The sequence below is a fragment of the Nymphaea colorata genome, chromosome 1 (assembly GCF_008831285.2).
Source record: "Nymphaea colorata isolate Beijing-Zhang1983 chromosome 1, ASM883128v2, whole genome shotgun sequence".
NCBI classification, from domain to species: domain Eukaryota; kingdom Viridiplantae; phylum Streptophyta; class Magnoliopsida; order Nymphaeales; family Nymphaeaceae; genus Nymphaea; species Nymphaea colorata.
In genome coordinates, this window is record NC_045138.2 from 2,387,582 (window position 1) to 2,512,664 (window position 125,083).

The 125,083-nt window shown below is 37.7% G+C and overlaps 11 protein-coding genes and 1 pseudogene across 42 annotated transcripts; 8 read left to right on the forward strand and 4 right to left on the reverse strand.

Moving 5' to 3' along the window:
• Nucleotides 1–1,954: 1,954 nt before the first annotated feature.
• On the reverse strand, nt 1,955–9,155 carry LOC116262072 (YTH domain-containing protein ECT4-like). 14 transcript variants are annotated; one of them, XM_031641214.2, is made up of 10 exons: nt 8,964–9,155; nt 6,873–6,916; nt 6,482–6,525; nt 6,217–6,370; nt 6,062–6,138; nt 5,331–5,759; nt 3,817–4,338; nt 2,862–3,074; nt 2,615–2,746; nt 1,955–2,414 (listed from the first exon to the last, which is right to left on the reverse strand). In XM_031641214.2, the coding sequence occupies exons 2-10, from the start codon at nt 6,898–6,900 to the stop codon at nt 2,280–2,282; spliced, it is 1,734 nt and encodes a 577-aa protein (XP_031497074.1). In that variant the 5' UTR covers nt 6,901–6,916; nt 8,964–9,155; the 3' UTR covers nt 1,955–2,279. The 14 variants fall into 14 exon arrangements, with proteins under 14 accessions (XP_031497074.1, XP_031497043.1, XP_031497066.1 ...); XM_031641183.2 differs by having other exon boundaries at nt 6,482–6,546; XM_031641206.2 differs by having other exon boundaries at nt 6,873–6,962.
• A 3,914-nt stretch (nt 9,156–13,069) lies between these two features.
• Nucleotides 13,070–18,495, reverse strand: LOC116268418 (KH domain-containing protein At1g09660/At1g09670-like; annotated as a pseudogene).
• A 4,319-nt stretch (nt 18,496–22,814) lies between these two features.
• On the forward strand, nt 22,815–34,724 carry LOC116247007 (regulator of nonsense transcripts UPF3-like). Its single transcript, XM_031618982.2, has 12 exons — nt 22,815–23,261; nt 24,164–24,270; nt 24,405–24,500; nt 24,635–24,733; nt 24,815–24,894; nt 27,408–27,515; nt 30,925–31,063; nt 32,059–32,123; nt 32,220–32,958; nt 33,068–33,186; nt 33,291–33,342; nt 33,999–34,724. The coding sequence occupies exons 1-11, from the start codon at nt 23,122–23,124 to the stop codon at nt 33,327–33,329; spliced, it is 1,731 nt and encodes a 576-aa protein (XP_031474842.1). The 5' UTR covers nt 22,815–23,121; the 3' UTR covers nt 33,330–33,342; nt 33,999–34,724.
• Nucleotides 34,725–34,970: 246 nt separating this feature from the next.
• LOC116247095 (putative methylesterase 12, chloroplastic) lies at nt 34,971–38,869 on the reverse strand. Its single transcript, XM_031619085.2, has 5 exons — nt 38,224–38,869; nt 36,939–37,178; nt 36,691–36,834; nt 36,325–36,459; nt 34,971–35,481 (listed from the first exon to the last, which is right to left on the reverse strand). Exons 1-5 carry the CDS (start codon nt 38,494–38,496, stop codon nt 35,209–35,211), a joined length of 1,065 nt encoding a protein of 354 aa, XP_031474945.1. The 5' UTR covers nt 38,497–38,869; the 3' UTR covers nt 34,971–35,208.
• Nucleotides 38,870–42,751: 3,882 nt separating this feature from the next.
• On the reverse strand, nt 42,752–46,222 carry LOC116252217 (uncharacterized). The gene is made up of 2 exons (XM_031626341.2): nt 46,055–46,222; nt 42,752–43,088 (listed from the first exon to the last, which is right to left on the reverse strand). The coding sequence occupies exons 1-2, from the start codon at nt 46,134–46,136 to the stop codon at nt 42,847–42,849; spliced, it is 324 nt and encodes a 107-aa protein (XP_031482201.1). The 5' UTR covers nt 46,137–46,222; the 3' UTR covers nt 42,752–42,846.
• A 3,574-nt stretch (nt 46,223–49,796) lies between these two features.
• Nucleotides 49,797–52,512, forward strand: LOC116246127 (putative 12-oxophytodienoate reductase 11). Its single transcript, XM_031617834.2, has 5 exons — nt 49,797–50,012; nt 50,744–50,884; nt 51,037–51,167; nt 51,278–51,385; nt 51,585–52,512. The coding sequence occupies exons 1-5, from the start codon at nt 49,939–49,941 to the stop codon at nt 52,169–52,171; spliced, it is 1,041 nt and encodes a 346-aa protein (XP_031473694.1). The 5' UTR covers nt 49,797–49,938; the 3' UTR covers nt 52,172–52,512.
• Nucleotides 52,513–57,429: 4,917 nt separating this feature from the next.
• LOC116250197 (putative 12-oxophytodienoate reductase 11) lies at nt 57,430–68,378 on the forward strand. Of its 19 annotated transcripts, none has more exons than XR_004171353.2 (10): nt 57,430–57,562; nt 57,682–57,822; nt 57,976–58,106; nt 58,745–58,909; nt 60,363–60,876; nt 64,244–64,384; nt 64,538–64,668; nt 64,906–65,070; nt 65,560–66,310; nt 67,207–67,345. XR_004171353.2 is itself a non-coding variant. In XM_031623724.2 (10 exons), the coding sequence occupies exons 1-9, from the start codon at nt 57,483–57,485 to the stop codon at nt 67,452–67,454; spliced, it is 1,716 nt and encodes a 571-aa protein (XP_031479584.1). In that variant the 5' UTR covers nt 57,430–57,482; the 3' UTR covers nt 67,455–67,495; nt 68,037–68,378. The 19 variants fall into 19 exon arrangements, 17 of the variants coding, with proteins under 17 accessions (XP_031479584.1, XP_049933620.1, XP_031479603.1 ...); XM_031623724.2 differs by lacking the exon at nt 65,560–66,310 and adding an exon at nt 68,037–68,378 and having other exon boundaries at nt 67,207–67,495; XM_050077663.1 differs by lacking the exons at nt 64,906–65,070; nt 65,560–66,310 and adding an exon at nt 68,037–68,377 and having other exon boundaries at nt 67,207–67,495.
• Nucleotides 68,379–71,373: 2,995 nt separating this feature from the next.
• On the forward strand, nt 71,374–74,524 carry LOC116250220 (putative 12-oxophytodienoate reductase 11). Its single transcript, XM_031624069.2, has 5 exons — nt 71,374–71,533; nt 72,357–72,497; nt 72,661–72,791; nt 73,118–73,279; nt 73,611–74,524. The coding sequence occupies exons 1-5, from the start codon at nt 71,454–71,456 to the stop codon at nt 74,198–74,200; spliced, it is 1,104 nt and encodes a 367-aa protein (XP_031479929.1). The 5' UTR covers nt 71,374–71,453; the 3' UTR covers nt 74,201–74,524.
• A 4,202-nt stretch (nt 74,525–78,726) lies between these two features.
• On the forward strand, nt 78,727–82,078 carry LOC116246099 (putative 12-oxophytodienoate reductase 11). Its single transcript, XM_031617801.2, has 5 exons — nt 78,727–79,059; nt 79,917–80,057; nt 80,222–80,352; nt 80,694–80,855; nt 81,187–82,078. The coding sequence occupies exons 1-5, from the start codon at nt 78,992–78,994 to the stop codon at nt 81,774–81,776; spliced, it is 1,092 nt and encodes a 363-aa protein (XP_031473661.1). The 5' UTR covers nt 78,727–78,991; the 3' UTR covers nt 81,777–82,078.
• A 3,818-nt stretch (nt 82,079–85,896) lies between these two features.
• Nucleotides 85,897–89,052, forward strand: LOC116256913 (putative 12-oxophytodienoate reductase 11). The gene is made up of 5 exons (XM_031633467.2): nt 85,897–86,062; nt 86,887–87,027; nt 87,190–87,320; nt 87,662–87,826; nt 88,174–89,052. The coding sequence occupies exons 1-5, from the start codon at nt 85,983–85,985 to the stop codon at nt 88,758–88,760; spliced, it is 1,104 nt and encodes a 367-aa protein (XP_031489327.1). The 5' UTR covers nt 85,897–85,982; the 3' UTR covers nt 88,761–89,052.
• A 4,125-nt stretch (nt 89,053–93,177) lies between these two features.
• On the forward strand, nt 93,178–96,345 carry LOC116256906 (putative 12-oxophytodienoate reductase 11). Its single transcript, XM_031633454.2, has 5 exons — nt 93,178–93,605; nt 94,029–94,169; nt 94,323–94,453; nt 94,884–95,060; nt 95,385–96,345. Exons 1-5 carry the CDS (start codon nt 93,538–93,540, stop codon nt 95,981–95,983), a joined length of 1,116 nt encoding a protein of 371 aa, XP_031489314.1. The 5' UTR covers nt 93,178–93,537; the 3' UTR covers nt 95,984–96,345.
• A 10,649-nt stretch (nt 96,346–106,994) lies between these two features.
• LOC116267701 (agamous-like MADS-box protein AGL12) lies at nt 106,995–113,048 on the forward strand. The gene is made up of 7 exons (XM_031649571.2): nt 106,995–107,337; nt 107,541–107,622; nt 107,791–107,852; nt 108,402–108,501; nt 108,680–108,721; nt 110,264–110,305; nt 112,764–113,048. Exons 1-7 carry the CDS (start codon nt 107,156–107,158, stop codon nt 112,854–112,856), a joined length of 603 nt encoding a protein of 200 aa, XP_031505431.1. The 5' UTR covers nt 106,995–107,155; the 3' UTR covers nt 112,857–113,048.
• The last annotated feature ends 12,035 nt before the right edge of the window (nt 113,049–125,083 follow it).

The following is a 125,083-nucleotide window of genomic DNA, read 5'->3' on the forward strand; positions in this document are numbered from 1 at the left end:
AACCCTGAACTGATCAAGGGAGGTCCCTGTGTATCTGCTATTTGCCGAAAAATGCCTGAGATATTTTCGTTTAGGAAAGCGACTGGGGCATGATACTCGACGCATATAGTCAGTTCCCAATTAAAAGGTATCAAAGACTACCCAGATAAAGTCATACTAGGTATTAGCTCATTGGATGAGAAATCAAGTTAGGATTTGGATGAGGGGAAGCCTTTTTTTTATGTTTATTTAGGAAAAACTGCTTTCGGGTCATATTTTTATGTTTCCCAGGTTCTAACCCGGGTGTTCTAACCTATAGGAATAACACACTAAAGCATAGCAACCATAAGATTTGAACGTCCCCCATGATTGTGAGCCGCCTTGCCACCTGGTTGTGGTATGCCCCTTGTGGTAGATGAAGGAAAGCTTTAACAAAATGCAAATTTGCCTTTACATTCAGATGAAGTTATTTGCTAGTTTCACATCGATACCTTAAAACCCTTCATTATGGACAGCTTGTACATTAAAAAAAAAAAAGAAATAAAAAAACGTAAGACTTCATCATCAAAACCGTACTGCTGGAGGAATACCCTTATTTGCAGAAGAAGAGGGAGAGGGACACCATGATATCTCTCAATTTTATGCCTACCGATGTACATGTATGTCCAATGCCATTGGGCCTCCAATTTTTCTTGGGCATTTTCTTTTAGATACCTTTTGTCAGGCCCAGCAAAGAACGTAGATATTAAACCATAAGCATCTTGGACATATTTCTCAATGTCCATTTAATGGAAAGCATGATCTATGTCAACTTGCTTTATTAAAGGAAACAGTGCCAACACGTTTTCCATATAATGAAATGCTTTGATCCACAAGTTTTAGTAACCCCGCGTGGAGCCACCTGATAAACTTGACTTTTTATCCAACCGAAGTATAAATGTGTTTCTCTTGTATTGTCATTTATAATGTGTTTCCAATTGCGTTTTTATTGAACGACAATCAAATTAGTTTAGCAAAAAGAAAAGATCAGCTTTTCACCATGCTTTTCTTCAGTGATAACCATTTGTTTTTACGACCTTTTTGCATGCTTCCAATGTCCGGACAGGAAAAGAAAAGCAATTAAATAGACAGGCATATTTTATGTTAAAGCAAACAAACTTGTTTTACTTAAGTTTCAAAAAAAATAGCTAAACGTGTGCTATTGTTTTGCGATCCCATAGAAAATTGGGAGCCACTGTTTTCAACCCATAGGTTAGAGGTTAAGAATTCAGAACTTGAATTGGCCAAACAAAAAACCTTCAAAGGTCGTTTGATGGATTGAAAATATTGAATTGGTAAAAAGTTTGAGTAAATATGTCAAAATATTGAAGAAATGGAAACAAAATTCAGATTTCCAAAACCTCTTTCTATTTGTTGTACTTGAGTTCGTACTTGAGTTTACATTGCAAGAAATAAATCTCTTAGTTTGATAAAAATGAAAGAAGAAAAAACAAAATAGTTGAATTAAGCCATGGCTTGAGAATCCAACAGTAACTTTTTTCATCCTGAATTTTTTTTTTTTTTTTACCCCTTGAGATGGAAAGAAATTTCCGAAAAAAAACTTTCTGAAAACCAACCCAACATTCACTTTTTTTATCCCAAGTTTGATGGGCAAAAAAAATTTTCAAAAATTTTAATTTTATTTAAAAGACTACAGGAAATATCCTGCCCATCAAACGTGCACTCAAGGTCGATTTACTTGCTAGCTATGTTGGAAAGTACTTGAACCATGATCTTTCAGGAGACAAGAAAGTGCCCAAACATTTCAGAGGCAGGGACGGGAGTTGCAAGTTCGCAACAGAAGCGCCGTAGCATCCACAAAAGCTTCAGAATGGATCTAAACATGACTTTGATAACGAAACATTGCATATTCGTGGAGAAGGAAAATGGATACCGTATTTCGAATGACAAAAACAAAACAAAAAGGCCAAACTCATAAAGGTAGAAAATTGCTTGCTGTGATTATTAATATGAAGGCACAGCAAGACTGCAAATAAGATTGAAAGCGGGAAATGGATGAGCACCAACAACCCAATAGGAAGGGGAGACAGAGGGAGAGGCAAAGAAAATAATTTGAGAAGGATATGGCGCAGAGATCAAGCTTAAAATTTGTGTATGACCATACCTAATAAGCACTCTTCTTGAAACGAAAGAAACAGAGAAGCCAACAAGATGATCAAGCCCATTTCACAGAAACTTCACATGCACCTATCGCCCACGAATGCAGCTTTGGTCTATTCTCTACCAGCTTCCTTGTTGGCTCAACTATTCCCAGAAGGATGGGCTCTTGCACCATCAGGGCCGCCCGATAGTGACAAATTCTTAGCATGTGCAACTAACGAATGATGGTTAGCATTTTCAAGAGGATTAGTTTTCTCTCCATCTTCTCCAACCAGCTGCGGATCAGTTGACACAATTACCTCCCTTTAGCAACAGTAATCTCCACAGAAATACATGCAGAAAAAGTGGCTAAGTTTGAGAAAAAATTATTCAAGCATCATCTCATGAGGCATAGGGCACCACACACTTTTTTATGCCAAAGGAATAGCATGAAAGTGGTGTAAATCATAGCATAAAAGTAGAGCAGAGAGCCCACCTGTGATGTGATCCTGTTCTTCATAAGTAATTTCTCTCTCCGTTCATAATAACCAAAGTCATCGAGGATGGAATCCTTGGCAGCATAATCTTTGAAAATCTTAAGCATTTCCAACCCCTGAAGAAGTTCAATCTGAAAGAGAGCCATAGAAGGGGAATAAAACGAAAAGGTCACATTCACGAAATAAAGACTGAACACAGTTCAGCTTCTGCATTCAATGAAAGTGTTTAGTAAAAACACTTAGTACCTCCTGTGTGTCCCTGCTATTTGTCACCTGCTTGTTTTCATTGTTTTTCAAAAGGATGTGTCGGAACTGGGAGTTGGGTATGTCTTTTATTATATGCCATTTCACGGGGAAAAACCCATTCCACTTCCCCTGTTGCCAGAAATCCATGTTTTTCTTGAAATCTACAATTCCAATCATCTCTGCCAGGCCACAAAATTGTCCACTAGCATTTACCTGGAGAACGTGACGAAAGAACAACCAGGCATTGTTAATGTGAATTTCTCCTTCAGTATACAAGACAATAACCTCAAAGGCAGTGTCAAAGGCTTCTCTCTAGCATGTTCTCATGAAACAATTGTTTCACACCCGAAAATACACAAGCCTGTCTAATGTCTCTATCATGCCAGACATTCCACATTGAATACCAATAGTCAATAGAAGCCAATCCTGAATTTCCTAGAAGGGAAGACAAAAAATAACTTAGAAATTTTATGAACTATAACAGTCACAGTTGTGTTTGGCACACAGGACACTAAAAAAATGCCCTTAGGTGATAATAGATCCCGACCTGGGTAATTTTACATGACTAAACATTTTAATTTCATCTTCCAAAGATGAATCATTCATTTTGTATTTCCACTAAACTAAAAGCACTGCCCATTGCACCAACTAAAACAGATACTAGCTCCACATACATCAATTGCAGATCAACTGAAAGCATGCTTGAACAAGATCACTTCACATTTAAGTGAGAGAGAACACATAATTTTCTCATTATTATTCCAGAATAATGAACATAATACCCATGCAATCCCATTTCGTAATGTTTGATTTAATAAATAACCTCCAAGAAGCATGAAAATGAAACAAAATTCCCATCACTGCAGTGAATACTAAAAGTTGAATTACCAGAATGTAATCTACCATAGCAAAATCCGGAGAATGATACAAGTAACAGAAAAGTTGAGAATCATACCGAGAAGAAGAGAAACACAGGACACCTAGAGCCCTTCTCACACGATTTCTTTTCAGCATCATGAAATGCAGCATCAAGTTTCTCATTTCCACTTGGGGTACTTGCCCATACATTATATTTTATGCTTTTGTGCACATCATCCTCATTAAAAGATTTTATGACAAAAAATAGTGCATGGTCATATTTGGTCTCGAATTCCAACAAATTATATTGGTCTCTGCGCATGGCAGGATTCAACTTATCTGAGATTTCATCTGCAAAGGGAGAACCCTTGATTTTATTAGCACGGGGTCCACGACTCTGTTCTGCCATTTTCTCAAAGGACCCATTTAGGTTAAACTTGCCACTCGTCCTAAGGGTATCATTGCTGTGCCAACCCCGACTGTTGGGAATAAAAGTTTTGGCACCACTCTCAGCCAGCAAGCCACCTTTTCCTTGACTTGGATAGGGCACGAAGTTTCCATGTGGCAACCGATTCCTTGGGATAAGGGCACCTTGAAAATCAGATCTTGGGATTGGCACCTATGAGAAAGATAACAACAAAGATTCAGACTCTAACAGGACAAAACTACCACTGTTTTGATGAGCTTGAGAACAACAATTTCAAAAACTAGAAAAATGCTTCTATCAAAAACAATAGGCATCTGAAAGCTAAAATAGAGTGCACTATTTACATAAAAAAATTATTATTACGTGAACCTAACAGTAAATAAGTTCAGGTTCATGAAAATTTAGAAGGGACTATATTCTTTGTGAACATTACTAAAAGGAAGATGTTGAAAAAAGGCATATACTATCATATGATGAGATGGCAAATTGGCAATCAAAGCAGTATCAAAATAGTGGATAATATACTAATACCTTTCACATCAGTCTTGACTGTATCAAACTGCACAGAAGAAGATTACACACTCAAACCTCTCGCACATATGCTATCCCACATATGTCATAATGTCAAGCCTCTTTTCCAGATAAACTATTGCACTTCAAGATCAAAACAACTGAAAAGTTTATGGCCTTTGGACAAACCTAATCAATACGCATGAGTAAAAGATCAAGTCATTCCTATCTGAACCACCATTTGTTTTCAGTCTAAACCTCAAACTAGAATAACAGGAGCATGAATCTGTTTCATTTAGCAGGTATCTACTTATTTTGAAACCACTTTGCTTTTCTTTTTGTTATTTAGTCACAACTTACAGAGGAAGCCCATAATTCACGTGTCATGCACAAAATTTTTTCGACTGACAATAACATGAAAATCAATTTTCTCCTTTTCCTATATTACTATCTTTATTAAGTAATCAAGCACATCAACTTCAAGGACACTTATAAAATAAGAAAAGGAGACGGAGAGGAAAAGACAGTCAAGCATAAGAAAATATAAGACACCAACAGAATCGGCATAGAAGATATGCACAATGGAAATAATAAACAGCAAATAACAACGCAGAAAATTCTGCAATAAACATTACTTGACATGGAAAAACTGAAGACACTGATTCATATAGTACCTTGCTAGAGGGTTTCAGGGGCCCACTTAGGATGGCAGGTGCAGGAACTTTAGCAGATGAAGATGATATACATGAAGAATCATGCGATGAGGGTATTGTGGAATCATTTGCATTAGGAATGATGCTTGGGTTTTTTCTATTTGAGACCTCTGAATGTTCAGATGCCTTGCCACTTAGATTTATTTTTGGATTGCCAAATCCAACAGATGTAGTCAAACCATCATCAACAAGAGGCACAGAATCCCGAGAGAAATTCTGCACACCATCTGTTCCATGACGGGTGGCAGGCGAGGAGAAAGGTTGTGAATACATTGCAGTCAAACAAAAGGGTGGCTGTGCAAAATATTGTCCACCTGGGGGCATCAACATCCCTGGGGCATATGTATCATATCCTGGAACATAGTAAACCACTGAACTTCTTGGATTGCCCTGAGAAGAAGTTCAAGGAAAGCAGTCAGAATATCAATACACACATCACATGCAACCAAAACATGGAAAACAACAAGCAGGTTACAAAACTCTGCACTGTGTAGGGAAACTCAAATAATGTAAACTAATTCCATGAGACTAGCACAAACTCAGACGCATACATGCATACAAGTGCATGTGGACACGCAAGAGCTCCAACACTCAAACATGTAGAATCTGTAGATTCAATCAATAATGACAAATTAAGCAGGCCTACCACATATAAACTAGCATCCTCCCCCAAATGGATAAAGAGAACTCACCAAATAAGATAGGTCATGACCAGCCCCATTCGTACGATAGCCCATATTTTTCCATTCCCCAAAAGTGCCATCATAACCTGCCAACCAAAATCTGGTAACCAAACATGTTAAAGCATTGGATAACCAAAATCATCATAGTCATGCCAATAACTTACCGGGGTAATAATATTCATAGCAATTCGTTGTAGGAGAATATTTTTCTTGCTCCGCAGGCAACTCTTGAACTAAACCACTTTCTTTGGAATTGAAATTTGAAACTTCCACTTGCGCTGGCGACGTATGAGAATGATTGTGCTTTTTCCCATGAGCCTGCAAAAGGGACAAAAGAGTCCAACCAAAGTCAGTTTTTTTTCTCAGGTACAAATACGCAACTTAAAGAAAAAAAAGGAGAGGGAGAGAGAGAGAGAAAGTTAGGCATACCATGTCTACTTCAGATGGTTTAGCTGGAGACTTTGCCTTGGAATCTTTTCTTGTTTGGTAAGCAGTTGGAAACATGAGCCAACCATCAAAACAAGATTAAAATTTTGAACTAAAGATTCATTTGCTACTACTAATTGCAAGTGAGTGCAGCTAATATGAAGTTATGAACTTATACAGATTCAGGCATCCAACTAACGAGAGATGGATCCACATCAAATCAGAATGCAGGAACTCCTGTTATCCTAATGGAAGAGTGCAAATAGCTCTTCAGAGTTCAGCAACACTAAAACAAGATATTTCTAAAACAAATAATATCTTGAGATGTTTACAAGAACAGAAGCACACAAGCTACTATTACCGGAAAGCGAACAATGAACAGGAAAAGGGATACCTTTCTCTGTTTCTATATCACCCGCCATAAAACAACACGGAGATCTGGAATGATGAGAGACAAGGGCGTAGTAAAATCACTGTTCTCCAGCTGTTAACTAACAAGCACATATCTAAATCAGACAAAAAAACAAAAACGGTTTTCTATTATTCACTAAATCAGTAGCCAGAAAACACTTGACCGAAAGGCGTATCAAGTGGTACAATCAACTAGCAGACATCAAGATTCAAACAACAATGGAAGATAATGGACAATTTCAGCAAGATTTTGCACCAGAGCACGGCAGGACGACTGGATGGAGGGCCCTTGTGTCATGAATAATTCTTGAATCTCAACGCCAGGTGAAAAAAATTATATAGGGCAAGAACAGAAATAACCATTTGCAAGACTTGGGAAAACACATCGAATTCTACCACAAGGACCACCGGAAAGCCAAGTACCCAAAAGGTCATATAGTTGCCGACGTTGCCTAACATTTACCACGTAGCTAACAAAACTATCACAACGCCGTGAAGGTCCCAAAATAAATACAAAGAAACATGCACGTGAAGAACGATTTTGCCACTCAAATTTCAAAGATATGAAAAATTAATCAAAGATGAAAACAGCAAAAGTGGAAAAGGGCAAAAGCGCACATGGCAAGTTAAATACGAGACGGATTCATGCTGACAAATAAGTCGGCAAACAAATATAAAGACGTACGATCTTAGAGATACAGTAAATTAAGGAATACAAAAGCAACCAACCTTTGACGCCGAACGGGAAAAGGATCTAAAAGTTCATCTTTTTCTTTTTCACCAAGAGCCATACAAGATATTGTAAACTTAACAATGAAGGCAGAAACGGAACCAACTCCTATCAGACCAAGTAAAAGAAAACCCTCAATTGAAAAAAGCAGGCGGCTAGACGAAGTAAAATACCACTGCAATCAGGCCCTTTTCCCAACCAGAGCCAAAAGAAATAAATACAAGGGCATCTTAAATATAAAAACAAAAATGACATATGTGTGTGTACCTCTATGTAACTCATAGTTTAAATCTTAGATATGCCTACGAAATTCACGAGTTACTCCAAACGCACATATACATGTAGAATGATCTCCGTTTCTCGAGGAAGGTCGCTCAGCGTTCCAGCACGAAGCTTTCTCAGTTCGAAGAGAAAAACTAGAACCCCAGAAACCACAATCACGGAAGAACCGAAAGGACAGGGTTTAACGAAAACGTTATTATTATGATTATCAGGATATGTGCGTAAACTAGAAGAGAAGCCACTTTCCCTCTAGGATTTAGAAGAAATGAGCATCTTTGTTAACAAAAATCTTCGCTTGTTTGGAGATGATCTGGGGGCGAAAAAAAAAAATTTGCAAAGACAGAGTCGTATCACATATCTGCGTGTTTCTCAAGCGACATCCAGGAACCAATGAGAAAAAGAAAAGCAAGAGTTTTTCTTTACAGAAAAGGCGCTTTTTCATGAAAGGTGAAAGAGAGTTTAAATAACAAAAGCCGCGCAGAATACCGCAAGGAAACAACAGCCCTCTGCGAGAGCGTCCACGAACCTCACGTTCAGACTTTCAGTAGATAGTAGATACTCTTATCAAATAAAGACTTCTTTATATATAAGAAAAAAAAGGAACAAAATCGCATTGCAAAAGCACTCCATCTGCCTCAGGCTGCCGGAAAACCGGCTTCTACCACCGAATACTTCATATATGTTTTCTTCGGATTAAAAAAAACTTCCGCTGATTACGCGTAAGTGGGCGCATGCAAGAGAAAAAGAGAGAGAGAGAGAGAGAAAGAGAAAGAGAAAAAAAAAAAAAAAAAAAAAAAAAAGCTGTGGCAACTCGAGCTGCCGCCCAAGCGCAAGAAAAAAACTCGCAGAAAACCACCGTTGCCTGAAAAAAAAGGAAGGAAAACGAAGAAAATAAGCAAAAACAACTCCATATTTCACGGAGCCTGATTGCTTCATTAACAGAAAGGGTAAAAAAGGGTAAAAGGAAAAACATCAAGCAGCTAAGAGGTCACCGACCAGGAATCGGCTTTCGAACACGGAAAAGTAAACAAAGCGCAAACGCAAAAGAAGAAACCTAAAAACCTCTGCTCGCCGGAAAACCTCCCGTCCTTCTTGCCGTTCCGGGACCGATTGGACGACTCGAAGCTCAAACCGTGGGAAGGAAGAAAGAAAGAGAGAGAGAGAGAGGGAGAGAGGAAGCGGGGAGGAGAAGCGGGGTTATTGACGGCCGATCAAAATCCAAGGGTCGATGATTCCGTCTTCTTCATCAGGACTCCTCTGGACCGTCGGATCAGAAGAAAAGGAAGCGGAATCGGGAGAAACGCGGGGTAATAACTGAATTTCAAAATTTCATGTTCGTCAATCAGCCACGCGGAAATTCAATACCCCCATATCTTTAAGAAATTACAACATGCCATTCCCACTTTCTACCTATTTCCACTTCCAACCCAATTAATTGGATTCCACTTTGGATCCTATCCGGGATCGGATTCGGATTTGTATATAAGAAATACAAAACCGTATTTCTTCCACCGGGTCCATTCCTTAGGCCTGGCTAGGATCTAGTTCTTACCATATCCAGCTAACCAGATGTTGCTTTGTTCTCATTTGGATCCAGATATGAAAATTAGATAAAAAATACAACCATTTGAAACATTTGGGGCTGGAGGGTATGTATGGCATCTTTGGATCTCGTATTTGAAAGCGGATCTGAAATCCATATTATGTCGCAAGCAGCAGATCTCAACAGGATCTCAAATCCACATTACATGTTAAAAACTACAATCATGGAGAGAAATAGAATGGAAAATGAATTGAATGGAAATGAAAGGAAAGGAAAGATATGATTATAAAACTTGTTTAGATAGAAATGAAAGAAAATGTTAAAATCATGTTTGTTTGGACTACATAAAAAAAATAAAATGATAGAATTTATAATATTTTATATACATAAAAAAATGAAATGATAGAATTTATAATATTTTATAATAATGTCCCTAACATTCAAAATGTTTAAAAAATTGAAAGGTTTCCTTTCTAGTGGAGCCTCGGTCGTGTGTTCAATGGAAAGTCCATGCTCCATACTTTTGAGAGAGTGTCAACTGGTTGGGTTTGACCCAAACTCAACTCATACTGAACTCAAATTTGTCGAACTTTGGTCAAAAGGGGTTCTGTTTGAACGGAACTCATGACCTCGATTTAGTACAGTTTTTGTAAAAAAAAAAGTCTGATTAATATAGATGTAGCAACAAAACTGGGTTCAACAATTTTGACAAAATTAAATCTTTTTTTTTTTTATGAACGATCTATGTCATATTATAGAAACTAGCCGCTTAAATTCATGTTGTAGCGGAGTATTGGACTATATATATTTGTATCGAAGACTTCTTTTTGTTGTTATATGTCATGTGGATGGTTAAAAATTTAAAAACTAAAAATCTTATAATGTTAAAGACACTATGAATCGTTGCCAAAAATATTATCACTTGTTGAATCATAAGTTGTCACTAATTCTCATGTAAATGTTGTTTTTTAATAATAAATTTTTAAAATTTAGTCATCGAACAACACCCAATAACAAATGGAACGAAGAGACATTCCCATGAACTCCCTAAAACATGAACCAAACCCAAGTCCATACAGCTAAAACCAAGAGGTAGGGTTGAACACGAGCCGAGTCGACCCAGAGTTCAGTCAGCTCCAGCTTGGCTCGACTAATGAAACCTCGAGCATGAGAATAACTTGACGGAAGCAGCTGGAGCTCGTCTAGGCAATTACATGTTGAACTCAAGCTTGACTCGATTAAGGCTCAATAAACTCATTCGAATATAATTGATATTCCTCGTTACTAGTTGAGCTCAAGCTCGATTCTATTAAAGCTCGACAAACTCATTTGAATAGAATTGATATTCATCGTTACATGTTGAGCTCGAACTCGATTAAAGCTCGATAAACTCGTAAACTAATTTGAATATACTGACTTGATTAAGGCTCAACAAACCCGATTAAGGCTCAAGCTCGACTCAGCAGTTACGTGTTGAACTCGAACTCAACTCAATTATTTAAACAAGTCAACTCATAAACTCAAACTCGACTCATTGAGCAAATGACTCAACTCGAACTCATTTACGAGCCGAGCTTTAACGAGACGTTCACCCTTACCAAGAGGTGCACCCACCTTGGGTTTATCAAATTTTGAGGGTCACAAAAGTAGGGTGTGATCCGCTGCACCCACCTTCCGGCGGTCCATGCTCGTGCCAGCCATAACCTCTGAAACCGGCCATTTTTCACACCTTAACTCACAATAAATACAATGAATGCTGGAAAACGGCCCGGCCATTTTAACGACCATTAGTTGCTGAATGCCAATCGGAAAACTATATAAAGTTGAGCCACCGTTGAGAGAAAGCCCACAACAAGTGCATCTCTTCCGCAAAGAGTAAAGACCATGGACAAGGCGTTGCTCATGGTGTTGCTGGCGTTGGTGTCGTTGGCCGTGCACCAGCACGGCCGGGCCCAGGCCGTGCCGGTAGAATGGACGCCTCGAATCCCCGTAGACACGCTGCCCATTCCCCAGCGGCTGGGGCATATCCTTAAGTGTGTTAACTCGCTGGCCTTCTATGCCAGGGAGTACACTCTCTTTGTGGAGAAGGCCTGGGACGGCGATGTCAGCGAGTCGGCCTGCCGGAGCCTGGTCAATCTCCACCCCCTTTGCCGGCGCAAGCTCCACTTTTTCCTGGGCCTGCCCGTGGAAGGAATCTTCAGGCTAAAAGCTTTCTGCTATGAGAAAGTAAAAAGGGTCGGCAGCCCATGAGCACCATCGACCTGCACGCAACAGAAAAAGAAGTTCCTCGTTGGACCTTCTCTCTCTCTCTCTCTCTCTCTCTAAGTGGTTGACTCGTGCTTGGTTGGGTACTTAGCGGCATCTACGGGGTGGATATTTTTGGGTGTGTTAATAATAAATGGAATTTTTTTCATTTTGTGCTCGTTAAGAGTAAAGTTCAGGTCACCCATTGCATGATTTTACCAATGTAAAATACCAGGTGTTATTGGGAAGCAGGGACAAAATTCATGAGACACTGACAACGTGCCCCTTCTGTCCGCCGACGGCATGCTTGTCTTTCTTGGGAAGATCTGAAATCTGTGCTTTGCAGGACCTATAATTTAAACAAATAACAGATATTGATGTTACGAGATATCTTATATGCATGTTTGTGTTATGATATATTTTATATACATGTTTGCATGCTATAACCTCTTATATTAGGTTCCGAATAACAGACAAACATATTTAATTCTACAAATAAAAAATGGGAATGGCCCAGTTCTCAGCTGCATGCTTCTAAAATCAAGCAGATGCCAAGTTTCTTTCTAACTGGCTCATGCAATGGATGGCAGCTTCTCCTAGTCAGATTGTAGATTCTACTGGTCAGAAAATGATAGGTACTTTCTCAATTATGCATTTGCATACCATACTGGCTCTTTAAAAAAATTGTACACAGAATGGGAGTAAACTAACTTAACTGAAAAGGGGAAAGCACCAGAAAGCTGTTTCAGTCATGAAAAGAGGAATGTGTAAAAACATGTTCAGATTGAAGAGGGAACGTTACGTGCTTGGCAGTAAGCCTGCTTCTGGAACCAGAGAACTCCATGCCTCTCTCACTGGAAGATTTCGACCAAACTCACTTCCAATCAAAATTTCATTTCCTGTGATGTGAAGCTAAGTTCTCCATTTTTTTTTTTTTTAATTTTAAAACTCTTGGTAGTCTTTCATTGTTTTCATTTCCCTCACTTTCTTAAAGTTTCATATTTCTCCCATTAAATATATGACTTTTCATTATCGTGATGTAACTCCCAATTTTGGTACTACAAGCCTTTCAGATCAATGTTCATGTCCTCTCATTTTTTCTCTTCATTTCAATTATCTACTGTTCTGAGTTTCCCGCTTATATTATTTTATAGTGTTGGTAGCTTCATAGCATTTACAGTCCCCTGCTTCCACTTTTGTCATCCTAATATCCATTGTGTAATCATAAACATGGAACAAAGAAAAGATCTTTTCAGAACCAGCAATTCTAGACAATTTGCGTAGCTACACCTTAAATAGACCACCTGGCCTGAAAATAACATGAATAAATCATATGGAACGTCAGTTTTCTGAAGATCAGGCCATGTATAGCATAATAAACTAATAACAAAATCAAATTTATCTTATGACATTAACCCTGTCCGTCTGATGGTCCAAAGTAGGAACAGATACTAATCTAGCAAGATCTATGTGTCTACAGTTTACATAATAACAGACAATCTCCATATTACATGGTAATTTAACTTACCAAAGGATACAGCAAAGAATTAGTAACAGATAAGCTCAGAAAACTTGTCAAACTCATGAGTGTGCGTGTGAGCAAAACCGAGTACCCAATACCTTTCATCAACATGTCCAGCAATTCCTTTCAGTGAGAACCCAAAGTCATGTATGCAAGCCAGCGGTGCTCAATGCGCTTTCAGTAAGAGGTCATACACGGCAGTTTTCAATTCATCCATGTCAGCAGCAAAATGACAATCTTAATCATAGGCCAAAATTCCAATCTCTGAATGGTCCCCATCGATACCATAGCTGCTCTGTGAAGCCATAGTGCATAGAGCTAACGTCCAGTTTTAGCACGCTTCATGCCTGTACTGTTAAAGGGTGAGACACTTGGACTCATATGTGGGCTCTCCTCTCTAAGAGTACCATTCAGCAAAGCCAGTTCTCTCAACTGCTGCTTCTTGTAGTAATCTAAGGATTCATCCTGTGAACAAGTGAATGATGAATAAATACACAAAAAATCCAGAAGTTAAGAGAGAGAGAGAGAGAGAGAAAGAGAGGAGAAATAGTGAATAACAAATAACCTGAGCCTGAAACATCCTATGCCTTAGTTCATATCTGGTCCAAGTTAACCATGATTCTGGGCTAGAGATATAGCAAGTCATTAAGTATAGCTGGTTGCAACTGCAAACCAGAGTATGTATGGACAGAACACAGTTCCAGAATAATCTAAGGGTTGGGGTTCCAAGTCAATTAGTGAGAAAAGCTATCTCGAGTTTGCCAATTAATTGCCTATTTTTCTAAATGGCGGAACATTCCATGGCTTCAGGCTGTTTCAGGAAGGTTCACAGTCCACATAACACCACGTTAAACAAGCCCTTTTCAGCAGTAAGATCTCATGACCTAGCCCCTTGCTTATGAGGAAAATGCTCTATTGTAGGCGACATTGCAGGGGCACACAAAGTGGGGGAATCAAGAGCAACGTATTTGCCATGGCATAGGCAATTATGCATCTCCAAAACCCACGTGAGATGGATCCATGGTCATCCAACTTAATTGAACTTAAGTAATAAGGAACTCGCGTTTTCAGTACCACTGGCTTTAAGAGATCCTCCAGTATCGCAACAGCATGATTTAGTTTTGAATCAATCACATTGGCAGGCAATTTCGCTTCCACAAGGACATGCAATGGTTCATTTAGATGTTCATACCCAGGTTTGTCCCTCAGTTTCTCTTCCTGCATATACAAATTCAATATATTAGGTCAAAGACAAAACATGAACAGTCATGTGGCTTGATATAGAAATGTGGTCAAAAGTACAAAACTTGGATATAGCTACCATTACATGCGCAAGCAAAAAAGAGGTCAAAAATTAAGTGTTGAGAAATTGAGGCAAAGTCCAGCAAGTTTTAATAGTGAAAATATTCACATTTCACAATGATAATCAGCAACTGAAATGAGCATACTGATAAAAACAGTGAACCACGTGGATGATTAATCAAAAATGACAAAATGGCAGGCCTGATCTGTATAATCTGACTGCCTACATGAACAGCATGATACTCAGGTCCACGTTGGACCGAGCATGCAGAACTTTTTTTGTCTCTTCATAGAGTATCAAAATTTATCTGGGAACCCCAGGAGGTCTAAGCCACTGCAAGAAAATATTAAAATGGAAAAACACAAAAGAGGCAGAGATAAGAAAGACAGTGCCTGAGCAGCTGAAGTACTTTGTCACATCTCGATCAGAAAAAAGGATAAGATGATAATACCTTTACAGTGTCTTTCACTGACCCTCGACCTCTTATATACACTCTACACTGCGTTGTAGCTTCAACCCTCTTCAAAGAGTTCCCCTTGGTCCTAGGAGTCGACCAACAAAATTATACTAGCAAGGCAGAAACAAAGAGAAGTAGAAAATATCAACAAAACAAAGAGGCTGACATTTACTCCTGCATTATTTGCTAATCAAATTTCACTCAAGTACATACATTGGGAAATTTATCCACAGGAACGTCCAATCTTACAACTTTTGTCACGGCAGGAGGAGTAGGAAGTCCAGGCGCTCCATGCCAACCCATTGGAGATGCTTGCAAGATGTTCATCCTCTGAATGAAACCATTTTCCTGAAAAAATGATCCAAACATTGATGCCAGTAATCTAAACATGCACAACCTTTCGATAGTTCAACCATAAAAGGAAATAGAAAACCAGGTCAGTAAATGGAGAAGCATAAACAGCTAGGAAATAGCTAAATCTCTAGACAGTGCTTTTGCAAGTATTAAACTGTTTTGATTATCCCAAATGTTTTAAGGCAATGATACTAACCCATTAACATCTTGCAACTGCACTAGTAATGCATATTAGAATATGTCGCAGTAAAGTCCATTCTCTTAATCCCTCAACAGTATATCCTAATCTCATCAATATGAATATGTGAAATATACAAATACAGGAATGTACAACAAGATCTAGCAAGCTAGATGTGATGGTTAGTCAGGTAGCATCAGATATATTCAACCAACGGAACATAACGAGAATCAGATCCACTTCTCCATGGAAACAAAAGAAAATGGAGGTAAACTAATATCACCAATACCTCAGTCTGCATGCCTGGCCATCCTTCCAAATCCATTGCTGTACCATTTGGGAGTAAGCCTCCTGATGGCAAAGGACTCCCATGATCCATTCTATCATGGTCAATGAAACCTTGACTAGATGCCAACCCAGAAGCACGAACAATTTCTGCAGTGGGAAAAATGAGTCATATGGCATAGCCTTCTCTGTAAAGGCAACTGAGAAAAAAAATTCATCGACACATTAGCATGGAACTGCGGCTGAAACAAGATCCCTTGTCTTTGTTTTTGCAGCCAACAAAGCATAGTCAAGATTTGAGATACATTTACCATGAAAGTCAACACGAAAAAGCAATGGAGAAACTGTAAAGGAGGACGAAGGACATTGATGGCAAAGCAACAATTGAAGCCATAGCTTGAGTAGCTTATAAAAAGACCAACTTGAACACCATTACAACTCAGTGGACGATAACTCATATGCTCATCGAAGAAACCACTTCCAATATTTATCCCTCTGCATCCTCATAACTATATCCATAGACATTAGAAGTCTGTCTAGATTAATCAGTGTCAAAGCATAGGGGTTTATTTTTGTATTTGAACAAAGCAAAAGAAAAATGCAGTCATCGAACTAGAGCAGCACAGACATGATAAGCATGCAAAATAGCTTATCATATCATCACAACCAAGAACTTTAACAGGCATTCAAACCAACAAAGATTGTAACAGTAAAATATCAAGTCAAGAGAATTAAAACAGGAAAATAACATCAAAATAATCACCAGATGGTCCAAGCCAATGATCCCAGAACCACCTCCACCAGGCTGTCCAGCCAAAAAAGACTAAAATTATCACCAGATGTAACAAAGACCACTCCCCACTTACACCTCCACTAAACTCGAGTACTGCTGTAGGTTGTGGTCTTAGCGGTCCCATCCTCAATAGTTAATAAAAAGCATTTATTAGAAGAGATGATTGAACGGGACAAGTCATTAAAGTCAGAAAAAAAGTTCCCAAAGGTAGGCACCAGCAGTCCAATCAGAGCCTGAAATAACTCCTGAATCAGAATCGTTATAATAAAATTTTTGGCAAGATTAGAGCCTATCTAAGTTGTAGAAACACCAGTTTAATGAAATTTCCCAATGACAAGGTACTGATATATTCCAAACAAACATACCATATGAACAACGTCTGATGATACAAACTAAGCATGGGAGTAACACGACTTGACGAGCATAACCTATCTTATCTTAATCGTTAAGTTTCCGAACGAAAGAAATAAAAGATAGTAGGGGAGAAGGGAAGAAGAAGCACACCCCAGCATCTTTAACTATACTTAAGTACATTAATAAGCAGAAAAAATGCTGTATAGCTCGACTTACAAATGTACACTGGGAGAATTAAGCAGGTAAATGCAACTCTAACCAATGGTTAAAGAACCTACCTTGGTTCAATAAACGACTACAAAGAGGCAGAACTTGCATAAACGGCCCCAGTTTCTGTCTCTCTGCCAACAATTCAGCTAAATACCTATTGCCGCTGCGCCATATCAGAAAGGAACCACAAACAGATTACAAAAAAGATAGAACCTGTTAGAAAAAATTTTTTAGAGAAAAAGAAAAAGGTCAGCGCCAACACATGCATACATGAATTGATACGAACTATGAGCTCTATCACGGAGAACATGAAGGACGGCGAAACAAATGGAGCAGTTGTGCATCAAGCAGAAAAATGAGAAGAAAAAACCAGGATCGGCAACATAAACCCCAGAACCAGTACAATCAATGGTTTCTGTCAAGATCACAAGATGTGATGAAGAATAAACTTGGAGATCGCATGCATGCAGATGCTGGGAACAATTGAACGAACTAAAAACTAAAAGAAACAAGCTCACTCATTCTAAAAACCATCGATAGATACAAATGAGTGAAGAAAACAGACAGTGCAGATCACGACCACCAAGAAAACATCAAAGGACTCAAACCCGGTTCCAAGAAAATCAAAATCGTTATAAGCTACAAGAAAATGAACCGATGCGCGCAATCAGATTACTAGAAACTAATCAAAGAACTATAAATGGTACCCCAGAAATTTACAAAACAGCAAAACGCCAATCAGAGAAACCCAGCAATCAAGAAACAAAAGCAACTAAAAGACACCGAGGACCCAAAACACAACCGGATCGACGTGAGCAGTGGAAGAAGATCCCAGTACCAAACTGACCTCTCATGATCCATCGACGCCGTCGACGCCCTCATTGTATTGAACGGCGAAGACTGAACTCCAGAAGGGGAGTACTGGAAATAGGTGCCGGGTGGGATTCTGTCATTCATAGCCATGGCAACCAGCTAACTGTCACTGCCTACCTCCGTTCTCTTCGTCTTTTCCCCTGATGGGTCTTCTCTGTTTTCCCTTCTTCGAAAGGATAAAGAGATAAGATCGGCAGGAAGAAAACAGTCGGAGAGATTCACGGAGACGATGACAGAGAACGAGATTCAGGAGTATCAGAAAAACCTAGACTCTTCGAGAGGCCAATCAAACTCTCTCTCTCTATACATATATCTCTCTCCCCCTTCTTCTCCTCTTCTCTCTGTATCTATTGCATTTTCCTTTCCTTCTTCTTCTTCTGCTTTTATCTTTTTCTAAGGATAGAGAGAGACACTCTGCTCCAATGTGGGCGCCTCTCGCTTCTCCCTCTCTGGAGAGGTCCACTGCCCTCAAAACGAGGGCCTTGGATTCGTTTAGGCTGCGGGTTACTGTATATATTAGATCCTCACACGTGCGAACCGAAGGGCTCTGCATGGCGTGATGTCATCATACTCCACACAATACATCGTCTGCGCGTGCGAGCCGTCTCGCCATGATAAAATGAACTTTTCGTTCAAGGACCAGTCTTCTGCCCTTAATTCCCTGAAAGGTCCGCCGATTTTAATTTTCTAGATTAAAGTTTATTTGGAGAAAGCACCCTCGACTTTCTTTGGGTCCAATTTCATAAAAAGAGAGTACCATTGAATTTGAACCAATGGCTAGCTACCTACCAATAAGCGACCCAACCAATTGTCGTTAAATCCAAATTTAGCTCTCGTGCTTTCATTCCATCCTAACAATCTTATATGAACTTATAGATTCGAAATATGTTTGAGTTTTGCTCGCAATAAGTTTATATGTTTTAATACACAAATTTACTGCTATTTTTATTTTCTATAAGACAATTCATATGAAGAATCTTTTATATACAAGACACTTAAGTGCTATAATGATAATGAAAAAAATCAGCGTTTATATAGTAAACTTTTTTTTTTCATTGTAGTTCCATTAAATGATTGATATGAAAAACAAATCAAGGGCTGAAATTATTTTTTTTATCTATTTAACATCCATCCAAGTGTCTGGTATCAATAGACTTGTCATTCAAATGCACCGTTCAATTTTAAAGATATAGAAAAAAGTTGAGTAAATTTACTTTTACATGCTTTTATAAAGCTCTTGTAAAAGCTGACAACCGGCCTGACGGACTTACTAGCTGGGTTGGGTCAAGCCTGATCGATAGGGCTGTTCATGAGCGAGTTTGAGCTGAGTTGAGTCAACTCAAACTTGGCTCGTGTGTCTTGAAAGGAACTTGAACTTGGCTTACGCTCGGCTCGAGTTTGATTTCATTAGCTCGAGCTCGACTCGGTTTGATTAAGTTCGCCGAAGATGGGCTTGAGCCGAGCTAAGGATTACATTAAAAAAATTATGTTTTTAAAGGAAGAGGCATCATATAGACTTGAACATGGAACCTCCTACATACTGTATACCAATTTGAGCTATCTACTTTTTATATTTTATATATTTTCCTTCTCGAGCTTAAATGAGTTTAACCGAGCCAAGCCCACTTAACTTGAGCTCAACTCGTTTAGGTTGTCGAGTTCATTTCTTAACTCAAACTCGACTCGTTTAATAAATGAGTCGAGTTCAAGTCAAGTTTATAGAACGAGTTCGAATCTAGCTCTAGCTCGACTAGTTCAACAGCCTGACTGACCAACTTACCAGTTGGGTTGGGTCAAGCCTGGTGTTTAGGACCTAAAAGTATGACTTTCTACTTTAAAGTGCTCCATAGCCAGATATCTACCGTTTAACTTGCACTGATGACTTAGTAAATTAACACCACTGGCTAATAAACAAATATTTGTACATAACAAATTAAGTGTTTTGTATAAAATAATTTATGTTAACTTGTTGTTTGAGTTTCTAATTTGTTTGGTTTATATTTTACAAGTCGGTCAGCGCCAATTATATTCAAGATCCCTTTATTTTGAATCATGCCAACGACTTGACTAAATTGGCATTCCTTATGTATGAAACCTAGCATTGTTAATATAATAACTTCATAACATATCGTACCAGCCATTACGTATCGTATGAATCTCTTAGTGAAAGAATACATGTTAACTAGTCAACTTTTTAATTAATACTATGTTAGCTAGTCATGTTCCATTATCTATGGAATAATAGTATAATACATATGTTTTCATATTTTTAAAGGTAGATTAGGTAAGTTTTTTCACTTATTTAACAAAGTCAGTTTCATTAATCATGAAAGAACCCAGCCATTTTTCTAATAATTTCAAAAACCAGGTCCTAATGCCTACTTTGGGAAAACTAAAAAAAAATAAAACAATTACCTTTCATATAAAAAAAATGGCGTGGTTAAGAAAAATGTTTTAAAATATGAAATCTGTACTTGGATCTAGAGCAGAGCGTCAGCTTCCATTAATTTACTCTGTGCATAGTTTAGGCATTCAATTTGAATATGGATACTATCGGTTGGATTTCTTAAAGAACAGTTTGACTTTATCAACAACATGTGAATGTTTCGTAAATTTGCCTGAAAATGAACGCAGCTTAAGTGTTTCATGAATTTACCTCAATTTGGAGGCAGACTCTTAAAACACTTGCATATTATTTTTAATGCCAAATTGATAACTAATTGGTACTTTTGACAAATAGAATGATATTTATCTATCTCATGATTATGGTCAAAAAATTAGAGCAGATACATGAAAAAAAAATTAGGCATTCAATTTGAATATGGATACTATCCGGTTCAAAATTCGAATTCAGATATAAATATAAAAAAATCATATTCAAATTGTAAATCAAACTTCAGATTCGAATATGACTTCTTTTTATTCAAATTCGAATTCGAATATGTGAATACCCGAAAAAACAGATATGATTAAGGATATATCTCATCTGAATCTGATTGTTGACATCCCTACCTATATTGAACCCGACCCAAACCAAATCACCCACCAAAATGATAAACCAGTAAAGTGTGACTCATGGTTCATTATAATTGGGTATTAAATTAGTTTAATTTGTCACTTGTTCAACTCCAATAAGCCAAACAAACTGGTTTTCACAACATTTGGATGATCTAAAGGTGGCCGGTTATTAAAAAGGCAATATAACAAAAATATGGTAGCTTTTCAATAACTTAGGCCAAAAAAGTTTGGCGCATCGGCTTGAGCCAGTGGCTGGTAGGTGGCTAGTCACTAGTTCAATAAGGGTTTGACCCTTGCGCAAGCTAGTCTATGACAGGACGACCGGGGTAAAAAATGACTTGTGGGTTCTAGCCCGGCGATAAAAGGCACATTTGATTGCCCTTATCTTCATTAGATATTATATTTAAGATAAGACCTTCATTCTTGTGACCTTAAATCATACATTTCTTAATGCAAAAAAAGGCAAAATAAAAATTTCAAGTATGGATTCCAAGTTAAACCTAAGAGTTATGAATTTTATCGTGGATCTTTCATCAGCAATAAGTTTGATAGGTTATGAATTTTATCATGGATTTTTATCACATCAGCAAAAGCATGTCACATCATATCTACATCAAATCTGCAAAACTGGATATGAATACGAAGTCATCAAAGGCCGCCAAAGTCTTCCCACAAGGATGACTTCCTTCAAAATCGTAAAAAAGAAAACCCATTAATTGCAAGAAGTATTTGTAGAAAGATGGAATACATTGCAAGATCCAAGAACAATGAAAAATAGAAAAAAGTAAAGGAAAACGATAAATTTTTTTATTTAGGATATAAATACATTATTCCATTATATTATGATAACCTTAGCTCATTTACTGTAGTTACTGCCAAGTTTTGATTGTCCCTCGGTTAAGAAAATCTTCGTGATTTGAGATCCATGAATTTAAGATAGAACACTATCCTAGCCAGATCCGAGGTCATAGGCTGCATCGACGTTAGCAACAATAACGGTGCACCTTTTGTATCTTTTGATTCCCTGAATCAAATCATCATCTTTAGGATGATCCGGTATTTGTCCGATACCATTTGTATCGGCCCATGCTTCATCCTACCACTCAACAAGAGTGCCGAAGTTCCATCATTCCCTCCATTCCGGGACCATGTTTTGAAATTTCGTGGGACCTATTTTTCCAACATTTTATTTTATTTCTAGTCATTTTTCTATGTTTATAATATCCACCTTAACTTTGGTGGAACGTATAAAGAGTACGATAACAAAAATATTGTGTTTATTATGTTTCAAATACACTGAATTGTTGTTTGAGATGTGATTACGACGGATATAAATTTTAAATCGAAATAATTAAATGGGGTAAGGCAAAAAGTTTTAGTGTCATTAAATAATGCATTTAAAATACAACGTTTTGTTCTCACCAAATGCCCTATCAAATAATTGAATGGACTTTAAAATGAGTCTGTTCATTTCATTAGCTTCCCTCCCTCACTCACAAGTACTAGATTTAGAGTATAGAAAAGTTCTTAATGAAATTAGATATTATTCTTCATTGAAATCAGATATTAATGAGCATGTATATGTAAATTTTCACACATGGTACCAACAAAATGCAGATTTAACTATATATATATATATATAAAATTTTATTATTTAAAAAAAATCAGAAAAAAGTTTCGTTCTATCGTTTCTACAAGTTCATGTTTATTTATCATTATATTTATTGTCAAGTAATTCATTTATATTATTTATTTGTTCTATGTAGAAATAGCCTTTGGTGTTCTAGCTGATGCTCTTCTTCGTGCCTTCCTCCTCCCGGCTGGTCGCCCACTGCACCGGGGCTCTCTCTCTCTCTCTCTCTATACTCTCCTCGATGTGCACGGATCGAACCCCTGATTGAGCCTTCCACGCTCCTCGTCCGCCAATTCACCGTCGTCTGCAGGATGTGAATTTGCACGGAGAAAGCCCCCCTCCCCTCTTTTCTCATTCTGGCCGTTGTTTTGTCTTGCTTTCTCGGTCTTCCCTCCTTCTCTTTTGGGGATTTTCCGGCAATTTGTTCCCCCTCGTGCCCTCTCGCGCCCGAGCATGAAGGACCCCTTGGATCGCACGAAGGTGGTGCTGAGGCATCTGCCGCCATCGATCTCGCAGGCCGTCCTTATGGAGCAAGTCGACGCCCGCTTCGCCGGACGGTACCGGTGGACCGCTTTCCGGCCTGGGAAAACGAGGTCGGCTTTCCTTGCTTCTCTCCCCATTTTCTCTATCTCCTCCTCCCTTGCGGCCATCGTTGTTGTCGTGGGCGTTCGTGTGATTGCTTTTGATGTTAATTTGCGCGGTCATGGGGTTTAGTAGTTTTAATTTCAACTGTTGGGTTTTCCTGCCCCCCCCCCCCTTTTTTTTTGTGGCTTGCTTCGTTGGGGGTTAGGGTTTGGTGCGCTTGGCGTGGGAGCCGTTCCTGTATGGAATGCTAATTCTCCGGTACTTCTGGATTGACGGGAAACGACGATTAGGGTTTAGCCATTGTCGTTCTGGAAGTTGTAATGCGCGATTGCTTTGGTTTTCCTTTTGGCACCATTTTCGATCCCTGCTTGTTGGTAGTAAAGTTTCAATTCGGATTTCTATCGCATCTTTTGTCTTCCTTACTTTTTGTGCTGCGTGCTCGGTAGAAGACCGACGCTTTACAACCAGCACCGTTATTTCATAATAATCATCATCGTCTTATTCTTCTTCTCATCTTTCTTGGTAATTTTTGGCCGGTTTTTACCATGCGGTGTTTCAGTTGGAATGCCAAATAGTACGGACAGTTTAGTGGCAATGCAAGTTTTACCCGTAGTTCTTCTAACATGCACAGCGTAATGCTTGGATTTCCTTCGTTACGGTTTATATAGAAACGGTAAGATCGGTCTCTTCACCTGAGTCCTTTCTCCTGATTTTAAACAGCAATTCCCGAGTGTCATGCTTCCGTTTTAGCTAATCATGTTCCATATATGCTACATGTAGCGTTAATTTTTTAGACTGATGAAAATAGTCTTGTTTTCACTTGTGAAGAGTGTAAAGAGTCATTTCATAATTGCTTCATTGGCTTGAGTAGTGTTTGTGTGAAATAAACTTCCTTTTATTTTCTATGTAGCCATAAGAACATGCGCTATGCTCGAGCTTATATAGATTTCAAAAGGCCTGAGGATGTTCTCGAGTTTGCTGAGTTCTTTGATGGTCATGTTTTTGTCAATGAGAAAGGTGATTCCTCAAAATTAAACTTTTTTGTTTTGGTTTTAGTTATTGTATCTGTTATGTTGTTGTCACTTGTTTTTGTTGCTAGTCGAAGATTACTTCATGTGGTACAAGTTCAATCATCAACTATTCCCTTTCAGGTTCTCAATTTAAGACCATTGTCGAATATGCACCTTCACAACGTGTCCCAAAGTCGTGGTCGAAGAAGGATGGTCGTGAAGGGACCATTCACAAAGGTATACCATGTGATATAAATTATCATGATGCTTTGATGATGGAGGCAGGGAGGTTGTGTGTTCCATTGAACTTTATTCATCTGGGTCATCACATTCTTCTTTTGTAACTGCGTGCTTGTTTTGATGGACATTAGACTCCGAATATTTGGAGTTTCTGGAAATGCTTGCTAAGCCAGTGGAGAATCTTCCAAGTGCAGAGATACAATTGGAAAGAAGAGAAGCAGAACGTGCAAGTTAGTTATGACATGCTAAGAGTGTTTCTGATTTAATGTCTTTCCTTCTTTTGATCATGACATATGCTGTGAATTGTGCAGGTGCACCAAAGGAAACAATCGTTATTACTCCCCTCATGGAGTTTGTTCGGCAGAAAAGAGCTACTAAAAATGGGTCTCAGGTAATGAAATTGTTAGCATGAGAGATTTTTTGTTATATGAATTTTCTTGCTGTCCTCAAGGGAGTGCTGAAATCGTAATTGGCAAACCCGTGACTTAGATTCAGATCGACCGATGATTGGGTCATCAGATCAAAGAGTTCAGTCGATGACTCGGCTGGTTTAGGTCATAAATTTTTAGAGTACATTTTTTCTATAAATAGATGAAGAAGGTAAGTCTGTTAGAACTTCATGTTTGATTTTTTTGAGCGTCTAAAACTAAATAACGTGTAATATGAATATTTGTCTATACTTAGTAAAGTTTGTGATATTTCACAATTAAAAAATAACAAAGCTTAGTATTTGGCACGGCAACACATGACAAAAAAGAACATTTAATTAGTTGACGATCTAGCTGACTCGGCACACCCTGACTTGTGACCCAATAAGTGGACGATCCTAGCTAACTCAGGTGACTCGCTACTCGGATCAATGAGTTTGCCAACTATAACTAGAATGAGGTCCAAAGTTCAATCCTGAAGGTGTGCATCCTCTACATCAAAGTTGTAGTGATGGAGATGAATGAATCCCTTATCTATGTTGTCAAGGTGCCCAGGCTAGCGCGTAGGCGAGCTTAGGCAAAAAAGGCGACTATTTTTAATTTTTTTTTTTAGTTATGTTCGTACGTCAAGTTATTTTAATTAACTATTATTAATATTTGATATATGGAGAGTAGTAATATAACAAGCATAATCAACTTAAACAATCAAAGATTAATTGTTGACTTCATTGAATATGCAAAATCAATGGAAGAAGTTTAACATTACTCATTAAATGCAATCTAATAGAAGGAAAAAAAAAAAAAAAAACTAAATCTAATCTCTAGAACAAGGAAAGTAAATCTGCAAGAAGTCTTTAATCCATCTGTACTTAAAGAAAGACATAATATAGCAAATAAACTAAAGTACATGATAGTATACATATAAGTACACAACAGTAACATTACATTTAAGTAGATAACCGTACTAATGTACACATATAACAGGTATCACAATACTACATATTATATAACGGGCTAAAAATATATACATATAATGATATAATAGGCTGATGCAACACTATATAACAGGTATAACAGACTGTACATAACAGTATATACATATAACACATATTACAGTACATATAAGAGGAATGAGAAATTGTATCACAATACAACTTAACATGATAGTATATACATATAAGTTTATAACAGGTATAACAACTTAACAATACATATAACTATATGATACAAGTACGTAGCATAACCATACTAATGTATACGTATAACAGGTATGAGGTATCACAATACTATATAACAAACAAGTGTAGACTAACAGTATATACTATATACATATGACGATATACATATAACAGCGTGATTAACATAAAAGGATGTAATATTGTAATCAATTCAAAATAAAGTGCATAACAATATATACTCAATTAAGAAACTTTAACTGAGAGGAAAGGTGACTTTTCACTTTTCCATGGACTAGGCGTGTTGTCGCCTAGGCGAGCCTAGGTGGTGGACTTAGACGGCAGGTGTGGACTCATGCTTAGGCCATGCCTAAGCGAGCCTTATCATGATAGATCCTTAGGCAGCCGGGGGAGGAACAACTGGACGTTTTGCACCAAGGGATGGTTGAATAAGGAGCTTGAAGAAGTATACCTATATAACAAGATGCTACTTGAACATTTATTTGGATAAAAAGGGCTTTAATTGATAAAGGGCCTGGGAAGGCAACCAGTTTTCCCTGCATTGGGTCCCATTGCCTGCACTTACTCAGATAAGAAGAGAAAATCAAACCACACCATCCCATGTGTGATTGAAGTTTGTCTCCAAAATAAGGTACAGGTGAGAAAAGTGTGGGTCCCACTCGTGTATCTTACACTTCTATCACCAGCGTGTTTTGATGTTTGTTGCATTCAGTGGTGGGAAAGTATTAAGAGTTTTCACTTTTCTCCCAGCTCAGCATTTTCCTGTCATTTTGAAACAAACAGACCCAAAAGGAGCATACTTTGCCGCAAGCTGCTATTTGAATGTCTATTTGGTAGGAGTATTTGGGAAACATGTTTCCTTCTCAAATGAAATAAAAGAAATTTTGATCCATAGCAGAGTAGCTGTTACTTGGAGTGCTGTTTGGACATTCATATGGTAGGAGTTATTTGAGAACATCATCTTGGATTTTCTTTTGATTTTTCTGTAACTTGATATAGGCAAGAAGCTTGTTACTCCTTAGAAGGACCTGTCATTAGTCATTGCTTTTTCATTTCATGATGTCAACCATGTTCTCCCTTCTGGCTTTACCTGCTTGGTTTCATCATATATACTTATGTAGCTTATTGGGACTCTAATGTTTCTATATTGCTCTTTTGTTTTATTTGTACAAGATAAAATCTTTTTGTTTCCAAATATTTAAGCAATAGTTTATATGCTGGATTCCTTTATCTTTTCCATATCTGAAAATTTAAAGCCAGCTGCAATGATAATATTGCAGAGGACACCTTCTGGGAAGCTTAGCCGGCGAACTAGTGCTTCTGCTGCTGCTTCTGGATCTGCTTCTCATAAGAGAGGGCCTGAGAAACGAAAAATCTCTGCTTCTATGGTATTTTATGCTATCTTAACTCTCTGTGTGCTGTGAAATTATTTACCATCCTTGATTAATAGTTTGCAAGTTTTTCTTTTATAAAGCTTCTTGCTGGGAAAGTCGAGGAAGTTCCATATGTAAGAGGGAAGGGAGATGGTTTTTTTTTTTAGGGTATCTCTTTCTCCCTCATTAAATGTCATATCGGCTGAGTGATTAATCAAGGTTTTCTTCAAGTTCCAATGACTACCTATCTATTGGACACTTACGTTACCTTGGACAGGGATTAAGGGTTATCGGAGCCTGCTAGGAGGGTTTTTGTTGGAAGTGTTGTAACTTGTAAGGGTGATCTGAGATTGTAGCTATTGTTAGTGCTTGGTGTTAGATACTTAGAACAGTGAACTTCCATCTAAAATTATTAATGTGAAGAAGCTTCTAGTGAATATCTCATTCATGGAGGAGCAGCATCTTGACAAGGCACAATATATGCTACCTTTGCACAGGAGCCAGCAGAAGCTATGAGCATGCCTGTCAAATCGGCTTTTCCATAATGCTAATGCCACTAAAGAATGTCTAAATGGAAGCTAAATTGTCAATTAGGATGATATAGAAATGCTCACAATATAGGCACAGTTCATGTCAAGGGTTCATCCACAGAATCACTATTGTTTTTTGAGAAAATCACTATTGTTTTTTGAGAAAATTCTTTGGGTTGGATCTTCAAACCTGAGTTTTTTTCTATATCAGAGGACACGAAGAGAGAAAAGGACAATGCCAGCCATACTGTACTTGAATGAGATGCTATCTGCTGCTTTAGAGCATTAATTTGAACATGGGGCAAACATTTTGGAGCACTTTCTAAATCTGTGGCTTTCTCGTTTGGACCTTTTGGAGAATTGAACTTGACTCGCCTCCTCTTGGACATTAAATGCATTAGCAAATTAAGTTTCAGGTAGAATTTGAGAACTTGTGGTGCTGAGCACCAAGAAACTGTAAGTAGACCCCCTTGTTGGGGGTTCTTAGAAGATATATTTGCAGACCTAAAATGACTGTCAATTATATGTTGTTTGAGTTTGGTATGTAATGAAAAGAAAAAGCCAAGTTATGATGTATCGGCTTACTATGTTCAAAGCACAGTCGTGTAGAGATTGATCTTGGTATGGTTTTGATTCCTTATTAAACATCGGTAAAACCTTGATACTGAAAATAAAAGAAGAATATATTTATGTGAGAAAAGATGGGTCAAACACCTTCAACCTATAACAAAATAAAAGTCTAAAATGGAAAATAATGTATACTGATTATAAAATATAACACTAATACAAATAAAAAACTGACTGATATTCTCATGTTACTGTCATGATAAAACCACCGTAAAATTCGTTTTGCAAACGTCCTAAGGTCTTATTTTATATTTACAAGTATTTTATGATGTTTAATCTTTCATATTGCAATATTTTTAAAATATGAACCTGTGACTTTGAGTTGAACAATTCAATGCCATGGGTCCTCGATAAGAATGGGCAATTGGGAGACTGCCACTACTTAGCAGGTAGAAGGATAATGCAACACTTTGGGGATGATGCTGAATATTGGAGAATCATGAGCAAATCTTGCTGAAGTAAAGAACTTCAAAGACCAAAATTTTGCAAGATTGTTTTATGCTGTCATCACATGATTAATATAGCCAAAGAGAAATGGTTCATTAGGTTCCTTGATAACAAATGCAACATTGACTATGGGGATTTAGTTGGCATCAGTTAGGTTTTTGTTTTGGTGGAATTTATAGCTTTCATTCGGGACTTAACTGCAACTATCATGTTGATGTTGTTGGCTGTAGGAAAAATTTGTAAGAAGTTTGGGAAGTAATGGTCGTTGTAGAAGAGAATTTATTATCTTGGTTCTCTCTCTCTCTCTCTTCTCCCCCCCCCCCCCCCCCCCAACATTGTTGGTTCACATGAGCCCCCAATTCTCTTTTTTGTGTAGCCTTCCTTTTATTAAACTATCTAGATTCTAGGCCCCTCACCGTAAGTTACCTTGTATGAATACAACATGAGTCTGTATCCACCACCTAGAATGAGGCTCACGCTCACAGGAAGACTTGAAATTGTCCCAGGGTCTAAGTATTCACTGCTGGAGATATTGAAGTTACCTGGATATTTGGCAAGGACTAATCACTAACTCTTAGCTACAAGTTGACAAGTTCTCTATCTTTGGTCAGATAAACATCTTGAAGGAGGAAAGTGTGGTGTGATTTAATCAGCCTGACATTCTGTGGTATGCAATAGCATTTTAGCTTCTAATTTCTGACCTTCCTCGTCTGTTTGGCTTCGAAAGATAAACTTTCTTTTGTGTTCACCTTCGCTTGGTTTTCTATTTCCCCATTTTTGATTATCTCTGTTACTTTTGGGCATGCCTGATTGTCTGGGATTTCACTGTAGAGAGGGGATCAACATTCAAGTTTTTGAATTCCATTCCGGTTCCATCAAACTAAGGACCAAATATCTGACCTTTGCATCCGATTCCTGGATGAAATTTTCAGAATTCTCATCCCACCCCAGGCAGCGTGATGAGAATTCCAAAAACAATGTTTTGGCTGTTGGCTCGCTTCTCACTCCACCTTTTCGAGCAAGCGACGGCCTATGGACAGAGATAAACACAAAAGGGAGAAAGAATGGCCTTCCATGGGAAGGGATGCGACTGTCTTTCTCTCAATACAAGTTTTAACAAAGATGCAGACGGTTTCCTCAGAGACCCTCTGCATCGTTGTAGAGAGTTTCACAGAAACCCTCTTCTGGCACACACACACACAGAGAGAGAGAGAGAGAGAGAGAGGGAGAGAGAGAGAGAGAGAACTACTTGTGAAGAACTAACTACCGGAGCTCTGGCAAATGTCTGGCGAAGTATGGCGAGCAACCCATGGTTGCCAGTTGACAAAGGGAAGAAGAGAGGTGTGGACTGAAAAGAGGGAAGAAGAGGGTGAGAATAAACCCTCTGTGTGAACTGAACCTACTTTTTTACACTGTTTATATGAAATTTCCTTCAACCTAACAATTTACATGTATGGTCAAAATGGCTCGGCATCTTTTAACAAAATCACCTCGATGCCCCATGATTTTTGAAAATTTTTTAAAATACTACTTAATTTCAAAGCATTCTGATTTTTATCCTTCCATGCCTATCAAACAGGGGATCTTGTTTCCAGGAATACAATTCCAAGTTTAGCAGACAGGAAGAGGTTTTAGAAATTAGGATTTTATCTCCATTCCACCAATTCCTGGAATGAATTCCTTGAAACTTCATTCCGATTCCCCAATTCCAGGGGATCAAACTACACCTTTGTGAATATGGTGCCCCAGGAACAAGATTTCTTTGGCAACTGGTTCATATTCAGATCCTAAGGGAACCATTAATGTTTGTTTCAATGCAGTATGTTTTGAGGGACAATACAAAGGTTTCAGCTGGCAAAACAAGTTATACAATAGTAGCAAGAAAAGATGAGAAGAAGACTTCAGACGACTCGGGTACTGTTCCAGTGCTTGGATCTGAAGTATTGGAAGACGAAAGTGGTATGCTTAAATGCTGACACTTGCTCGTTTCCTTCACATCATTGACTATTCACAAGTTTTAGGTTCAGTTTTCCTGATCAATCTACTGCTTTTGTAAAATTCATAATTTTATTTTCATGATGCTGTTTAGAGTTTATTATGTATATTTATAAAAATTTTGAAAAATTTATGGCTTCGTTCTGCTGTCTGTTCACTAGCTTTATTATCTCCATGACATGGATATCCATTAACCATTTTCCTTTTGCTGTGGGCATCAAAATTTCTTGCTCATTGCTCCTCATGGGGTTCTTTTGTGAATTTTATCTTCCTCTATAATGTTCATATTGGCAACAAGAAACATGGCATTGCTTATGTAATTCTTGTCAATGGCCAGATGGTTAGTTATTAAGTATGATCATGGTGATGTGGATGTCATGTAATCCATGTTTAGTACATTGTGATTGCATGTAAGTTATCCTTCCAAGCTGAATCTTTTGCAGAATGCGTAGGTATCATGCTGCTGAATTTTATCAATCTTGGTCATCCTTCGATGTATTCAGTGCTGGAAGTGGGATAGCTAGATTCCCCGTTGTTTTAGCCTTTTAGGTGACAAGCTGCAGAAGAATAGGGATAAGTCTTCCTGTTTGTGCTAAAACTTGTATGTGTTTTACACTGTTTATGCAAAATGAAATTGATAGTCAAATAGTCGTGGAAGCATCTTGAGCCAGGATTCATGTGTTCTATACCATTTGTTCAAGATGAAATTGAGATTATCAAATAGTCGCAGAAGTATCTTGACCAAGGATTCTCCTTCTATGTGTTTATTTTGGTTGGCTTTTAATGATTCATTCTCTCAAGTAGCCAATTTAGATGTCAAGTGGGATTTGTTTTAGAAATCATCTTGACTGCCTTTAATATGTTCTCAAATTGTAGTTGCTTTCTTATGCGGTTTATGAAGTGACAGTGTCTTTGTTTATGTTTCTTTCCTAATCTTTCTCAAACATCAATAATTGCAGGTGCATCTGGGCATGCAGAAACTGGGAAAAAGAAAGTTATACTTTTGAAGGGGAAAGAGAGAGAGGTTTCTTATGTTTATGTGCACTTTATCTTTCTTTTTTCTCCGGAAGGGTAAGGTAATTTGGTATTGTTAACTAAATGTATGTTTGCTATATTGCAGGTAACTTCAACATCTCCAGTAAAAAATTCATCTGGACCATCCTCTTTCAAACAGAATCATAGGCGTGAGATTAGTGGAAAGCTAATCAGAAGTATTCTTTCAAATAAGGAAGCACAGCAAAATCAACCACAACCTGCATCTATCCAGGTTGAGCAGCAGTTACAGGCATCACCGATAGAGAAGGACAAACGTCCACCGCGGCCAGTTCGTACTGTTTCAAAGGATTCTGCCCATGCATCATCTGCTTCTCTGTCACAATCTGATAACAGAAGGATATCAGATGAGAAAGTTATTGGTAATGATCCACATGGTCTATCACCAGCCAGTGATAAGCCAGACAGAAGGACTAGAAACAAGGATAGACCTGATCGGGGAGTATGGGCCCCACTTCGGCGTTCTGATGCATTACAGGCAGTTGATGAGTCATCTTCTTTTCCTGGTCGATCATCAGCTGAGGCTGTAGATAGTACACAGGTGGCCAAGCCAATGGTTTCTAATAAACGTGGGGACGATGGACTGGAAACTCGAGACGTCATAACTGATAATCAGTCTGCCATCACAGTCAAATCTCGAAACCAGGGTACATCAAATCATCATGGTCGGTCTGGACGTGGTTTGTCACTGTCTCCTGATTTTCCATTGAATCATGGTGAAGCTAAAGTTGATACAGCAAGCACAAGGGGTGGGGAAGCTAAATCTCAAGGGTTTGGACGCAATAGCGTTGCAACTGCTGAGAATGGTATCACTTAAGCATCTGGAGCTTATTGTGTTGTCTACTTGCTTGTTCTATATGTCAAGGAATATGCTTATCAATGTGTGCTGAGTGTAAAGTTTTGGTGTCCTATTAGGCTCTCATAGGTATGGTCGTCGGGTCTCAGCAACAGGTTCAAGAGAAGTTGACAACTTGCCAAGTACAGTTGATGGTAAATCTTCAAAGAGGGGTTCTCCTGGATATGGTGCACATGAGGTATGGAAATATTTTCTGGTTTTGTTATTCTGCTTGCTTGTTTTTGGGCTGTGTCATTAACTGAATATTTATGCATTTTGTTTTCATATTTTTATCCTATGCAGAAGCAAGTCTGGGTTCAGAAGTCTGGATCGGGTTCCTGATTTCTTAGAAGTGGTGAGAGTCTTTCTGTTTTTTTTCCTAAGATATTCATGCCATCATTTGTGAACTAATGCTCACACTTCATCTATGGTTCAATTTGGTAATGGTAAAGCGATCCCCTTTAAGCATCAACATTCAAGTAATAATATGCCTACAGTTAAGAGGAATCTAAATTCCTCTCGTATGAGATGTTTTGTCCAGCTCGGGTTCTGGAGAGTTTCTATTCCTTGAGAACAGTTGCATGTTGAAAATTCATCTCTAGCTGTGGTGTTTTCTGTTCATTCTACTGCCCCAAGAGTGGAGGTGTCGACTACTCTAGTTTAACCTGGACCAGCTTGCTGAAAGTAATACCTCAAGTGCAGGATTGCCATTTGTTTTGTGTTTGTGTTGCTCGTTAATTGCGTGCAGTGGTTCTCATAACATCTGAAGTTGGAAAGAGTCCTCTTCTGGGATGTATTGTACTTGTTGATTGCTTGTCTTCTCTTCAGGCAGAGGGCAGCTTTTTGTCCGTGTTTCTCCTGTTTTGGATTGTTTGTTCTGCAAGTGTTTGCTTGTGATAGTTTGTTTTACCAAATTTATTCTCCTCTTGTTGAAAGGTCTAGTGTTTTCTCTAGATGATACATAGCTAGAATGAATAGCTCAGCACTCTCCTCGTTATTTTCCTTTAACAGATCATCAACACAAAGATTTCAGGTATTGCATCTTCCATAAGTGATGGGTTGTGCATCACAAACCATATGGTTTGGGTGTCACTCGAGATATGACATCATTATTCAGATTGCAGTCAATGGAAGCAGATTCTGCTAAGATCAAATATAATTCCGTAGGATGGAGAAGAGATGTCATCCGAGAAGTCTGGCTTCTATGTTGGTATTTTTTGGTGCTGATGAAGCTGACATTTCTGTGGATGGTGATCTTCTCGACCTTTCATATTAGGGAGGTTGCTGAAACCTGCAAGACTGGACAGCAGAGCTTGCTCACATGCCATTTGCAGAGTGAATTTATTTCAGCTGCTCTAAATCTTGAGCTGGTTTGGTTTTTCCTCATCTTGTTCTGTTCCTGGCGGCTTGAGTTGCTTGAGTCTGAAACATATTTTCTTAGAGTTGCTATTCTCGACTGGTGTATATACTGAACATGAAAATGCTGCACTTGCTGACCTTGAGATGAAGTTACGAGGCGCTAGTAACGGTGGAAACTGTTGAGCCGGGCAAATAATTGGTTATTTTCATTGGTGGTTGGAAGGTCTTGCTAATCAGACTGCTCGGTGTATACATTTATCCTGGTGACTGATGTTTTGGTTGCCTCTAGTGTGGCTAGACACGAAAGCTTTCAGTGATTGTAACCAGTATTGGATAATGCTGTATATTTTTCCACTAGCCTGATGAGGTTTGTACTAAGGTTCTCGTATCTTTCTTAAGTGCTAATATCGGTTTGCGTGCGTGTATTCACGTGTCTTCATACATATATGTACTAGAAGCAGAAAAAATGGACCATGATGTTGAATGTTCACTCTTTTAGGTCTAAATGCTTTTAAGGCTCATGTGAGAGAGATGATGAGAATCGCCACCTTGACCATGGTCACGGGTCGGGCTTGGTTTAGTGATGCACAAGAGAGAGAGAGAGAGAGTGTGTGTGTGTTACATATGGTGCAACTGTAACAGCATTCTTCTATTGAATTGGTGTCTTTATCATTTTACACAGGTCTGCTCATTGACGGAGGAAAAAGGGAAAATGAAATGATAACTGCAATTAAATGATTTGAAATTGTATTCTTAGTAGCAGAACGAGTGCTCAACTTGCAAGTATGTCCCTTTTGGAACAGCAGCAATCAGATACTGTCGTCAATTCTTTTTCTGAACCTGCAATTTTGGGCAGCTAGCCTCACGGCAATTTCGCAATCTCGACTAGAATTTTATGCAATGACAGTGGTTTGGAGAAGAAAGGACAATGATCGCTCCCTCTAATCTTGTATACCCTTTCTGGTACGTTCTGTTTCACCATGTTCTCTTGGCGAATGGGCGGGAGCAAGCGATCCTCGAGTGCCTGAATGAAGAACTGCCTAACGCTTCCATGATTTTCCTTGCTTAGTGTCAACCTTTCCATTATAGGTCCTAGAGGTATGGGTCGCATGGAAACGGCAGCCAAAGCAATATCCTGAAGCATGGGAGAAAGAAGAGTTGTAAAAGCAGACTCACGAAGAGCTATCATCAGAATCTAACGCGTTCCTTGTGCTATTGGAAGTGCATTATTCAGTGATGTCGTTTCCATTTAGTAAAGGAGTTTCGAGATCGTGTAAGCAAATATAGCAAATAAAGGAAAGAAAAATTTTTCAGATTACATAAAAAGAAATAACCAACTGGTAAGGTGGTTTCCATGATGGTATAGTTTAATTTTACAGATTTCTGAACATACAAGCGTAAAAAAATATCATGGTATTTTAATTTCTGAATCAAAGTTTAACTTAATGTGATAATCGGCTTAAAAATGTTAGCACTCTTCTTCTTGGTAACTTCTCTGCAGGTTGTTGATGGCTAGGAGCTCATTTCCTATCAGCTTACTCAGAAGCAATAGCTTGCCCTCTGTGCCCTAAGCAACATGTTGCCCCGTTTTAGCAACCACTTTCTGACAGAACCTAGGAGGAATTTATGCATAGATCCAGGCAGCTCACATCTAAGAATCTACTAGCGAATTCTTATGTTCTCAACGTGGACTAACCAGCTGGGAAAAGGGGGCCCCAAATGACATGAAAACGAGAAAATGCAAGAATTTTCCGGACTGGTGTCTCTTGTTCGAGTCGATCAGTCAGGCCTACTTCCTCAACTTTCAATTGAAAAGGCAAAAGCATCAGGGATTTTCTTATAAAGAGGACGAGTTTTTATTCCAATTGAGATGACGGTATTTTCTGGAAGAGATATAAGGTGGGCTATCAGAGGTTGACAACAGGAATTCTCAGAAGTACCAGACATGGTAAACATAGATCACATATCTCCATCATACCTTAGCAGGGCTCTGATTAAAGTACAAATCCTTGATTTGGTGTTTTTTCAGCTTGAGTCCTGTAGGCGGCATGCCTTTACCATTGCCATGAATCAATACCTGTGATTCTTGTGAAAAGATATCTGCGAAAGCAAGCTTGAAAATAAAAGGAATATCATTATGAAATACTACATAACATGTAACAGAGATCTGCAGGAACTTCAAAAATTTAGATTTATCTGGCTGGCTCTGACAAGACAATGATCAAAATCAGCCGGATAATTAAGGACCGAGTACCAATACAAGTAGGCGACAATTTCAACTGATATGCAAATATAGACCATTTGAATATTTCACATGCTCACCAGCCATCAGCAATATACATACCTCTTCAGCAAACACATCAAATGGCCTCTGGCCATTTGACACCATAGCGGCACTTAGAAAAACTGCTTTAGAAACCTTCTTCGGAAACAACTCGAGAGCATAAGATACGCAAGCTCCTGCGCAGCTGTGTCCAACCAGAATAACCTGCATAGGCACATCTTTATATACAAAATACAGAAAAATAATCCACTGTTTCTCATAGTTTCAAGTTAAGAAATTTAAAAGCCTTGCAGCAAAATCTTTTTCACCTTTTCACTTTCGCGTAAGTTCGACAGGTAGTCTATCAAGGGTTTCGCATACTCTGTCAATGACGTTATACTGCTTGTGTCAGTGTTGTCAATACCTGATCCAGTGAGATCCAGTGCAATGGGAAGAAATCCTGCTTCTTCCAGAAAAGCAATGGACTTGTACCAACACCAAGCTCCAAATCCTTCTCCATGAATTAGAACAAACTTCTTTGTTTCCATATTGTCAATAATGTCTGGCGTCTGCAGAAAGTATCAAGTTAGTGCATTTGTGATAAATATGGTCTACATTCAGCATGGTGCTAACATGGCAGTCCAGAGGGATTCCATCTAAAAAATGAATCTAAATTTTGGGCAGGAGAATATAAAAAAGTTTACTACTGTTAGACTTGTCTTCTGGCCAAATCAAAACACAGAACCTTCAGTAATTGTGATGCAAATTTTACTACTGTTAGATTGAGCCAACTCAAAATGCAGAATCTTCTTCCATAATTGTTTGGCGGAGCAACCTTCTAGTATGCAATGCACAACGGTTAAGACTAAACTCTTTTCTTTGTGAAAGTAGATTGCTTACGGAAGTTGTCAGCAGAATAAATTCTGTAGTTTGGAATTAAAAGCTAAAATCCAATGCCTCTGTTTCCGAACAGGAATATCCACCCCTTTCTCTGAGATAACTAGTATTGCACATTTTTTCAGCAAATTCTGTCACAAAAACTACCTAAAACACAATTCAGCTTGCAGTAAAGAAGTTACTATACACGAGCTGAAAAGACCATATCAAACCGATTGAGTGATGGTATGAACACATTTTCTTGACGATGCATTGTAAAAATAATGAACCGAAAAATACCATGTTTTTCTCCCTGAATTCCGTCTATGAAAAGTAATAAAAGCACGCAAAAGCAAAAGCAAAAGCACCATGATTTTCTCCCTGAATTCCATCTATAAATAACAAAAGAAAGCAAATTGGTAATCCTAATGAACAACCACCGATTCAAAATTTTACTATACCGAAAAAGAAATTTGGTAGTCTCAATCTACGACCACCAGTTCAAAATTTTAAAAACACCGAACAAGAAACATACGAAAGCTAGTAAGTCGTTTTTCCAATCACTGAAGCAAACCAAACCCATGGGAAAGATAAAAACAAGAAAACAGGGGAATTTAAATGGTTCAAAACTCTAACAAGAAGCAACTTCCAAGTGAGAATAATCCAATCACTAACGACGCCAAGCACCAAAATTAGCAACACAACAGAACGGGTGAATGAGTGCGTAATGGAACTGACCAACTTCTCATGAGACAAAGACTCTGGCAGGTTCCTCCTCCTCGAACTGGTCACTCCAGGAAGGTTCTGCTTCCCATTGGCACCCGAGATCCTCCTTGACAAGGACCCATCAAACCTCTGAGAATGATGTTGCATGGCGATTGCTAATGCTTGCATGTGCAGAGCCTCCTCTTCGGTGCTCATCTTCCTATGAGACCTGACTACAGTTGTGCTCCTTGATCTAGCGATCTCCTTCCCTTCTTTCCGAGGCATGCAAGTCATCTCATTACCCATCTCTCTCTACAAGCAGTCTCTCAAGGGACGCCAAAATCGGACTCTTAAAATATGTGGAAACTATTGCCAACTACTACCAAACATGGTTTTGGTTGGGCTTTGACAATTGCCTGCGTATTGAGAATGAAAATGAAGGGGAAATTGCTGCTTTCTTTATGCTTCTAAATTTAGATCACCACTTGTTCTGGTTCACATTACTACTTGGTTGCAAGCAAACCATGCGGCCTTTGTGGGCATGCGCACTAGAAGTTTAGAAACGTGCAGAGCGAGGGGACCTGAACTTTTTAGATCAGATTCACGAATCTCCTCATTGGGATGTCAACAAAAAGAAAATCTCAGCATAAAGTTAAAGAAAAAAAAAAGGTTCTTGTCAAGGGGATATCGAGAACAAATGATGCACTTGAGTTTTAATAATACAACAGACTATTTAAACAGAAACATTATGAAAAATACAAATGTCATGTCTATAGTATATAATTACCTAACGCGATATCTTAAGCAAAATTGGTTGTACTCTAGAAGAATATATCATCTTCTGAAAAGGAACTGCGATTGGGTAATATACACATTGCCTAATTTTTTAGGGTTTGAACTTTGAAGTAACAAATACAAAAGTTGAATGGCGTTTCTTGAACAGGACATTTCTCTCTCTCTACCAACCTTTCTGATCCCTTCATTTTCAAGATAATGGCACATTCCACCAACGTCGGAAATGGACAAGTGAACTGGTTAAATTTTTCAAAATGTGTGCTACACATGGGCTACAAAGGTGCAATGTGATTTCCAAGATTATTTAATTGAAAATTCATGAACTTAGTTATGTGAATTGTGGGAAAACCTTGGGAAAAAGCGATCGCCTATTAGTAGCTGCTCTCATAAGCCATCAGCAGCATTTACCCACTTGATGAATATCCTAAACAGGGATCTCCACCCACATATTCTCATGTTTGGAGATTTTATATTTAGTTAGTTGAGCGGAGGTATATGAAACAAGAAACACGTAGTCAACTGGTTAAAAAAAAGGGTTTGAGCATGCTCTTGTTATTTCATGAAAATCTAAGCACCCTTTTGTAAATATGCAATTCAATATTTTTACATTTCATGGTTGCCAAATGAAACCTGAATTGAAGATTCAAAATAAGGAGTAGGGTGGTAGGCGTCTTTTATACAATTTCACTATAATTATTTTTCAGTTGGGGTGAAAAATGGATTAGATCCGATATGAACAAGAACTCTTAAGTCTTAAATGTGAAGCAAACCTCAGTTTTTCTCTTGTATCAAAACTGGAAAACTGAACATGCTTTTTTTTTATTCCTTAAACAGTTAGACATGCTTTTGTAATTGAAAAAACTCTGCTAATGGAGAAAGAAGGGTCATGGGGAGTTTCATCTGGAGAGCATTGATCTAAGTATGTAATATAAAGAATTGAGACTTTTTCAATCAACAGTATGCGATTTCTCCTCATCAAAGGCCAAAAGAAGAGTCAATCTGAGTAGTTAAACTGATTTACCTTGACTCCTAGGTGAAAGAAGGCAGTTGGCTGAGAGTCAGGTAGGGTTCACACTCAACTCACTGTGAAGGACGACAGATCAACCACTTTACATTGATCAGACTCATGGCAGGTTTGGCTGTGCATTTTAAGCAAGTTTTCAGAAATAAAGGAAAGTTACATGATAAGGTGCAGCAGGTAGCAGAAAGAACTTTGTGCCACAATCCACTAAGATTCAACTTCTTGTGGCGTCTATTTGTACAAGAACATCAACCAAACTAATTAACCTTTAATCGAATTGTCATTGTTATGCCTGCTACCTTTCACATATTATTTTCAAGGATTCATTTTGGGGTCTACAGTTTGCCTACAATTCCAAGAAGAAGGCTACTTGTTATAGGTTAAGGGCTACACTTTTCATGAAGACCAACAAATAAGGGCCTGAAATAAACAAAAAAAAACTTGTTAAAATGTAATGGAAGAAAAAATTGCAGCTGATTTTTCATGTTTATCAGGTCAAGGGAAATTTCCTTTAGGCCCGCCAATGTTATTGAAAAGTAGACCAAAAATAGAATTTTATCTTGTTTTTAATATGAAATTACAATATGGGACACGTTATCTGTCCTTTTAGCTGTGTTCTCAGTGATTCAATGCACTCGGGTTTTCCATTCTATTCATCAGAATTCTTCAAATGAACATGGCACTTTGATTTTAGGTTCTCAAGAAGAAAAACTGATGTCAGAAGTCAAATATTCACGAGTTGTCGAGCGTTTGGTTATCAAAAACCTTGTTCTTTGTGTGGTTTTCATGCCCTGTTCTATTTAATATTAGCAAATCAATCTAACAGGAACCTTCTGCACATGAAAGAAGTCTCACGATTTTGTTTGCTTTCATGAGCTGGTTGGTGCTGCAGGCCAACCCCCAGCTTGGCTACAGGAAAATCATAAAAGATGCTGTGTTTTGTGTGTGTGTTTTTAACATATGTTCAAAGACAAGCAATCTTCAAGCTTCGTAGTTGTTTAGTGCGTAGCGTTGACAGGAAATAAAGAAAACTACTGTTTGAAACTCTCTTTTCTATTGCAGCTTTCTTTGGTAGTACGTTTCTCTGACCAGTACGCGTTGTGCATTAGAACTCTACCATAGCCATATTGTTTCTTCCTGAAGATGAGCACATGCCAGTCTGGGGCTACTAAATAGAAAAGGACCCTTTTTCCTTTATAGCCGCAGTTTTCACATCTCATTGGGACATGTTTCCCTTTTCTGAGAAAGATCTACCATTTTTTCCGACGACAGAAAAATTACAGTTGAAGTGGAAGATGGGATTGCGGTGGCGTTTTCAACAGGGTAAAACTGTTAAGATGAAGGAGACCGAACCGCGGAAAGCTTCACTAAGCAGGCGCAAATGTAACTTTGCCGGAACATAGCGTACTGAAGTTTGAAGCCGAGATCTCCTCTTCTGTTGTGCCACCCTTTTCAATTGAGCCCTGCAGTTTCTCTAGACAATTGAACCAGTGGAGCTAAAGAGCTGGAAGATAAAACTGTTAAAAAGTCCCATGTTTTAAAAAAGCTGCTTTACAAAAGGTAGAACTAATTAGTATTAGTCTTGGAGGGGGTCATCAAGAAGGTTGTCTTAATGGCTGGCTTGGGTAGGGGCTGACAGGTCGCCAGTGTATATTTGGAGTCTAGGGGCGTCAACATCCAGTACTCCAAAAAAAACGAAGAGCGACACCTTGAAACACCAAAAGCATACCATACACTCTAGTGAAACAAGAAGTTGGGTGAAAACTTCGGCTCTGAGCCAGACAGGTGGTCTCCCTCACTTGCTCGGATTAACCTTCCAAGGAAAAAGTAAAATTTAAGGAACTAGCATTGATGGGAAGTGGGTAAACATAGAACTCATCTGGGAAACGTTGATACGGGGTGCTCGAGATGAAAAATAACTCTCTACCTCCGGAAACGCAGGGTGTGTAAAGTGCGTCTGTTGGAAAAACCTGGTTGTTTTCATTTTTCATTTTCCTCGAGTCCATTTTCTCTGCAGTTATTTGTTGCGTCTTCAGCAGTGGATTGCATGATTAATCTTTATCACCTAGACATTTTTCACTCACAATTGGTTGTACGCAAATGATGCTTAGGAAAAGGCAGTATTGCGATGCTTAGTAGACAGGCAGGAGGGGTAGACAAAGTGATCGGTAGTGCACAATCCTTGCTATTTAAAATTTTAAAACTCAATGGAGATGTGGCAAGTGCTGGAGAGCGGCGGAGGAGATCTGATAGCCTGATGCCTTAAGAAGTTGGTCTAAGAAAAGAGTGGGAAGGTGACCTTAGCTCAGGTGGCTGGGATTGGACGCACCGCAAGGGCATCCATGCTAGTTTATCAGAAGTTAGATAGCTGCGGAATTGGTTCAACAAGATGGAGACTTCAGCTGGAGCTACAGACTGTTGCGGGGAGTGGGCAAGAGTTGCAGGGGCAGATATAGACGATGCAGATCTTTCATTTGATTGCCTCTAATATGATCTCGAAGCAACATTAGAATACAACCTGTTAAATGCATCTATCACATGCATGAACAAGTGCATTCAATAAATTCAACTTTTAAAGTGACACATTCCGGTCCAATCCATCAGGTGCTTTCTGTGAAATTCCAAGAGTTTGACAAAAAATTGACAAAGATGAGACCATTTCTGTGGCTGAAAAGACTATATAATTTATCTAGGTTGGAAGTTGAAAGACATTACTTGAGGTAAGCAAAAGATGGAGGGCAAAAATAACAAAAGGAAAATAAATCAAGTTTGTATATACATAACAAAATCAACACCTCAAGTATGCTACACTTATCATCATGCGAGTGGGACAGACGATGTCAGTCACGGAGACCGAGTTCAAGCTCAAGCTCATCGTCCTCTTCAAATAATCTCAAAAGACGGGCATGCTGCTCCTCTCTCTTCTTCTTCTGCCATCTCTTGAAGAGGAACACACAGAATGCCACAATTGCTACCACCGCAGAGCATATAAGCAAGACCTTGACACCAACGCCACCACCAGAAGCACCATGACCCTTTGATTTTATTTCATTGTTGGCAGTCGACGGTTCACCAGCCAGCCCTGAGCACAAAGCAAACATCAGCTCAGAAACAAATCTTGTACTGAACAGAGGATACAGAATATATATATATATATATATATATATAATTATGTACACACACTTTACAAACCTTTAGGATGTTTTTTTTTTTTGTCATTTCTGTGACATGCTAAAGAAACACACTTCTTTTCTAATTGTCAGCTTTTATCTTTTGAGATTAAAAACACATCCTAGAGTTACCTTGAAAAGGTTCCACAGTACAGAAATAACAGAATTGTGAAGAACACACTAATTCCAAAACAGATTGCATTATTAATAGGCATGTTAACAAAAGTTGCATAAAAAATTACTAGGATCTAGCCAGCTCTAAGGTTCGGACATCCTTCCAACCACTTAGAGCATATAAATGACAAACCACATTTTACAATAGACGAAGAATCGCTCAGTCGAACTCAAAGTTTAAACTACTAGCAAACTTAAGACAAGGCAATTGGCAAGGGCTATAAAGACACCAAGTGACTCTGTGGGCTCTTAGAAGTTAGAACAACCTGTATTCCATCAAATACTTCATAAGAGCATGGGGTGGTGAAGAGACTAGTCAGTTGAACAACCAAGGAAGTTTTACAAAGAAGGCAAATGAGCCCACAGTCATATCGCTTGCATTTCACATATTTAAATTTCTGCAACAAGGCATGACATACTGCCATCTCATAGAAGATTCCCACCTATTTTAATGTGTACTTCTAGATGTCCACATTGGTATATCTTTGGCATTTTTTTTTTTTTGTATACACTTTGTAGTTTATCTTTTTCATGTGAACGTGCTTTGATATGTTTATGCCCTCAAGGGAAATGCTTGGTATCCTTGTGGGTTCTGAACCACTTAGTTGGAAGTTGGCAAACATATCCAACTGTTGATAAAACTAACAGTACAAATGTGGTCGGCAGGTCTGAAACCGAAGAATCAACAGGAAGATCATCGTGCTTGTGTCCGATCAAATTTTATAAGACAAAAGGTTCAGACTGATGTTACTGAACCTTTATAGGTTCACAATTAGGAAGAGCTGACCTTTTTGTTGAATCCTACATCTTTCGGACCTTGAGATGATAATTACAAAGTCCGCTTTACAGGAAAAACTCCAAAATGTGGGAGACGAGAGGGTTATAGATCCATCGTCCATCCTAAGGAAAACACTTGCTATATTGACCAAACTGGTCACCAATTTTTGCACTAGATAAATGTTTTCTTATAGTTGTCAAAGCTCTTACAAAACAAGATATTTATACTAAAGATCAGCAAGGTAGAGAGTACTAAATGTATATATCTAGCACTATTGGTTTCAAAATACAGACAATCCAAGGGTGCTATTCGCACATGATTTAACTATTAACTGTAGAAGTTATGCATAGAAATGCAACATTTTCAGATAATAAGAACGCCAGGCCTGTTTTTGCTGGCATGTTATTCATTTATTTCCTGTATCATCCATAAATATGTTCATAAACACAAACATCAACGTCTTTTTTCCCTAAAAGAAAGAAGCCATTGTGTTTGGTTCAAAAGAAACAAGTGGCCTTCTGTGCAACTGCCTAGGCCAAAAATATTTAAATAAATAAATAAGAAGGGTTTCTATTTATATGACATTTAATTCTGAATCATCAACATAGCTTGGATATCGCATTCCTGATCTAGGAAGCCAATTCAGAAGTAAAGCCATAAAAGATATTGACCTTACGACCTACAAAGAAGACCAGAAAAAACAAAAAAAAAACAAAATGGAATTATAGCCACAAATATCACAATGTATGAGTCAAGTTTTGTCTCTACAAACAGCCTTCGGTTGAAATTGAACAATATATCACAGCATAACTACATTGCGATTAAAATTGCCATGAGAATGCACGCAAATTACTAAAAGTATCAAACAATATATCACAGAATAACTACATTTCGATTAAAACTGGCAGAAGAATGCACACAAATTAATAAAAGTATCAGCCACGCAATAACATTAAATGTTGCCATTGCATCGAAATTTGGAGACATATTTGTCCCCTTAAAGAGCAATACAATAAGATTGGCTGTGCTCTGACAACTTTACTGAAGACACATTTCATCTTTGAGTGGGTGATGGAAGAAAATTGACACACAAATTACCTCTCTCGCATTCTAGAAAACCTCAGATTAGATGTTTGCCTCATAGGGCTCCTAACTCAATTCCTACAAGGAACAGGACCAGTTTCCTCATCCAAAAACCAACCTTCTACTTCCTTTCCATTTTGCTGCCATGAGTAGCTAGCACTAATTCAGTCAAATGATGGTAAGTTTCCTCGTTGGCATTGAGAAGGAAGCACACAAGTTGAATCTTATCGTTGGAACAAATCAACAACTAAAAGAAAAGTCTGACAACCAAAATTTCGCCAATTAACTCAGCAAATTAGATCCACGAAAGCCCCGGTCTACCTCAAACCACGCAACATAGACATTTTTCTCATTCATTATATGCTGAAACGGAAAATCCTCCCCAACCCAGAAAGCTACAACCGTGACAAATGTAGCAAACCAATAGCCAAAGAACAAATTCACTCCACAACAGTGGAGATGAGGGCCACAAAGGAAGGGCAAAATTCATATAATAAAAGGGAAAACCAATTACGCAGCCAATTCAACGCCCTAAATTCGATTGAGCCACAATTCTACGTGCATGATCCATCACCGAGACGAACTCCGACCATTAAGAATCACAACACGACTAGGTTGCGCAAATCACGAACTCAAGACTCGAACCACCCCGTCGAGATCTAGCGAACAACTGACTCAAAACAAACGGAAACTACGGAAGGATTTGATGCCAAAATCAAAGAAGGGGAAAGGATGAAACACGTAGTCGATCTCATACAGATCCGAGTTGAACAAATCTACCGAAGCTAATTGTAGGACATCGAAAAAATTTAACCAGAAATTCGAGAAAGAGGGGAAATTTACCTCCTAGAAATTGCAGGAAGAGCACCGAGGTGAAGAAAACCAAGAATCTCGACGGCGGCAGCCTCGATCTTCGAGTCATCATCTCTTCTGCCGATGACGAGAGAAGAAGGGGGGTGGGGGGAAATCGCAGGGAAAACAGAAAAGAAAGAAAGTTAAGAAACCGAACGAAAATGACAGCACAAAAGAAAAACAGGGAATTAAGAGTAGGAAATAGAAATTCTCTCTCCTCCTTTTTTTCGTCAGCGTAAAGACTCGATCAAACACGAAGCTGAGACGTCACACTTTTTTTTTCTTAATTTTTAGAAAAACAAGAACCTAAATATGTTTGGGTTTTGGATTTAAATTTGGATCCAAATCTTATTCTCTATCAAAACACGAAATGATGGTTTTGGATCCACCGTATCAAGTCTAACCAAGTGAATGGTAGAATAACCTCAACTGGATCTTGCATTATTCAATTATTCAGTTTTATTATATTAACTAAAGTCAAATATATATCAGTAAATTTACATAAAATGAGAAATTTGATATAGATTTTTTATTATTTACTTTACTATTACACGGACAACATATTGTTCATAAATACAAATAGTAAATTTTAAAGTTTTGGAGCTCTTGGATCTTTTAATATTATGAAATCTAATGACGAAGTTCTGGAGCTTAAACGATTCATCGGGTCATGATCCATGAAAGACTCCGAACCGTTAATCCATCTCGATTTGCAAAGAAAATCCAAGCTTGATCCAAATCAGAAATTTAAATTGAAAAAATTGGTTTAAATGGAAAAATTATTTATATATATTAAGAGCACCAGATATATTTTTATATCAAAAAATATTTGAAAATGGTTTTCCCATAAACTTCTGGTCAGCTTTGGCATGCAGGTTCTCGCTCTCTCACTTTTTATTTAATACTTTTTTTTTTAAAATTATATCTCAGATAAGATACAAGAAAATAGTAACAATAATATTTAAGTTTGAGTTAGTATGATAAAGGAACAAAAATATTCTTGATGAGGACAAATTTCAAGTTCAACTATATTCAATAATATTAATTCATGATTAATTATGTAAAAAAATAACTTAATTTTTTAACATATTTTAAAATCAAATTTTAATTATTCTTATAAGTTACATTTTTTGTACAAAAAATATCAAACAAGCCAAACATATCGTTTATTATCGCATTTCACATACAACGATATTATAAAATAATACCTAATGTTAAGCCAAAATGGATATGGATTTGATTTATTATAACTCGGCAGATGCTCGAATTCAATTCGGTCAGTAAGAAATATTCTCCAGCTGCCGCCATCTTCGATTCTCGTCCAATCATTCCACCAAATTTGACCTTTCTCTTTTTTCTCAATCAGTGCTCCACCTTTTGCTGGTATTTAAAAAAGCCCCTTGAAGTTATTATCAGTGTCCCAAAAAAAAAAAAAAAAAAACTCTTTGCAAGCGGAATCAGCGGGAGGCTGCAGGCTGCTGATTCAATAAATCGCTTAAGGATATTGCTTTTTAATAAAGCAAACTAGAAAATTGAATTAAAAATAAAATGATTTTCAATCCACCATATAATAAAACTAATTTGCCATTCCAAAAACAGATGGGTGATTGATATAATATAATATGACATATGTATGTATATATATGAGATTATTTAGACCACTCATTTCAATGAAATTAAATAGTAAAAATTAAGTGGCAAATATATATAATTTGAGGATTTTTAGTTATAGATTGGACAAATAAATTTTCAAGCCTTTCACAACACACTGAAAATTTTATATATATATATATATATATATATTTATTTATTGGTGAAAGCTTTATAAAGCCGATACCAATATTTGCAGCAAAGTTTATCAAACTAACAAGTACAAGGGAGGGAAGGGGGAACCATTTGTTATAATAAGCCAGCTTTGGCAGCTTTTTGAAATATGGCTTAAAAGTTGGGCAAAATTTCGAAGGAACAAAAAGTGGAAAGAGAAATGCAAATGGTATCGCGCCTTTCTTTTTTTTTTTTTTTTTTTTTCTACATTTTTCAAATTGAAGACGCTTTTAAGTTGGATTTGTCGCAAAGACTTACCACTTTGCTGTTTACGGGTCCATGAAACGTGCATACTTACCACTCGGCCTGATTTTTTATTTTAATATTATTTTTATTGACATATTATATATAATTATATATGTATATATTTATTAAAATTAATTATATTTATATATTGTTTTTATATTAAAAATATATATATATTTTTTAATTTTAAAAATTATAATTTAAGAATCGGTTTGACTTACCACCCAAAGAAAGCCCAACACTCACCCAACCCATCACAAACTATAGTTTCAAAATTTTAACAAGGACTGAAATAAAAATTTTAAATTATATATGCATATATATATTAAATTAAAATTTTTTAAATTTACAAATAAATTTTTAAAGTTTAGAAAATTTGAGTAGGGGCCAAGGCCCCTTACATCGTACCAAGAGAAGCCCCCTTCCTCTGTCAGAGAGAGTCACATCAACTATTGATAATTAACATAAAATTACATCATATTAAGAGAGATTCTACACCACATTAACTACTTAATTAACAAAAGCTACATACCAATCCTGCTTAGTTTTTCTACTTCACAAAATTAAACATGAAACCAACACAACATCATCGGTGGAGTGCAATGCCGTGAGCCGTTCGATTGTGCTTGATTGAACGGCCCCGGCCCATATTAAACACAGGGACGAATGGGCGGAAGACACACAAAACCTTGCAATTTTCTCCAGCCCACTTTCTCCCCTCTACTGCACCCCACTTGAGCTCTTCCCCCCCTTTTACCCGTCACTTCTTGCTCTTACCTATCGCCATGCATCCTTGTCAAGGGTGAAACCAACAATTTTTCATGAGACGAGCCGAATTAAAGCTTTTAAATCTTTACTAGAGCTGAAATATTATTTTTTAAAATATTTATATAAAACAAGTGAATTTTTTAAAAATTTATATGTTAATTTTTTTTTTTAAAAATTTTTAAGGAAGACCCCGGGGGCCCATGCAAGCCCTGCCATAACTCCATCCGTTGGAAACTCATGATATGATTATATTGGATAAGTGCTTTAAATAGAAAAGCACACAGGAGAATATAAAGACGTGGATCCCTAAGCATATCATTGTAAAATAAAATCAAAACAATTTATTTTCTTTTTTATTAAAACTTCAGTTAAAGTTGTTCACGGACTGATAGTACAAACTTCGCTGCTTACGGATGGTTCTCGGTAAAACCATTGTTTTGGTAAGACTTGGATATTGTTTAATTTGATACTTTTTACTATTTATAAATGAAAAGAAACATTGCTTTTTTTTTTTCCCCCTCTTATCAATCAAACACGGGTGAAGTAAAGTTTTGCCTCGAAAAATTTGGCCATCAATTAAACACGGTCCTTAATTTTTGAGGCCTGTCGAACTGCTCAAGTGTACCATCTTAACTTAGTATCAAACACGGGAAACTATCGAAAATGCTCTAATTAATTATAACTCATGTCTTAAGAACTAGATATGGATGACAAAAAATAGACGAAACAGTGACGTTTTTTTAATGAAAATTGTGGCTTCTCTTAAAAAATTATAGAAGGTGATTGATTTTACTAAGCAAAAATTTGCTCGAAAATGCAAATTCTTAAAGATTTTTTTTAATGTCTACTTAAGGAAGCCAATTTCCTTGCAAAACCTCAAAATCATTTCATTCTTTGGAGTTTTGCCGGACAGTGCATCTTTTAGTGTTTCAGTGACCTTATTCGAACATCTGTTCACCTAATTCCGGAAAAAATTATCCAAGAGTTGCGACGAGGTAAGAAGAGGTGAAGGTGGGAAGGAGAAACCCAGAAAAGGCATGGCAGCAGGACAACCGCCATCGCAACCGCTACTCTCTCCTTATCAGATGGGCAGATTCGCCCTCTCCCACAGGTCTTGCTTTGCGGGTGCCTGCCACACCCAGTTTTTGTTATCTTTCTTTTTCTCTCTCATTTTTTGTTTCTAAAATTCTTGCTTCTTAGCTATTGAAAGTGATGTGCATGTCACTATCTTCTCGGAAAGGAAAATTTTCACTTTGTTGGTAATGTAATCGAGGTTAAAACATAACGATTTAGCGCGAGATTTTCGGTGGAATATTTGGCTTTGGTTGTGGAGCCTTCTCAATGTGTATAAAAGTTGAGGAATCTTATTTCTTACAGAGCTATCGACATTTTTTTTCAAATTTTCAGTAAACGAGAATATATCCCTGTTTTTCCTGTGATCAACTAGGCTTCAAAGTAAACCCTCTCACATATGCAATTGAGATGCAGAACATGGCAGATCTACAATCTGCAGTTTGATTGAATCTTGAAAGAAAAAGGTGAAGGTTTTGGTCCTGCTGTTAGTTGAAAGCCCGGCATTAGCCGAATGGAATAATAAGGGTCTACTGATAATGAGACCATATGAAACATTAGCTGGAACCCTGGCTCTGAACGGATGCAGTTCTCAGTTACAGTGAAAGTTAGTTATTTTTATTCATTTGCCGATTTTTATTGTTAGGTTACAAGAACCCTATAACCTATGGTTTCCATTGGAGAAGCATGATCTGCGTCTGGTTATTGTGCCAAAATCTGTTTTCTGGTAAAATCAACATGAATGAAGGAATTCCTCATAACTTGTATCAGGGTGGTATTGGCTCCGATGACGAGACAGAGGTCTTACAATAATATTCCTCAGCCTCATGCAGCCTTGTATTACTCCCAAAGAACCACTCAAGGTGGACTTCTAATATCTGAAGCCACTGAGGTCTCTGGCACTGCTCAAGTGTACCATCTTAACTCAGCTTTTTTTGTTCTTTCTTGTTTCTGTAAACTGTTATTGTTAGTTATAGCCTATGGGCATCCCACTTTCAGTATGTCGTTTCTAAAGAATCTAAACTAGTTAATGCTGGAACTCGATCTGTTACGTTTTTATGAAGATATCCAGATACACCTGGAATATGGACACAAGAGCAAAAAAATGCATGGATACCGATTGTACATGCTGTACATGATAAAGGTGGGATTTTCTTCTGTCAGATTTGGCATGTAGGAGGAGTTGCTAGTGGTGGTATGCCTCTCTCTCTTTCTCACCAAAGATAATCTAAAAAACTATGCTTCTGATACAAGCTAGTTGCATTTTAGTTTCATACTCACCGTAGATATTCTTACTGCTTGCAGGTTTTGAACCTAAAGACGACACAGTAATTTCTCCTTCTGATCAGTTAGTGGCACAAGAAACTCTTATTCACCATTTCAGATGTGCTGCAAGGCATGCTCTTGAGGCTGGTGAGGGCTACTTAAAATATCCTTTTGCATTTGTTTTATTTTGATGAGGTGTTCAACCAAGAATCCTTCCAACTGCATACACACATCTGTACCACGTACATGAATAGAATAATTGTGCAAACAAACATTTATTTGTCTAATCATATACATACCTGACTGATTCCCTTATACTGGTCGTGAACATCCAACTTGTTTGCAGGCTTTGATGGCGTTGAGATCCATGCTGGCCATGGTTACATATTAGAATTATTGTTGAAGGACAGCACAAATAACCACAAAAATGAGTGTGGAGGCAATTTAAAAAATGGTTGCAGCTTTATATTTGAAGTGGTTGAGGCGATTGTCCAGGAAATTGGAGCAGACAGAGTTGGTATCAGACTCGCACCTTTTGCAACTTATGCAGGGTTTAGTATCAAAAACCCTGAAACTTTTGGCCTTTACATGGCAGAAGCATTAAACAAGTATGGCATTCTATATGCACACTTTGTGGAACCAAGTCCTAACAAAAGGGTCGGACCTCCGAACAGTTTACTTGCGTTTAGGAAGGCCTTTAAAGGAACTTTCATTGCATGTGGAGGTTATAGCAAAGATGATGGTAACAAAGCAGTTGCTGAAGGATATACAGATCTTGTCGCTTTTGGCAAATATTTCTTGGCTAATCCAGACCTGCCTAAGAGGTTTGAGCTTGGTGCTCCTCTTAACAGATACAACAGAGATACATTCTACATTCGAGATCCAGTTGTCGGATACACTGATTATCCATTCCTTGATACACTTGACCCATAAGTTTTCACCATCCCCTGCATCGTTGTAGAAATTCCTTTTGGTGTGTGGTTTGCTCCATAAGTAGAGGTTGCCAACCAACTCGCATAATATAGTCTCTATGGCATCCTCCATCTGGCAGGAGATGGTTGTGTTATTATGCATTTTCCTTTTTTCCAAAATTCAAACTTGAATTTTCTTGTTTTGGTTCTTTAAGTTGTCTAGTCTTGTAAGTGTTGGGAGTGCAATTCTCAATGTAGGGATGCATTGTAGTTCTGCTGAGTGAGCTTCTCATAACACAGAGTTCAGGCGGTTTATGATCCAGCCTGCAATTCTTTTGCTCAGTTCAATGGGTTCTATTTCTAGTCCTTGTGTGGCATTATTGTTATAGTATGGCTGTACCGTATACTTGGCTGATGGCAGATATCTGATCTAACTTTTGGTAGACTTTGCTGCATTTCTATTCTACTTTGTTCGCTAAAAAACCTGGCTCAAGAATACTTGGTAGTCATTACACATTCTCCATGAAGTAGTAGTTAGATCAATTGAGACCAAAGATCACCCACACTTGCCGTCACTGTTTTGTGTCCTATATGATTTTATAGTAAGCTTATTGTATAGCCAATGGGTTATATTTTGTGTGATATAGTTTTCTTTTAGAAACGAGCAAAGGAATTACGCTTGGATTTTGGGGATTAGAGTTCTATTATTGGTTTCATTTACATTTCTGTCGACCCTAAGATGACTGTGATAGGTCAACCAAGAGCTAAGTGTGAAAAAGTTCCACTGATTGGTAGTCTTCCATTCAAATTATTTCCATGTGCTTAAGACTTTGCTTCTAGTACAGTGGGCTTCTGGTTACAACTGATTTCTGAGGCAGGTCCTTGTGCTTCTCATTGAAAATTGCTATTTGGACCTAGCATTAGATCAGCTGAACTTGGCTTTATATTGAAAGGAAGGCACGAAGATCTTTGTACGCTTAATCCAAACCTATATCTGATAAGATGTGCTGACGATACACACACACACACAAACACGTTCTATGGACTTGAAACAACTTTGCAGAAAGAAGTTCTAGATGGCCATCACAAATTGAAAATGTTCCGTTCTTCTGCCGCTGTGGCATTTATCTGTGCTTCTGTTTGGAAGGGAGCTTAGATGCAGCAACCGTGGATTTCGGATATAGAATAGTTACCTTTCTGCTATGTTGGCTTTTAGAAAATTGGTTCATTTTTTTAAATCTGGACAGAAATGCATCGTTTTCATTTTCTCTTCTTGGTTCAGATCTATGCCAGCTGAGGTGCGGCAGACTCTTGGTATATGCCATAGTTGCACCTGGGCTATTGAACTTTGTACCTTCTTCAACTCGTCTTAGGTCCAATCCCTTAGGTGTGGCAGTTTACAGAAGCATGATTCTTACAATCTTTTCACAGGAACTTAACCTTCAAGATGAAAGAAACAAATTGAAGCTCTCTCTTTCTCTCTCTCATATACTCCTTTCATGAAATTCGGGTTGGTGTTAGCGCCATTTGGCATGAAAAAAGCAAACTTGGTTATGTGCATTCATGCACAGGGGTGTGCGATGACAAAAATGTCCCTATTAAATAAAAAGAAACTTTTGAAAGGGGTAAAAAAAGGATTGTAAAAAAAAAGTCTAAAATATCCACTACTTCATAAAAAATTTTGAAAATGTTTCATCTCCCTTTTGGTTTATACTTGTTGCATGCAACTCAATCTCTGAAAAGCCAGTCAAGAAGTGATTCTACAACTGCTACTGGTTTGTGTCATTCACGATCATTTGTAAATCGTGCCTTGATACTTGTAAGTCCAAATTGGTATCATCATGTAATAATTTTAAGAGCACAAATATTTTCTTGAATTAAAAATCCAAGGTGAGTCCCCTCAAGTTGTTACCATATGAAAAAGGTCAAAAACTATTTTCGGATTGGTCTCATCACTGTGACATAATTGTGCAGGAGCATATCACATCCAGACAAGTGGTCGAACGTAGCCTTTACATGAATTTCACCATCACTTTCAGCCGATTCAAGTCAACAGCAATGTCTATCATATCAAATCTGAATCTGAGTTTTGATCCGATAAGCACAGCCTTCGTGTACAACAATTCTAGTTGTTGGCTTGGCTTGTGATGATCCACTTCACCGGTCCCTGCTTCTGGTGTTCACCACAGAAACAGAAGAAGTCAAGGGTTCGGTGCAGAAGTGGGGACACGCAAAACACATGCAAATCAGAGGAAATGACAACAGACGGAGAGAGGGTAATGGACGGAGTTGTCAGTGCGGACAGGAAGCGTCACATTGATTAAGAATCGACTGCAGAGACGACACAGAATCTTCTCCTCCACTGCTGCATGCACAGCCACCACCACCGCTGTCGGTTGCGTGGGCAAGCTGCCTACGTTCCCCCTCCCAAGACTTACGCCCTACGACTGCTCTTGTCCTCTACATCATCATCCAGCTAGAGGTACATTAATCCTCCCTCTTTCTATGCTTGTTAGAAGTAACACTCTTAATACCCCAATAATATATCCCACTCTCACATAAACATTTAAGCTAAAAATTGGACACTCTTGATGCCTGCCACAGACTTCATTATTGAAGCTATGCTGAAAGAAATCTTATCAGCAAACAAAAAAGAGTCAGTACGGGGAAGTTTTTTGATGGGGAAGGAAGAATGAGCTCCCGAGACTTCATTTTTCCTTTCAAACCTCTTACAAAGACTTCCATGATTAAGATAGACAGGTTTGGAGATAGAGGATCCCTCTGCCGAAGGCCCCTAAGGGTATTGCATCTTCTTCCTTCTACACCGTTTATCAAGACTGCATATGAGACTGTACCAACATACTGTATCAATAGATCAATCCATCGACTGTGGAATACTAGCTTTAACAAAGGACCATGAGACCTGTCATACACAGGTCAACTTTCAAGCAAAAAGCTTCTTGCTTGCTTCTATTTAGCCTATCCACCATCACATTTGCCAGCACTTTGATCATGAATGATCCTATTTTTGATGAATGCTCCATGAGAGCTACCAATGACATACACAAGAATACCTTGCAATCTGTTCACCATTACCTTAGAGTGGATCTTATAAATCGAGTTGCATAGAAATGTTATAAGTCTAAAGTCCTCATTAGATTCTAGACCAACATACCCAACATTCTTGAAAAAAATAGTTCGGGAAACCATATGATCCTACCTGCCCTTTCTTTATTCAAAGTCGGCCTCATAAGGAATTCATTTTCCTCCCTCAATACTTTCGGCCTCTCTTCTATAGTATTATCATATCACTGGAAGCTCTGTTGTCATTGTAGAATGATTCAAAATACTCATGGGAGGCTTGCAAGATACCATCCTGCTCTTCAACAACCTGATTCCCTACTTTCATTTTAACAATATGATTTCTTGAATTCCTACCTTTAGCCATGACCTGAACAAATTTGTTATTCTTCTCTTCTTCTTTGAGCCATCGAATTTTTGCCATGTTTTTCCATAGAACTTCCTCCACGAGGTTCTATGGAAGCTTTCATGTGCATCCCCTCCAACTTTCAAGATGAATAAAACAAATTGAAGCTTTCTTTCTGTTCTTTCTCTCTCTCCTTCTCTCTCATACATCTTCATGAATTCCTGGGCGGTGTATGCACCATTTGGTATGAACATGCACTGGAAAGAGTCCAGAATCAAATGATCGTCCTAATTATTTTGTTTTCTTTTATTTGATAAGCGACCTGAGGTCAGGCAAATGACTGGCAGTACCATATGTCAAATGACTTAGTGGGGATTGAAATCCTCTTCATCTCCCTCAAGAGAGGCAGATGAATCTCGTGTTAGCTGGAGATTGCTTTCTGAGAACTCCTCTTCCCGTTTTTTACCGTTCTGTGATGCCATCCACAGGTTGAATGCGTACCACCTACGGCACCCCATTGAAATTTACATCGAGAGACCGATCTTTTGCCGGATATTGTTCAAGTTCCGTGCCCTTTGAAAAGACATTGTGGCACCTAACTCTCGACTAAAACTGATGGCTGGAGATTTCAGGAAGATTAACCATGGTTAGATACAGTAGAAGTGTCAAAGTATCCAAAGGCTGTAAGCAGGAAGAGAGAGAACACACTTTATCAAACAAAAACTGAAAAGCGACGTTCTATACGGATCTTAACCATGAAATTTACTTTCGATATTTTTTACTTTTCAAGTATGAAAGGTTTGGTAGCAGAAGAAGAAGCGGTGCTTTTTTGAGATATCAGGCCAGAAAGTTAGCTTCTGAATAGACTCTTAACCAGAAAGGGATTTTAAATCTATTGAATGCAATTCCAGAGGACAGAAAAGCTACTATATATCACTATATGATGATAAGATTGCTTCTAAATTTAATACAAAATTCCAATTCAGATTTGAATTTGCATCTAAAAGTTGGATGCAAATTAGATTCGTTGTGAAATCAGATTTCAGATATAATTTTTCTTTTTTCTTATTTGACTATAAGTTCAAGTCAAAATATAAGAATATGAAAAAAAAATTAGATATATATGTACTTCGAATTCGATTCATTAACATCTCTAATAAAATGCTCTCTATTAAAAGTCTAATAACAAAAATCAAAAGAAAGAAGGTTCACGTTTAAATATCGAAGGTTGAATTACAAACATTTCATCTTCACTATTTCATTGTATCTAAAGGTTCATGTGCCTTCATAATTAATAAAAAACGACTAATATTTGAACAAATAACAAATCACTGTTCAATTTTGAGAGGGTATTTGGATAACACCCATCCAAAATTTGAAACAAAAATCTAACGTTTAAAAACCTGATTTCCTGTGGTTGAGATAATTTGATTTTAAAAAAGAAATATCTTTGTTGATCTTTTATCTTTCACATTATATATTTTCTGCTTATACAAAAAGATAATCCCTTTTATAAACTGAGGTATTATGGAAATTATATGGACATTATGCACAAGACCGTGCATATAACCAGCTAATTACCGAAAACATCCTCCTCCATCTCCAGAATTTTCTTGCCCAAACCGGTTTTATGGGTTCACATCTAATTATGTACATAAAAAATTTCATGCGCCAATACGATTAGAAAATGCTTTTATTTGATAGATTTTTTTTTTCATAATGACAAAATGAAAAATAAAAAAAGCGAAAAAACTTAAGAATACAAATTTTATTCAATAATTTATCTCAAAAAACCATTTGTCACGAGGTTTGCTATAAAATGGATTGAAGGTTCGTCCCTGCCGCCTGTGTGCGCGCGCTTACTTACGTTGGTAGTAGTGAGAGAAACAAGAGAGAGAGAGAGGGGATGGCAGCCATGGCTGCTGCACCGACAGAGCAACCACTCCTGACTCCATACCAGATGGGAAAGTTCTCTCTTTCTCATAGGTTCAGTTTCGTAAATTCGTGCTTTTGTTTTCTCTTCTCTTGAGTATACTCTCTCCCTCTCGCTCTCTCAACGGTTGCATCTGCAAAGAGATGACATGCACTTCTTCCATGAATTTCAGGGTGGTGTTAGCGCCATTGACAAGACAAAGATCCTATGGGAATGTGCCTCAGCCTCACGCAATCCTGTATTATTCCCAAAGAACTACAAAGGGTGGCCTTCTGATCAGTGAAGCCACAGGTGTTTCAGACACTGCCCAAGGGTAGAGTTCTATCTTTTTTTGGTGCACGTTCTTCTTTGGCTTTTGCTTTAGCTTTGTCATCGGTCTCTCCAGTTTTCTGGTACTGAATCATCTTATCATAATTCCTCACTGATTTGATTCTTATTAATCTTCAAAATCTGGCGGCCACTGAAGCTATCCTGATACACCTGGAATTTGGACAAAGGAGCAAGTAGAGGCATGGAAGCCAATCGTTAATGCTGTTCATGAGAAGGGCGGTATATTCTTTTGCCAGATTTGGCATGCTGGAAGAGTTTCTAACTACGGTACTAAACCAATTTTTTTTCCCCTTATGCGTGTGTTTTGATTACTTTACCCATAACTTCTGCACAATCCAGTTATGCAAACCAGAGATTAATGTTTTGAATATGTTTAGCAAACGGATCTGGTTTGAATTGGATATGCCTTAAAAAATACATCTGTTTTTTCGGATATCCACATATTCAAATTTCAATTGGGATTCACATATGAGCAAAGAAAAATCATATCTAAATCCGAATCCAAAGTCTGATTTCTTAATTTGAATCCAATTTAAATAATTCGTTTCCGAATTTAAATTCAAATTTTGAACTGAATTTGTCTGATTTTTAAAATGTAAGACCATTAGATATAAGATATTTGTTTAAAAATAATTCTGATCTGAATCTGTATCATGCTTATATATATCGAAATCCAATTTCGATCGGATACCATTTCTTAAATCCGAATTCGATCTGATTCAATTTCTTAATCAAGTATTGATTTTTTTTGGTATCTATTTTTTTTTTTGGGAACGGTTCAATCGAATATCCGATTCAAATAAGATATATTGAAATTATTGTGACTCACATGTGATGATATCTCATTTAAGTGTTTCTGATGGGTGGAAATGTGTGACTCACCGGAATATGCTTATTATTGATAGGCTTTCAGCCTAATGGGCAGTCTCCAATCTCATCTACTGATAAGCCACCAACAAGTGATCCATTGGGTGCATCAGAGTTCTCCCCACCTCGTCGGCTAAGGACAGAAGAAATCCCTCAAATTGTCAATGACTTGAGACTTGCTGCCATGAATGCTATTGAAGCTGGTGAGCCAACCTTTTATTGGTTCTTCTTCTTTTGAATAGTAATTGGAGGAAAGAGTGGATTGGGGTGTGCACGCAACAAAGATACACCAAGAAAAAAAGAAAGTGGTCCCCACCTTTTATTGGTTCTTCTTCTTTTGAATAGTAATCGGAGGAAAGAGTGGACTGGAGTGTGCACACAACAAAGATACACCAAGGAAAAGAAAGTGGTCCCGACCTTTTATTGGTTCTTCTTCTTTTGAATAGTAATTGGAGGAAAGAGGAAGTAAAGTCGATTGGAGTGTGCACACAACAAATATACACCAAGGAAAAAAGAAAGTAGTCCCGACCTTTTATTGGTTCTTCTTCTTTTGAATAGTAATCGGAGGAAAGAGTGGACTGAGGTGTGCACACAACAAAGAAACACCAAGGAAAAAAGAAAGTGGTCCCGACCTTTTATTGGTTCTTCTTCTTTTGAATAGTAATTGGAGGAAAGAGTGAGTAGAGTCGACTGGATGCAACAAATATACACCAAGGAAAAAAGAAAGTGGTCCCGACCTTTTATTGTTTCTTCTTCTTTTAAATAGTAATAAGAGGAAAGAGTTGGTAGAGTGGATTGGTGTGCACGCAACAAATATACACCAAGGAAAAAAGAAAGAGGGTTAGGGTATTTTACATTTTTTTTGCAAAGAAATATACATTTTAGATTTTTAACTTTTTTCCATAACCCCTTTTTGTCTTTTTAAAAATGTTCCTTTTTTTTTCTTTTAAGGGTATTTTGATTAATAATTTTCTAATTATTAATCTCCAAATTAATACAAATAAATTGGAAAAAAAAGTTATCAACTGCATTTTTTGTCTAATTCATTTATGGCTGACTTCATTCCACTTAATGTGTTATTAGGTCACTTCAATTGGGTAATGAGCACCACATACAATTAGTTGATACATAAGAAATTATGTATCTTTGTAGGTAAGAGGCCATTTGGCAGCAAGACATTGAATGTCCCATGAATTTGTCTAAAGGTTGAGACAAATTCATAAAACACTATGACCAATCTTTCATGAATTTGTTCAAAGATTGGGGCAGATTCAATTTTTGAGGCAGATTTATGAGACACTAAAAGAATGTTTCTACGGCCAAATGACCCATAAGACAACAGAAATACTTTGTGAGTGTCTCATGAATATACCCCAAAGAATAAGACAGATTTATCATACACTAAAACTATTGTTTCATGAACTTGTTTCAATCTTTGAAACATATTTATAGAACACTCACAAAGTGTCTCTGTTGGCAAACTACTTCTAAGGGCCGTTTGGTGTTATTGTTTCACGCATCTGCTCTAAAATATAGAATAGATTTATAAAAGCAAGAAACTAAATCGGTGGCAATTTTTAGGGCACACTCATGAACATTCTCAAAAGACCGTTTAGAAACACAAACTGATCAATGATCAAATAACCAAAACTGCAGGCTTTGATGGAATTGAGATCCACGGAGCTCATGGATATCTGTTGGACCAGTTCATGAAGGACATGGTGAATGATCGGGGAGATGAATATGGAGGCAGTCTGGAGAATCGGTGCCGCTTCGCGCTAGAAGTAGTCGAAGCCATTTGTCAAGAAATTGGAGCAGACAAAGTTGGCATAAGGCTTTCACCATTTGCAGATTATTTAGATTCAGGAGACTCAGATCCGAAGGCTCTCGGGCTTTACATGATGAAAGCACTGAACAAGTATGGGCTTGCCTATGCACATCTGGTGGAGCCGAGGATGGTCACTCCAGGAGATCCATCAGAAACTCCACACAGTCTGTTTCCATTGAGGAAAGCCTTCGAAGGGACTTTCATTGCTGCGGGAGGATACAGTAAGGAAGATGGAGACAGAGCAATTGCTGAAGGCCATGCAGATCTAGTTGCATTTGGTAGACTGTTCTTGGCAAATCCAGATCTGCCTCGAAGATTCGAGCTAGATGCTGCTCTCAACAAGTATGATAGATCTACCTTCTATACATCAGATCCAGTTGTTGGGTATACTGATTATCCGTTCCTTGAAGAGGCATAGACTTTATACACAGTGGCAGAGCCACATGGTGACTGGTGTGGGCAACTGCCCACACCAGCTTCACAAAGTTTATTTGTTTTTACATTAGCAATTTGATATATATAAGTGCCCGCTAAAAGTATAGAACATATTGAATTAGTGTCCACACCAGTCAAAATTTCTGGCTCCGCTAGTGTCTATACATGTTCTTCAGACAAAGTTGTAGGGGAGGAGGTGTGTGTCTATCCACGCACTGTGCAGGCAAGTCCTGACAAGAGAATAGGACTTCCATGAAAGGACATGTATTGGTTTTGGATCTGGGTATGATCCGGCTTGATCCAGCTGTATTTAAGTTTAAACTGTTTTAGGGCCCTCCATGCACACAACTGCAGGCCTGTTGTTTTGTTATGTACTTATGTTCTCTTGAGTCCCATGTAATTTGTAATGTGTTTTTTTTTTTTGGGAAAAAATGGGATAAATGAAATTTCCATTTAAAGCTTCAAAATGTGTGTTTTTTTTTAAACATTACAAACGAAAAAAAAGTAAAAAAATGCATTTTTTGGTGTTTTTTCCATTTTGTTCATGTTTTTTAATGCCAAACAGTTTTTTTATTTTTTTATTTTTGTTTATTGCAAATTTACTTATTTTTTGATGTTTGTGTTATTAGTTTCTCACTTATTTTATTTCCCATCATTTTAGTTTTTCTTTTTAAAATTTATCGTATTTTCCTCTTATTTGTCTAAATCTTTTCAAACTTGTTGGTACTATAACTAAGAAAAACTTACCGTTTAAAACTCAAGAAAGAAAGGAGAGCGACGTGCAAGCTGAAGCACGATGGGAAGCAGAATCTTGAGCCACCGAAAGCATGCCCTGTACTCTAAGAAAGTAAAGGGTTGGGTAGAGGCTTTGGCCTTTTGCTGGTCGATGTGAAACCCCGCTCATTAGGGTTGATACTTGTGCTATTTAGCTCCACCCACCCTAAAGAAAAAAAAAAGAAAAAAAAGAAAATGGTATGTATCTATTATATGCTTATATATACGCCCATGCTACCAAGTTGGACACTGAAGATAGGAATCCAAATCCACTCATGAGAAAGCATTTGTATATGTATATGCACTAGATTTTGACAAAAAAATATAGGATGGTATAACTCATCCACTGAAAATGGGTAAAACTTAATCGTCTAAGACACAGGTTGATTTTTCCAAGTATCTATGAAATAAATGGAATAACAGTAATAAGTAAATGAAATAACAAAAAAGAGTGGCGAAGATACCTCTCTCTATAAACACATACACACAAAAGGAGATCAGATTTTGATAATCAAGTGTAGGTAAAACCCTAACAACTTTCTTTGTTTTCTCTTTTTGATAGGGGACAAAGGTGGAGCCAGAGTTTTTTTTCCACAAGGCACTAAATGTATAATTAACAAATTCTCAATTGACCATGGAGTAGTGATCCTGATCTCCGGCCCTCGTAGGGGAATTGTATTTGATATACTGTTGTTGTGTTCTCTCTCTCTCTCTCTCTTTTGAAATGGGTGCATGTGGAAATACAAGATGTGCACTGGAAAGAGCCGAGGCGCCTCAGTGTACACACACTTAACAACACTGGTTTGGACAAATAATAGATCACCGTTCAACTTTTGAGAGCGCATTTGGATAATATTCCCTTAAACATGTATTTTTGTTTAAACGATAAGATTTATAGGACACTCACATAATGTTCCTTCTTCCAAACGACCCATAACCGACTTTCCTAGTTGGGTACAGAGAGAGAGAGAGAGAGAGAGAAAGTAATCTATAATTGATCCATATTAGATATCGTTTCACCATAGTTGGTTTGCAATTGCTTTGCCTCTAATTGATGAAAGAGTTGGGGGGTCTTTGATAGCCTCAAATTTGAGATCTTTAGGATTTGGAAACTCCAGATTTAAGATTAAACCCTCGCCCCTCAGATCATAAATCCGACCTTTTTCCACTGCAAAGAAGTAAAATGAGGATCTTAAGTGTGGATCTAGGTTTGATCTAGGATCCGTAGGTCGATGATCCATAGATTTTACCTTGGATCCTTTGCCACATCACTGAACGCACACCATGTCATCCAAATAAGAAGCTATCAAATTTCTAGCTAATCTTAATTTATTTTCCACCTTAGGAAGACCTAGCGACATTTTTTTTTAAGTTGGTAAGACTTATACCAGATGATGTAACAGAACTATTTAACTCAAAAGTCTTAAATTAATCATACTTATGCGGTTTAGTACCTTGTTTCCCCTTAAAAGAAAGACGGAGAGAAGCTACGCCATTAAAGTTCTAATCTCAGCCATGAGCGTCAGATTCCTGAGCTTATGAAGAAAAAGGCCCACTGGGAAATAAGAAATTGGATAAGCTATGAACAGAAGATAATTTACTTTAGAAATAAACAAAAGTTTATGTTATTTATTTTGACTTTGATTGACTGATTTTTTTCTTCTTTTAATTTCAACATTTTTTTTTTCCAAATTGCTCATACTATTACTACCAAGTTGGACACTTGAACATAGGAATCCAATTCAACCCATGAGAAAGCATTCTACCGTGGATGTAGGCCAAACAGCTGAACCACGTAATCTTTGTGTGTGTTCCCTCTCGCTTTCTCTCTCTCAACTGTCCCCAAAATATCAGTTTAGATGGATCGAATGGAGGTTGATATAACTCATCCACTGAAGATGGGTAAAACTTTGTCATAGGTGAGGCAAAAACTAAGAAGCGGGTTGATTTTTCCAAGTATCCATGAAATTAAATGAAATAGAAGTATGAAAGTAATGAAATAACGGAAAAGAGTGGCGAAGATACCTTCAGATTTTGATAATCAAGCGTAGGTAAAACCCCAACAACTCTCTGTTTCCTTTCATCTCAAAATGAAGCGATACCACCTTATAGAAGGATTCTCAGAAGACCATATGTCACTAGGTTTGCCATAAAATGGATTGAAGGTTCGTCCCTGCCGTCTGCAGGCCCTTCCTTATGTTGGTAGTGAGGGAGTAGCCAGAGAAACGAGAGATTGAGACGGAGAGGGAGTGGAGGGAAGCCATGGCTGCACCAACACAGCAACCACTCCTGACTCCATACCAGGGGGGGAAGTTCTCGCTTTCTCATAGGTTCAGTTTCGTAAATTCGCGTCTTTTTGTTTTCTCTTCTCTTCTATTGAATATGATGCTGCAGAAGAGGGTAGGGGAACTGTACTCGATATACTGATTCTCTCTCTCTGTTTCTTTTGAAATGAGTGCATGTGCAAAGAGCTGACATGAACATCTTTCATGAATTTCAGGGTGGTGCTAGCACCATTGACAAGACAAAGATCCTACGGGAATGTGCCTCAGCCTCATGCAATCCTGTATTACTCCCAAAGAACTACGAAGGGTGGCCTTCTAATCAGTGAAGCCACAGGTGTTTCAGACACTGCCCAAGGGTATAATTTTGTGCTTTTTTTGTGTACATTCTTCTTTGGCCTTTGCTTTAACTTTGTTATGCATCTCTTCAATTTTCTGGTACTGAATCATGTTATGGCAATTGTTGACTGAGTTGATTCTCATTAATCATCAAAATCTGGTGTTCGCTGAAGCTATCCTGATACACCAGGAATCTGGACAAAGGAGCAAATAGAGGCATGGAAGCCAATTGTTAATGCTGTTCACGAGAAAGGTGGTATGTTCTTTTGCCAGATTTGGCATGTTGGAAGAATCTCTAACACTGGTACTTATGGAAAACTTTTTCCCCTGTGCGTTTTGTTTGGTACTTACCCACAACTGCTACACTTTTGCATAATCCAGCCATGTAAAGCAGAGTCTAATCTTCTGAACATGTTTACCATGGATTGGCTGGTGACTCACATTTCATAATATCTAATTGATGTCCTTTCGATTGGTGGAAATGTCTGATCGTTGTCGTTTCCAACATTCTGACTTACTGGAATATGCTTATTACTCATAGGCTTTCAGCCTAATGGTCAGTCTCCAATTTCATCTACTGATAAGCCCCCAAGGAGTAACCAATTGGATGCATCAGAGTTCTCTCCACCTCGTCGGCTAAAGGCTGAAGAAATCCCTGAAATTGTCGACCACTTTAGACTAGCCGCCAGGAATGCTATTGAAGCTGGTGAGCCAAATATGGCGTGTTCTCTTTGTTTTGACCTTTTGTTGTTTTTTCTGCTGTTTGATAGTAGTTGGAGAAAGAGTGGGGTAGGTAGTGCCAATTGATAATCACCAAATTAATCCAAGTATATTGGACAAAAAAAGTTATCAAATACACTTTTGTACAATTCATTTCTAGTTTACTTCATTGCACTTAAATAAGTCAGTTTCGTGTTGTTAGGTCACTTCAATGAGCGACAAAGAACCATATAAAATTTTCTGATACATAAGCAATTATGTATTCTTGTATGTAAGGGGGCCGTTTGGGAATAGCAACAGTATGTTACTGTCCCATGTGTGTTCCAAAATTTGGGGTAAATTCATTGAACACATTTTAAAGTGTTCCATGAATCTGCCCCATTCTTGGGATACATTCATGGAATGGTAACAGTTAGTGTTCATAAATGGCCCCATAGAAACACATAGTGACTATTGATCAATAAACAAACTGCAGGCTTTGATGGAGTTGAAATCCATGGAGCCCATGGATATCTGTTGGACCAGTTCATGAAGGACAATGTGAATGATCGGACAGATCAGTATGGAGGCAGTCTAGAGAATCGGTGCCGTTGTGTGCTAGAAATAGTTGAAGCCATTTGTCAAGAAATTGGAGCAGATAAAGTTGGCATAAGGCTTTCACCTTTTGCAGATTATTTAGATTCAGGAGACTCAGATCCGGAAGCTCTTGGGTTCTACATGATGAAAGCATTGAACAAGTATGGGCTTGCCTATGCACATATAGTGGAACCGAGGATGGTCACTCCTGGGGAGAGATCTGAAACTCCACATAGTCTGTTTCCATTTAGGAAAGCCTTCAAGGGGACTTTTATTGCTGTTGGAGGGTATACTAAGGAAGATGGAAACAAAGCAATTGCTGAAGGTTATGCAGATTTAGTTGCATTTGGTAGACTGTTCTTGGCAAACCCAGACCTGCCTCGGAGATTCGAGCTAGATGCCCCTCTCAATAAGTACAACCGGTCTACCTTCTCTATATCAGATCCAGCCATCGGGTATACTGATTATCCATTTCTTGAAGAGGCCTAGACTCTACATGTTCATCAAACAAAGTTATAGGGGAGGTGTGTGTATGCACACATTGTGGAGCCTAGTCCTGACAAAAGATTGGGACTTCCATGAAAGGACATGCATTCGTTTGGATCTGGGTATGATCAGGACCGATTTATGCTGTATTTAGGGCCCTGGAGGTACACAACTGCAGACCTTTATTTTGATATGTATTGATGTTTTCTTGAGTCTCATGTAATTTGTGTTTTTATGTTTCAATGAAATTAAGGCAAGCCTAAGAGATTGAGGACAACTTGACATTTTTAAGAAAGGTCGTTGTGCTTCTTGTTGAAGATTACCATTTAGACTTGGCATTAAATCACATGAACTTGGTTTTATATTGAAGAGAAAGGCATGAAGGTCTTATTAAATTTAATCTAGACTTACATCTGATAATATGTATGGGCGATACATATGCCATTGTGTTCCATGGAGCTCATCAAAAGAACTTGTAGTTGAGTTCCTCACATTAAAGATGTTCCTATCTGCAGCCTCTGTGGCATTTGTCTGTAGTTCTGTTTGCAACCGAGCTTTGGATGTTGCATTTCTGATATGGACAAGTTTTCTTTCTGCCTATGGCTTTTAGAAAAGTTTGGGTTGAAGTCTTCTGTATTTTGTTGTCTGGACAGGATTACACCTTCTCCCTTCTCTCTTTCTGGTTCAGGCATAAGCAAGCTGAGAACCGACAGACTCTTGCCATATGCCTAGTTGCACCTGAGATATCGAGCTCTTCACCTTCTTCAACCTGGTCTTAGGTCCAACCTTTTAGTCAGTCAGATGGATCTCTTATTGTTTGTTTACAGAAAAAAAGTATGATTTCCTGGATCTTTTTTTCAGGAACTAGACCTCAAGAGGAATAAAATGAACTGAAGCTTTCTCTCTCATGAAATTGGATTGGTTGCTCCATCGGATAGAACACTGGCAATCTATTTAACCTCCGGTGTTCTTCAGTTTGATGATATAGATGTGAAATTTTAATGGTTATGGCCAATATTTTATCTCTTCACTAATAAAATTTCCATTAATGTTGTTAAAGCTAGAGAAGGTGATGCTTGTCATGGCCAACATGTGGGTGCTGATTCTTTTAATATACTGGCATTGGTGGTGGCTAGTACTCTATGCTGGCACGAGATACTCATAACAAGTGTACTGGAGCAGAATTCTGCTTTGTTGAAAATAGTTGAAGGTGGATATAAAGTGGCTATTGATGATTTGAACCCATACAAATTCATTTTGTATGTAGAGATGCTGAAACTTCTCCAGTTTGTCATACCAACAGCCTGATGTGGGGATAGAGTTGCTGGCAGAAGCTGCAGAACTTCGAGGTGCATGACATATGATTTAATCTTACATTTGGTCTAACAGATATTAACCCACTTCATGGCCTGCTTCAATTCTGGAGACGATGAATTTACAAACGGTAATTAGGTTCTTGTGAATATGAGATGCACCACCCTCAAATTTTTGATAAAAGAACAGTTGCATTGCATCATGAATTCATGAAAGAATGAAATCAGGTAGCTTGAATTTAAAATAGACCCTTGATATCAAATCAAGCACATTACATTGACTCCTGAATAAAAAAAACTAGCAGATCTATTTCTTCACTGGGGGGAAACAATTAGCTTGATTTATAATCTGTTGAATCATTAGTTATAAGTCCATTCTATGCTGAATATGATCAGAATATGGTTTTTACAACCACAATTATGTTTCGAGAGCTGGTCACAAACACATTCAAGTAGATCTGCGTTGTCTTTCTTCTGTTTAAGATTATAGGAAAAAAAAAAACTCTAATTATACTTACTTCCTGCACTTCTGTTCCGTTATGAAGCACTCTATTTGATGCTAACGTCAAACTGGCAGGCCTTGAAACGTTGGCATCTGTTAAGCTGTGATCAAATGTTCATGAAAATGCGCCAACAACACCATTGAATCAAACCGATGATATCAACTAAGGAAAGCAAGAAGTGAGTCTATAACTGCTGCTGATTCATGCCGTTGATCATGCCTTGATTCTTGTAAGTAGCAGTAATCCGCTGGGAACTTGATTCATAAGTCCAACTTGTACAAAAAGGTTTTGGAGAACTAAACATGAGATGAGTCGAGTCAAAAAGCACTTTCATGAACTTGAAGGTGGTATTACTGTGAGGAGCAAATCACCTCCATACAAGTGATAAAACTGTGAAGTTATGACAAGTACCATTTCTTTGAAACAGTGTTTTCCTGTTCGGCCAGAACCGGCATTGGGTGATTCGAATTGAATTGATAAGCACCAATTCAACAATGTCGTGCCTAAACTTCAACTATTTTTAAAAATTATTCTAAGATTTTCTTTATGACTTTTAAAATGATTAAAAAAAAATCAGCTGATTCACAATCAGCTCAACTGACAGCTTTGCCTGAGGTTCCGAAGCAGTCTTGGACTTCGATGCAAGTAAGGATGTTAATCAGATTTGAATCCGATGTATCCTTAACCCTAGATTTTTTTTTTTTCAGATATTCACATCTTTGGATTCAAATACAAACAAATTAGGAAAGTCATATATGAATCTTAATATATATCCAAAATCCGATATTATAATCTGAAAATCCGATCCGATTCTGATTTTTACATTCACATTTGAATCCAAATCCGAATTTTGAATCGAATTTGGCTGTTTTAAAAAATGTAAGAGCATTAAATATACAATATTTGTTTAAATATAAATTTGATCTGAATTAGTATCTGAATACAATAAGATATTTATGTATGTCTGAATCTGATTAGATGTTATTTCTTAAATCTAAATTCGATCTTATTTCTTAATAAAAATTTATTATTTTTTCTATATCCAAAACTTTTGGAAAACGTTCGGTCAGATATCTAATCCAAATAAGTTATATTGACATGAGTAAGGGAAATAGGGGTGGCTTCGCCTATGGTAGATTGCTACCTAATTGACAACTTTACAGGTTGGATTTTTATAATCCTCAATAGACTTGGGCATGGGGTATGGTACCCAACGGATACCCGGTACTCGGCTCGGGCTCGAGCCCAAAAAAACCAGCTATATGATGTATCGGGCCGACTTGGGTCGGCCTGACGAAAAATTATTTTTATTTTATTAAATATATATATTATTATTAAAAATATATTTTATATTATTTTTTTAATATTTAAAAAAATAAATTTTTTATTGTATCTGGGCGGGGCCCGGGCTCATGTTTTGGGTATCAAACCTGGGCCAAGCTCGGATTTTGGGCATCAGGCCAGCTCGAACCCAACTCTTATGGGGCCGGACCGGTCCGATACCTAGGTTTAATCCTCATGCTTTCTAAAGGGTTCTCAACATAAAAAAAGTTAAAAAAAAAGTCAAAAGGTACTTACATGAATTTGAAGGTCACATCATTGAAACTTAGATACAGCTTGCCACTCATTTCATTAATGCGTGCATTGTATGGGCACATCACTATGACACAGTTGGTCAGTAGTGAATCACCTCCATACAAGTGTCTCAAGTGCAGCCATTCCTAAATTTGTGGACATTGGAGGCATTATTTCTGGTTAAGAATTTATGACAATTACAGTTGATTACCGATTTGGATTGTGACAAATGTAAAAATTCCTTTTCCATCTCAAGCAAGATAGTGCATCATAAAATGACCAATATTGTCTTTTCACATTTAAAAATAACAAAAAAAGGAATAAAAATTGTCAACTACCCTAAAGAGTATTGACCATTGTCATCCACAGGACCACAACCATCCCTTATTTCTCTTCCCACAGCTTCATGTACTTGAAAAAGTTAGATGACTACATTCATGTTTCCTAACCAATCTCAAGTACTGTTTCCTTTTTTTTCTTTAGTACCAATTGAGGAGATGAGATAGATGACAAAAGTTTCCATGATTTGTTTTTGCAAGATGTTGCGAGGCTGCCTCGCAATTTCTAAGAATTTAACCAGCATTTTGGAAGCAAAACATTGTTTTTAGGGGTGAACACGAGCCTGAGTTCAGTCAGCTCAAGCTCGGCTCGAATCCGCTCGAGCTCGAGAATAGCTCGACGGAAGCAGCTCGAGCTCGACTCGATTAAGGCTCGATAAACTTGTTTGAATAGAATTGATATTCATCCTTACGTGTTGAGCTCGAGCTCGACTCGACTAAGGCTCGACAAACTCATTTGAATAGAATTGACATTCATCTTTACATGTTGAGATTGAGCTTGACTCGATTAAGGATCAAGAAACTTGTAAACCCGTTTGAATATATCGACTTGATTAAGGCTTGACAAACTCGATTAAGGCTCGAGCTCAACTCGACAGTTACGTGTTTTGCTCGAACTCAACTCAATTATTTGAACGAGTTGACTCATGAACTCGAGCTCAACTTGTTAAGCAAATGACTCGATTTGAACTCGTTCACGAGTCGAGCTTTAATGGGTCGAGCTCGAGTAGCTCGGCTCCGGATTGTTTTGTTTTGCTTCTAAAACGCCGTCCAACGCATGTTTGGGTGACTGTCGAAATTAGTGTAAGGCTGCCGAAATTGGGTTTATAAAAAACTCAATTTTGACAAAATAACATTTTCAAATGAGAATGAATAGCCGAACCCCCTATGTTTTATTTATTTATTTATTTATTACAAAAAATGGGGGCCAAAAAGGCGTGTTCAAAAGGAAGCGAATAATTTGACACCCTAAGTTTGTTTTTCACATAAAACCCCATTTTGAGTAGGCCTTCATATCAATTCCCAGATTATTTTGAATTCATGTAAATACGGTAAGTAAGTATCTCACAATTTTTTTTGCGGAGTTACAACTTATCCAATAAGTTTTTTTTTTTTTACTCGTATCTGAATTGAGATGAAATTCTTGCAACATAGACACAATAGATCGACAACCAGAGATTTGAAAAAAAATGCATTAGTTAAAAATTTTAAACTTTTAAGGGGCATCAACATATAAATAAGAAAAATTATCCTAAAATGCCAATGTAAAAATAAATATTTATTTTGTGGGTTGCATGACCGAATTAAGAGTGCCATTAGTGAAATTTTAGTTATTTTTAAAATATTTAAAAAATATTCTTATACACTAAAATGTCGCAAATGCCCTTGGGCGTAATGTTGCATCACTTTGGGGAGAGCAACGAGCATGCGTAGTATTTTGACGTCTAATAAAGACTGTAACTGTGACGGGTTTGCTATAAAAGGATCGGAGTGCCTCCACTGCGATCTGCATATGCGGACCATTTCCAGTGAGATAGTCGTGAGAGAAACAGGAGAGAGAGAGACAGAGAGGTAGCCATGGCCGCAGCAACGTTGCCATCATCAGAGCAACCGCTCTTGACTCCATACCGGATGGGGAAATTCTCACTTTCACATAGGTCGGCTTCGTAATTTACTGACTTGTCTTTTTTTTTTTTTTTTCTTTTCCTTTTCGTGAATACACGATGTATTTGGAAGGAAGGTGACAGGGGAACCGCGCCACATTACTCAAGACCTGATTGTTTGCCATTGTGTTTTGTTTGAATCCAACCTGATCATTTTTCAAGTTTGTTGGTACCTGAAAATTTTCAAACCAAATTTGAATTACTTGAAACCTGCAATTCTGCCTTAGTTCATCCTAAAACACAGTTGATTTTTCTTTTTATCGAAGAAGAAGAAGAAAAACATAAAAGGGGGCAGCCATGAGACTGGGACCATTACGTAGTCTCGAACAATTATGTTCACCATTGGCTTGTAGGCAGAATTGAAAGTCTGACTGTTCATTTGGCAGTGGTAAGGGTTCAATTTTTTTCATGCCTCGAGTTGGGTAGATGTACTAAGCAGAATTCTTGGGCCTGTTGATGGGGAGAGAAATTATGGGCGTATTCTACTTGATTATGTGATTCGAAGGAGAAAAAGTCAGATTATTCTCTAAAACGAGCTTCAGAAAATAAGCATACAGGAAAAATTTTACTTGAAAACAGGACAAGCCTGTGGATAGACTAATATGTTGTTATTGTAGCCGTTTATGCTGTTGTCCTTGTTAGTAGGGGGTTTGCTAGAAAGAGGGGAGGGTTTGGAAAAGCTTGAAAACAAGGACAGTTTACAGTTGACACTGCTACATTTGGTGGGATCCAGAAAATATCTCTCCCTCTCTCTTGCTCTCCCTTGCAATGACTGCATGTTCAAAGAGATAACATATACATCTTTCATGAATTTCAGGGTGGTGCTACCACCATTGACAAGACAAAGATCCTACGGGAATGTGCCTCAGCCTCATGCAATCCTGTATTACTCCCAAAGAACTACAAAGGGTGGCCTTCTGATCAGTGAAGCTACAGGTGTCTCAGACACTGCCCAAGGGTAGATTCTATCTCTCTTTTGGGGAATTTTTGGTTCACGTTCTTCTTTGATTTTGCTTTAAATTTGACGTGTTTCTCTTCAAATTTCTGGTGCTGAATCATGTGATGGTCATTGTTCATTGACTTGATTCTTATTAATCATCGAAATCTGGGGTTCGCTGAAGCTATACTGATACACCTGGAATTTGGACGAAGGAACAAGTGGAGGCATGGAAGCCAATTGTTAATGCTGTTCATGAGAAGGGTGGTATATTCTTTTGCCAGATTTGGCATGTTGGAAGAGTTTCTAACACTGGTAATTATCAAACATTTGTTCCCCTGTTCGTGTCTTTGCTACTGTAGCTAAAACAATAAGTCGATAACACTTGTTCGCATGATCCAACCATGCAAAGCAGAGACTAAGCTTTTCAACATGTTTTCTATGGTTTGACCGCTAAAACTCGCATGTCATGGTATTTGGCTTTTCCGAAATGGCTTTGGCCATGTATGTTCTTGAACAGGACGCATTCTTGTTCTGGCCAACGAGCTGTTAGTTTTATCAATGTATTATGATATTTTTCTAGTAGATAACATTGTCCTGTTCAACATTCGAGCTTACTGGAATATGTTTGTTACTCATAGGCTTTCAGCCTAATGGACAGTCTCCAATTTCATCTACTGATAAGCCACCAAGGAGTGTGGCGGGTATGGATGACTTCTCTCCACCTCGTCGGCTGAAGACAGAAGAAATCCCCGAAATTGTCAATCACTTCAGACTTGCAGCCAGGAATGCGATTGAAGCTGGTGAGCCTAATAAGACATCCTCTCGGTGTTCTGACTTTTTCTTGTTTCTTTTTCTTTCTGATAGTACTAGGGGAGAGAGTATGTATGTAGTGCCAGTTGATGATCTCTGAAATAATGCAAGTATGTTGCAAATAAATTTATTAACTGCAATTTTGTATAATTCATACATGAGTTTACTTGTTTCGACATAACTAGATCAATTTCATGTTGCTAGGTTACTAGAATGTGTAACATACACCATATTAAATTAGAATATAGTACATAAGCCAATTATGAATCCATGTACCTTTAGAAACATATACTGATCATTGATCAAATAACCAAACTGCAGGCTTTGATGGAATCGAGATCCACGGAGCCCATGGATATCTCTTGGAACAATTCATGAAGGACAATGTGAATGACCGGACAGATCAGTATGGCGGCAGTCTAGAGAATCGTTGCCGCTTCGTGCTTGAAGTAGTTGAAGCAGTTTGTCAAGAAGTTGGAGCAGATAAGGTTGGCGTAAGGCTTTCACCTTTTTTAGATCATGCAGATGCAGGAGACTCAGATCCGGAAGCTCTCGGCCTCTACATGATGGAAGCACTGAACAAGTACGGGCTTGTCTATGCACATGTAGTGGAACCGAGGATGATCATAACTGGGGAGACACTGCAAACTCCACATAGTCTGCTTCCATTTAGGAAAGCCTTCAAAGGGACTTTCATTGCTGTTGGTGGGTACAAAAAGGAAGATGGTAACAAAGCAATTGCTGAAGGTTATGCAGATTTAGTTGCATTTGGTAGACTATTCTTGGCAAACCCAGACCTGCCTCGGAGATTCGAGCTAGATGCCCCTCTCACTAAGTACGACAGGACTACCTTCTACACCTCAGATCCAGTCATCGGGTATACTGATTATCCATTCCTTGAAGAGGTCTAGAGTGTATTACAGATTCTTTGTGAAGTGATTGGTTGTTCTAGTTTGTAATCTTTTTCTGTCAAAACCTGAGTTGCTATGGGGAAGTTGGGATCTATCGGTTCAAAGACCGGAGCCCAGTGTGGGAGTGGGTTAGGTCGTTATAATAGAGTCATTAGGTTCATGTGAATTTGAGCACTATTACCTACAAATTTTTATGTTCTACTCTGTTTCAAGGAGATTCTAACACATGAAATGTTACAGATGAGTTCAGTTCCTATTACTGTGTAAGAAACTATGCTGTGTATAAAGCATTCTTGTCTCATTAATGGCTACTTAGTACCCATTTAAAACACACTTGGTACTACATGTATTATTTGCGTTTTCTTCATGTTGTTTGTTTTTCTTTCACATTTTTTTTCCCTAATTTTTAGTTATCAGATATACATTTTCACATTTTTTTTAGTTATTTTTTTAAAATCTCGCCAAGATTTTCCTGAAAAAAACTCACCTGCAGAATGCGAATTTTGTAATAGCCATATAAACCAAGCCAACCAAGAAGTGATTCTATAATTGCTAATAATCATATCATTCACTATCATTCAAATCATGCCTTATTCTTGATTTACAAGTCCACGTTGTTGTCATCAATGTAATGTTCCTAAGGAAACTTTACTACTTTCACTAACTAAAGCTCGAGATGAGTCCCATCAAGTGATCTGTTCTTCGAGGTCAAATAGTATTTTTCATGGATTTGAAGGTTACATCAATGGTGACATAACTGTGCAGGCGCTGATCACCTCCAGACACGTTGCTCAAGTGTAGCCACTTCTGAACTTGTGGATGCTAGACACATGATTTCATGGGTCATTCATCAGTGGTAAAAGTTTACAATATGGACAGTGACAAATATAAAATTCCGTTTCTGTCTTAGGCAGGATAGTGCATTATTGCGATTGCATCGTGACCAATATTGTCTTTTCACATTCAAACATCACAAAAGATGAACAGCGACCTGGCCACCATAAAGCCATCGTTTCCTACTATAAAAAAAATTGTAGGCCCTTGTTAGGGAATTCAAGAAAATGGCGTTGGGTTGGGTTTTTTAGGCAAATACAGGCATATGTTAGAGATTTGATCAACTAAAGAAATTATACACTTGGTGTCATACTGTTAGGGCTGCACAATAAATTAAGCCAACTTGAATTCGACTCGAACTAGTTCAGTTAACCTTGACCCATTTGTAAGCGAGTCGTTCTCGAGCTTAACTAAAAGCTCAAGCTTGTAAAGAAATCGAGTTGAAGTTACATGAACGCGACTCGATTAAAATCGATTAAGCTCGTTTAATTTAAGGATTTTTGTAATTTCCAAATTTAAAACCAAGAAAAAAAAATCAAGTCAAATGGGGAGTTGGTAAACAAGTTTAAATGAGTCAAGTTTGAGTAGGGGACTCAGTCTATCGAGTTTGGCCTGACCTTGTACAACTCAACTCGAGCTCGAATCAAGAAAGTTGTGACGGGCTGACGACTTGGCTCTTGTACAACCCTAATTATTATCTCAACAAAAACTCGACTCAATGTTTTTATTTGTCTACTATAAACATAAGCCTTTGTTAGGAAATTAAAATGCAGTGCCCAACAATTTTGATGCAAAGATAGGTATATGTTAGCAAATTATGAAATAAAAAAGAGTCAATTTCCCTTTCAAGGTAAAGATGCTTGTCATCCACAAATATCCACAAATGTACATGAACTAGATATACAACTAAATTCATTTGCTTGTAATCCAAGTCAAATTTATTTGGTTGAATAGACCCCACTGACACACACAACACACACAAATTGTCAGAGGGACTGTGTGGCTTTCCATGCTACTAGAAAAGTGACCAGCCACCTACCACCCATTGCTTCGAGCTTGACTCGGTAGATATGTGTTGAATTCGAGCTCGACTCGACTCGATTAAGCTCTGACAAACTTGTTTGAATATATGGCCTATTACTTTGCCATAAATCGAGCTCAAATCGATTAAGACTCGGCAAACTTGAATGAGTTTTTGTAAAACTTACATAAATAATTAACGTCAATCTACCAATTTTTTAATTTAAAAAAAAAGTCAGATATTTTAAAAATCGCTACACATCATTTTCGAGTCGAGTCGAGCTTTAATAGTTCGCGTTCAGTGAACTCCAACGCAACTCGATTATTTGAACGAGTGGACTCATGAACTCGAGCTCGACTCATTAAGCAAATGACTCGGCTCGAACTCATTCATGAGCTGAGCTTTAACGAGTAGTCGAGCTCGCGTTGTTCACCCCTAACTAAGGGTCCATTCAAATCATACTTAGAACCTAGTTTTGTTTAATGTTTACATATGAATCCAAATCCAAAAAAATACTGCTACTTTGATCGAATTCCGATACAAAACAACCACATTTCTTGCTTGAATTGATTGAAAAAAGAATAAAAAATTCTGATACGTAATTGTTAAGATAACAAAACAAAGAAGAAGGCACCATTAAAGTAGTAGCTAGTATTTGATTGCAATTTATTAGAATACACGCTGGTTGAATTATGAACGATGGTTTCGAGTTCAACTGGTTTTCCACTTGATTTAAACACAAAAAAGAGAAGCCCAAACGGGTAACTTGTGTTTGATGGTTACATGGGAGGCATGGAAAACTTGTCTACAAAAGACAAATAATTCTAGCCCTTCAAACGCACCCTGAAACCCGTGAACCAACTTTCGTGAGAACTGCTTTTCATCAAACACACAATCAGGCCAAGCAAAAAAAAAAAAAAAAAAAAAATCAGAGGTTGTCTTTTCTTTTCTTTTTCAGGGGGCGTTGGGAGAGTTGAAAAGTTCAAATTGATGTGACAAGAAAGACCGGTTCAAAGGCAAAGCAGTAAAATGAAAGAAAAAAAAAATTAAAATGGAAGAAAAAAAAACTGAAAATATCCATTTTTTTCAAAATGGCTAAAATACCCTAAAATGCCATGGAAACATCTTGTCAAAGGTGGTACCTACCGGGCACTGAGAGTATTCAGAAAACTGGTTCTAAATGTTCTCAATCTCTTCAATCACCATTTTCGTGCAGAATAAATACACATGAACAAGCTCACAAGGGGTAACTTGTGTCTGATGGTTACGTAGAAGGCATGGAAAACTTGTCCACAAAAGACAAACGATTCCAGCCCATCAAACACACCCGAAAAGCCTGAACCAGTTTTCATGAGAGTTGCTTTTGGAGACAACAAAGAGAGAAGACATACAATCTCTGAAGAAGGTCAAAACCCACACCCAACCCTTCATAGCCGAAGGTATGAGGGTCTGTGTTGGTGCTTCGAGATGTCGCCTTCACAAGTTGACGTGACATGGAAGATCAGCTCAAAGCAAAAGCAAAAGTGAAGACATTCTTGGCAGCCATTGATCCATCTCCAACCACCCTTAGCTTTTTTTAGTTATCAATAGCATTCGACAAAATGTCGTCCCAAATAATAAGACCAAGGTAATTTTTTCGGTGCACTTAAAATCAATTCAGGAACAGAATTGACCCATTTGTTGAATCGGCTGAGCTGCGTGTCCGGGTGAACCAGTAGTGAACCTTGACAAAAAAAAAAAGTTAATTTTTTAAATAAATAAAAAATGACATAAATATAATAAAAAGTTTAAGAAATAGACCTAAAAATAGGTTGGAATGTGACAAGTGGTGCCCTTGAATGAGCCATGGAATTGAATAAATTCGCCAACCAATTCAATTTAAATTTTATGAAAACAGTGTTTTTTTTTGTTTTCCTTATGAAAACTATGCGTGGGTTGAGAGGAAGGCAGAATGTCCTTGTGTTATACCTAACCTTTTCACAAAACTTAAAAACATAAAATTTCAAGGAGCATCAATATGTAAATGAAAAAAAATGTTTATAAATATCAATATGAAAAATGAAAAGTTTTTTTATAGTCTGTAGCCATATATTTTTCAACAAAGCTTTGGAACTTGTGTTTAAGATGCTTTTGGGTGACTAAGGACTCGACTCGATACCTGGCTCGACTCCAGCTTAGGCTCGAGCTCGAAGAAAAAGCTTCGGGCCAGCACAGTGGACGTAATTAAGCTCAGTTTGGTTCGATAAGATTTTTTTAATATATATTTTATTGATTTTTTGTATATAATTATAATATTTTATTATGATTAATTAAATTTATATATTATTTTATATTTAAAATATATTTTTTAATTTAATCAAGTCAGACTCGAACTCTAATTTTAAATTGAATGTCAGGCCGATCGTATGCCCAAGTCCAAACTAGTTTTAGTTGACCGCCTTTTAATAAAAAAAAAAAAAAAGTACCTGAAACCAAACATGTCTCGTGACACAGTTACAAGAAATATTAATTTTCTATAGAAATGAGTTCAGCGGTCTGTGGATCGAATGAACAGATTGAAGCCTACTTTGGCAATAATTTATCGATCAAATCTGATTCGAAGTTGGTGTTGGCTTGTGATGAACCGACGTGATCCACATAGCGTCACCCATGACACCAGCCAAGGAAAACTTTTCCATTCGTCGTCCTCGAGTGCTGGAAAAGTATGAGCTGAAGCCGTGCTTTGACTCAAAACCGCAGAACGGAAGCTTACGGGATTACCGGAATCACCCTCCTCCGTCTGCTGAATTTCTTCGTCCTCTGCCTCTTCAATGTCCCAACTTTCTCGCGGTTTGCTTTAAAAGGACTGCATTGCCTCTCCACTGCCATCGGCATCTCTGGCAATTTGTAGTGAGAAAGTAGTGAGAGAAACGGGAGGGAGGAAGAGAGAGGCAGCCATGGCTGCACCAACAGAGCAACCACTCTTGACTTCATACCAGATGGGAAAGTTCTCACTTTCCCATAGGTCAGTTTCCTAGTTTTCTCGTATTTCTTCCTATCTTCAATATATTGCTGTATTTTAAAAGAGAATGACGGGGGAAGCCATACCAGATTCCCCCAGACCTGATTTTTTTATGTAACTAGGTTGTGTTTGAATCCGAACTGTACATTTTTCATGTCTATTTGGGTACCTGAACGAGACAAGCAACAACAAACTCTAGATAGCTGATAGCGTAATGATTGGCTGTTTTAGCCATTTATGATCCTATACTCATCTTGTGGTTGGGAATTTGTTGTGTTGGAAAGGGAGGAGGGGTTGGAAAAGCTTGAAAACAAGGGCAGCTTACAGTTAACACTGCTACAGTTGGTGGCATTCATAAAATCTCAAACAATTACGTTCACCATTGGCTTGTAGGCAGAATTGAAAGTCTGACTGTTCATTTGGCAGTGGTACTGTGGTAAGGGTTCAATTTTTTTCTAGTCTCGAGGTGGGTAGATGTACGAAGCAGAACCAGTTGATGGGGAGAGAAATTTTGGCCGTATTCTACTTAATTATGTGAATCTAGAGATAAAAAGTCAGATTATTCTCTAAAACAAGCTTCAGAATATAAGCATACAGGAAAATTTTACTTGAAAACAAGACAAGCCTGTGGATGATAGACTAATATGCCGCTATTGTAGCCAATTTATGCTGTTCTGCTTGTTAGTACTGGGTTTGTTAGAAAGGGGGGAGGGGTTGGAAAAGCTTGAAAACAAGGACAGCTTACAGTTGACACTGCTACATTTGGTGTGATTCAGAAAATCTCTCTCGCTCTCTCTTCCTCTCCCTTGCAATGGCTGCATGTTCAAAGAGATAACATATACGACTTTCATGAATTTCAGGATCGTGTTAGCACCATTGACAAGACAAAGATCCTACGGGAATATGCCTCAGCCTCATGCCATCCTGTATTACTCCCAAAGAACTACAAAGGGTGGTCTTCTAATCAGTGAAGCCACAGGTGTCTCAGACACTGCCCAAGGGTAGATTCTATCTCTCTTTTTGGGGAATTTTTGGTTCACGTTCTTCTTTGATTTTGCTTTAAATTTGACGTGTTTCTCTTCAAATTTTTGGTGCTGAATCATGTGATGGTCATTGTTCATTGACTTGATTCTTATTAATCATCGAAATCTGGGGTTCGCTGAAGCTATACTGATACACCTGGAATTTGGACGAAGGAACAAGTGGAGGCATGGAAGCCAATTGTTAATGCTGTTCATGAGAAGGGTGGTATATTCTTTTGCCAGATTTGGCATGTTGGAAGAGTTTCTAACACTGGTAATTATCAAACATTTGTTCCCCTGTTCGTGTCTTTTGCTACTGTAGCTAAAACAATAAGTCGATAACACTTGTTCGCATGATCCAACCATGCAAAGCAGAGACTAAGCTTTTCAACATGTTTTCTATGGTTTGACCGCTAAAACTCGCATGTCATGGTATTTGGCTTTTCCGAAATGGCTTTGGCCATGTATGTTCTTGAACAGGACGCATTCTTGTTCAGGCCTTGCACCTGCACAGGACGAGCTGTTAGTTTTATCAATGTATTATGATATTTTTCTAGTAGATAACATTGTCCTGTTCAACGTTCGTGCTTACTGGAATATGTTTGTTACTCATAGGCTTTCAGCCTAATGGACAGTCTCCAATTTCATCTACTGATAAGCCACCAAGGAGTATGACGGGTATGGGTGACTTCTCTCCACCTCGTCGGCTGAAGACAGAAGAAATCCCCGAAATTGTCAATCACTTCAGACTTGCCGCCAGGAATGCCATTGAAGCTGGTGAGCCTAATATGACATCCTCTCTGTGTTTTGACCTTTTCTTGTTTCTTCTTCTTTATGATACTACTATGGGAGAGAGTATGTATGTAGTGCCAGTTGATGAGCTCGGCAATAATGCAAGTATATTGGAAATAAATTTATTAACTGTATAATTGTACACTTCATAATTCAGCTTACTTGTTTCGACATAAATAGATCAGTTTCATGTTGTTAGGTTACTAGAATGAGTAACATACCCCATATTAAATATTAATATAGTACATAAGCCAATTATGAATCCACGTTCCTTTAGAAACATATACTGATCATTGATCAAATAACCAAACTGCAGGCTTTGATGGAGTCGAGATCCATGGAGCCCATGGATATCTGTTGGAACAATTCATGAAGGACAATGTGAATGACCGGACAGATCAGTATGGAGGCAGTCTAGAGAAGCGTTGCCGCTTCGTGCTAGAAGTAGTTGAAGCAGTTTGTCAAGAAATTGGAGCAGATAAGGTTGGCATAAGGCTTTCACCTTTTTTAGATCATGCAGATGCAGGGGACTCAGATCCTGAAGCTCTCGGCCTCTACATGATGGAAGCACTGAACAAGTATGGGCTTGTCTATGCACATGTAGTGGAACCAAGGATGGTCTTGACTGGGGAGACAATGCAAACTCCACATAGTCTGCTTCCATTTAGAAAAGCCTTCAAAGGGACTTTCATTGCTGTTGGTGGGTATGAAAAGGAAGATGGAAACAAAGCAATTGCTGATGGTTATGCAGATTTAGTTGCATTTGGTAGACTATTCTTGGCAAACCCAGACCTGCCTCGGAGATTCGAGCTAGATGCCCATCTCAATAAGTACGACAGGACTACCTTCTACACATCAGATCCAGTCTTTGGGTATACTGATTATCCATTCTTTGAAGAGGTCTAGACTGTATACAGATATTCTTTGTGAAGTGATTGGTTGTTCTGGTTTGTAATCTTTTTCTGTCAAAACCGGAGTTGCTATGGGGCAGTTGGGGTCTATCGGTTTAAATACCAGAGTCCAGTATGGGAGTGAGTTAGGTCTTTATAAAAGAGTCGTTAGGTTCATGTGAATTCGAGCACTATTATTTACAAATTTTTATGTGCTACTCTGTTTCAAGGAGATTCCAACACATGAAATGTTACAGATGAGTTCAGTTCCTGCTACTGTGTAAGAAACCATGCTGTGTATAAAGCATTCTTGTCTCATTAATGGCTACTCAGTACCCATTTAAAACACACTTGGTCGCCAACCACCACCAACTACATGTATTATTTGCGTTTTCTTCATGTTGTTTGTTTTTCTTTCACATTTTTTTTCTGATTTTTAGTTATCAGATATACATTTTAACATTTTTTTTAGTTATTTTTTTTAAAATCTCGCCAAGATTTTCCTGAAAAAAACTCACCTGCAGAATGCGAAATTTGTAATAGTGATATAAACGAAGCCAACCAAGAAGTGATTCTATAATTGCTAATAATCATATCATTCAAATCATGCCTTATTCTTGATTTACAAGTGATCTGTTCTTGGAGGTCAAATAGTATTTTTCATGGAGTTGAAGGTTACATCAATGGTAACATAACTGTGCAGGCGCTGATCATGATTTCATGGGTCATTCATCAGTGGTCTAAGTTACCAGTATGGACAGTGGCATATATAAAATTCCGTTTCTGTCTTAGGCAGGATAATGCATTATTGCAATTGCATCGTGACCAATATTGTCTTTTCACATTCAAACATCACAAAAGATGAACAGCGACCTGGCCACCATAAAGCCATCGTTTCCTACTATAAAAAAATTGTAGGCCCTTGTTAGGGAATTCAAGAAAATGGGGTTGGGTTTGGGTTTTTTAGGCAAATACAGGCATATGTTAGAGATTTTATCAACTAAAGAAATTATAGTCTTGGTGTCATACTGTTAGGGCTGCATAAGCACAATAAATCAGCCAACTTAGCTCGACTCGAACTACTTAACCTTGACCCATTTGTAAGCGAGTCGTTATCGAGCTTAACTCAAAGCTCAACTAGTAAGTTCATTTTATTTAAGGTATTTTGTATTTTCAAATTCAAAAAAAAAAACATCAAGTCAAGGGAGGAATTGGTAAAAGAGTTTAAGTGAGTCAAGCTTGAGCAGGGCACTCAGTCTATCAAGTTCGAGCTCAGTCTATCAAGTTCGAGCTGACCTTGTACAGCTCAACTCGCTCTCAAACCCAAAAAGTCGCGACGAGTTGACTGATCAGCTCGAGCTCCACTTGGCTCATGTACAGCCCTAATTATTATCTCACCAAAAACTCGACTTAAGGTTCTTATTTGACCACTATAAAAAATTATAAGCCCTTGTTAGGAAATTAAAATGGAGTGCCCAGCAATTTTAATGCAAAGATATGTATATGTTAGCAAATTATGAAATAAAAAATAGTCAATTTCCCTTTCAAGGTAAAGGTCCTTGTCATCCACAAATATCCTTCATTTCCAACCCCACTATTTCATGTACATTTCATGTACATGAACTAGATATACAACTACATTTATTTGCTTGTAATCCAAGTCAAATTTGTTTGGTTGAACAGACCCCACTGACACACACACAACACACACACAAATTGTCAAAGGGAGTGTGCGGCTGCCCTTGCTATTCGAAAGGTGACCAGCCACCTACCAGCCATCGCTTCGAGCACGACTTGATTAAGTCTTGACAAACTTGAATGAGCTTTTGTAAAAACTTACATAAATAATCAACGTCAATACACCGATTTTTTATTTAAAAAACGAGTTAGATATTTTAAAAATCATTACACATCATTTTAGAGCTGAGTCGAGCTTTAACAATTCGAATTCAGTGAACACGAACTCAACTCGATTATTTGAACGAGTTGACTCATGAGCTCGAGCTCGACTCATTAAGCAAATGACTCGGTTCGAATTCGTTCATGAGCTGAGCTTTAACGAGTAGTCGAGCTCGCTTTGTTCACCCCTAACTAAGGGTCTACTCAAATCATACTTAGAACTTAGTTTTGTTTAATGTTTACATACGGATCCCAATCCAAAAATTACTGCTACTTTGATCGAATTCAAATACAAAACAACTACATTTCTTGCTTGAGTTGGTTGAAAAAAAGAAAAAAAAAATCTGATACGTAATTGTTAAGATAACAAAACAAAGAAGAAGGCACCATTAAAGTAGCTAGTATTTGCTATTAGAATACACGCTGGTTGAATTATGAACGATGGTTTCGAGTTCAACTAGTTTTCCACTTGATTTAAACACAAAAAAGAGAGGCCCAAACGGGTAACTTGTGTTTGATGGTTACATGGGAGGCATGGAAAACTTGTCCACAAGAGACAAATGCTTCTGGTCCATCAAACACACCCTGAAAACCGTGAACCAACTTTCGTGAGAACTGCTTTTTCATCAAACACACAATCATGTCAAGCAACATAAAAAAAAAAAAAAAAAAAATCAGAGGTTGTCTTTTCTTTTCTTTTCCAAGGGCGTTGGGAGAATTGAAAAGTTGAGATTGATGTGACAAGAAAGACCAGTTCAAAGGCAAAGCAGTGGGAAGACTTCTCTTCTCTTCTTGGCAGCCATTGATCCATCTCCAACCACCCTCGGCTGTTTTTGTCGTCGATGAAACAAAAGTATTCAAAAGCTTGGACAAAATGTCGCGACATGCTTTGACAAGTGATAAAAGCGAGGCAATTTCCATGCTATTAACATCAGTTCTGGAACGGAATTTGTCAAGCTGCTGATTTGTTGGATCGGAACATCTGCTTGCTTGGCAAAAAAAAAAAATTTACTTTTTTAAATAAAAAAACATAAAATTTAATAAAAATTTAACTAATAAATGAAAGAGAGAGGGGGGGAGGCGTAGCCAATAATAATGAATGAGAGAGAGATCTTGTCCAATAATCAGGAAGTTTTTGTTTTTCTTGGGAAAATCTTGAAGAATTCAAGAAACTTAAACAATTAAAACAAAGAACAACTAAAAAAAAATGAAGATTTGAGTTTGCAACTGATTTTCTTACAAGAATTAATAAAAGCTTGAAGTATTTTAATATCATGTTGAATGAAACCTGAAAAAATTTAAATATGTTAAACAATTTTCCTTTTCCATTTTTCTTTGTTTGAGAGAGAGAGAGTATATAAGTAATGAGAAGAAAAAGAGAGTGAACTACACAATAGAGAGAATCAGTGAATTAAATGTGTGAAAGAGAGAGACATTAACGGAATGGGAGAAAAAAATGGCGATTGATTTAAATGTGAGTGAGAGAGATGGTGAAAGAATTTAAAGGAGAGGGACGTGTTCATGATTCACAAACTGGTTCGGCATAAGTCAAGAACAAGTTCATCAAACTCGAGCCAAGTCAAGTTAGGTAATAACATGAACGAGACGAGAAAACTCGAACTCGAGTCAAGCTTTAACGAGCCCAGTCGAGCAAACTCAACTGGTTGTTCACCCCTAAAAGCAAATCACCAAAGGTAAGGCCACAAGAACAATGAAAAATACGTATCTTAAAAACAAAAAAAAAAAAAAACATTAAAAGTACTTGAAAAAGCAATAAAAAAACACAGTGTGGCATGTGACATTCCTTTTTCAGTTTATGAATCTCAATAATTTGCAATGCATTCGATTCAATTCAGCCATTTAGAGGGCACTATGAATCAAGGTATGGCTCCACTTGCCTTTGACTCGGCCCGACTCGCCCTTAACTCAGCCTGGCTCGGCCTTGATTCATCTGACCCACCCGATTCAGTTGCATGATTTATATTATGATTATTCGCATACCTGATCAACTTGACGACTTAACTCATTGACCCAATCTTGTGCAAGTCAAGTCTGAGTCATGGTTTTGCCAACTGTGGAATTTATGTTTTGGCAACCAGAAAATTTATGACTGGTTTCTATATCTGACACTGAAATGTCGGAAATGCCCTTAGTCTTAGTGCAGCATTAGCATATCTTCTAGTTTCGACGTCTCATACGACCATTTCTGTGATGTGTTCGCTATAAAAGGATCGAAGTGCCTCCACTGCGATATGCATAGCGACCATTTGTAGTGAGAGAGTCGTGGGTGAAAAGCAAGAGAGAGAGAGACAGAGAGGTAGCCATGGCTGCAGCAGCATCGCCACCGTCGGAGCAACCCCTCTTGACTCCATACCGGATGGGGAAATTCTCACTTTCACATAGGTCGGTTTCGTAATTTAGCAATTTTTTTTTCATTCTTTCTGCTGTATTTGGAAAGAAGGTGAGAGAGGAAGCGCGCCAGATTACTCACATCTGATTGCACTTTGTTTTGTTTGAATTGATTCAGCCTCATCATTTTTTAAGTTTCTTTTGCTGCATTACTGGATGAAAGAAGCTACTTGGGAACCGAAAATTTTCAAACCACATTTGAACTACTCGGGACCTGCAATTCGTCCTTCCCTCATCCTAAAATATAGTTGATTTTCTTTTCTTTTTTTTTTCGAAGAAGAAAAACATAAAGGGGGCAGCCATGAAACTGGGATCTTTATGTTGTCTCAAACAGTTATGCTTAGCTTTGGCTTGTAGGCAGGATTGAAAGTCTGACTGATCATATGACAGTGGTAAGGGTTCAATTTTTTGCAAATCTCGAGTTGGGTAGATGTGCAAAGCAGAATTCTTGGGCCAGTTGATGGGGAGAGAAATTTGGGCGTATTCTACTTAATTATGTGAATCTAGGTGGAAAAAGGCAGATTATTCTCTAAAACAAGCTTCAGAATATAAGCATACAGGAAATTTTACTTGAAAACAAGACAAGCCTGTGGATGATAGACTAATACGTCGCTATTGTAGCCAATTTATGCTGTTCTGCTGGTTAGTACTGGGTTTGTTAGAAAACGGGGAGGGGTTGGAAAAGCTTGAAAACAAGACAGTTTATGGTTTTGACACAGCTTCATTTGGTGGGATTTAGAAAATCTCTCTCTCGCCCTCACTCTCTCAATGACTGCATCTGCAAGGAGATGACATGTACTTACTTGAATGAATTTCAGGGTTGTGTTAGCACCATTGACAAGACAAAGATCCTACGGGAATGTGCCTCAGCCTCATGCCATCCTGTATTACTCCCAAAGAACTACAAAGGGTGGTCTTCTAATCAGTGAAGCCACAGGTGTTTCAGACACTGCCCAAGGGTAGATTCTATCTCTTTTTGGGGAATTTTCGGTTCACGTTCTTCTTTGATTTTGCTTTAAATTTGACGTGTTTCTCTTCAAATTTCTGGTGCTGAATCATGCGATGCTCATTGTTCATTGACTTGATTATTATTGATCGTCGAAATCTGGGGTTCGCTGAAGCTATACTGATACACCTGGAATTTGGACAAAGGAACAAGTGGAGGCATGGAAGCCAATTGTTAATGCTGTTCATGAGAAGGGTGGTATATTCTTTTGCCAGATTTGGCATGTTGGAAGAGTTTCTAACACTGGTAATTATCAAACATTTGTTCCCCTGTTCGTGTCTTTTGCTACTGTAGCTAAAACAATAAGTCAACAGCACTCTTTTGCATAATCCAACCATGCAAAGCAGAGACTAAGCTTTTCAACAAGGTTTCCATGGTTTGACTGCCAAAACTCGCATCTCATGTGATTTGGCTTTTCTGAAATGGCTTTGGCCATGTATGTTCTTGAACAGGACGCATTCCTGTTCTGGCTTTGCACCTGCACAGAACGAGCTGTTAGTTTTGTCAATGTATTATGATATTTTTCTGATAGATAACATTGTCCTGTAAAACGTTCGAGCTTACTGGAATACGTTTGTTACTCATAGGCTTTCAGCCTAATGGACAGTCTCCAATTTCATCTACTGATAAGCCGCCAAGGAGTATGACATCAGGTACAGATGACTTCTCTCCACCTCGTCGGCTGAAGACAGAAGAAATCCCCGAAATTATCAATCACTTCAGACTTGCCGCCAGGAATGCCATTGAAGCTGGTGAGCCTAATATGACATCCTCTCTGTGTTTTGACCTTTTCTTGTTTCTTCTTCTTTCTGATAGTACTAGGGGAGAGACTATGTATGTAGTGCCAGCTGATGGTCTCTGAAATAACGCAAATATATTGGAAATAGATTTATTAACTGCAATTTTGTATAATTCATACATGTGCTTACTTGTTTCTACATAAATAGATCAGTTTCGGCATAAATACATTAGTTTCACGTTGTTAGGCTACAAGAATGAATAAGATACACCATATTTAAATGAGAACATAATACCATGAATCCTTGTACCTTTAGAAACATATACTGATCATTGATAAAATGAACAAACTCAACTGCAGGCTTTGACGGAGTAGAGATCCATGGAGCCAACGGATATCTGTTGGATCAATTCATGAAGGACCATGTGAATGACCGGACAGATCAGTATGGAGGCAGTCTAGAGAATCGATGCCGCTTCGTGCTAGAAGTAGTTGAAGCAATTTGTCAAGAAATTGGAGCAGATAAGGTTGGCATAAGACTTTCACCTTTTTTAGATTATGCAGATTCAGGAGACTCAGATCCGGAAGCTCTCGGGCTTCACATGATGGAAGCACTGAACAAGTATGGGCTTGTCTATGCACATGTAATGGAACCGATGAAGATCACTACTGGGGGAACAGTGGAAACTCCCCATGGTCTGCTTCCATTTAGGAAAGCCTTCCAAGGAACTTTCATTGCTGTCGGTGGGTATAACAAGGAAGATGGAAACAAAGCAATTGCTGAAGGTTATGCAGATTTAGTTGCGTTTGGTAGACATTTCTTGGCTAACCCAGACTTGCCTAGGAGATTAGAGCTCAACGCCCCTCTCAATAAGTACAACGGTGCTACCTTCTGCACATCAGATCCTGTCATCGGCTATACAGATTATCCATTCCTTGACTGTTAAATTGATTGGTTCTTCTGGTTCAGAGCTTTGTTGAAATCGAAACCGAAGCTGCTAAGGAGTGGTTTGGTATTCATTGAATCAAGGATCTGAGCTCATGTGAGTGACCATGGAGATATAAAAGAGTAATTCATTAGGTTCATGTGAATACGAGCACTGTTGCCTGCTAATTTTTTTATGTGCGACTCTGTTTCAAGGAGATTCCAACACAATGAAATGTTACAGATGAGTTCAGTGCCTGTTAGGTGTGTAAGAAACTATGCTGTGTATAAAGCATTCTTGTCTTATTAATGGCTACTCGGTGCCGATTTTAAGACACTTGGTCGCCAACCACCACCTGCTACACGCATTCATAAATGAAAAGAATGATAAAAAGTTGTATAATTAAACTTGGAAAAGGAGCCTTAAAAAGTCTGCAATTCTGTCCAGACAAAAAGCTTGAACCTGCAAGTTCTGGGTCACGAACACAGACAGCATACTAAAAAAAAATGAAAAAAACATGTTTTTTTTGGAAAAAAATGTCAAAATAAAAAGGGAAAAAACATGTATTAATCGTGTTTTATTTTTTTTGCAATTTTCATGTCTTTAAAATGTTTTAATTACCTGATATTTCATTTTCATATTTTATTGTAAGTTTTTTTTTAAATCTTGCTAAGATTTTTAACTTTGGTTATTACACATGAAAAAAAAAACCTCGCCATTTGGCACTCGAAAGCTAAATTTGTAACAGTGGCAATACTTGTGCAGGCGCAGATCAGCTGCAGACACGTGGCTCAACTGTAGCCACTCCTGAACTTGCGGATGCTATAGACATGACAAAAATTGTGAATTCATTTGTCAGAGCAAGTTCAGTTCATTCATCTTCAGTCTTGAAGTTTACCAGTATGGACAATGACAAATTTAAAATTCCGTTTCTATCTCAGGCAGGATAATGCATTACTGCATTTGCATAGTGACCAAAACTGTCTTTTCACATTTGAAAAATGACAAAAGATGAACCATGTATATTGTGAACGAGAGTCGAGCTCGAGCTTAACTAAAAAAATTAAGCTGGAGCTTATAAAAGAGTTGGGTTCAAGTTACATGAACTCGACTCGATTAAACTGGACCAAACTCATTTGATATGGTTTTCTTTTTGTAATTTTTAAATTTGAAACCAAGAAATGGGACGATGTATGTGACTACATTCGTTTGCTTGTAATCCAAGTGAAATTTGTTTGGTTGAGCAAAGCCCCACGCAAACAAAAACTAAAACAAGGGTTGTCTAGTCGCTACGCTACTTGAAAAGTGACCGGCCACCTACCAGCCATTGTCTCGAGCAGGTACGCTGGCACCCCTCTAGACCATATAGAATTTGTTTAGTTTCGAGCTTGTAGACCAACTATTGCTAGATCTTCACGAATTGAGATGGCCAATTGAAAACACTATATTAGTCTTCGAGTTCGTTGGTGCAACTTTTTGAGGTGGGGCCTGGTAGTCGGCTAGTTTTTATTTTGAGTTTTACAGGTGTACACTTCCTATACAACAAATGGTCAATGATGTGCAAAGTGCAACAAAAATGGCTCTTCAAAACATTGGGATGTTTGGAAATAGTAACACTTTATTATTAATTTGCCCCTAAAAATGAGGTAAGTTTATGGAAGAATGTGTTATAGAGTGCCATGAATGCACTACCGGAGCCTGAAATTTTTTCTGGTGGGTACACTCATTCAATACCTTTAATTTTTTTGAGGCACTTACATGTATAACAATTAAATATATCAAAACATTAACATATATATTAAACTAATTTTGTGAGGTTGGTACAGCAACTGCCCATACCAGCCACCATGTGGCTGCGCCACAGCATGAATGTACTCCAATGTCCTAAAGCAGATTCATAAGACAGTAACAATATCTTATTATCGCCAAACGACCCTAAAAACAAGGAATAAGGTGACAACTTTTGCTCTTTCCCGGGTGGTGGTGAGTCTCCCCGAATCACCCAAAATTTAAAACACCATATCAGTAGAATGTCAGATGCCATAAAGAGTCCGGACTAATCAAACTTAACTAAGTTTTATTTAACGTTTACATCTAGATCCAAATCCAAAAATACTGCTATTTAGATGCCTACATCTCTTGCTTGAGTTGAGTGCAAAATGGTTTCTGACGATGCCTAACAGCCAAGTTGACATGACAAAGAAGAAGACGCCATTAAAATAGTATTTGATGCTGGCAACGTATTAGAATACACGCTGGTTAAATTATTCCAGATTGTTTCGAGTTCAACTTGTTTTCCACTTTGATTTAAAACATGAAAAGGCGCACAAAGGGTAACTTGTGTTCCATGGTTACATGGAAGACATGGAAAACTTGTCCACAAAAGACAAACGATTCCAGCCCATCAAACACACCCAAAAATCTTGAATCAACTTTCATGAGAGCTGCTTTTCAAGACAACAAAGAGAGGAGACATACACTCCACCACCATTGTTTGAAGAAAGTCGAAACCCCCACCCAATCACTCTTCGAGATGTCACCCCTGCCACGCTTCAACTTGTGTGTCGGTGGCCTTTGTTCACAGCACAGAGAGTTGGCTCTCGAGGAATCAAAGTAGAACCCGGTCGCCTGCTAGCCCTTATTCAATCCCTTTGAACTAGGGGTGAACAAAGAGTCGAGCTACTCGAGCTTGACTCATAAAAGCTCGGCTAACGAGTTCGAGTTGAGTCATTTGCTTAACCAGTCGAACTCGAGTTCATGAGTCAACTCGTTTAAATAATCGAGTTGAATTCAAACTCAACACATAACTATCGAGTCGAGCTCGAGCCTTAATCGAGTTTGTCGAGCCTTAATCAAGTCGATATAACCATGAATTTCAATTCTATTCAAATGAGTTTGTCGAGTCTTAATTGAGTCGAGATCGATCTCAATAAGTAACGATGAATATCAATTCTATTCAAACAAGTTTGTCGAGCCTTAATCGAGTCATGCTTGAGCTAACACATAATGATGAATATCAATTCTATTCAAACAAGTTTGTCGAGCCTTAATCGAGTCAAGTTCGAGCTCAACACGTAACTGCCGAGTCGAGCTCGAGGTGCTTCCATCAAGCTATCCTCGAGGTCGAGCCGAGTTAAGTTCGAGGTTTCATTAATTGAGCCGAGCTTGAACTGATTGAACTCGGGCTCAAATTGATGTGACATGAAAAATCAGCTGAAAGCCAAAGCAAAAGTGAAGACATTCTTGGCAGCCATTGATCCATCTCCAACCACCCTTAGCTTTTTTTAGTTATCAATAGCATTCGACAAAATGTCGTCCCAAATAATAAGACCAAGGTAACTTTTTGGGTGCACTTAAAATCAATTCAGGAACAGAATTGACCCATTGAATCGGCTGATCTGCGTGTCCGGGTGAACCAGTAGTGAACCTTGACAAAAAAAAAGTTAATTTTTTAAATAAATAAAAAATGACATATAAATAACAAAAAGTTTAAGAAATAGACCTAAAAATAGGTTGGAATGTGACAAGGTGTGCCCTTGAATGAGCCATAGAATTAAATAAATTTTCCAACCAATTCAATTTGAATTTTATGAAAACAATGTTTTTTTTTTATGAAAATTAAGTGTGGGTTGAGAGGGAGGCAGAATGTCCTTGTGTTATACCCAAGTTTTTCACAAACTTAAAAATATAAAATTTTAAGGAGCACCAATATGTAAATGAAAAAAAATGTTCATAAATATCAATATGAAAAATGAAAAGATTTTTATAGTCTGTATGGGCCGTTGCCCATATATAACTCACACCTACCTTTTATAAATATCAATATAAAGATTTTTAGAGTCTGTACCTGCTTTGCTTTTGTTTTTGTGTGATGCTTTGGGGTGACTAATGTTGGTACCTGATAGGTGGTTGGACTCGAGCCCAAGCTCAAACTAAAAAAAAAACAGAGTTTCGGGTCAGCCCAAGTAAGTCCGATTAAGTTCGGTTCAGTTGGATAAGATTTTTTTAATATATATTTTATTGTTTTTTATATATAAATATAATATTTTATTATGATTAATTATATTTATATATTATTTTATGTTTAAAATATATATTTTTTAATTTAATTAAACCGGACTGAGGTTGGATTTTAAGTAAGTTGAGATCCAAACTGTTTCGGATGTGGGGCCGACCCTAAGCCAAGAGTCGAAACTAGTTTTAGTTGACCGCCCTTTAATAAAAAAAATACCGAAACCAAACATGGCTCGTGACACAGTTACAAGAAATATTAATTTTCTATGCAGATGAGTTGAGCAATCTGGTGATCGAATGAACAGATTGAAGCCTACTCTTACAATATTTTATGGATCAAATCTGAGTCGAAGTTGGTGTTGGCTTGTGATGAACCGACGTGATGTCACCCATGACACCAGCCAAGGAAAACTTTTCCATCCGTCATCCTCAACGAGTGCTGGAAAAGTATGAGCTCACGCCGTGCTTTGACTCAAAACCGCAGAAAATAGCCTGAAGCTTATGGGATTACCTGAAACACCATCCTCCGTCTGCTGAATTTCTTCGTCCTCTGCCTCTTCGCGGCAAAAATGGAAAAGTGGTGTTAACGTGGAGCACGCCGGCGGCCGACTGGCGCATAATTTTCCTGGAGGGACCGGCGGCAATCTCCGGTCATTAAATGTCCCAACTTTCTCACGGTTTGCTATAAAAGGACTGCATTGCTTCTCCGCTGCCATCCGCGTCTCTGGCAATTTGTAGTGAGAAAGTAGTGAGAGAAACGGGAGGGAGGAAGAGAGAGGTAGCCATGGCTGCACCAACAGAGCAACCACTCTTGACTCCATACCAGATGGGAAAGTTCTCACTTTCTCATAGGTCAGTTTCCTAGTTTTCTCGTATTTATTCCTATCTTCAATATATTGCTGTATTTTAAAAGAGAATGACGGGGGAAGCCATACCAGATTCCCTCAGACCTGATTTTTTTATGTAACTAGGTTGTGTTTGAATCCGAACTGTACATTTTTCATGTCTATTTGGGTACCTGAACGAGACAAGCAGCAACAAACTCTAGATAGCTGATAGCCTAATGATTGGCTGTTTTAGCCATTTATGATCCTATACTCATCTTGTGGTTGGGAATTTGTTGTGTTGGAAAGGGAGGAGGGGTTGGAAAAGCTTGAAAACAAGGGCTGCTTACAGTTAACACTGCTACAGTTGGTGGCATTCATAAAATCTCTCTCTTTCTCTCAATGACTGCATCTGCAAGGAGATGACATGTACTTCTTTGATGAATTTCAGGGTGGTGTTAGCGCCATTGACAAGACAAAGATCCTATGGGAATGTGCCTCAGCCTCACGCAATCCTGTATTATTCCCAAAGAACTACAAAGGGTGGCCTTCTAATCAGTGAAGCCACAGGTGTTTCAGACACTGCCCAAGGGTAGAGTTCTATGTTTTTTTGGTGCACGTTCTTCTTTGGCTTTTGCTTTAGTTTTGTCATGGGTCTCTCCAGTTTTCTGGTACTGAATCATTTTATGATAATTCCTCACTGATTTGATTCTTATTGATCTTCAAAATCTGGCGGTCACTGAAGCTATCCTGATACACCTGGAATTTGGACAAAGGAGCAAGTAGAGGCATGGAAGCCAATTGTTAATGATGTTCATGAGAAGGGTGGTATATTCTTTTGCCAGTTGTGGCATGTTGGAAGAGTCTCTAATACTGGTACTCAAAACTTTTTCCCCCGTCCGTGTAGTCTGGTACTTTACCCACAATAGCTACACTCTTTTACATAATCCGACCATGTAAAACAGATACTAGGCTGTTGAACATTCATGGTTTGGCTGGTAGTTCACATCTCACAACATGTCATTTAAGGGTCCATATAAAACAGGGACTAAGCGTGGCCTGTTTACTGTTATGAAACCCTGAAGATGTGTGTGTTGGTCCTAGTATCTGGTGATTGAATGTGCATGCACATGGCATTTTTGTGCAGTGCCATTATTACCACGTTGGCCATGTGCCCTCTCGTGCTGGCCTTGAACCTATCCAAAATGAACTGTTAGTGTTATCAATGCATCATGACATCTGTTTTAGTGTTGAACATTGTCCTTTCCAACATTCATGCTTACTGGAATATGCTTATTTGTCCTAGGTTTTCAGCCTAATGGACAGTCTCCAATTTCATCTACGGACAAGCCATTGAAACCCAAGCTAAGGAGTAACCAAGTGGACGTAGCAGAGTTCTCTCCACCTCGTCGGCTAAAGACAGAAGAAATCCCTGAAATTGTCAATCACTTCAGACTTGCTGCCAGGAATGCTATTGAAGCTGGTGAGCCTAATATAACATCCTCTCTGTGTTTTTACCTTTTATTCTTTCCTTTCCATTCTGAAAGTACAAGGGCAAAGAGTGGGTATCTAGCGCTGGTTGATGATCACCAAATTAATCAAGTACATTGGAACTAAATCTATTAACAGCAATTTTGTGTAATTCATATTTGAGCTTACTTGAGTCACATAAATGGATCATTTTCATATTAGTAGGCCACGTAATCAGTAAAATGCACCATACTAAATGAGCTTATACATAAATAATTATGAAGGTTTGCACCTTTAGAAAAATATACTGATCATTGATCAAATTACCAAACTGCAGGCTTTGATGGAGTCGAGATCCACGGAGCCCATGGATATCTGTTGGAACAATTCATGAAGGACAATGTGAATGACAGGACAGATCAGTATGGAGGCAGTCTAGAGAATCGATGCCGCTTTGTGCTAGAAGTAGTTGAAGCAATTTGTCAAGAAATTGGATCAGATAAAGTTGGCATAAGGCTTTCACCTTTTGCAGATTATGCAGAGTCAGGAGACTCAGATCCACTAGCTCTTGGGCTTTACATGATGGAAGCACTGAACAAATATGGGCTTCTCTATGCACATGTAGTGGAACCCAGGATGATCACTGTTGGAGAGAGAACAGAAACTTCACATAGTCTGCTTCCATTTAGGAAAGCCTTCAAGGGGACTTTGATTGCTGTTGGAGGTTATAATAAGGAAGATGGAAACAAAGCAATTGCTGATGGTTATGCAGATCTAGTTGCATTTGGTAGATTTTTCTTGGCTAATCCAGACTTGCCAAGGAGATTCAAGCTTGATGCTCCTCTTAATAAGTATAACAGGTCTACCTTCTACATATCAGATCCTGTCATTGGGTATACTGATTATCCGTTCCTTGAACAGGCATCGACTGAATAGAGTCTATACATGTTCATCAAATAAAGTTGCAGGGGAGGTGAGGCTGCTGAGATCAAATCCGTTCACCTTCGTTTAGACATATGAAGATTAATAACATGTACTTTTGTGTAAATCTTGCCCCCACATTGATCTCGTGCATCTTGGGTTCAAGAATTGAAGTGTCCCGGTTGTTGATCCTGCTACATAGGCTTTTATTAGGCTCCCAAGGATGCTGTATCTGAGGTTCTGAATAGCAGTCTAAGCATTGCAGTTAGGAATCATGAGGTGCGGGATGTTTTATCTAATGAGTTCAGAGGTTTAAGTAGACTATGGAATTTTGTTTCAGTGAGAATAAGGAAATTTAATATGCTCCATATTTTTTATTTTTGTTCTTCTTGGTGAGTTTTGATTATTGATCATGCTGTAGCACTTCTATTTGGCTCATTTCTTGTGAAGGCTTTCTGATCTCTCTTCTAGTTGAGCCAGAAACCATTTTGACACTTGAACAGCATCGTGTCAGTGTACCAAAAAACTTGTGTCTTTGATCGCTTCATACGTGCAATGGGGTTTATATTAGATTTGAACATGTGAGACAGTGATTCATGCTTGTCAACCCTGATTAGCTTTTCCCTGACTTGGAAAGTATTTATTGGCAGTGTTTATGTGGTTTCGTCTGATTGGAGAAACCTTTGGCAGTGTTAAAATTAAAAGTATTTATTGCATACCTTCTCAAAGGACATGCCTTAAGATTGATGCTTTCAAGTTAAACACTAAGAACCTAGCTTGGATTGGTGTTCATGTGTTCATGTGTATTTTAGATGTGAACCCAGATTTATTTGCTGGTTTAAATGTTTCAGTAGTTAGAGGTTTCATTCTCTTCATGTGATTATGTCTAATTCTTGAAATACCATGGGAAAGTTTGGCTTTTTATGATGCCGAAAGATCTACAAAAATCTATTTGAAGATCAAGTCTTCAAAACCTTGTGAAGGTCAAGTCTTCCAGGTTGAAAAGGAACCAATTTGGGAGATCAATGGGTCAGATTTTTCTGACTACCAGCAGATATCACGACTTTGATAGTTTGATTGGTCAGGTTTGGTAAAGAAAAGCAAATGTGGTAGGAAAATAATTAATCAAGTTTTGCAGTTTGCTTCCTTTGCTGCATCTGAATATGGTTTCCCACCTGGCTAGCTAATATCGAGCTTTGTTGGATCTTGAAATATCTTGACCAGACCAGAACTTAAGCCTCAATCTTCTGTGCTTCATGATTTTCCCAAATCAATTTACTTCTTAAAGTTCCTGTCTGGTGGTAAAACTCTTCTTAATCTATGTCCAGTTTGTGCTTTATCCATTGGCAAACTCTTATATTAGCATGTGCCGCCTGCGGCTTTAATCAAGTTAGGACTTTTCCGGCTTGTCTTGCACACATTCAACATAAGTTCGAATCCAGACTAAATCCTCTTAAGAGCAACAGTAGAACCAACTGCATGTGCGTCCTTTGACACTGTGCTGTGCATAACATTTGCAAAGAGTGATGTCCTTTCGATGTGAATCGCAATTGCCCGAATCACACACAGCCAATTACCAACTCCGTTACACTGATTACTTAAACACAAAGATTGGCATTTTATCTGTATCTTCTTTTTCACCTTATTATTAAATTGCCCAACAGCAACGATGTTTGATCTAGTTGTCAATATACTCTTATCAGTTCATTGTCAAGCCTCACAGAGTCATATGTGTGGTCTAAGTTGTAGGATAACGCACACACATTTGGTGACCTGAACTCAATTTGAACGACGGCCAAATGCCAACTTCACTGTGCCGACTTAACTCTGGCTCGGTGTGAATTCTTTCTAGGCCTGCTGCCTCCATTACTCGACCTTTTCTGCCTTACTTTACAGGATGTATAAGACTTCTAGTTGCCAAAGTGGATAAGAGTTTTAGGAACTCAAAACAGATCATTTTCACACAGATTGGAAAAGCCAAAACTGTTCTTCTCAAGCTTGGACTAAGACGTAAAGATCAAAGTCTCAATGATAGAAGTGATTGGATGTAAAGAGACGAGAACAGAAAAAGAAATGTCGTAAGCTAGGAATCGTCAGGGCATTAGCATCATTTTCGTCTGTAACACTATTTGACAGTGCTGGTAGTGGCAGAACAAGTCAAAATTGGCAGCAACGAATGTCCTAAAGCTGTTGAAAAGAAGCAGCATCCTTTCTGCTTGAAAGTTTGTGGGAATCTAATTCCCCAAGCGTACGGGGTTGAGGCAGGAAGGGATTTACTGTACCTTTCTTTTCTCTTGCATGCATAGGTACATCCATACGTGTGTGTACCAAAGCATGACCGTTGCTTGCACGGGCGTGTGCATTCAAGAGAGACATAGCAGACAAAATGAAAATATAATTGCCGAAAGAAGGGGCGACAATGTCTCCAAAAGTTACAAAGAAAGTGGCAAACAAAAGAAGAAAAGAAAATACAAAAATACAAAATTCTGAAGAGAGAGAGAGAGAGAAAGAGAGAGCTTTGGTTTTGGTTTCTCACGTTAACATTTCATTGGGTAGTTTCCTTATTTAATTGAACCAAATGAATGTTAGGTAGATGTGCCGCAAGGGGGCATATAGATAACTGCACAACAAAGCAGCTTACATTCGATACACCCGACATTCGAGTCCGGTTGTGTTACTTTTTTGGACTGCAATCAATGGTAAACATGACACCCAAGTTAAAAGAATATCCCGGATGTTCATCCAAGTTCTAAAACAAGTCAAAACCTTATTGATACGAGATTTATGACCTTGAGGGTTCTATGCTAAAGACGGTTTCTCCTAAATAAACACTAAAAAAAATGTTAGATATATGTTGATCTCCGGACTGTTTTTCATGTTAAACTCATGCTACCATACATTAATTTTATTACCACAGAAATGAGTCGCTTAGGGTTTAGGGTTTAAACTAATGACCCAAAAGTGAGTGCAAACCCATGTGTCCATGGTATTGTCCTTGTAAGACGGTTTGTGGATTTATTGTCCTTATAAAAGAACCGTATGTTAAAGGCCCGTTGTCACATAAAACGCGTACTATTTAAAAAAAAGTACGTATTGTTCGAAAAACAAACACGTATAGTACTCGAGAAATAAGTAAGCCATATAAAACAACAATTAGACACAACTTTTTTAAAAAATTCTAGAAAATAAAAAACATGAAAAAATGCATATTGTACATATTTTTTCTTTTTTCTTATTAATTTTTAGTATTTATTAAATGTTTTAAATTTTTTGAAAAATTATCGAGATTTTATCAAGATATACAACTTTACTGTATTATGCTCGAGAAATTTCTCGCCTTATAATACCCATACACGATATATGTGACAATTGTTAAAGCTACGTTTGACAGCCTCGGATATGATATCTACGTTACTAAGCATCCAAGGGGTCCTAAAACAATGTAAGTGTGATTTTATGATGTAATGCAGATTTCAAATATGCAATTGTGGAATCCACTGTTCGCTTCAGCAGTGGATTGCACTTAACCAGTGTTTAAGGCTGTACATGAGTCGAACCAGCTTGACTAAACAAACTCGAGCTCGGGCTCAACTTACTTAAGTCGCTTTAACTCTTTTTTGTTAAGATGTCTTGTTTCTTTTAACTCGCTTAGCTCGTCCATGCATTTAACTTAATTATTCAACTATGATGAACCGGTTTTACGTAGTTGAGTCTACCCAAGTTCTTATCACTCGAATTCGACTCATTTAACACTGACTCATTTAACACTTCAAGTATGAATTTAAACTTGAGCTCGGCTGGTTTATAATGAATCGAGCTCGAGTCTAATTTTTTTGAGCGAGGTGGAGTTGAGCCCAAACTGGCTTGATTCTTGTACAGTCCCACCAGCATCTAAGATAAGGAATCCACTGTTTGTTTCAGCAGTGGATTTCACTTACCCAGCAGCTGTCAAACATGAACTAAATTTATTATTTTGATTTTATTTTATGACAAGGAAGCAACTTTTGGCTCATGGAAAAGAGAGAATATATATTTTGGGTGATGAGCCTTTGCAATTCCTTTGGCTTGAATGTTCTAAACCGACCCACAAACCTCAACTGTGCTCCCGGGCATCAAACTTTGCATTGATTATTTATTTATTTTTGAGAAGACAAAGAAAGAACAACAAAAATTCAACATACATTGTTAGGCTTCTGGTTGGTGAAACCCTCTTCGATCCCCCGTTACAATTGAATCTACAGATCATGAAAACTCGAGAAACTGAATTCTTATTCATATCATGATCATGTCATATTTTAAAATATTTTAAAAATATTTTTTCATTATTTTTATTTTTTTAAGAAAAATGATTTTTTAAATCAACTCATGAGCTAGTGGAGAGAAAAGGAGCTTCTGGGGACTTGAGATTTAGAACTTCGTGTAAGAACTCACCGGATTCAATGGTTGCCTTTTCATGGGCAATCAATAGTGCAAAGATAAATTTCAAGAAAGTGACCTTTTGGCCCTATTTTTTTTATGTAGAATTTAAAAAAGAGCTACCATTTGCATAAAAACAATACTTTTCATGAAAATCATCAAACTACAATTTTTTTTTTATAGAAAAAATTTCATTAATATGAGCAGCAGAAAAAGTAGCTACAATTTTTTTTTCCCAATCCCATTATCTCTTACCAAACTACATTCTTATTGTTTTAGCTCACAATAAGTTAACTCTATGATGACCATATATAGAAATTTTTATAACAAATGCATGTCTTTTTTTTCAAAATACAGAAAAAATAGCCCAAAGTGGAAATTTTCTAGTGTTTACATGTGGCTCCTCCCCTTTGTTTTGTCATCATATATGTGCTAATTACTAGCCTTTTTTTTTTCTCCAACGCAAAGTTTCAACTTAATTTATTCAATTATTCTAATTGAGCATGAAGAATCCTTTTATTCCACCTTTGAATGCCTTCCACCAAGATGACATATATCCTCCCTTTATTTTTTCTTTAACAACCCTAGAATCCTTCACTTTGGACACAGAATAAGGCTATGGCTTCCACATGTTCATCTAGGAAGGGCTCAATTCCCATGAGAAGACTGCCAAATGCAAAGGTGGGGCTCTCCTATTGCTTCAACCAAACACTTAGCTCCCACTTTACATGGGCGTACAAATTTGGGTATCTAAAGATTCTAAACAATGTGTTTTATATATCTGCTAGATGCTCAGCCCTCAAAAAAAAATATGCAAATGAGTGGATTGTCCACATTGGGATCTTTTTCACTATAGAACATCTTTTTTTTTAAGGCCTTGTAGTCATAGCGGGCTTAAGAAAAAGTAGGAATCTTTTTTTTCAAGAGGGTCCCTTGAGATGATAGAAAAGAACATTATGAATTGAGGGAAGGGAAGTCATTTATTCCATTCTATTGCCCGGCTAAATGCTGGAGCGCCTAACCAACTCCTTGTCTCCATAGGGTATATGGTCTGCTTTCGGTGTTTCGATGAACTGCTCCTACTATGCTTCAATTTGTGTATTGGTAACCTTTTTTTTACAGTATAAAGTGTTTGATATATTGGGAATTTGAAACGGAGACTGGTCGCCTGCTAGCCCCCACACTACTAGGGCTGTTCATGAGCGAGTTCGAGCGAGTTGAGCCAGCTAGAACTCGCTTGTGTGTCTTGAAAGGAACTCAAACTCGGCCCAAGCTCGACTCAAGTTCAATTTCATTAGCTCGAGCTCGACTCGGCTTGAGTTCTTAAAACTCGAACTCGGCTTGATTAAGCTCGAGCCGAACATTGGCTTGAGCCAAGCCAAGCATTTCAAAAATTTATGTTTTAAAGGAAGAGGTCACATGCATACCCATTTGAGCAATCTATTTTTTTTTATAACTTTATGAGACATATTTTACATATTTTCTTTCTCGAGCTTAAACCAGTTTAACCGAGCCGAGCCCACTTAACTCGACCTCGACTCGTTTAGGTTGTCGAGTTCATTTCTTAACTTGAACTCGACTCGTTTAATAAATGAGTCGAGTTCAAGTCAAGTTTATCGAACGAGTTTGAGTCGAAGTCGAGTTAGTTCGACTCGTTGAACAGCCTTACACATTGTACATTGCTACAACACCCGCTGGCACATTTATTCCTTTCTAGCAACTGCAAAATTTGATAAGGAAACAAGATCAAAAAAGAAATATGACAATAAAGAACTAAAAGCATGCTACTTGGAACTTTTCCATAGTGGGACATGATGTGCATCACTTGCTTGCCTGGATGGCCAGTAGTTCAAGATGGAAAGCTCGTATCTTAGTGTTTCATGTGTCATGGTGATTAAAAAGATGTGACCATGGGTGATGCTAGCCAGCTTCTAATGCATGTCCAAAACATTTATTTTTGAGTAGTTGGCATGAGGACATTTATTTTTTTTTTTACTTTCACAATTTTTTGTGGCATTTTAATGCAAAAGTCCCCTCGTTTATTGAAATGTTGTAAAAATGCAATGATAGTAGTTGTCATGTCCACATCAACATGTCTAAGAGCATATTCTATTTGTCATGTTCATGTCATGTTTGGAGATGAACAAGCTTAGACGCTGTTTGGGAATGTAAACAGTCCAATGAATCTAACTAATTTTTTGGGTTAGATACATGGAACAGTAACATAATGTTCCTATTCCTAAACGGCGTCTTAGGGATATCGATGCATCGAATTTGGATTGAATATTTAAGATAATTACTACCAAAAAATCAAATATGTTAAATAATTTAACATCCAATTGAGAAATTGAACCAGATTCAAATTTAAGACATGACATCTTATCATATTCATGTTTGGATTCGGTTTTAAATAATAAAATATATGCCCACTTGGATTTGGTTTAACTTCAAATTCAGTTTCAAATTAAGTATTGTATACTGATTTCCATACATATTGACAGTCAGCTCCTAATTTATCATAATGAAGTTCAGATTTGGTTGTATACATAAAAGTCATATTCAAATTTGAACATGAAAATAAAAATTGGGATTCGGATTGTGAATTTTAAAATTGAATACAAACATGGTGTAGATTTTTTTCTATTGGTATTTGAATCCAAATATGTGAACATCCAATAAATCCAGTATGGTAAAAAGTACATCCATAGGGAATTGAATCCATTGGGATCCCTAAAACAAACAATTCATGCATTCAACCCCATCATCTATGTTGTGTTTAGAGTATAAAACACTATCATAAGGGTTGGAACCCAAATTTTTTCCTAGGGGGATGAGAGTAGTTGACTGTTGGAGGGGCCAATATATTTTCCAAAAGTTAAGTTTGTACCTGGGCCAAAATAAAAATTCCAAAAAATTAGCATGTAAATTCTAAATTTCCTAAATTTGAAAGGGGCCATTGCCCTAGGTGGGCCCACCTCGGCTCCGACACTATATTCTTTTGAAAAAAATTGCATCTGGGCCGAAATAAAAAATCCAAAAAAATAAGCATGTAAATTCTAAATTTCCAAAATCTGAGGGAGGCCATGGCCCCTACTGCCCCCACAATATATTTTTTGAAAATTTGTACCTAGGCTGAAATAAAAATTTCAAAAATTTGACCACATAAATTCTAAATTTTTATAATCTGAGGGGAGCCATGGCACTAGGGATGTCAATGAATTGGATTTGATCAAATATACTCTTAATCATATCTGTTTTTTCGGATATTCACATATTCAAATTCAAATATAGAAAAGTCATATCTGAATCTGAATCCAAAATCTGACTTACAATTTGAATTCATCTGAATCTGATTTTTATATTTATATCTGAATCCGAATCTGAATTTTGAACCAAATTTTTCCAGTTTTCAGCATTAGATATAGGATATTTGTCTAAAAATAAATCAGATCCAAATGCATATCTAAATCCAATCTGATTTCTTAATCAAATATTAATTTTTTTGTGTCATACCTAATTTTTTGGTACCGATTCAGTTAGATATCTGATTCAAATAGGATATATTGGCTTTGCCCCCTGCTGTTCTTGTATTCAATCCCCTCATAAGATGGTAGCTCATATTCATGAGCCAGAAAAGGTTTTCTTTTTTTTTTTCCTTTTTCTTTTTCTTTGCTGTTTCCTGATTTATTTTTATGGAGGGGCTTTTTGCCACTGGTTTTCATTGTTTGTGCACATAGTATTTATAGTATGATACTCTCTCTCTCTCCCTCTCTCTCTCTCATGGGCTTTTGGTGCCAAAATGGGTGGACAGCAACAGAAAGATGAAATGTCCTTGGAGAAATGTATGTTTAGTTCCAAAGCTTCACTCCTGCCAACAACCAGGGAATTGGATAAGTAAAAAATTTTGATCTTTCCCTTGCCTTGTGCTTTGCTGACATTTGGATAGGACACTCTTGTTTGTTGGTTAGCACCATACTGTTCTTGTGCACATTTTTATTATCTTTGTGCAAAAGTATGCATGCGCACACATGCACGTATGCATATCAATGATATAAAAACCGCGATTACGACCAAATCAGTGGCAAACCAATTCGATTCAGTGGCTGATCTATAGGTGCCATGCTTCATTTTTATTATATCTACAAAGTTTTAAGGATTTTTATTCTCAATTTCATTTAATTTAATTTTAAGAATAAATATAATAATATCTATTTGGATTCACAAAAGCCCATTCTATTCAAAAACCCTGTTTTTTTATAACATTGGTGTGCATGCATCCAAGTATGCGATGTGTGCTTTAAGCTTGCACTAGAGGGATGGGAAAGAAGACAAAAGGATACATTTTGAGGTATGAGACACTTCATACATGTGCAAATGAGTTTTCAAACATGAGACAAAGTGCCCCAAGGGGTATGGGTGGAGCCAAGGTAGGGCCTGCTTGGGCCTTGGCCCCACCTCAAATTTATATATATATATATATATATATATATATATATATATCATGAAAAATTTCTGGCTCTGCGCCTGCTAAAGAACATAGTTCAAATGGGCAGGCTGAGGGTGCGCGCTGCGCATGCTTAGTTTGACTTGCGAGGGGCTATGCTCTTATACTAAAAAGGGTAGTCGGTTTTACATGTAATTTGAAGCATGCTATCCCACCACCTAATACTGATGCAGTATTGGACCCTAGGGGCAGGGGAAAAGGGAAAGCTTTGGCTCTTGTTTGGGTGGTGGGATAACATCCCGCTCACCCAACCATGAGATACAGTTTATTAATAACTTAATTACCCAAATTTTGACATACATCTTCCAACTTATTGAAATATAAGAATTTAGAATTATTGTTCATTTATTAAATTTACATACTACAATTGAAAAGGTAAAACTAATTAGATTTACCTTCTTGTCATCTTCTGCAGTGTATTTATTTCAAGTTATAGAAAGTGGACTCTTTACTTTTGGATTTTTAGATTTATATCATATTAACATACAAGTTGAATTTGTTAATGATTAGACAATTGTAAATGTTGAATATATTAATATTAGTGTTTCATTTTCATTGGCTTTGTTTTCTGTTGATATATTGGTACTTGCCACACAGTTTTTTTTTTTTTTTGAAATATGCAATTATAGATCTTGTTATCAACTCAATTATTGCTTGATGGTATGGATTATACATGTGGTCAAGTCATTTTACAACTTTTTTTTTTATATTTAAATGACAAGTTATGTAGTGTTTTTCTTTCAAAAATAATAGTTAACAAAACCTGGGCCAAGTCATCGAGTTGACCTGCTGAGTCAGGAGTCAAGAATGAACGAGTCGATTCCCAAGTCACCTTGTTTTAAAACATTGGTTGCAATGAAGGCATTTTTCTTGTTATGTATTTTCATGATAGCTCATATCATGATTATTAAAGATTCTAGATAGAGCTCGACCCTAATTTGTCAGACATCCTTATTATTAGTTTGATGCCTATGGGCATTAATGTCTTTGTGTTAATGAGGTTTGAATATTATATTAGCTGACATACATTGGATTCACACCAGACATTAACGCAGCCCCGGATCCTAAGGCCAAAGGAAAAGGAAACAACCCAGAAAGGGGGGGTGGGCGGGGGTGGTGTTCTCATTCTGAACAGTAGGGTGAAATACTCCACTCACACTTCGAAATTAGTTTTTATGTAATTTAATTGGTAAAAATTACTCGGAACAATGTCAAAGCTTCAAGTTTGTTAATAGTATTACAATGTTTGATTTTCATGTCATTCATTGTCCATTGCACTTCATTAGCTCTCATGAGAGTCTAGCTCAACATTTGATCTTAACTTTAAAATGGCGCCAAATTACATTATTGAATGAAACTATAATCAGCACACCAATTTGAGCTTCAGTGGTCCTCAAGCAACTGACACTTTTTTTTTTTTTCTTCTGCAGTTAATTCATCATTTTTTTGGCGAATCAGAATTCAATAGTTCAGGTTTTCATGGACATTTCACTTGGAAACTGCTCCTTTTTTTCCCTTATTGGTTCAGCAGTTTATGTTAACATCAGGGACACTCAACCCAATGTCTAGAACACACTAAGAAAGATATATATTCTTAAATATAATACTCACAAAGCATATATAAAGCATAATGATTGAGCAGTGACATGCATGTACAATCTAATTAAAAAAGTAAACATGCATTCCTTCCCCAAAAAGTGGCTATATATTCTGAATACTTGGCTAACTGTGATTTGGTCATGTCAATTAATTGGACACATACTCTTGGATCTGTTTGTTCAGAATTGCAGATAAATTGTTATAGACTCTAAAATCATTGAATCTTTGGTTCTAATAAACAAAATCAACCACTCAAATAAGCCAATATAAGATTTGATATTATGTTTTGCATGTTTAGAATCTTGAAAAGGAAGTTAGCAAAAAGTTCTCCTAGTGCAGCTAAACAAATGGAGAGAGACAGAGGGGGAGGTGTCTCACCATGATAGTGACAAATAAAATGACAGCAGCTGGGACCCTAGAGAATAGCCATTCATTGCATAAAGAGGGATAAAGCTTAATATATATATGACCAACTTGAAAGAATGTTGATTTGCAAAAGTTGGTCCATAGACTACCCAAAAGTGCTGCTTTGCTATATCAGCCCCCCTAAGGCTTTCTTCTAAGTTGTGAAGGCAGTGAGAGAGGAAACACAGAAGCAGCAGCAGCAGCAGCAGCCTTGAAGCTAGTCTAAACTAGTGGAAGGTTGTCTGTTAAGACTCCAACTACATATGGCACGCGGCAAGGTACAGCTTAGGCGCATCGAGAACCCAGTGCATCGCCAAGTCACCTTCTGCAAACGGCGAGCTGGGCTGCTGAAGAAGGCCAAGGAGCTCTCTGTGTTGTGTGATGCTGACATTGGCCTCATCATCTTCTCCACCCATGGGAAGCTTTATGAACTTGCTACCAAGGGGTTGGTACATTACTCTTTTGTGCTTGACCTTAGTGATTAACTTCTTTGAGAAATTGGGAAATTCTTTAGTATATACTTATCTGGTGACAAGAAGCTAGCAGATAGCAGGTTACAACAGATGTGCAGAAAATGTCACATTCCCTGAAAATTGTAATATGATCAATAGTTGTTATTTGTATTGACAAGATCATTAATCATGACAGAACCATGCAAGGCTTGATTGAGAGGTACATGAAGTCAGCACAGGGAGCACATGGGCAAGAAAGTGAAGCAAGTTTTACCAGGGTAAGGGACATTTAGAAGCTATAATTGGATCGTATAATGAACACTATATCAACTTTTCAACCGATTTTTTTCCTTTTCTCTCTCTGAAAATATGAAAGATTTTATCCTACAACTAAGTTACGTATCTTTTCTTTGGTACTTGATCTAAAGTACGCCTTGTTGCTACAGGGGTCTGAGCAACAGATATCCATGATGAACCAAGAGATACAGCTGTTGCAGAAGGGCCTCGGGTAATTTTTCTGAAAACTTTTCCATTTGTCTTGATGCAATTGAGTTGTAGTACCTTAATGTGGTTAACAGAATTAGACATTTAATTTCCTAAGACTAACTCAAGTTTGAATTTCAATCATCATTTTAGCTGGCTATTTTCTTACATAAACCAAATAAAAGGAAGCTAAGCAGATCATTGAACAAGTAGCAGTAAAATCGGAACATAATGTACCATAATTTCACATCCTTTAGTTGGGGTTCATTTTATTTTGCAAGAAATTGGCATCTAATATTGTCCAACACCAAACATTTCAAATTGAAAGGTTCTGTAAGGGAAAGAGTGCTGACATTTAAATCCAATCCATGGTACTTGCACGCATTGTTGTATTCCCCTTCTATTTTACACCATCAGTAATACTCAAGGGAGGGGCGAGACCGAGGGGCATGAACCCCGAGGTGATGCACTAATCAAACTATGAAAAAGCAAAAAAAAAAAAAAAAAAAAAACCTTCATCTTTCTTGAAAAGTCTCCTTCAAGCTTGTTTTTCAACAACCGACATTTCTTGCAGTTACATGTTCGGAGGGGGAACAGCAAACATGACACTCGACGAACTGCACTTGCTGGAGAGGCACCTCGAGCTGTGGATGTGTCAGATACGCACAGCCAAGGTGAAATACTACTTAAAAACCTTCAAAACTAGCTAGCCTTAGTCAATGAGATTAAGATCTTTTTGAAGGCTTACTGGGGGGCAGTCCAGTTGGTGCCAAAAGTGATGTTCTTTGTTATTAACAAGAAAGGCTCCTTCTGCTAAAAATTTTGTTTTGCTGTCATCTGTTTCTGTTTCAGAATGATATCATGTTTCAAGAGATAGAGCTGCTGAAAAACAAGGTTCTTATTCTTTTCCCATCATCTTCATGAGCTTTACATATGTAGACTACCACAATTTTGCAGTTAGTTCATACTGGAATTGCATTAGAATCTGAACAAATTCCTCAATAGCCAATAGGAAACTCTCTGCTACTTGAGACTGCATATATCCTGTGACTTGTGATGTTGTGCATTGTTTTACCTGTATCTTCGTGCTCAAGCTTGATCACGCACTACACCTATTCTATGGATGACTTTTAGCTCATGTTATAAATAAATGAACCAGCCAGATGATAGTTGAGTATGCACTGTCTATCAACATGGTTCACAATTTCATGCTTAGCCACATGTTGATCATAGCAACCTCCAACTGTATGCTTCACAGCCACCCATTTATGCACATGTTCCTAGCTAAGATGAGCATATTGTACGGCACATCTTATGCCACTAAATATGAAAACTTTCAGCAGCACAAGTGGGCTAATCATTACCTCGCACATGCACTACCAATGAAAAATGAACAAATGAAAAGGAAAAGAGGAGTGGAAAGAGATTCATGAGTTTGATACTTGTGGCTATGGACTGCTACCTATATGTAATGGGCAACATAATAAAAATGTGATTTTCCTACAACAACAGGCGGATCAGATTCGACCAATTGACAAAGTGTGCAGGAAAACTGGATTTGGTGCAGAGAAGGAAATGGAAAATTCTCCAAATCTGAAAAACTGAACCTTTTTCTCTCCTATTCAGTTCAGGGAGCAGCTCAGCTCCATATCTGTCACCATCTTGGCTTTTGGTCTCTGCAATTTGGTAATAGGAAACAGGCAAACAAAAGTAACGCCAAAGGCTAAGGGCCATGCCTAGGAGCCATGTGACCAGGCCTCATGTGCAACTTAAAGGGGCACTTGCTTTTGCCAATAAAGGGAAAAAAAGCGGTGTTCCTGAGCCACGTTCTTCCAGACACCAAAATCTTATGGAATCCCCAAAATCCATAAAAGATAAATCTAAAGGCAGTCTTACTGTGAAAAATCATTCGGCTCTACAGTGAATTCAGGAAGGCCATCCACCTGTCATGTCTTAATGCAGATCAAGCACTCCCTCCCTCTCTCTCTCTCTCTACAACTGCACACACACAAGCACATGGGCACATAAAAAAATTTAAGAACAGAGTATAAAAAAACACATTTTTTTATACTCTGTTCTTAAATTTCTTGCTCTATATGACAACCAAACTGGGGTCACCAGCCAGACCATTAGACATATTATGCTAAGCAAGATCCAGCCAGATCTGGAGTATCAAACTCTCGACCTTCTTTAGCTTGATGGTCTTAAGTTCCACACTCTGGCCAGAAGCTGTCCTTTGGCGCTCCCCATGATAAAATTATAAAACAGCGGCCCGCCATGAGACTGAATCATCAGTAGATGTGAAAAGATTATAAGAATATATACTTGTATGTAGCTCTTTTCCTTTCTGCTCATGATTGAACAAGTTAAACCAAGTCAACATGGTGTTCTACACCTGCATTGGAATTTGAGAAACTTCGTCTTGCTTGTTTGTAGGAGGACGTTCTCAAGGCAACACATGGTTTTCTTCAAGGGAAGGTAAGCCACTGTACTACCCAACTCTTTATCACCCCAAAACTGACCTTTCCGATTCGCATTCTTCTGTATCGGCCTTAAATACCGCTTTTAAAATTTTTTAAATTAATGTCATAATACTTTTCACTTATATTGGCCAATTCTTTGAGGGGGCTACGTGAATATCTCCCCGCATATCACATCTGCAGGTACCGATACGCTGCGTATCGGTTAACACATACTGCTGATATTGATAAAACTGGGACTCTCATGGGGGCTTTTGTGCCATAGGTCCAGAGAATATCTAAAGCTCTAAGCATTGATGATTGTTAGATTTTTTCATGTTTTAATCATCAAGAAAACAGAGAGTCCACGGTGAACTTTTTTTATTTGAGAGGGCTCTGTAGATTCAGTCAATTACAACCACGCTTTTGAACCCATGCAATAAGATTATGCCTGTTTGGCTGTTCCTGGAGCAGGCAGAACAAGAAGTGCTGGATGTTCTGTTGTTTCTGGAACAGGTGGAACATGCTGTCCTCCCAGAAACAAACATAACTCGAAGAACAGTGGGATGTCAATGAATGTGATTTGAATTGGACATGCTCTTAACTATGTCCGCACTTTTGAACATTCGCATATTGGGGATTCAAATTCGGATTTATACGAATCCAAATATGAAATCTGATTTCACAATTTGAATCCGGTCCGTATCCGATCATTGAATCCAATTTTGAACAAATCTAGCTAATTTTTAAAATGTAAGGGTATTAAATATAAGATATTTGTTTAAAACTAAACCGGATCTGAATCTAAAACCAATCGGATGTCATTTCTTATATTTGAATCTGATGTCATTTCTTAATTGGACGTTAATTTTTTTTTCATATTCGATTTTTTTCAGAATGGTTCGATTGGATATGTGAACATCCCTAAATGCCAACATTCACAGAGTTACTTCACCTGTCCTTGCTCCAGCAGTCGACATCTTACCGTTGGATGCTGGAGAAGGTTGGGGGAAGTATCTTTTGTGGTGTTCGCGTCCGTCTTGATGGAATGGATTTGTAGCGTTTCGTTCCAACACTGGAACAACGAACCAAACACACCCTAAAAGGTTCTTTGCTCCAACCTTTTTCCGAAAACAATGGTTTTAGTATTTTTTTTATAATTTTTTAACAATTGAATATCTATTTTGGATTTGACCAATGTTTCTGTAAGAAAATTCATAGGAATGGATTTTGATTTTTTTTTTTTTAAACCTTCCGATCGAGAAAAACCAACGTCCCATTTTAAATGTTTTAGCGATAGAAAACGTTACTAACGGAGACCCGAGAACAACGTTGGTCCCAATGGTATTAATGATGGAAAGATATGAGGAAAAGCTTGTGCGTCTTTTAGAATGTTTGGCTTCACTTCAGCTTCATTCTCTAGGAAAACAAAGATCGTGTTTGCCATACCTGGGAAAGTTGAAGTCAAAACTCCAACTTTGAGGGGAAAAGCTGGTAATGAATTTCCTGGTGCTGTCAATTGGTGTGCCCTTCTTTCTCAGTCAAACAAGCTTGGCAGGGCCGCAAACAAGTTGGGGGATACACTAAAGAGGCTGAAGTCTCTTCCTTTTTCCTACTGCTTTCAGGATCTAGGGCTACTTCAGGACATGGGTGGAGAGCATGACACATATCAACTAGAATGTCGTCTACCTATTATTTGCAGTCCAAAAGAATAGTACCCACGAAAATCGAACTGACCACCAGACTTTTGTTGGTCCACCAGTCCGACTAGTTATGTTATGTCCCTCAGAGCAAAGAGGAAGGAGGCAAGGGGACATTAGTTATCATTTTGCTGACATGGCTTGTAGCTCAAAGAAGGACACCACTAGTACTTTAACTTACTGGTCTTGATTAGGGGTGAACAATGAGTTGAGCTACTTGAACTCGACTAGTTAAAGCTCGGTCTGATGAACGAGTTCGTGCCGAGTCATTTGCTTAATGAGTCGAGCTCGAATTCATGAGTCAACTCGTTCAAATAATCGAGTTGAGTTTGAGCTCAACACGTAACTGCTGAGTCGAGCTCGATTCTTAATCGAGTTTGTCGAGCCTTAATCAAGTTGATATATTCAAGCGAGTTTTAAGAGTTTGTCTCGAGTCGAGTTTGAGCTCAACATGTAAATATGAATATCAACTCTATTCAAACAAGTTTGTCGAGCCTTAATCGAGTAGAGCTTTAGCTCAACACGTAATGATGAATATCAATTCTATTCAAACGAGTTTGTCGAGCCTTAATCGAATCGAGTTCAACACGTAACTGTCGAGTCGAGCTCGAGCTGCTTCCGTCATGCTATTTTAGAGAGGTTTCATTAGCCAAGCCGAGCTCGAACTGACTGAACTAGGGCTCGACTCGGCTCGTGTTCACCCATAGTCTTGATGGGATGTTTTTGCAGTTTAGTTTAAGAAAGAGATAACTAATTAAGTGTTTGTGTCTTTTGCAGCTGGATGAGCAAAGTGGGTTCTACGATGTGCCCAACATGTTTGAAGGCATTCCATATCCATTAACCATTCCTAACGAAATATTTCAAATGTAATGAGTCTTAACTAACTTAGGTCTGGGTGATAAGGGACACCATTTATATATATATATATATATTGTGTTTGACTACATCATGTATTAGCATGGCGCGGACTGATCATATATAGCCAGTAGTGTGCCTTATGTAATTTGAAATTTGAATATGCTTGATTGTCACTTTGCGTGCATGTAATATTAATCTCAACATTTGCCCTCTCTCTCTCTCTCTCTCTCTCTCTCTCTCTCTCTAGTTTGCCTATTCTCTCTTTCTCTCTCTCTCTCTCTCACACACACACAAACACACACACAATAGTTTGCCTATTCTCTCTTTCTCCCTCACACACACATAATAGTTTGCCCATGTAATTTTGATTAAAAACGTCATTATCACTCGTGTACTGCTCCTAATATTAACATTCTCTCTCTTTCTCTCTATGTTGTTTTGTTTGCATGTCTGTTAAGTTTTGAACGCACCCTATCTTTCTTTCTCTCTCCTTGTATATTTTATTCTTCTATTTTGTTTTTGCGGTTTGTTTTTGTATGTAAGAGACTTCTTGTCCCTAAATTTTGTTATGCATTCTCATTTTATAGGATCTTTTTTTTTGTCTCTCTTTCTCTCTCTCTCTCTCTCCCCTCTATATATATATATCCCTTTGCACATTTTTTTCCCAATCTCTCTCTTGGTTATATTTGCTTGCCACTTTTTTGTATTTTTTTTTTAACACCTTGTTACCTACTTCATGTTTTTAAAACACATGAATAAAACAATAGTAATACAATACTTTTGTTTCAAATTAAAACATGGTATGATTATAAATTTGTTTTTAAATATACCAATCAATCTCACATAATCATGCAATGAGTCCTTTCCTAGATCAAGAACATATGTAGGGCAGGTTTGGATGACACCTAAAAGAAAGCTGTTTTGAAAAAAAGAATATTGCGAAAAACATGTTTCTCAATCATTTTCTAAAAATTGGTTTGTGTGTTTGAATGACACATCCAAAATACAACCAGGTTATTCATTCCCTTTTTTGAAAACCAGGTTTTCTCAAAAATGAGTTTTGCTACCAAACGGGGTCTACAATCAATGTATACAATCAACTACCAAATCTCCTCACATGCTTCAAACATCACTAACACGCATGTTGTCTACCTGCAAGCCCCACCTGGAACCTGCAATGACTGCCAGCAATACCTTTTTATCTTGTAAAATTATGTAATTATTTGTTCATGTGCGGTGCTTAATTATTTGTACATATACCCATTCAGAGTGAAAGAAGAATGTATATAGAGTTATCTTTTCTGCTCTGTCTTTTATCTCTGTTCTTAGCTCTATTCTTCTTTACCACCATCTTTTTCTTCGACTACCAAATCTCCTCTCCATTACTTGGGATTTTACGCAGATCAAATAAGTAGAACATGTTTTGGAATGGTGATGACTGATGATAAATGGTAGTTTTCTGTCAGCCATCTCAGATTCCAACCGCTTTGAACAGCATATTAGATTAAATTGAATAACAATTCGCTAAAATGCCAAAATAATCAAAACTCAAATTGGTTTCTCTGATCTCAAGAAGAATGAGATGCATTTTTCTGCATAATATGCTGCAACAGTTCAACTGTTCTTTCAAAGAAAGCTGCAGAAAATATCTTTTACTGGTTTGCTGGACAACTATGAAATTTGAAAATTACTTACCAAATACCAGCCATACATAATCTCCAGACATGTAAAAAGTCTTTGTTACTGCTTGGAATTGCATTCTGCTTCGAATAATCAATCAAACATAAATGCAGCAACAAATTCAGTAACCATGATGACAAAAGAAAACAGCTGCATGAGATGGCTACTTTTATCAAGAAACCTGCTGCGTTGTTTAATGATCATGTGACTGTTAACAGAAACACCAAGAAGGCTCTCAATGTGTATTACTTGGGAGATGAAAAGTCATATCTCTTGAGAGATGAAAAGTCATGTCTGTTGGAAGATGAAAAGTCATGTCCCTTAGGGAATGAAAAGACATGTCTCTTGAGAGATGAAAAGTCATGTCTCTTGAGGGATGAAAAGTCATGTATGTTGAAAGATGAAAAGTCATGTCTCTTGGGAACTAGAGACCCCTTATGTAACTCCTCTATATAAATGAGTCTCTCCACCAAAAGAAGGCAAGCAAGAAATGATAGACTAGTGGACGTAGGCCTATTGGCTGAACCACTTTAAAAATTTTTGTCCCTTTAATTATTTCTTCATTTTGATTTCTTACATGGTATCAGAGCCACTGGTCCTTGTTAGTGTTGCTGCTAGATCCTAAGGATTACATCTTTTGTTGCCGCGTTTCATTCTCATGGCAAATCAAGAAGCATCATCAAATACAAGAGTCAACTCTGATACGGGTATGAATTTTCTTGCTTCTCCTCTTCAGTGCCCAAGCAATTTACAGCATTTCCTCACCATCAAGTTAAATGCTGAAAATTATCTTATTTGGGAATCTCAATTCACTTCAATTTTGATCTCATTTGGTCTTATGGGATATATTGATGGAAGCAAACCTGCTCCATCAATGTTTAGAAGTGGAACAACTGAAATTAGTTCAGAATATATTGAATGGTTGAGAAATGATCAACTACTTTTGAGTTGGATTAAGTCCTCTCTATCTGAAGCAATACATACCCAAATTATTGGTTTAAAAACCTCTCTAGAGGTTTGGAGCGCTCTTAGGCAGTCATATGCCACTCAATCTAGGGCTCGAATAATGCAGTTAAAATCACAGTTTCAAGATTTGAAAAAGGGGTCTAGTTCTATGGATGTTTATATAAACAAAGCAAAATCTATTGCTCATCAATTAGCCATTGCATCCAAACCTGTTGATGAAGATGATCTTGTTCTTCAAATTCTTAGAGGATTGCCAAGTGAATATCTTGCTTTTAAAGTCAGTATGGAAACTCGAAAGGACCCTGTCTCTTTGAACGAACTTCATGGGCTTCTACTCATACAAGAAGCCAACTTAAAAGAAGATGATTCTCAAACTTTTGAATCTATTATGCCGGCTGCGAATATTGTCTCAAAACAAGTTTACAACAACCAAACCAACTACAGAGGTCGTGGTAGAAACAACTATCAATCTAGAGGAGGAGTCCGGAAAAGTGATCAATACAAAGGTGATCGTTTTGTGTGCCAAATATGTGGAAAAGTTGGTCATATTGCAAAGTTTTGTTGGTCATATACTAACTTGCTTAAAGAAAAAGAGACAACGCCTCCTCAAGCATATCATGCAGTTTCTTCTAGCACTCTGAATCAAGACATTGGAGATGACAATTGGTATCCTGACTCCGGTGCGACTCATCACATCACCAATGATATCAATAACTTGTCCATTCATGCCAAATACAAAGGTGGAGATGCAGTAAAAATTGGAGATGGATCAGGTTTGAGAATTTTTCATATTGGTTCTTCAAAGACATCTCAAAATTTAGTTTTAAATGATCTCCTTCATGTGCCCAAAATAACAAGAAACTTGTTATCTGTACAACGTTTTTCTAAGGATAATGGAGTCTATTTTGAGTTTCATCCTAATATGTGCTATGTTAAGCAGCAGGAAACGGGAAAAATTCTTCATCAAGGAACGAGCAGTGATGGGCTATATAAGATAGACCTTAGTAGCAAAAAAAAGGAAGTACAACTTGGAGAAAGACATACTATTGGGCAGTGGCACAAAAGACTTGGTCACCCTTCATTTTCCATTGTTAAGAAGGTTTTGAACAAGTATGATTTGTCTTATTATGATGATTGTTTAAATTATTTGTGTGAAGCTTGTCAAAAGGCTAAGAGTCATAAACTTCCATTTAATGCTATTTCAAGTAAGGTGAAACGCCCGCTTGAACTCATTTATTCTGATGTATGGGGTCCAGCCCCAGTGGAGAGTGTGAATGGTTTTAAGTACTATGTGATTTTTATGGATGCGTTTTCAAGATATACTTGGATTTATTTGATGAAAAAAAAATCAGATGTCAGTCATGTTTTTAAAGCTTTCAAGGCACTTTCTGAAAATCTCACTGGGCACAAGATAAAATATTTTCACTCAGATTGGAGAGGAGAATTTCAAGGGCTTCAATCATATCTTGTCGATAATGGGATTGGACATAGAATATCATGTCCTCATACCCCTGAACAAAATGGAGCAGCTGAAAGGAGACATAAACATATTGTTGAAACAGGTTTATCTCTAATGGCAGAAGGTAATATTCCTAAGAACTTTTGGTCATATGCTTTTTGTACTGCTGTATATTTGATTAACCGAATGCCAACCAAGATTCTTGATTTTGCTTCTCCTTTGGAAAAATTGTTCAAAGAGAAACCTGACTATGGCTTCCTCAAAATCTTTGGATGTGAATGCTTTCCTTGTTTAAGAGCTTATCAGAAAAATAAATTAGATTACCGTTCTGAAAGATGTGTTTTCTTGGGTTATGCTCCTCAACATAAAGGATATTATTGTTTGGGTGTACGAACCCGTAAAATCTATATTTCGAGACATGTCCAATTTAATGAGAAAAAATTTCCTTTTATTGATACTCAAGAAACTAGAACTCAAGATCTAGAAACTCAAAACCAAGCCATAATTTTAACCTCCCCTCATGAATATCAGTTCTCAAACCCTACAATACCATCATCTAGTACCTCCACAACTTCAGAGGAACCCTTACTTCAGTCTGAAACAAATAGTGAATCTCAACCTGAAACTCTTGAAAATGAGGAGCCTACCCAATCCAATGAAAATGAACCAAATCAAGAACGAGTCCATCCTATGACTACTAGATCTCAAGTGGGAATCTTCAAACCTAATTCTAAATACAATGAGTTCCATACATATTTTTCTAGCAAACACTCTCTTCCAAGAGCTCTTGTCTCCACTCTTCTTGAAGACAAAGAACCCTCAAGTTTTAAGGAAGCATATGAAGATGAAAATTGGAGGAAGGCCATGCAAGAAGAATATGATGCTCTTATTCGAAACAATACTTGGAAACTTGTTCCAAAGAAAGAAGCCAAACACATTGTAGGATATAAATGGGTGTTCAAAATCAAGCGAAAGGCAGATGGATCATTGGAAAGATACAAGGCTAGACTCGTCGCCAAGGGATATAGTCAAAAAGAAGGAATTGACTATACTGAAACCTTCAGTCCTGTTGTGAAGCCTACTATAATTCGAACAGTATTGACTATTTCTATTAGTCACAAATGGAAAATACATCAGCTGGATATTCAAAATGCATTCTTATATGGATCTATTTCAGAAGAAGTTTATATGGCTCAACCACCCGGATTTCAAAATCATTCTTTCCCAAATCATGTATGCAAGCTTGAACGTGCTTTATATGGTTTAAAACAGGCTCCTAGGGCATGGTTTGCCCGTCTTAGTCTATTCCTCCAAAATCTTGGTTTTTAAAGGGGCTCAAACAGATTCATCTCTTTTTATTTTGAGAAAAAGAGAAATACTTCTATATGTTTTGGTATATGTGGACGACATGATCATAACAGGAAGCTCACCAGAATATATTCATAAAATTATTTGTCAATTCAAAAGTGAGTTCGCCATTAAAGATTTGGGTGAGCTTCATTTTTTTTTGGGCATAGAAGCAAAAAGAATTGACAATAAGCTAATATTATCTCAAAGGAAGTACATATTCGAGCTTCTCAAAAGAACAAATATGCTTGGAGCTAAGGGAGTTTCAACTCCCATGGCATGCTCCCCTGCTTTATCTGCTCAAACTGGATCAAATTTTTATGATCCAACTCTTTATCGCAGCATTGTTGGCGCTCTTCAATACTCTACTGTGACTCGTCCAGACATCTCTTATGCTGTCAACAAAGTTTGTCAATACATGCATCATCCTACTGATGCCCATTGGGATGCCGTAAAGAGAATCCTAAGATATTTGAAGCACACTATTGATTATGGCCTTGTTATTAGACCTAGTTCAGTTTTAAATGTTAATGCTTACAGTGATGCAGATTGGGCAGGATGTCTTGATGATAGACGCTCTACAGGTGGATATGCAGTGTTTATTGGATCCAATCTAGTTTCATGGAGTGCTAAAAAGCAGTCAGTTGTCTCTCGTTCTAGCACTGAGGCTGAGTATCGATCCATTGCCAACACTACTGCTGAAATCATGTGGTTACAATTTTTATTAAAAGAACTTTGTGTTGATCAATCACAACCTCCCATATTATGGTGCGACAACATCGGCGCAGCCTATCTTGCAGCTCATCCTGTGTATCATAGTCGCAGCAAACACATAGAGATTGACCTTCATTTTGTTCGAGAAAAATTGGCTAAAGGAGATTTGAAAATTCAGTACATCTCTTCCAAAGATCAGGTTGCTGATATTTTAACTAAGCCACTTAGTAAACAGCACCATTATCAAATAATTAACAAGCTCAATCTCATTGTTGGAGCATTGAGCTTGCGGGGGGATGTTAACAGAAACACCAAGAAGGCTCTCAATGTGTATTACTTGGGAGATGAAAAGTCATATCTCTTGAGAGATGAAAAGTCATGTCTGTTGGAAGATGAAAAGTCATGTCCCTTAGGGAATGAAAAGACATGTCTCTTGAGAGATGAAAAGTCATGTCTCTTGAGGGATGAAAAGTCATGTATGTTGAAAGATGAAAAGTCATGTCTCTTGGGAACTAGAGACCCCTTATGTAACTCCTCTATATAAATGAGCCTCTCCACCAAAAGAAGGCAAGCAAGAAATGATAGACTAGTGGACGTAGGCCTATTGGCTGAACCACTTTAAAAATTTTTGTCCCTTTAATTATTTCTTCATTTTGATTTCTTACAGTGACATCACTCAACTACTGCAAGCAAGTGTCACATGGGTACTGCTGTAAAGGCTACGTACCCGTATCAGTTGGTCACATGGGTACTGCTGTAAAGGCTACGTACCCGTATCAGTTGGGTACGACACTGGTACTGGTCCTGTCTTATATCTTAAGTACTTCTTGGGTACCCTTCAACCAGTGCCAGATACAGTCAATGTACTTGGGATCCTATCCATTTTAGGACTCAATCAAAATTGACTGAGTCCTTTCTTATCCAAAATTTAGGATTTCAGTTTTTTTCTTTACACATCATTTATACTCATTAAACGCATAGAGCTACGTTTTCATATGTTGTTTAATAGTTTCTTCCTTAGAATGTTTGTTTGTTTATATATATATATATATACCCAAGTTTTTTTAACATATTTGGAACTTGTACCCATACCAGCACCGGGCACTCGTGTCCGCACCTATGTGACATATCAAGAAACTTTGTTGATGCTTTGTTTCTGAACTTTTAACACCAGTAAATTCTATAAGCAGACAGAATACAAATGCAGAGACCGAACGCCACTTGGATGCCATTAAAATTCCAAGTTATTACAGTTCCTCAAGCTGTGGAAGAAAACCATCTAAAGGTAGATGGTCACTTTGAAAACAGAAATTGATGATTTTAGGAAGAACTCAAAAAAAATTTGGAAACCTTCTTAATGCCCAGCATGTTTCTCCTGACCATTTCTTTAACCGGTTATGCTTATTATCACTGTCATTCATCTTGGGTAAATCCTATTTTTGGATATCTGCGTTGCAAATCAGCTTTTGTAAACATGAATACTATCCTTTTCTACTAGGAACTCTTAAAAGTCATTAGTCATCACACAGTGATCAGTTTAGAAATTAACCTAAAGAAGACGACGGAGGGAGAGAGTAAATCGGCTTTTAAGGTCCACAAGGAATTCTACCTTGTTATTACAGAAAAGGAAATCTGGACAGGGGTCAGTTTTCTGCTCTGATGACGTGATACTTGGTGATTTTCATGGCGGTTGGCATCATTTTTTGAGTGTTTCCATATAACATATATACGTCTATCACATATTTACCAAAAGATCTTCTTTTTTGACTGGACCACCAAACCATGAATGCGCTGCTGCTTTGTTTTTTTCCTTTTCTTGGATAATCTTCTTCTTGTGATTAACTTTTCCTGGTGTTCCGCAAACAGCTACTGAAAGTTTGGATACCTACTACCACGGTGTGTCAACCACTTTTTTCAAGGTTCTTCAACATTTTTAGCTTTGTCTTAAATATTTTCTTCTCTTCAACATTACTATAATTGTAAGTATATATCTTTTTATTAGTAAAATGAAAGATGAGTTAAGTTACATAGTGTACATTGGCCTTTCTGTCCAACTTTTCTTTTGTTGTCGTAAATGTTATACAGTTTATATGTATAGAGCAGGTAAGCAATATTAATTAAGTCACATGGTTGCGGACACGGGTTTGGTTATATATAAATGTGCCTACCAGTGTTTAATTCAACCTCATCCTTGCTATTAAGCCAAGAAACCCCACTGGCACTAGAAAAGGGAATGCGTATGTAAATCAGAGCAAATAAATTATAATTTTTTTAAGGCTCTGTAACCATAGTTAATTTTACCTCATTTACAAATTTTAATGGACATAGCAGGCACGGTTTAATCTAACTTACCACTGTTTAGAAAGAGATCCTTACCAAAAGGATATGGAACATATGCCATTCAATGCAAAACAAGAAAAAAATTGACTAGAAAGGAGATTATGCTTGGCTGGCTACTATTGACTGCGAAAGATATTATGTTTGGCTGACTAATTCAGCCTTCCGCTTAAGTCAATACTAGTTTAGTAAGTTATATATGTTGGCTTGATAAATGTTGATTCGTGACGAATGAAAGCTTATATCAACTCTCAAGCATGAGAGGAGAAATTCTGGGTCATCCTACCACATTAGATTATTGGAGGAAGTAGACTGCAAAGCAGGTTACTGACCCCATTTGCATGCAGAGGCACAGGCATTAATAACATGTTTGCAAACATGAAATATAAGGAAACAGTCCACAAATTCATAACCATAAACATCAAAAGTTCAATTGGGAGTAACCACAGCATGTGCAGCCAATGTTACTTTTTGTCTAGAACAAGATAAAGCTTATTCACTCACTGTGGTTCACATTAACATTTTATCTTTACGTTTAATATGCCTTATATATCTTTTCACTTTAGCTTGCCCTAAATGGCAAGTACTCTGCAGGTCAAAATGTAGCGGCTGGACTGATGAAAAGTTGCAGATTTTCCTCACAAATAGTATCATGTGCAAGGGATCCATCAGATCTCTGCTGATGAAAGCAAAGACAGTAAATACCCAGCTAGTATGATCATTAAGAGCTGTAACTGAAGACACGGTCTACTTGAAGCCTTGTCACACAAAAGGATGTTTAGACTGCAATCAGTTGAGCAACTCAAAGCAGCATGGGCATCTTCATTTATAATGCATACACTTGATAGATTGAGAATGAGCTTCAAAGTCTTAGTCTCATTTTGTTAGATGTTTAGTCCTACCATTGAAATACATCTGTCTTCTACACCAATAGGTATTTATGTGAAGAGCTCAAGGTGAATTATTCACATCAATGTCCTGAGCTCTAGCAGAAACCAGCTCATTGACCATTCAACCTTAGATCAACTGAGTTCATGGAATAGCAAAATCTGAAGATTCAGATAGTTACTTATTCATGTTATATGATCCCACCATTCGGTTCTGAGACTAGGATATGTAGTATCTCTCTCAATGGCTCTAGGAAGATAATGAATTTAATGGTGTGTGCTGGGAATGTCAAGGAGGCCAGGAAAGCCTCTTCCTTAAAGACATGGCATTAAATTGGCTGGAAGTTTGGACCTCACCTGGTTTTCCTTTTCTCCTGTCAATGGCTTTCTCTTTATTTTTAGCATAGAATCATAAGTGCAAGCAATTACAGGGCTTTAATGCATTCAGTCGTCTCCCAACTGTACCAGTTAATGATGGGCGGTCGTGCATTTATTTCCCCTCCTTCCTACTTCCCTCTGCCTTTTACTTATTTACTTATTTAGTTTTTACCACTGTAAAGTCGGATCCTGTTTTTTAGTGGATAAAATGGGCTGCAGACAGAGAGAAATTAGCCGCGTGTCAACATTATTACTGTAACAATATATCTCTATGCATGTCTATTTAAACTAATCAAATCCTGTTCTTTACTGGCTAGATTGGGCTGCAAAGTGACTGAAGGAAGCATGTTGTTTACTTTATTACAGAAACAATCTTTCTTTTGTTCAGCAAATGGAACTATGTAAGTAATAAGCATGGATGCTGACCCTTCGACGCATAAATTTCAAACAGCTTTTCCATGGAGAAGCAGCAAAAGGGTCTCTAGCTTCTTGATGAAGAACATGCAGTCTTTCTATCTTCATAGGTGGAAAGCAGGTAGTAGTGAGGGAATTCTGAAGGACGTTGAAGTCAAGATCGTGGATCAAATTTGCAGCCCTGCCATTTTGTATCCTGAGCTGTACACACTTAGAAGACACCATTTACCTCTTTTATATATATATATATATATATATATATATATATATATATATATATATATAGTGTGTGTGTGGGTGTGTGTGGGTGTGTTCTCTGTTTCCAAATCTTGAATTTTTCGTACCTACCACCAAGCAAGCGGTCCGTTAAATGCAGTCAAACATACTAATGAATCAATGCCTGAAAAGGTTGACACACAGACTATCCATCCCAACAAACATATGAGGTTGTCTAGTTATATCCTAACAACCATACCATGGACTTGGTGCTTCCATTTCTCTTCCATTTCTTGTCTCTCTCTCTCTAATATATATATATATATATTCATCACGGGTGTACTGCCCTGAAATCTGACTTGAAACTTCTTCCTTAGAAAAAAGCAAATTGATCTCAATATTCCACCTATAATTTGGCACTAGCATATGCCACAGGAAGACTGTTTTAACTTGTTTTCTTTGTTCCTGTATACATGTTATTAACAACTAATAGCATTATTTCAGGTGAAAGTTGTAAAGATTTTTTTTCCCGTTTCCTTTCATTGGCAAGTGGGGATTACGCAGAAACCTACTTAAACCATTACAAGAGACATATTTTTTAGTATTTGGAACCTGTGTTGCCGCTTGAAGGCTCCATGTAGATGGATCATGAAATCGGTTTTGTTGACATGTGGACAATGTTCTGCTATGTGGCACTGAAATGCGATCATAAAATAAAGTGCTGTTTGGAGACTGACAGCAGCAACGAGGTCTCTCTCTCTCACTTTTTCTATAAGAAATTGACAGTTTCCAAAGAACTTTCTCCTTCCTCACACCTGCACGTTACATTAATGAAGTGCACGCCGTGGGTGGCTTCTCTCAGCTAACCCCTTCAGCAGCTAGCACGCTTACCCATCAGTGGCAGACGCTCGGAAGTTTCTCTCTCTAATCAGATAAATAACCTGAAACTGAAGCCATTGGGCACCTACCCAAGTGGCAAAAGACATTTTTCTTAAAAGCATATATGCATTTATATGGTTATAGGTCTCTCTGAACCTACGGTCTTGAATCCACGAACAGTCTCTCTCTCTCCATATATATATATATATATATATATATATATATATATATATATATATATATATATATATATATATATTATTTGTTTATTTTTTACATATGAATGTCGACAAGTGTTGATGCGTTTTTTACTGTCTGAAAAAGCAAACAAGAAGGTCGTTCGAAAGAAAAAGATGTTGTCAATAATCCACCACATTAATAAGAGTCCTCATTATCATTACAGTTATGGAGGCTTTGTTACTTTAATGACAAAGATTCATATGCCTTGCTGCTTCTCTAAGTTCTAAGGAGGCACTTTGATAGCCAATACTTATTAATCAAATTGAGTTCTTTCAAATATCAGGTGCTTGTTTCATAATTTTACGGGTGAAATGGCGGAGTCTTCACGTGCATGAACTCGAAACAGGCAATCAAAGGATTGGATGTCATCCATTATCCTGATAAGTCCGATTCATAAAGCAAGTTTCACCCAATCCTGACATTTTATGCTTTAAGCATCTGAAAATTCAGATTCAGTAACACCATTTCGCGTTTGATTCTGAAATATCCAGTTAGCTGACATCTGTTTAAATCTTGTATCTGATTATAATAATATCTACATCTGAAGTTAAACCCGCTTCATCTGAAGTCCCACCAAGAAAAGTGTGGGCATGAGTAGATCAGAGAGTAAATACTGCAGCAAAATCTGTCAGAGCGGAGGGATAAGAAAATATGGGGTTTGGCTCAAAGTACTGCAACAGCGACACTTGGTCTCGTTTGTTTAGTCTCGCGGGAAGAGAAAT

Excerpts from the sequence above, each read along its gene's own strand:
- LOC116262072 (XM_031641183.2), bottom strand. The coding sequence starts at position 6,900 with ATGGCGGGTGATATAGAAACAGAGAAAG. Across the intron at positions 5,760-6,061 it reads GTCATGACCTATCTTATTTG|GGCAATCCAAGAAGTTCAGT; the intron begins GTGAGTTCTCTT and ends ACTTCTTCTCAG. Across the intron at positions 2,747-2,861 it reads ATAGCAGGGACACACAGGAG|ATTGAACTTCTTCAGGGGTT; the intron begins GTACTAAGTGTT and ends GCTCTCTTTCAG.
- LOC116247007 (XM_031618982.2), top strand. The coding sequence starts at position 23,122 with ATGAAGGACCCCTTGGATCGCACGAAGGTGGTGCTGAGGCATCTGCCG. Across the intron at positions 27,516-30,924 it reads GAAAAATCTCTGCTTCTATG|TATGTTTTGAGGGACAATAC; the intron begins GTATTTTATGCT and ends GTTTCAATGCAG. Across the intron at positions 33,187-33,290 it reads CTGGATATGGTGCACATGAG|AAGCAAGTCTGGGTTCAGAA; the intron begins GTATGGAAATAT and ends TATCCTATGCAG.
- LOC116247095 (XM_031619085.2), bottom strand. The coding sequence starts at position 38,496 with ATGGGTAATGAGATGACTTGCATGCCTCGGAAAGAAGGGAAGGAGATC. Across the intron at positions 36,835-36,938 it reads ACTTACGCGAAAGTGAAAAG|GTTATTCTGGTTGGACACAG; the intron begins GTGAAAAAGATT and ends GTGCCTATGCAG. Across the intron at positions 36,460-36,690 it reads TTGATGTGTTTGCTGAAGAG|CTTGCTTTCGCAGATATCTT; the intron begins GTATGTATATTG and ends TTTATTTTCAAG.
- LOC116252217 (XM_031626341.2), bottom strand. The coding sequence starts at position 46,136 with ATGATGACTCGAAGATCGAGGCTGCCGCCGTCGAGATTCTTGGTTTTC. Across the intron at positions 43,089-46,054 it reads CTTCCTGCAATTTCTAGGAG|GGCTGGCTGGTGAACCGTCG; the intron begins GTAAATTTCCCC and ends CTTTGTGCTCAG.
- LOC116246127 (XM_031617834.2), top strand. The coding sequence starts at position 49,939 with ATGGCAGCAGGACAACCGCCATCGCAACCGCTACTCTCTCCTTATCAG. Across the intron at positions 51,168-51,277 it reads AGGAGGAGTTGCTAGTGGTG|GTTTTGAACCTAAAGACGAC; the intron begins GTATGCCTCTCT and ends TACTGCTTGCAG. Across the intron at positions 51,386-51,584 it reads AAGGCATGCTCTTGAGGCTG|GCTTTGATGGCGTTGAGATC; the intron begins GTGAGGGCTACT and ends ACTTGTTTGCAG.
- LOC116250197 (XM_031623686.2), top strand. The coding sequence starts at position 57,483 with ATGGCAGCCATGGCTGCTGCACCGACAGAGCAACCACTCCTGACTCCA. Across the intron at positions 64,669-64,905 it reads TGGAAGAATCTCTAACACTG|GCTTTCAGCCTAATGGTCAG; the intron begins GTACTTATGGAA and ends TATTACTCATAG. Across the intron at positions 65,071-65,559 it reads CAGGAATGCTATTGAAGCTG|GCTTTGATGGAGTTGAAATC; the intron begins GTGAGCCAAATA and ends AACAAACTGCAG.
- LOC116250220 (XM_031624069.2), top strand. The coding sequence starts at position 71,454 with ATGGCCGCAGCAACGTTGCCATCATCAGAGCAACCGCTCTTGACTCCA. Across the intron at positions 72,792-73,117 it reads TGGAAGAGTTTCTAACACTG|GCTTTCAGCCTAATGGACAG; the intron begins GTAATTATCAAA and ends TGTTACTCATAG. Across the intron at positions 73,280-73,610 it reads CAGGAATGCGATTGAAGCTG|GCTTTGATGGAATCGAGATC; the intron begins GTGAGCCTAATA and ends ACCAAACTGCAG.
- LOC116246099 (XM_031617801.2), top strand. The coding sequence starts at position 78,992 with ATGGCTGCACCAACAGAGCAACCACTCTTGACTTCATACCAGATGGGA. Across the intron at positions 79,060-79,916 it reads AAGTTCTCACTTTCCCATAG|GATCGTGTTAGCACCATTGA; the intron begins GTCAGTTTCCTA and ends CATGAATTTCAG. Across the intron at positions 80,856-81,186 it reads CAGGAATGCCATTGAAGCTG|GCTTTGATGGAGTCGAGATC; the intron begins GTGAGCCTAATA and ends ACCAAACTGCAG.
- LOC116256913 (XM_031633467.2), top strand. The coding sequence starts at position 85,983 with ATGGCTGCAGCAGCATCGCCACCGTCGGAGCAACCCCTCTTGACTCCA. Across the intron at positions 86,063-86,886 it reads AAATTCTCACTTTCACATAG|GGTTGTGTTAGCACCATTGA; the intron begins GTCGGTTTCGTA and ends AATGAATTTCAG. Across the intron at positions 87,321-87,661 it reads TGGAAGAGTTTCTAACACTG|GCTTTCAGCCTAATGGACAG; the intron begins GTAATTATCAAA and ends TGTTACTCATAG.
- LOC116256906 (XM_031633454.2), top strand. The coding sequence starts at position 93,538 with ATGGCTGCACCAACAGAGCAACCACTCTTGACTCCATACCAGATGGGA. Across the intron at positions 94,170-94,322 it reads GTTTCAGACACTGCCCAAGG|CTATCCTGATACACCTGGAA; the intron begins GTAGAGTTCTAT and ends CGGTCACTGAAG. Across the intron at positions 95,061-95,384 it reads CAGGAATGCTATTGAAGCTG|GCTTTGATGGAGTCGAGATC; the intron begins GTGAGCCTAATA and ends ACCAAACTGCAG.
- LOC116267701 (XM_031649571.2), top strand. The coding sequence starts at position 107,156 with ATGGCACGCGGCAAGGTACAGCTTAGGCGCATCGAGAACCCAGTGCAT. Across the intron at positions 107,623-107,790 it reads GTGAAGCAAGTTTTACCAGG|GGGTCTGAGCAACAGATATC; the intron begins GTAAGGGACATT and ends TTGTTGCTACAG. Across the intron at positions 108,722-110,263 it reads TAGAGCTGCTGAAAAACAAG|GAGGACGTTCTCAAGGCAAC; the intron begins GTTCTTATTCTT and ends GCTTGTTTGTAG.